The sequence below is a fragment of the Muntiacus reevesi genome, chromosome 3 (genome assembly GCF_963930625.1).
Source record: "Muntiacus reevesi chromosome 3, mMunRee1.1, whole genome shotgun sequence".
In the NCBI taxonomy this organism is placed as follows: domain Eukaryota; kingdom Metazoa; phylum Chordata; class Mammalia; order Artiodactyla; family Cervidae; genus Muntiacus; species Muntiacus reevesi.
In genome coordinates this window covers 97,674,323-97,815,704 of record NC_089251.1, presented here as the reverse complement: position 1 = coordinate 97,815,704, position 141,382 = coordinate 97,674,323, and the positions used below count along the sequence as shown (strand labels likewise).

The 141,382-nt window shown below is 50.8% G+C and overlaps 1 protein-coding gene across 5 annotated transcripts; it reads left to right on the top strand.

Annotated features, from left to right (window-relative positions):
• The first annotated feature begins 21,374 nt into the window (after nt 1-21,374).
• INPP4A (inositol polyphosphate-4-phosphatase type I A) lies at nt 21,375-140,069 on the top strand. 5 transcript variants are annotated; one of them, XM_065929753.1, is made up of 25 exons: nt 21,375-21,616; nt 85,533-85,603; nt 86,691-86,897; nt 87,453-87,497; nt 96,347-96,465; nt 98,637-98,753; nt 99,043-99,122; nt 100,687-100,798; nt 101,552-101,642; nt 102,059-102,206; nt 103,754-103,884; nt 105,914-106,018; nt 106,481-106,589; nt 111,081-111,264; nt 111,638-111,856; nt 112,513-112,651; nt 116,201-116,233; nt 120,105-120,277; nt 121,124-121,247; nt 122,147-122,273; nt 122,516-122,656; nt 124,589-124,686; nt 124,788-124,900; nt 128,994-129,148; nt 137,602-140,069. In XM_065929753.1, the coding sequence occupies exons 3-25, from the start codon at nt 86,792-86,794 to the stop codon at nt 137,732-137,734; spliced, it is 2,802 nt and encodes a 933-aa protein (XP_065785825.1). In that variant the 5' UTR covers nt 21,375-21,616; nt 85,533-85,603; nt 86,691-86,791; the 3' UTR covers nt 137,735-140,069. The 5 variants fall into 5 exon arrangements, with proteins under 5 accessions (XP_065785825.1, XP_065785822.1, XP_065785823.1 ...); XM_065929750.1 differs by having other exon boundaries at nt 112,513-112,762; XM_065929751.1 differs by lacking the exon at nt 86,691-86,897 and having other exon boundaries at nt 112,513-112,762.
• The last annotated feature ends 1,313 nt before the right edge of the window (nt 140,070-141,382 follow it).

The window sequence follows — 141,382 nt, the reverse complement described above, 5'->3', positions numbered from 1 at the left end:
TGAAAGCAGTATGTGTATCTGTTTCAAAATTAATTTATCTGAGTGATTTTTAATTCCCAACTCATTAACAATTCAAATTTTCTTTGATAACTTCACATAATTTTTATTTAAAAAAAGATTTCACTGGGACTCTGTGGTGTTCCTGTGGTTGAAAATTCACCGGTCAATACAGGGGACACGGGTTCAATCTCTGGTCCAGGAAGATCCCACACGCCACGGAGCAACTAAGCCCGTGGGCCACAACTACTGAGCCTGCACATCTGGAGCCCGTGCTCCCAACAAAAGAAACCACCGCATTGAGAAGCCCACGCACCACAGCAAGAGAGTGCCCCACTGCTCTCCGCAACTAGAGACAGCCCTCAGGCAGCGAGAAAGAGCAATGCCATCCAAAGTAAATAATTGTAAAAAATAATTACAATTTTTTTACCGAAGTACAGTTGGTTACAATGTTGTGGTTCTGGTGTACAGCAAAGTGATTCAAATATATATAGACAGGGATAAACATCTTCTTTTCGACTCTTTTCCATCTAGGTTATTTTAAGATACTGAATGTAGTTCCCTGTGCCACACAGTAGGACCTTATTATTTTTCTATTTTATACATCATACTGCGTATCTGTTAACCCCAAGCTTCTAGTTTATTTCTCCCCCTATCTTTCCCCTTTGGTAACCTTGTATTCGATTTCTATGTGTGTGAGTCTGTTTCTGTTTTGTAAATAAGTTCATTTGTGTCATATTTTAGACTCCTCATATAAGGGATACCAAATGTTACTTGTCTTTCTCTGTCTGACTTACTCCACTTAGTCTGATAATCTCTAGGATGGTTGCAACAACCTCCCACTGTTGCTGCAAATGGCATTATTGCATTCTCTGGTTACTACGGTAGTCCATCGTGTACACATGCCACATCTTCTCCACTCGCCTGTCAGTGGACACTTAGATTGCTTCCATGTCTTGGCTGTTGTAAATAGTGTTGTTAAGAACATTGGGGTACATGGACCTTTTCGAATTAGAGATTTTAGAATTAAACGTACGCCTAGGAGTAGGATTGCTGAATGATATGATAACTTCATTTTTAGTTTTTTAAGGAACATTCATGGTGTTCCACACAGCAGCTGCACCATTTTACATCCCCACCAACAATGTGGGAGGGTTCCCTTTTCTCTACACCCTCTCCTGCATCTAGTATTTGTGCCATTCTGACCAGTGAGAGGTGTTACCTCTTTGTAGTTTTGATTTTCCTTTCTCTAATAAATAGTGGTATAGGGCATCTTTTCATGTGCCTGTTGACCATCTGTATGTCTTTTTTAGAGAAATGTCTGTTTAGGTTTTCTGCACACTTGGGGAGGCTTGTAGGTTTTTGTTGTCATTATTGAGTTGTTTGAGCTGTTTGTATATTTTGGAAATTAAGCCCACATCATTTGCAAATATTTTCTCCCAGTCTATAGGTTGTCTTTTTGTTTTGTTAATGGTTTTCTGTGTTGTGCAAAAGCTTATGTTTTATTAGGTTCCATTTGTTTATTTTTGCTTATATTTCTTTTGCCTTGGGAGACCGACCTAAGAAAACATTGCTACGATTTATATCAGAATATTTTGCCTATGTTCTTTTCTATGAGTGTTATGGTGTCATATTAAAGTCTTTAAGCCATTTTGAGCTTATTTTTGTGTGTGATATGGGGGAGTGTTTTCTAACTTCACTGATTTACAAGCAGCTATCCAATTTTCCCAACACCACTTGCTGAAGAGACTGTCTCTTCTCCATTGTATATTCTTGCCCCTTTTGTTGAAGATTAATTGACTGTAGATGTGTGGATTTATCTCTGGACTTTCTATTCTGTCCCATTAATCCCTATGTCTGCTTTTGTGCTAATACCATGCTGCTCTGATTACTGTGGCTTTGCAGTATTGTCTGATGTCTGGGAGGGTTAGGCCTCCTGCTTTGTTCTTTTTTCTCAGGAATGCTTTGGCAATTCTGGATTTTTTTTGTGGTTCCATATAAATTTTATGGTTATTTGTTCCAGTTCTGTGAAAAATGTCATGGGTAATTTAATAGTGTGTGCGTGTGTACGTGCTCAGTTCTGTCTGATTCTTTGCAACCCCATGGACTGTAGCCTGCCAGGCTCCTTTGTCCATGGAATTTTCTAGGAAAGAATACTGGAGTGGTTTGCCATTTTCTTCTTGCATTAAATCTGTAGATTGTTTTGGGTAATATGGTCATTTTAAGGATATTAATTCTTCCAATCCAAGAGCATGGTGTATCTTTCCATTTCTTTGAGTCATCTTCAATTTCCTTAATCAATGTTTTATCGTTCTCAGCATGTAAATCTTTCATCTCTTTGGTCAGGCATATAGTTTTCAATAATGGCCTTATGTTTGTTAAAATTGTTGAGACCGAGAAAGAAAAAATATATTAACTGAAAAAAGTGTTTGCCTTGTCCTGGCACATCGGCCATCTATGTGCTGAGCTGCTCACACTCTGAGATGCTCTTGGGATCCCTGCTCACTTCAGCAGCAGAGGGACAGGCAGAATTTCCCACACCATTCAGAGTGCTCCCCTCCTCCCCTCTCTCCTCTTTAGCCCCAAACTCAGTTGGATTTGCAGAAGTTTAATGAGCAAATGCTACAGCTCCATGTGTCAGGATGTTTTGTTGAGAAAGGCTACTGTGTTCAGGGTCCAGGTGCTGCAGTGGTCAGGTGATGCTGCTGCCGACAGGGTGACATCACAGCTATTGCATCTCTCTGCCCTGGGCTTCCTCGGTGGCTTGGCAGTAAAGAATCCGCTACAGGAGATGCAAGTGTGATTTCTGGGTCAGGAAGATCTCCTGGAGAAGGGCATGGCAACCCACTCCAGTATTCCTCCCTGGAGAATCCCATGGACAGAGGAGCTGGGTGGGCAAATAGTCAGACATGACTGAAACAGCTTAGCACACACTGGGGCAAGAGCCAGGGGGTGGGATCAGCCAGTTTCCAAGGCCCCTCCATCTCTGCCCTTCTCTGATCCTGCCAGTAGGAAAAAGGGAGACTGTGGCCCTCTTGTTTTGTAGGTGGCCTCGATCCTTTGATTACTCTTGCCATGACGATTAAAATGGACCTTATGTTTCCAGAAAACAATGAAAACATAATCATCACAGATGGAAACAGGAACTGTAAGTGGTTGACTCTAAGTTATCACTGTCATCTGGGGCAGGACAGCTCCTTCTTGTGCATCATGCCAAGGACATCTGGCCCTCCTCCCTCCGCACAGTGAATGCCCTTGGCACCTGCAGTTGCCGTGACAAGCCAATACCCTTTCCAGACACCTCCCAATCCCCACCCTGGGGTGGGGGCGCTGGTCAAGAACTACAGAAAATTTTTAACAATTCTTTCTGGTGGAAAGTTGTATTTGCTAACTATCATTTAAGTTAGATTCATGTTGTCTCATACAGAGTTCAGTCCTTGTACAAATTGACTTTTGTTTTCTACAAGCTATTCAGTAATTCAGGTCAAACACACAAGTAATACCATTTTCATTGAAAAGCTCCCTGTTTAGAAAATTTTCTCGCCTTAAGATCAAGGCCCACTAGTTTTGGGCAAAAGGCAAATCTAAAGGATTCCGGGGGCATGAGAAGGAAGGAGGAGAGGTTGCAGAGGGAGCCCACATCTCTTGTTTGGCCTCCCTTCCCCACCCCTGACCCCTCCTTGGCCACATTTAGTTTCACGTCCTTCTAACTGCTCTCACCCACAACACCCCTGCCACCACCAGTGGGGCAAGGCTGGGGTTGCATGTCTTCCCAAGGCAGACAATGGGTGATGGGTGGAGGGTAGAGAGCAGAGATCCTGATTGCTGCAGAGGAGAGAAAGATTCTTGTCATCCTGATGGAATTCTGGTTTTATTTTCTAATAGAAACACTTTTAATATCAGTGAAATAGAAATATATAGACTCCCTGGAAGCTTTATCTCCATTTGTAACACTGATTCTCTAGTGAAAGAAACCTAATCCTAGCTCTAAATAACGTTCCAAACTTTTCTTTTCAGCAACTCTTTATAGGTTTTATTTATATGTGGGGCAATGAAAAAGAAGCTGCCTGCAGTGAATGACTCTCATTTTCTTCCCCTTAGACAGAGAAATTTGTACAGGAATGAATTTTTCAATGTACCCAGAAGCAGCTCACACAGTCTTCAATGAATGGGATGGTTCTACTTTTAGGACCTGGGAGTTCACATGCACACATTCAGTTCCTTAGGTGAGTCTACAGCTTTTTCAGTTTGTTCTTTGGGCTCAGAAGCAGGTAGCAACAAACCGCCAACAAATGTGGAGGGGAAAGTCATTGATCTGTGCCCCTCTGCCCGCTTTACCGTCTCCTCCACCCTGGATAAGAAGCCAGCACCACTCCACACCAGGACTCAGCGCTGCCCTCCAGTGCACTTTCTGGACCAGTCTGTAGTTGAGTGACGCAAACTGAAGTGGCTGCCTGCATTTCCCTGGCGCTTGGCCTCTGGACCCTCCCCTCCTCTCTGGATAGAGATGCTGGAACTACTGAAATAAGGGTGAAAACTCTAGGTCACACTTGTTTCAGGCCACCAGCCTCACTTATTCATTCATTCCACATCCTATAATGCTAGAACATAAAAGTTTATAATGGCTTGAGATGAAGTCGGATAGACAGGCAAGGGCTTTCTCACCTTATTTCTCAGACATCTCCCTTCTCCCATCTGTTAAAGCTGGTGATGCTCCTTGTGGGATAGGAAGTCATCCCCCTCTGCCAGTGTTATCTCCTGAAGATTCATATGCTCAGGAGTTCTAGACTTTACCTGCGGCAATAAAGAGACACTGGAGGGTTGCGCTGCCTCCTAAATAAACCCCTGTTATGTGGGAGTTGGGTTTGGAGGCCCAGAGAGGGCAGTTGCCCAGGCTGGGGAGGGGCCTAGGCTGGGGAAGGGGATGGCAAGCTGAACACTGGAGAATCAGAGACAGAATCAAGAAACATTTAAGAGGTCAAGTAGTCCGCGGTATTTTAAAGCCTGGAAGGCATAACCATTTTTGAAGGAGAAAGACTTGCCTGTGAAACCTTCAGGGAACTGAGGCAAGCAAGTCAGTAGTCAGGATGTGGTAAAAGTCAGAGATAGAGATTCAAGGAGGAGGGTGTGGTTGATGACGTCACATTCTGAAGAATGGTGACGTGTGCATTGAACTTGGTAACAAGAAGGACATTGGTGACCTTGGCAAGTTTTCTTCTGCTAGTTCATTCTGTCTTTCATTCTAGAAGAGGTAGTAGCTACGACAGCCAGAGGTGGAAAGATACACTCGTAAATCCTTAACGCCATTGTCTCCTGGTAGAATTGGAAAGATCCTTTTGTTATTTGCTTATCTGTACCATCCAATTTTTTTCAACCCACAAGCATGTATTACTTTTGTTATTATTTATGGAAAAAACAAAAGAGACATGAAAGAGGCAGATCCCCAGGCCAGGTAAACAGTTTTCATATTTCAATCCCTGTCTTGGGCAGAGAGGACCCTACATATCTCATATTCTTTAATCCTCCAAGTCTTCTGTTTTAGCACTCTGCTCTAAGGTTGTATTTGCTAAACCACATCAGGAATACAGAGACTAAATAAGTAGGGAAACATGAATGAAACCATTAAAATTAAAATGATGGACTATTTTTTTCTTTTTTTGGATTATTTTTTTCTATATGGAAGAATTTCATGATGAATGGATTTCACAGAAGCACAACAAAGTAAAATTTTGGGAGGAAAAAAACACACATCCATGGCATTATTCTTCAAAAGTTGCCTGTCCCCAAAACAAAGCAGTTATACAGAAACCAGACTTTGAATCTAACAATTGCTATAATGTGGCAATTGCAATCCAGAAGAATCTAATGTCAGTGATCTTGAATATAACCATGTGATTGGCTCCCCAACCTGGGAAACGATACTTCAGATGCTGAAGAGCATCTCTTGAAAGAGTTGGTTACAAAAACTTCAAAGTTCTTTTGACAATTCCTTCAAAACAATCTGAGCTCTGTGTCAGTAAGGCAAGGATCTTAAAATGGGAATTTCAAGATGGTCTTCGGAAATTTTTGAAATTTCAGATATACTTTCAAATATTAAGATTAAACTTTGGTCAATACATTAATAGACATATTACCAATGAAATTGCTTAAGATTAGACAGTTACAAATGACACTTTATAAATCATTTGGGTGGTATTTCCCCCATGGGACTGGTAAAGCTACTGAAGTGAGCCGATCATGGCTGCTGGCAGCAGTGGTCAACCCTAGACCCAGATGAAGAGTCGGCTTTGGCAGAATTATTTCGTTCTTCCACTTAATTAAGGTGGGTATGCGAGGTGCATGCTGTTAACAGACGTAAGAGTTCACAGACTTGGCAATGTCTTCTGTGGTTTAAGTACAGCCTGTATTTTTTCCTAGGTGCATTAGAGGAGAAGTCGTGTGTGTGTGATTATAGAGTTTAGGTTAATCAGGGAAGCGAGGAATCCAGAGGACATGGCTGTCAGTACTTGGAGTGGTTTTCCAAGGAGAGGTTAGGCTGAACAGTGTGCAAACCTGTACCCAGGAGATCCACCCATGCCTCAGAGTGAGGGACAGGGCTTCCCTGTGGCTCAGCGGTAGGAGAATCTGCCCGCAGTGCAGGAGTGGCAGGGAACAGCTCTTTTCTGTGCAAATGTCAGCCTCCAGCGCTGGCAGCAAGGTATGCCTTGGCCTTTTCAGCACACTGCAGTAATCAAGATGCCAGAGCAAGAATGTGGTTGGGACCATTTGCATAATTTAAGACGCAATGACTGATCATAAATAAACTCCTAGGTGTTTGGCCCTCTGGGTGGGTGGCTTTTGATGATGGTCACCGTCTCTGCTTCCTCGTCTCTATGGTGATGTCTCGGTGAGGGTGCCCTGACAGACACCAAGGCCTCACTCTGCCTTCCTTGCAGTCAGGCTGACAAGGGAACCAGAGGTGGCCAGAGACGTGTGAGCAGAAGGAGCGTGTCTGCTGCCCCACGCTTTCCTCCTCTCCTGCCCGTGACCTGCAGGCCTCATGATGCAGAGCCTGCGCCTCCAAGCCCACAAGACTGTGGTACAAGTGAGAAATAGGCCTTCACTGTGTGAAGCCAGTGACATTTGGGTTTATGTGTAATATTTTATAACGTCTGCCTTTGAATCAGGAAGGAAGCCCTGCATTTCCTGTGCCAGCAAGTCAGGGTTCTTTTTCTATAAAACTCATTTCCAAACCTACCTCCTGGCCCACGATGCTACTGAGGGTGCCGTCTTCATCCCCGGATTCCTGCAGTGCCGTTCTGCTGGTGGTAACAGAGGCAGCCGTGGGTCCAGAGGCACATCTGTTATCTTGCCATCTTTGGGATGGCTAAGAGTGAACTCAGTTTTAGAAGAGATTTAGGGAGAGGGAAGTGGCTGTCACCATTCCCACTGTCATATGGGGAACCAAGGCTGAGCAAGATGAAATCACTTGTTTAGAGCACAGAGCTTGGAAACCAGGCAGGCTTCCGGAAGCCCATATTTTAACCACTTGTGCAAAACTACACCCTAGGAGTTGGGTCAGCTTGAGACCAGTTCAGAGAATGTCTAATGCTTTCACTGCAAATTTACTGTGATTCTGTGAAAAGCATTTATTAATTTTTTCAAATTGTGGACTGCAATCCATGATCGGGTCATGAAACCAAATCTAATAACAAATTTGGGGGGAATATAATAAAAATAATAGACCGCATTGGCACCATACACAGCAGTATGGCTCCATGGAAACTGTGTTTGCTATACTCACACGTCATGTGTTTGATTGGGACATAAAATTCAGTCTTTTGCTACAGAATGTAGTTAGCAGTCTGATAGCACCACAAAAATTAGGTTTCAATTCTTTGTGAGTTTCATGGGTAAAAATGTTATATTGGGAATAACCTGTGACTCCTAACCTGCCAGCCCTCAAAAATGCCCCACTAAACTTTTTTAATGTAGCATTCCTTCTCTGGGCCGTGCTGGGTCTTCACTGCTGCACACAGGCTTTCTGTGGTTGCGGGGAGCAGGGCTGCTCTCTAGTCGCGATGCATGGGCTTCTCGCTGCAGTGGCCTCTCCTGTCGCAGAGCACAGGCTCTAAGGTGAGAGGGTTTCAGTAGTTGTGGTGCATCGGCTTAGCTGCCCCACCGCATGTGGAATCGTTCCAAACCAGGGATGGAACCCGTGCCCCCTTCCACCAGGGAAGCCTAGCCCACGATACCTTTAATCACAGATTGAAGTGTAGTTGATTCACAGCATTGTATTAGTTTCAGGTACAGAGCAAAGTGATTCAGTTATGCATACATACATATATCTATTCTTTCTCAGATTCTTTTCCATATGGGTTATTCAGTTCAGTTCAGTTCAGTCACTCAGTCATGTCCGACTCTTTGCGACCCCATGAATCTCAGCACGCCAGGCCTCCCTGTCCATCACCAACCCCCCAGAGTTTACACAAACCCATGTCCATTGTGTCGGTGATGCCATCCAACCATCTCATCCTCTGTCGTCCCCTCCTCCTCCTCCCCTCAATCCCTCCCAGCATTAGGGTCTTTTCCAATGAGTCAACTCTTCGTACCAGGTGGCCAAAGTATTGGAGTTTCAGCTTCAGCATCAGTCCTTTCAATGAAGAGCCAGGACTGATCTCCTTTAGAATGGACTGGTTGGCTCTCCTTGCAGTCCAAGGGACTATCAAGAGTCTTCTCCAACACCACAGTTCAAAAGCATCAACTTTTTGGCACTCAGCTTTCCTCACAGTCCAATTCTCACATCTTCACAGTCCAATTCTCACATCCATATGTGACTACTGGAAAAACCATAGCCTTGACCAGATGGACCTTTGTTGATAAAGTAATATCTCTGCTTTTTAATATGCTGTCTAGGTTGGTCATAACTTTCCTTCCAAGGAGTAAGCGTCTTTTAATTTCATGGCTGCAATCACCGTCTGCAGTGATTTTGAAGCCCAGAAAAAACACTGTTTCCTCATCTATTTGCCAGGAAGTGATGGGACCAGATGCCATGATATTAGTTTTCTGAATGTTGAGCTTTAAATCAACCTTTTCACTCTCCTCTTTCACTCTCATCAAGAGGCTTTTTAGTTCCTCTTCACTTTCTGCCATAAGGGTGGTGTCATCTGCATATCTGAGATTATTGATATTTCTCCCTGCAATCTTGATTCCCGCTTGTGCTTCCTCCAGCCCAGCGTTTCTCATGATGTACTCTGCATATAAGTTAAATAAGCAGGGTGACAATATACAACCTTGACGTACTCCTTTTCCTATTTGGAACCAGTCTGTTGTTCCATGTTCAGTTCTAGCTGTTGCTTCCTGACCTGCATATAGGTTTCTCAAGAGGCAGGTCAGGTGGTCTGGTATGCCCATCTCTTTCAGAATTTTCCACAGTTTATTGTGATCCACACAGTCAAAGGCTTTGGTTTAGTCAATAAAGCAGAAATAGATGTTTTTCTGTAACTCTCTTGCTTTTTCGATGATCCAGCAGATGTTGGCAATTTGATCTCTAGTTCCTCTGCCTTTTCTAAAACTAGCTTGAACATCTGGAAGTTCACGGTTCACGTATTGCTGAAGTCTGGCTAGATATTAAATACAGTTCCCTCTGCTACACAATAGGTCGTTGTTGTAAATCTATTTTATGTGCAGTAGTGTGTATCTGTTAGTCCCAAATTCCCAGTTTATCTCTCCCCTGCTTTCCCTTTTGATAACCATATGTTTGTTTTCTGTGTCTGTAAGCCCCACTACACCTTGATCCCCAAAGCACAAGATGAGCAACGCTGCTTTATTTATCCTATCAAGAGAGGCACCGATGCCAGCGTGCTCCCAGGTAACTAGGTCTTCTCCAGGCCTCCAGCACACCCGGATCATTCCCACTGAACTGGCGACATCAGACAGAAGTCATCCCTTCCAACAGGGGCCTCAGATACACTGATCTGCAGTGTGCCAAGGAATGCTTCCATCTCTCTCTCCAAAGGCCAGCCTCACATTCCCTCTTTCCTCCACACTCAGGGAATCCACCAGCTCATCTCTCCCCTGCCTAGTCCCAGCCTGCTTTGGATGAGATGTTCCATTTTAGCTGGAGAGTAGAACAGACTGTGTGATGTTCCTTTGCATGCATGCATGCTAAGTTGCTTCAATTGTGTCCGACTGTGACCCTATGGACCGTAGCCCACCAGGCTCCTCTATCTGTGGGATTCTCAAGGAAAACTACTGGAGTGGGTTGCCATTCCCTCCTCCAGGGGATCTTCCTGATGCAGGGATCGAACCCACGTCTCCTGCGTGGCAGGCGTATTCTTTGCCACTGAGTCACCTGGCAAACCCTATGATACTCCTTTACTCCTTTACAAGAAAGCAAAGCAGAGTGACTAAAAAGTGAAATAAAATTTACAGTGAGCAAGCATTTTAATTTTTAACATTGTGTGATGGTGACAGCACTGTTTCTCAGAAGTCAATATGCACGCAAACCACCCTGAGAACCTTGTGAAATGCATCTGGGATGGAGCCTGAGACTCTGCGTTGCTAACATGTTCCCTGACGATGTTAGAGCTGCTGGTCCATAAAACACACTTTGTGTAGCAAGAGTCAGTTTCCACGATGGCTGGCACAGAATGGGTGCTCAAAAATATCTGCCAAATTGAATCAAATCTCAGGAGAAGTTGGTTTTATGGCAGGACTCAGTGGCAAGAGCAAGTGTGATAAGGTGAACCAATCAATTAAACTAGTGGTGTGCAACCCTGACTGCACATTAAAACCACCCAGGGAGGCCTTTAAAAATCCTGACGCTTGGGCCCCATCCTTGGCAATTCAGATTTAACTGGTTTGGGGGTAGAGGCTGGACAGCTACAATTTTTTTCAAACTCTCCAGATGATCCTAACATGGAGCCAAGTTAAAGAATTTCTAGAATGAAAATTGTTGAACACACACCAGGTGTTGGGCCCCACTGAGTGAGGCCTTGACAGAGAGCTGAGTGAGACAGGGTCCCTGCCCTCTGTGAAACTGTGGACTAACAGGAGAAACAGATCGGTGTATGACGATAATGTAAAAAGGTGCCGTAGTACATTTATGTATACTTGCTTTGGGGATACTGATGAGAGATTAACTGATTCATTCTTGAGGAGGTTGGAGGGAAGAAGACTGCCCAGAGGTAATGATATTTGAACCTTAAAGGAGGGACTGATGCTGAAGCTGAAACTCCAATACTTTGGCCACTTGACGTGAAGAGTCAATTCACTGGAAAAGACCCTGATGCTGGGGAAGATCGAGGGCAGGAGGAGTAGCGGGTGACAGACGATGACATGGTTGGATGGCATCACTGACTAGGTGGACATGGATTTGAGTAAACTGTAAACTCCAGGAGATGGTGAAGGACAGGGAGGCCTGGCATGCTGCCATCCGTGGGGACAGACTAAGCTCCTGAACAGCAACAACAAAGGATGAGTAGGGAATTGTCAGACAGACGAGGGAAGGAAGCTTTGTGCTTACTCATTATTAGCCACAGTGAGATGACGTTTGACCAGGACCCAGGATCTGCATACTGCTGCTTATGAGCTTTATGAGAAAGATCTCTACACAGGGAAGAAGGTCAGTCAATGAGTGCTCTTTCTTTTCAGTAGTTAGGGATATTTGGAAGAAAGATAACATGTAAGCTGTCAGCAAGGAACAGTCAGGAAAACAGCCTACAGCAGATACCCAGTGGAGAGAATCTGGTAAAGGAACTAGTTACATGATTGAATTGCTGGAACTCCAAACATAAGACAACCCAGAGGTTTGCAGAGAGCCCAAAAGCTGAAGGATTGTGAGGCAGTGGAATTACCAGAACCCAGAGGCCAGAGTTGCCTAATGAGAGCTGGAAACACAGCAAGGATTGCTCAAAGGGGGCTGGGCTGAACAAGGAGATGCAGTCAAGGATGCACACACCACCAACTCTTGACCACAGAGGGAGGGGATGCCTAGGTTCCCCCTTCCTCCTGTTCCCCAGGCTCCCCAGAGCATGACATTTGGGAAACCCAGCTAGGAGTCAGTTGGCAGAGGAGCTTAGCAGGTGTAGTCTTCAGGGGTCAGCCCCTGCAGGTGGGAAATTAACCTGATTCCTTACAGGCTGCAAAGGTCCATATAGTCAAAGCTATGGTTTTTACAGTCGTCATGTATGGATGTGATGGCTGGACCATAAAGAAGTCTGAGTGCCAAAGAATGGATGCTTTTAAATTGTGGTGCTGGAGAAGACTCTTGAGAGTCCCTTGGACAGCAGGGAGATCAAATCAGTCAATCCTAAAGGAAATCAGTCTGAGTATTCATTGGAAGGACTTATGCTGGAGCTGAAGCTCCAATACTTTGGCCACCTGATTCAAAAGATGATTCACTGAAAAAGATCCTGATCCTGGGAAAGATTGAGGGCAAGAAAAGGGGGCAACAGAGGTTGAGACGGTTGGATGGCATCACTGATTCGATGGACATGAGTTTGAGTGAACTGCAGGAGATGGTGAAGGACAGGGAAGCCTGGAGTGCTGCAGTGTGTGGGGTCTCAAAGAGTTGGACATGACTTAGCAACTGAGCAACAACAAAACAGGCTTAATTGATACATTCTGGACTTTTGTCTGAGGTCTGTACCAAAATCAGACTGAGAAGACTCTTTGTCCCTTTTTCCTACAACTAACACTTTATCTTGGCCTAGGGCAGAGATGCTCAACTGATGTGCTGGAGATACTTTCCTGATGGGGTCTGGGGAGGCCAGAATCCTTAAGGCATTCACCTCCACTTGCAAGAGGCTTTCTTTTATTCATCCCAGGATCCAGGATAAATGAGTGCTCTGAAGTAAAAATATCTGAGATGCAATGCCATGGGAAGAAGCAAAGGATGGAAGGTACGGGAGGAAGCCTACACTTAGGAAGAGAAGGAACTTCTAGAGCAGAGGCCTGCCTTGAGGGTCTCCAGGGTGAGACAGCTCCAGGCCCTTCCAGCTGTACCAGCCAGGAGAGAGGCCATCAAAGGAGGGAGCCAACACCAAAAAGGAGAAGTATGATCAAAATCCACCCCACATTCACAGAATCCTGAAAATGGAAGACAAAATGAAACCGGAAGTTCTCCCACCCTCAGGTTTCAAAAGAAGTAACAAGACACTGGAATGTCCTACCTCTTATGTAGCTGTTCCTCTCAGTTCCTATACGCAATGAAGCAGGAAAGTGTGACCCATACATAGGAAGACAGAAGCAAACGAAAGAGCAGGCAAGAGAAACTGCCTGGGAGAGGGCCTAGCTTGTGCTTAGTGGAAGAAGACATCAAAGTCATTATAAACATATTCAGAGAATGGAAAAAACATGCTTCAAAGAAGTGAAAAAAAGATTATGACAATGCTTCATAAAACAAAGAGCATCAATAAAGAGACAGAAGTTTTTAAAATTTTTTATTTATTTGACCGTGCTGGGTCTTCGCTGCGTTGCAAGGGCTTTCTCTAGTTGTGGCGAGCAGGGGATACTCCTCATTATAGCGTGAGCCTTCTCATGGCGGTGATTTCTCTTGTTGTGGAGCATGGGCTCTAGAGCGAGGGCTTCAGTAGCTGCGGTGCGAAGGCTTCTCATTGTGGGGCCTCGCCTGCTGCAGAGCGTGGGCCCGAGGGTATGAGGGCTCAGGAGTTGTCGTCCCCGGCCCTAGAGCACAGGCTCAGTAGTTGTGGCATACAGGTTTAGTTGCTCTGGGGCATGTAGGATCTTCCCGGATCTGGGATCGAACCCATGTCCCCTACATTGGCAGGTGGATTCTTATCCACTGCACCACTGGGGAAGTCCAAGAGACAGAAATTATTAAAAAGTTAAATAAAAATTAATCAGGTTCCTTACAGGCTTAACTGATACATCCTTTCACTGCAATAAACTGTAACCTTGAGCAAAACAACTTATGGGTCCTGTGGGTCCTTCTAGCAAATTATTGAATTTCAGGATGATTTTAGATATTATTAACACAATAATACGGAGAAGGCAATGGCATCCCACTCCAGTACTCTTGCCTGGAAAATCCCATGGATGGAGGAGCCTGGTAGGCTGCAGTCCATTGGGTTGCTAAGAGTCGGACACGACTGAGTGACTTCACTTTCACTTTTCACTTTCATGTATTGGAGAAGGAAATGGCAACCCACTCCAGTGTTCTTGCCTGGAGAATCCCAGGGACGGGAGCCTGGTGGGCTGCCGTCTATGTGGTCACACAGAGTCGGACACGACTGAAATGACTTAGCAGCAGCAACACAATAATATGCTATTTGTTTGTTTAAATATCAGGGTTTTTTGAGGTATAAATTCACAAACCATAAAAACTACCCTTTTGGAGTGTACAATTCAATGGGTTTTACTCTATGCACAGAAGTGTGCAGCCATCACCACTATCTAAATACAGAAAATTTTAATCACTCCCAAAAGACTCCTTTACATACTAACAGCCACTCCCCATTGTCCCCTCCTCCCAGTTCCTGGAAAGTACCTATTTACCTTTGTTTCTATGGATCTGCCTATTCTGGACATACTATAGAAATGGAATCATACAATGTGTGGCCTTTTTGTGACGAGTTTCTTTCATTTAGCATCTTATAAAGGTTTATCCATGTATTGCATGTATCAATACATCATTGTAAATAATATTCTACATTTTATTTATCTATTCATTCAATTGATGTTCTTTGGGTTGTTTCTACTTTTTGACTGTTATAAATAATGCTGCCATGAACAATCCTTTAAAAGTTTTTTATGGATGTATTTTAAGTTCTCTTAATTACACATCTAGGAGTGGAATTGATGGGTCATATGCTAACTCTACATTTTGGGAATTCCCTGGGGGTCCAGCGGTTAGGATTAAGTGCTTTCATTGCTGTGGGCTTGGGGGTTCAATCTGGAAACTAAGATTCTGCAAGCCACATGTTTCAGCTAAATAAAAAGTCTCAACTACCAGCAATGTATGAGACTTTTTTTGATTTACATTATTGTTTCTGCTATATAACATAGTACATATATATATATTTTAGGTTCTTTTTCTATATAGGTCGTTAGATAGTATTGGGTAGAGTTTCCTGTTCACCACATTTTGCCAGTGCTTGTTCCTATGTGACTTGATCATCTTAGAGGCTATGAAGTGTTGCCTCCTTGTGGTTTTGATTTGCATTTCTCTGATGACTAATGAGGTTGAGCATCTTTTCATGCACTTACTGGTCATTTATACATCTTTTCTGGAGAAACGTCTTTAGATCCTTTGCCCATTTTCAGTTGGGCTGTCTTTATTGTTGAGTTGCAAATGTCCTGTGTATTGTGGATAAAAGTTCCTTAAATATATATGATTTCGAGGTGTTTTCTCTTATTCTGTGTGTTGTCTTCACATTCTTGATGACACTCTTTGAATCACAAAAGGTGTTGATTTTGGTAACGTCCAAGCTATTTTTGATTGCTGTTGCTTGTACTTTTGGTGTCACATCTAAGGAATCATTCCCTAGTCCAAGCCTGAAGAGATTTATTTCTATGTTTTATTCTGATAGCTTTACAGTATTAGCTTTTACTTCTAAGTTTATGATTGACTTCGAGTTAATTTTTGTATATAGTATGAAGTAAGTTTTGACTATACATATCCAGTTGTCCTAAGACAATCTGTTTACCAGGCTATTCTTCCCTCAGCTGAACTGTTTTGGCATCAATAACTCAAATATAAGTCTTTATGTCTGGACTCCCAAGTCTATCCTATTGATCTTCATGCCTATCCTTATGTTATCTTGATGACGTAGCTTTATAGTAAGCTTTGAAATTAGTCAGGGTAAGTCCTCCAACTTTATTTCCTTTTTCATGATTGTTTTGACTATCTGGGTTTTTTCCTTATTTCCATATACATTTTTAGATCAGCTTGTCAGTTTCTGCAAAGAAGCTATCTGGGATTTTGATAGAGATTATGTTGAACTGAAGATCAACTTGGGGGAATATTGCCATCTTATAAATGTGAAGTCTTCTGATCCATCAACATGGGATATCTTTCCATTTACTTATATTTTCTTTAGTTTCATTGAACCATGTTTTGGGTTTTCAGCATACAAAATCTTGAACTTTGTTAAATATATTCCTGACTATTTTATTATTTTGGTGCTATTGCAAAGGGAGTTTTATTAATTTCATGTTTGGATTGCTTGTTGGTCATTTATAAAAAATATTGGTGTTATAGTCTTCATCCTTGCTGAACAGGTTTACTCTAATTAAAAAAGAAAATGATTCCTTAGACTTTTCTATATATGTGAAGAAGTGGAAGTGTCAGTTGCTCAGTTCCGTCCAACTTTTTGTGACCCCATGGACTGCAACCTGCCAGGCTCCTCTGTTTATGGGATTCTCCAGGCAAGAATACTGGAGTGGGTAGCCATACACTTCTCCAGGGACTCTTCCTGACCCAGGGATTGAACCTGGGTCTCCTGCATTGAAGGTAGATTCTTTACCATCTGAGTCAACCCTGCAAACAGTTTTACCCTTTCCTTTTCAGTCTGGATGTCTTTTCTTTTCTCCTTGTCTACTTGCCCTAGATATACCTTTCAATATGATATTGCATGGAAGTGGAAAGAGGAGACATCTTCGTTGTCTTCATTGTCTTAGAGGTAAAACATTCAATCTTTCATCAAGTGTAATCTTTGCTGTGAGTTTTCAAAAATATTCTTTGTCAATTTGAGGAAGTTCTCTTTAATTCCTAGTTTTCTGAATTTTGTCAAATCATGTGACTTTTTTTGTCATTTATTAATATGATGTATTTCCTTAATTGATTTTCAGATGTTAAACTTACATTCCTGGGATAAATCCCACTTGATCATGGCATATAACCTTTTCCATATGTTACTAGGTTCAGTATGCTAGTATTTTTGGGGGGAGGGAGGATTTTTTTAATATAATAAGGAATATACATTTGGAGTTTTCCTTTATTCTAGTGTCTGTGTCTGGGTATCTGAGTAGTACAGGCCTCATATAAAGAGTTTGAAAGTATTTCCTCCTCTTCTAGTTTCTGTGAGAGTTTGTAAAGAGTTTTCTAAATGCTTGTTAAAATTCATTAGTGAAGATATCTGGGCCTGAGGATTTTTTTTTAATGGAATGCTATAAAGTCACTAATTAAATTTTTTTCTTATTAAAGGTCTATACACATTTTCTACTTCTTTTCAGTTTATTTCATTTGTTTCTGTCCAGGGATTTCTTCATTTCATCTAAGTTTTGTAGCTTGTTAAATTGTTCAGTGTTCCTTTATAATCCTTATTATTGATATAAATGGTTAGTAGTGATGTCTCCTCTCTTACTCCTAATTCTAGCAGTTCGAATCTTCTCTTTAATTTGTTTCATGGCCAAGCTAGCTAAAGGTCTGTCAAAATTGTTAATTTTTCAAAGAACCAACTTTTAATTTTATTAATCTTTCTTTTTTTCTGTTCTGCATTTCATTAATTTCAATTCTAATCATTTTTATTTCCTTCTGCTTTTTTGTTTTGTTTTGTTTTGTTTTTCTAGCTTCTTAAGGAGAAAGGTTAGGTTACTAATTTTAAGTCTTTTAAAAAATATAGCTGTTTCCAGCCATAAATTTTCCTCTAAGCACTGCTTTAACTGCATTGCAAAAGTTTTGATATATTGAGTTTCCACTGAAATTTTTCTGAAAATGTTTTCTCACTTCCCTTTTGAGTTCTTTTTGACCCCTTGGTTATTGAGTACTGTGTTTTTAAATTTCTACCTACTTGTAATTTCCGTTTGTCGTTGATTTCTATTTTAATACCATGGGTGTCAGAGTACATACTTTGTATGATATCAATCCTTTTTAATTTATTGAGACTTTTTAATGGCCTGTCAAACAGCCTATCCTGGAGAATGTTTCATACATAATTGAGCAGTATCTCAGGTCTCTCCAAAGTTCCCCCATGTAAGTCTTCCTCATTCTTTCCTTTTAGGTTAACTGGTCAGCCTTTTGCTAGCTCCACCGGTATCACCACCTTAGGCAGTTGCACTGCCTAAGTAATTAAATAATTACTGCTGATTCCTTTCAGTAAATGCTTTGTGGATAGGGCCAGTTGCACCAAATAAACCCTGAATCAGGTCAGTTAAAGACATTATACAGAGCGAAGTAAGTCAGAAAGAGAAAAACAAATATCACATATTAACGCTTACATATGGAACCTAGAAAGAGGGTACCGATGAACCTATTTACAGGGCAGCAATGGAGACGCAGACACAGAACAGCCTTGTGCACACAGTGCGGGAGGAGAGAGTGGGACAAGCTGAGGGAGTAGCAGTAACACGTATGTATCACCACACGTGAAACAGATGCCAGCGGGAACTCTCTCTGTGACACAGGGCGCCCAGCCCAGTGCTCTGTGACAACCTAGGGGTGGGATTGGGTGGGAGGCGGGAGGGAGGGAGGGAGGGTCAAGGGCGAGGAGACACATGAATTCATGTCAATGTATGGCAGAAAGCAACACAATATTGTAAAGCAATTATCCTCCAATTAAAAAAAAGAAAAAAAACACGAGCCCTGAGAATGGAGCTTTCCCGGTGAGTTGTCAGGTCAGTCAAACAGTGAGGACTCCCTGGGGATGGGTCTTTATGAAGTGCTCCAAATCCTTTTTTGCCCCTCTGATGGCTGGGAGGCTGCTGGCTTTCACAGCTACGACGACAGCAGGACTGTTGGTTTTCTAGGCTACGTATATCCTCCAGTGAAAACACATAGAAATACAAACATATCTTGCTTGAAAGTGAAAGTGTTAGTCAGACAGTTCTGACTCTTTGTGACCCCAGGGACTGTAGCTCACCAGGCTTCTCTGTCCATGGAATTCTCCAGGAAGAATACTGGAGTGGGTTGCCATTCCCTTCTCCAGGGATTTTCCAAACTCAGGGATCAAACTGGGTCTCCTGCATTGCAGGTGGATTCTTTACCATCTGAGCCACCAGGGAAGCCCTCTTATCATGCTTAAAGGCCCCCAGAGAAATTCTCATGTAGGTTGGTTCTAGTCCCCCAAATAGCACTATACATTATCTAAGTGCACATGTTTATCAGAATCCTTGGTCAGATTGTTAAAATATAGATTTCTTGGCCCATTTTCCAAGTTTCTGATTCGGGTCTGGTGTGGAACCTGGGAACTTGTGTTTCTAGCAACTTTTGAGAAGATGTTAATGCTGTTGTTGTTTAGTGACTCAGTCGTGTCCGACTCTGCAACGCCACGGACTGCAGCACATCAGGCTTCCCTGTCCTTCACCATCTCTTGGAGTCTGCTCAAACTTATGTCCATTGAGTTGATGATGCATCCAACCATCTCATCCTCGGTCGACCCCTTCTCCTCCTGCCCTCAATCTTTGCCAGCATCAGGGCCTTTTCCAATGAGTCAGCTCTTCACTGATATCAGGCAGCAAAACTACTGGGGCTTCAGCTTCATCATCAGTCCTTCCAATGTATATTCAGGACTGATTCCCTTTAGGATGGACTGGTTGAATCTCCTTGCAGTCCAAGGGATTCTCAAGAGTCTTCTCCAGCACTACAGTTTGAAAGTATCAATTCTTTGGCACTCAGTCTTTATTATCCAACTCTCATATCCATACATGACTACTGGGAAAAACATAGATGTTGTTAGGGAACCACATGTTGAGAGTTTCTAAAGGATGGCGATATCTTCCCACAGACACACTTCTAGGATACCTTCTTCTATTATGTTGTGATGCTTAGGGAATGCATAGTACCATATTTACTAACAAACTTGGCTCCGTTTTTTCTTGATAATGTTCACTCTACACTGAAATCGTGGTCCCATTCCTTGCCATATTGAAAATGCAATTAATCTTTATAAGATTAAAAAGTGAATTACACAGTAATCAAGTGACTAATGTTATTGGAAGCTGGAAGATTTTTAGATGTTTGTGAATTTAAATTTGTTACTTTTTAATTTTTTTTGTTGCTTTCTTCTTTTTTAAGTCAGTGATTTAAACAGTCTCTTGGCTTGATTAAAATTTTGCTTTGCTTTGCTTAGTCGCTCAGTCCTGTCCACTCTTTGCAACCCCATGGGACTGTGTCCATGGGGGTTCTCCAGGCGAGAATACTGGAGTGGGTTACCATGCCCTCCTCCAGGGGATCTTCCCAACCCAGGGATAGAACCCAGGAAGCCCGCATTGCAGGTGGGTTCTTTACCAGGGAAGCCCTGATTAAAGTTAACAAGGCCATAAAATGTATTGTCTCAACACTTTTGAGAACACTTTTTAGAATGAAAGGTGTAAACTGAGAATGTCCCAGCTACACCAGGTTATAATGGTCATCCTAACTTTAGGAAATAGAGTATAAAAATATTTTTGTATCTCCACAAGTTTGATTTCTTTTTTGACTTTAATTTTATACTAGGGTTAAGGTTCTGTTGATATTTCTTTCCATTTATCTAAAGAAATAATAGAAAGCTTTTTGTGAGTAAATTTCTTTTCGGAAGACAAAAATGTCAGAAAATAAACTTCAAAAATAGTTTCATATTTACTTATTTTTATTCCAGACTGTTGTCCTTGTTTGGCTTTTGGCAACATAGGGAAGCTCAGATCTAAATGTTAGAGGAGTTTTGTTTAATTTTCATTTTTAACAGGTTAACACCTGCTCTTTTTAAAGTAAATTGTACATTGCTGCGTTTATACCTGAGGGATGTGAGCTGCGACTAAGTGTTCTGGTTTATTGAATTAGTTTTCATTCAAGAATTTTTTTTTCTGATAAAGACGAAGATAAATATTCATAGCCCATTATTTCCCTTCCTCAACAGAAATGTTAAGTCTTAAAGTCCTATTAAAGTGAAATTCTTCTTTTAAAACTTTTGACTCTTCTATATTTCCCTTCTACGAAAAAATAGAACTTTGGGAGAGAGGTGTAAGGAGCTGATATTTCTTAAGAGTCTATAAATGTATATTTAAACAGTATGCCAGGACAGTCTGAAAGAGTGTTAGCAGTTTCTGTCTTCTTTTTGCTTATCTGTATCATCAAAGTATGATTTTAAATTTTGCTTATTTTTAGGTTGAATGTTCAGTTTCCTAGATGAGGCCGAAGGACCCCGGGAAGCGCGCTCCCTCCCCAAAGGGCCAGCGAGGTTCCCGGGGTCGCGGCTCTCTCCGGGGCTTTCTTCCTCGGGAATGCGTCAGGGCCTCCAAGCCTCAGTATACTTGAGGAAGAAAACGCCATCGTCCAATTAAAGTGCAGAAGTTCAAGAGCTCCTTGCAGGCGATTTCGTCACAGCGGAGAGCGAGTTTCAAAGGAACCCACTCGGAACGCCGCGGAGGAGGACCAGCCGGGTGAGGGCGGGCCTGCAGGCGCTGGGGAGCGCGCATGCGTGGCGAGGGGGCGGGGCCGGCGTGGCCTCCGGAGCGGCGACGGCGGCGGCGGCGGCTGCAGCGGAGGCGGGCTCGGAGCTGCAGCGCGGGCTGCGGGTTCGCGGCTGGGGTGCGCCCCGCGGGCCGGGACGGGGACCGACACCTGGAGCCAGACCGCAGCGCAGAGGCGGCTTCGCGACCCAGAGGCGGCGCTGCTACTGCGGGGCTCGGGCGCGCGCCCCGGCGGGACCGAGGACGGCGGGGAGACAGGGCGCGGGCGCCGCGGGCCCGGACGCGCCAGGTAGGTGGCCGGACCGGGAGCATCGCGGCGGCCGGGAGCCGCCGGAGACCGGGATGCTCCCAGGGCGGAGTGGGGGCGCGGCGCACGTCTCGACGCCGGGCGCGCCGGACGCGGACGGCGCCCGCGGTTGTCATGGAAATCGTACAGCCTAGCGGTTCCCGGGCGGTGGCGTCTTTGGAGAACAATCCGACCCCGGCGACCCCCAGCCGGATGACGCCTCGGGCCGCCTGGGGCTAAGGGGAGCGCGGCGCTGGAGTGGGTGGTGGGGAGCCGGGATGCGGGGACGCGGCGCCCCCGAGGCCAAGCAGGTCGCGGCGCCTGCTTGGTGCGTCTCCAGGTCTGGATCCAGTAACTCCAGATGCCGAGGCCTCGCGGTGTTTCGGGTGTAAACAGAATCGGGTTAAAATAAACATGCCCCTCGATGTAGGAAATCTGGTCCCATCCTCCCAAACTCTGACCTTTTCTGCCGGTCCACAGCCCCCGACAACATTTCTGACATCTTTGCTTTTGATATTTTCTTTCTTTATGGCTTTGCTAGTCAATGAATTGAGGCCCGAAAGACCCGCAGGGTTTCTGTGACCGGCTGTTGAAAAGCCAGTCCTGAATGTGTAGGCCATAGGAGATTGAAACACTCAAAACGTCAACGGTAATTTACGTCTTTGTGGGCTAAGGGAGCGGCGATGGGGTCTGATGGGCTCCGCTCTCCCTCACCTTGTCGCCTGCCCTCTGACATTACATAATCATGTATTCCTCCTGCCCCGAGTTCATCCATAATGACCGGTCTTGAAAATAATTCTCTGGGTAAGAAAAAAGTATAGGCAGTTGTAAAGCCCATCTTGCCTTCTTGCTTTGCCACTGAATAGGTTTTGTGTTGGGAGACTGCTAAAGAGTGGAATTTGGTTTGCCTCCTGCCCATTTGGACATCTAAACCGAGGGAGCAGGGGGTGGGGTAGCAGTTTGAATGTTGCAGTGAGATTCTGACTGATTCATCTCTATTCACGGTGGATGGTATGGACTGGGCAGTAGGGTTGGCGATGGAACGAGCTGTCTTGTATGCCAGTCCTGCATCTGCCAGTTGCTAACTGTTTTTCAATTTTCTCATCTCTGGAAGGTGAGAACAAAACCTACTGTGCTGAGTTTGTTTTGGAATCTAGGTGCTGTTGGCGTTGGTAAGTGCGCATAGGTTAGCTATAGGTTGTCCTAGAATGAAGCCTAATTTTTATTTGAAAACAGACTTTCTTTATCAGGAATTTTTGCCTTTGGATTTAGGCTAGGACCTTTGTTTGGTAGGGTTCTTTGTGAAAATGCTTATTTCTGGAAGAGTCAATTCACTGGTTTCTTGGAATAAAGTTGAAGTGATGGTGCCCACCTGGGGACGTCGTGTAGTTGTGTAGAGGTTTGGTGTCAGGAGGCCGAGGTGCTGTTCCAGGGGTGGCATCGCATGTGAGTGGAGTCCACAAGGCCTTGTTCTCTGTGGTGTCTTATAAACAAGCCAAAGTTACAGTTATAAGGAGAGTTTGCCCTGAAGACAGGGCTTAAAGAAATAAACGCTGGAAAAATTCATAGAAAGGAAGGCTGTATTTCCAGTGAGCTCAGTGGTAGAATCATTTGTACATGTTCTACTAGCTCTTTTATTTAACTTTTTCATTAGGCTTAGGCCATCTCAGAATGTTAATTTGCTCAGGTGCAAGTACTGCCTCCCACCTAAACTCAAAGCTAAGAGTAGACATTATATCCTGTTGTTTTTGGAAACTGGATAGTTTGTTGTATTGCTGTTAGACTTTAAGCCATTACTAATTTAAAAAAATCAATTTAGGGAAAGGATGAAATCAAATAATGTACATGAGAGGTTGTTGTAAGCTGTAAAGCACTCAAGAGACAGGTTGTATCTGATAGAACTACTGGCCCTTCAGGTCCCTTTAGGCAGCTGCCTGCCTGGGAGCGTTGTCCTCAGCCAGCAAATCTACAAATGTGCCCAGGGAATGGAACTAAAAAGCCTGTGGGACAGACTGAGCCTCCCACCCCCAGCCCATGGCGTAACATGTCAAGAATTCAGTGAAAGTAGAGGTGGAGACATGGGACCAAGGCTATTTTATCCTGGTTTCTTATGAAAAACTCCTTTAGAGATTATGTATTCCAGGAAGGGCCCTGTAGCATCATCAGCTGCTCACAGCGTTGGGAATCTTTGGCTTTCACCGAGGAAAAGTAGCACACATTTGCAGAGAAGAAGGCTTGATTACGTCTTTGCTGCTTCTGTGGAACTTGATTAAGGAGCTAGTCCTAGTCTTGAGAGATCCTTCAACACAGCTTTTTCTAATGTCCTGGAGCAGAAGCTTTGTGAGGAGAGCTGATTCTGGGGAGACCAGTATTAACTCTATGCAGGCCGGCTTCATTTTGTCTCTCTGTACTTTTAAGAAAAATACCATCATGAACTTAACCCCTAGGAGTTTACCTGTGTTTCTGTGCATATGCACATGTTGGTCTCTTAAGATCTTTTAATGTATTACTTCTGAATCGCTGAAAAATTGTGAAAATAATCCAGAGTTCCCGAATATCCTTTACCCAGATTCTCCTGATGTTGACATTTGCTTTATCCTCTCATGTTTGTGTGGGATCACTCCTCTCTCAGGACTTCCCAGGTGGCGCTAGTGGTAAAGAATCGGCCTGTAATGCAGGAGATGCTGGTTCAATCCCTGGGTGGGGAAGATCCCCTGAAGGAGGGCATGGAAACCCACTCTAGTATTCTTGCCTGGAGAATCCCATGGACAGAGGAGCTTGGTGGGCTATAGTCCATGGGGTCATAAAGAGTTGGACACTACTGAAGTGACTTAGCACGATGCACAGTCTTCTCTGAAATGTTTAATGCTAAGTTGCAGACTTGATACGCTTTTACTTTATTGTGTGTTTCATAAAAATAAGGACATTTTCTTACAGGACAACAGTATGATGATTAAAAATCAGGAGATTAAATGTCGACGCAACACTAATCATCTACAGATCTTTTTCAAGATCTTGCCAGTAGCCACTTTAGAGCAAAAGGAAATCCAAGATTATGTGTTGTGTTAAACTGTACCACCTTTTTAGTCTCCTTTAATCTGGAACAGTTCCCGAGTCTTTCTTTGTATTTCCTGACTCTGACAGTTTTGGAGACAGTTACCTGTGTTTTGGATAATGTCCCTCAGTTTGGGTTTGCATGCGGTTTCCTCCTACTTAGATTCACTTTATGCACTTTTGGCCAATGCGGCACAGGGGTGATATTGCAGGCATCTTAGGTGGTGGGAGGCAGATGCTGTTGATGAGTTTCATTTCTCTAGTCCTAACTTTCATGACCTGATTAAGAGGGTGTCTGCCTGTTTTCCTCACCAAAAGCTATCATTTTCCCTTTGTTGTTAGCATGTATATCATAGTAAGATCGCTTGCGACTATGTAAATATGCAGTTTTAGAATTCATTGATGATTCTTACCCAGATCAGTTATGATAGTTGACAGATGGTGACTTTCTAATTCCATGTTTCTTTCCATGCTTATTAGTTGGAATTGTACTAAAAGGAAGATCTTTACTTTCTCCCTCATTTACTCTAATTTACATCTCTGCACTCATGAATACCTGTTTTATGCAACATAGTTACTCTCATTATTCATTTTTTAAAAATTTCTGACTGTGCCGGCTCTTCATTGCGCTGGTGGGCTTTCTCTAGCTGCATCATGCAGGAGCTGCTCTAGTTGTGGTGTGTGGGCTTAGTAATTGTGGCGTGCAGGCTTAGTAATTGTGGTGTGCAGGCTTAGCTGCCTCCTGGCTTGTGGGATCTTAATTCCCTGACCAGGGATTGAACCTGTGTCCCCTGCATTGGAAGGCTTATTCTTATCTACTAGACCACCAGACAAGTCCCCTCTTTCTTTATTTTTCTGCTTAAATTGTCCCAGACTTGGCCTGCAGGAGCCCCTTCCAGCTGGCTCCTAGATCCTTTTGACATGTCCTTTTCATTCTTTGGGAACTTCTTTACTTTCTGGCCCCAAACCTCCAGGAGTCACCTTGTACTTTCTAGTCCTGAATTCAGCCATTTTTCCTAAGAGTTCAAGTTCCTTTTTTTGGAGAATGGAATTTAAAAACTCAGATCTGGGTGCTAGGTGTGCTCCTTGTTGCTTCTAGGCCTCCTTAGTGGACGGGTGTTCTCACTGTAAATATAAATGGAGACACATTATACAAAATTTTCTTTGATTTGCTTTAATGCTATGTCCTGGAGACCTGTATGTACTGACATGAAATGTTTGGTCTGTATTCCAGAGTGTGAGTACTTTACCTAACTATCTTTTTTGATCAACATTTAGGTTGTTTCCATTTTTCTGCTCTAAAAATAGTGGGGAATCTGTGAACAACATCATTGTCAACACAAATGTTTCAGTCTTCTAGATTTCCAGAAGTAGATTTTCTGGGTTCAGTTCAGTCACTCAGTTGTGTCCAACTCTTTGTGACCCCATGGACTGCAGCACGCCAGGCTTCCCTGTCCATCACCAACTCCTGGAGTTTGCTCAGACTCATGCCCATTGAGTTGGTGATTGCATCCAACCATCTCATCCTCTGTTGTCCCCTTCTCCTCCTGCCTTCAATATTTCCCAGCATCAGGGTCTTTTCTAAGAAGTCAGTTTTTCCCATCAGGTGGCCAAAGTATTGGAGCTTCAGCATCAGTCCTTCCAATGAATATTCAGGACTGATTTCCTTTAGGAGGACTGGTTTGATCTCCTTGCAGTCCAAAGGACTCTCAGGAGTCTTCTCCAACACCACAGTTCAAAAGCACCAGTTCTTTAGTGCTCAGCTTTCTTTATGGTTCAGCTCTCACATCCATACTGGAAATGACTTTGACTATATGGACCTTCGTTGGTAATATCTCTGCTTTTTAATATGCAGTCTAGGTTGGTCATAACTTTTCTTCCAAGGAGCAAGAGTCTTTTAATTTCATGGCTGTAGTCACCATCTGCAGTGATTTTTTCTGGAGCCCAAGAAAATAGTCTGTCACTGTTTCCATTGTTTCCCCATCTAGTTGTCATGAAGTGATGGGACTGGATGCCATGATTGTCGTTTTTTTGAGTGTTGAGTTTGAAGCCAACTTTTTCACTCTCTTTCACCTTCATCAAGAGGCTCTTTAGTGCCTCTTCACTTTCTGCCATTAGGGTGGTGTCATCTATGTATCTGAGGTTATTGATGTTTCTCCCTGAAATCTTGATTCCAACTTGTGCTTCATCCAGCCTGGCACTTTGCATGATGTACTCTGTATATAAGTTAATTAAGCAGGGTGACAATATATAGCTTTATCGTACTCCTTTCCCAACTTGGAACCAGTCTGTTGTTCCATGCCCACTTCTAACTGTTGCTTCTTGACCTGCATACAGGTTTCTCAGGAGGCAGGTAAGGTGATCTGGTATTCCCATCTCTTTAAGAATTTTCCAGTTTGTTGTGATCTGCACAAAGGCTTTGGTGTAGTCAATAAAACAGAAGGAGATGTTTTTCTGGAACTCTCTTGCTTGGAGAATTTTGAGCATTACTTTGCTAGTGTGTGAGATGAGTGCAGTTGTGTGGTAGCTTGAACATTCTACAGCATTGCCTTTCTTTGGGATTGGAATGAAAACTGACCTTTTCCAGTCCTGTGGCCACTGCTGAGTTTTCCAAATTTGCTGGCATATTGAGTGCAGCACTTTCACAGCATCATCTTTTAGGATTTGAACTAGCTCAGCTGGAATTCCATCACTTCCATTAGCTTTGTTTGTAGTGATACTTCCTAAGGCCCACTTGACTTCACATTCCAGGATGTCTGGCTCTAGGTAAGTGATAACACCATTGTGGTTACCTGGGTCATTAAGATCTTTTTGTTTCTGGGTTAACGCATAATATTAAATGCATAACTTTGCCAAATTGCCCTCCTCACCCCATCCCATTTCCAAGAGACTTTATCTCTCTCTTCATCAGAGCACAGATGATGTGTGAAATTGCCTTTTCCCTTTCATTTGCCCAGCACTGAACTGAAGGGTACAAATATTGTTAATTTTTGCCAAACTAGTGGATTAAGAATATGTTACTTTTTAAATTACATTTCCCAAATTACCAAAAGTATTGAAAATCTTTTCCTTCTAGTTTTTATTTTAGCTGTGAGTTACCTGGTCATATCCTTTGTGGACTTCCCTGGGGGCTCAGATGGTGAAGTATCTGCCTGCAATGCTGGAGACCTGGGTTCGATTGCTGGGTGGGGAAGATCCCTTGAAGAAGGAAATGGCAAGCCACTCCAGTATTCTTGCCTGGAGAATTCCATGGGCAGAGGAGCCTGGTGGACTGCAGTCCAAGGGGTTGCAAAGAGTTGGACACGACTGAGCGACTCTTTTTTCCATCCTTTGTGGGTTAGCTGTTCACATCCTTTGCCTTTCCTCATTAGGTTGTTTATCCTACTGTACTGTGGAACGTACGATAAGCTTGCACCTTATTCATGGCAGCCTTCGACATCTCCTTTAAGGGTAATGCCGTTTTCATCCTTAATGGAGAAGGAAACTAACATTTCCTGAGCACCCCTACGTACCAGGCCCCTGGCAAGGTCCTGGGAGAAGGCAGATGGTGTTGAGGGGGAGGCTAAGGTGAGGTGTGGGTAAGGCACCACCTGGGTGTCGTTATAAGTGGTTGAACTGGGGTTTGAACCCAGGTCTACCTAGATCTAGCCCCATTTCCACAAAATTACACAGCTTCCTTCACAGGACTTTGAAATGAACGCCTCTGTGTGTCAGTGTGGGGATGAACATTAACTACCTGGAGTCCCTAGTAGCAGCATTTTCTGTTTTTGGTATGTCAGTGAAGGATTTTTTGACTCAGTCCTGTTTGGTGAGCATACACATCTCTCAAAACCAACTATTTTATTCCTGGAACTGTTGCGGACCCTCCAGTTGGCTGTGTGACTTTGGGGAAGTGGCGTCATCTTTCTGTGCCTGGTTTTCTCATCTGTAAAACTGGGCTGAAGGCAGTGGCAACCCCAGAGGCTTGTCGTGGGGGTGAACTAGTTAAGACCCGTCGGGTGTGTGGAGTGGCACCTGATGCGGGCAGAGCTCCCCGGGACTGAACCTTAGGGCGGGGTTATATGGTGAGCATGTGCGGGAGCCCACGTGGAAGTGGAAATCAGAGCAGCCTCTCTCTTCGGGTTTAATCGCTTACCCATCACTTTCAACATAACCCAGGTGGGAAGTGGGAGCCCAGGTCTCCTGGATGCTTGCCTCCTCTCTCTGTGGACCTCGCCTGTGCCCCAGCCCAGCCCCTCACCTGGGGCAGCTGAGACACTGCAGGCCCTTCCACTGGAGTCTGCTCAGTCGGGGTCACCTGGCGAAGGTGCCAGAAGCAGGCAGTGTCTGGCGTGGGGGGGCATGCTATGGGGATAAAGATGAGTGTCTATTTTCTGGAATAGGGTCAGGAAAGCAGATGGGTGTCCTCTGGCCTCTAGGAGGAAGGGAGGGGACCGCTGGAGGCGCCAAGAGATCCACTCCTCCCAGCTTCCTTCCTGAAACCTCTCAGAGCCTTTCCCTCAGGCAACTGGTCATTGTCCAGACCCTGAGACCCTGCATCGCCCCACCTGTTCCACTTGCAGGCAGGATGCTGGGGTCTCCCGAAAGCCTCTCTCTTCCCTGTCCGCTGCTCTGCACCTCACCAGTGCCCTTGAGCGGCTATTACAGTAGTCTCTGGTAAAACTCCCTCTCTCCCAAACGTGGCCCTTCTTTCCTTCCCTGTCCTTCCCTGCTCGCATTTCAGCGGTGCATTCTCTAGCCCATTAATTAGAGCTTTCAAGTAGGATGACCTTGGTGTGCAGATCCTGGGAGTGTGAAGGAAATGCATGTGGGCGGGCGGGTGTTTCTGGAGAGCAGGCCCTGCTAGGAGATGTGGATGCCCAGTTCAGGAGTCTCCCTGGGGTTGTGGATTATGGGCCGAGTCGGTTGGAGTGCTTTCGACTGCCAGATAGACAGTAAGGATGTTGAGTGTCCCAGCCGGAGCCCTCTCTAGCAGCAGTTTCATCGAGAACCTAGATTCCACATCCCATGGTCAGCCTCCCAGCGGTTATGAGATGATCCTTAGGGCCAGCGGGACCGTGTGAAGGAGGCCTGCCAGCTGGTCCCCAGCCCCGGCGTCTGCCAGTGGGAGCAGTGAGGATCACACGGCCTCCCCAGACCCGGAACACGGGGCTGCGGGCTGACTGTCCTAGCTGTGCTTCTCTGAGCCTGGTCTCCAGACCGGCATCCCCAACATCACCCGAGACTTGTCTGACGTACAGTCCCAGGCCCCAACCAGCCAACCCAATCAGAAACTCGGGCAGGGCCCTGCAGTCTGTTTGTAGACTAGCCCACCAGGTGATTCTCCTGTAAGATCAAGTATGAGAATTGCTCTCTCAGACTGATCAAGGCCACCTCCCAATCGTCAACTGGAAATGGGGCTGGCTGCTGTTTCCAGAATCCAGAGAGAAAAGTTCTCAGAAAAGGCGGGCAGCAGAGAAAAGTTGGGGATCAGCCTGTGGTGTCAGCCGAGGGGCGTGCGAAGTGTCTAAGGAGCCTTGCCTTCCTTGCCCCCTGCCCCAGTGTATGGACCTGGCTGAGTGCCCAGCTCCTGCCGGCAGCCTCTCCAGCCTCTCTGAGCGAGACCCGACCTTCCTCCAGGATGGTGTTGATGACAGCAGCCCCCGAGGGCGTGGGGACCGGGGCCCTGCTCACTCACTTCCCCAAGCAGGTCCCGGGGCGCGTTCAGGTGTGTGGGGTGTGCACTCACTGCCACTTCTCACTCGATTAGGAAGAAGCAGACCCGTGCCATTCGTAAGGGCTTGGGGACTGTCGGAGGAACTGGCCTGCAGGGGCAGTGACCTCGGGGGCCCTCTGAATGGTAGCAGGTCCTCTCCCTGGCGCCCCGCATGTGATCAGTGTTGTCATCCCCTTGGGCAGGCACAGCCCCACTGCACGTCTGTGTGAGTGGAACAGCCGTCTCCCCCACGGGGTTCCAGGTTTCCCCTGGAGCTCGAGAGCTGAGGTACTTCTGGATTTTCTTGACTTCACAGTGCTTTCAAGGTCCATCCTAACATGTAAAAATGATGTACGGGAGCTGTCTGAGGTTAAGTGCCACTGCTTTGGTGCTAATGGCCGAGGGCGGAAAAGCGGCTGAGGGACCAGAATGTGTTTGCAGATCAGTGGTTGGTGAAATCAGCCTGAGGGTGTCACCAGGATTTAAACGTTTTTTGAAATAGAATACAGAATATCCAAGTAGATTTCCTACAGGGAGGGGAAGCTTTTTTTTTTTAATAAAACACCTAGTTATTTGCGTGTGGTGTTTGAGTGGGTATTGTGATTGTTTCTTCCTGTGGGTTTTTTTTTTTTAAATAAATCCAAGAGTCAAGCACAGAAAGCAGAGGGCGCCTCTGGACGTGCACACACATGGGGTCTCTTCCTGGGGAGGGGGCTCGGGGGCCATGGCTCCCCCTGGCTGAAAAGCCACCAGTCTGAAACGAGAGGGGCCTTTCAGTGGTGTGGGGGCGGTTGTGGAGCTGGCCGCCCGAGGACGGGCCTTAGGCAAGGGCCTAAGCTTCCTGGTCTTACTCTGGTTTATTTTTTGTGGTGTTTGACCCTCCTGACGTGCTGGGGGTCATCAGCAGGGCCACGCGGAGACCAGAGCAGGGTGGGGTGTGCAGAGGTAGTGGCAGGGAGCGTGTCAGCTTGTCAGAGGACCAGGATTTGACTCTGGATGCCTGAACCATCCTTCCAACAGGGCGATCAGCATACAGCGGCCTACCGAGGGAGGGAGGAAACGGGGATGGAGGTAGAGGTAGATGCGGACAGGTATTAGTGTCCGCCTTGTTTTGAGGCCAGCCCCACTTTGCCTGTGACACCCCCTCACCTTTGTGGCTTGACAGTGACGGGACGACGCCTAAGTCACTGTGGCTGCCATTGACAGCGTCATGGTTATTTCAGCAGGGGGGAATCTGGTTTTTGTCACAGCCTCTGCACTCATGTCTTCGGGCTGTCTGTGTCTGGTTTTTGAGCAGGGCAAGTTGGAATGTGGGAAGAGAAAGTGCTGGACAAGAACCTGAGTCAACTCTCATGTGTCAAATGGGGAAGGCGCCTGGCTGATGGGGATAGGCTGGGGAGTGGAGTAAATAGTACGGGCAGGAGAGGTCTGTGCGCTGCAGCTCCGGGCCAGCGCCCGACCAGGGAAGGTATCTTCTCGCGGGAGGCCTGGCATCTTTGCAGTCTTGATAACCCTTTTTCCTACCATGTCCCTGTTCTAAAACGTGTATTCAAAAGGCTGGAGTGTGTCCCATCTCTGAGTCCTGCTCAGGGCACCTCTGAGGGGAAATGTTGCAGAAGAAGGAGGTTTTGAGAGGCAGGGGACTGCCAGCAAAGGTCAGAGGAGAAGGATGTGGGCAGGAGGAGGAAGAGGGAAGTGGGGGAGGGGTCTGGACTCCTAGAGCTTCAGTCAGGTGGTCACTGACCCAGCTGTCTTCTGCTGACACCTTTTTTTCCCTAAAGCACATAGAAACTTGTGATTGTGTGCGGTGGAATGTTAAATATTTTCATGTTTCTTACTGATTACTTTGACTGTGTTCTGCATAAACACATGTTAAACAGTGATCACATTGCATAATTGGGTGATAATCAAATGACCTATAAAATGGAATCATTGACAGAGTCCAGTTTGAATGGGACTGTGTGCCAGGAAATATCAAGATGCCCCAGATTCTTCCAGACATTGTCACTGCTCTGGTTTGGAGGAGGAGAGGTGGCTGAGCTGGTTGGCCTTGGGGAAGCACCGAACTGGTCACCACCCACCTAGGGTGGAGGCGTGATGTGGAAAGTTCAGCTTCTCTGCGCACTGGTTCTGATTAGAATCGCAAAGACAGAGTTTTGGGTGAAGTAGAAAAGGATAGTGTTATTACCTTGCCAGGCAAAGGGGGCTATAGCGGGCTAATGCCCCCAGAACCCTGTGTCCCAACTTGGGGCTGATAGTGAGAAGTTTTATCATAATTGTGTGAAGAGGGTGTGATCAGCTTGTGGACCTTCTTCTCATGGGTTGGTGGTGAGGTCAGTAGGAGTCAGCATCATCAGCCTTCAAGGTCAGCTGGTCTGGGTCTACATGCTTGTGGGCCGCATACCATCATTAATTGTTAATTTTTTCCACCTGGAATGAAGTTCAGTATTTACAAAACAGCTCCAAGGTATGGTTGTGATATCCTTTGATGAGGAACCAGGACCTTGCCCCAAAGCTCCTCTTGCCTGTTTCTCCCTGGTCTTGCATTCCCTCTCCCTAATAACTGCTTGAATCTTCCCATTGGAACTCAGGGAAGGTCATGGAAGTTGAGTGAAGGCTGTTTCTTATAATCCTAGAGATGTGGGGCCTGAAGGCCTTGTGCTCAGGAGCCCCACAGGGCCCTGAACAGGCAGTTGCGTTTTGCCCTCAGTTTGCAGGTGACTTGGTGAAGCTGGGCCTGAATCTCGTCTCCTCCTTCCTTGTGCATATCGTGAAGGTCATTCCCAGCATTTCTGCCCCTTGGCCCCAGTCTTGCATGTGTTCTGTGATGGTGCCTGCGGGCAGCGTGGGCGAGGTCTTCTGTGTGCTTGATTTGGTTGGCCTGGGGCTCAGACACGCATATACATGCAGTCTGTTTAGGGAAGTGCGTCTTGAGTCTGTGGCCTTGGGCTCTTTGACTCTCCCACCCCTTGCGGTGACTCAGCAGCAGCTTTCTGGAATGGAGAAGCTCCGTGTCAGAGACGCGTGTTAGTGGAGGTGGGTGCTCCCTGTGCGCCACGCAGACCAGACTCCTGGCCCATGCGGAGCGTCTGGTGCCCCCCGGCTCCTCCCCTGCGCCCTGTCCCCACACCGAGCACAACTGCGCTCTGAGTTGCAGCCCAGATCCTTGTCGTTCTCTTTGGAGACCACTCTACTCCCTAATAGTTTCCTTTTCTCTGATGATTTATGGACAGTTACTGTCTCATGCGTCTCTGGATTCTCTCTGGCAACGTGACATCCTTCTCTGACTTCTCCGACCTCCTTTTACTCTCTTTTTGGGCTGTTTTATTTCTTAGTAGACATTCTTGACCTTTAACTCAAAGGGTACATGGATTTAAAGTTACCAGTCAGAGCACAGGCTGGTTGAAAAGAAAGAGCTTGAGGTGGATACAACTGTAGGAGGACTGTCCCTTCTGGAGGAGTCCCCCTATTTCAGGGCTGTGCGCGCTAGTGAAAGCTGTCACACTCTTCATTTGTGTGTCTTCCTGAAACCCTGCAGAGCCGATGAGGACTGGACTCCATCTCACTTGAAAGCACTAACAGTCTAGGGCACGCACTTCGTGATTGTCATTTAGGTGCCTTTGAACTGTACGGGGTTTTGAATAACCCCAGCAGAAGGAGGGAGATCTTTGGATTTTGAGTCGACTTAATTGTTTAATCATTCTTTAATTAGTCAAATATCTTTACCGAACTAGGTATTCACCTTGTTGGTCAAAGACAGAGGAAGAGCCAGCAGATGGGTTGGGAAGCAGCGAGGGGCCTTCTGCAGGGTTGGCTCAGTGACTCAGAGAGAAGGGATGCTCCGTGATAGCAGGACTGCCATCTTGGTTAAGGAGACCCAGGTTTTAAGATTACTTCCCGTCGGTTTCTAACCTGGGACCACGTAGGCCTTTCACACTGGGGACTTGCCGATTGGGCTGTGAGCCTGAGTGCGCCCCAGCCCCGAGGCTCCTGGGGCTCCGGCCACACTGTCTGGTGTGCAGGTCCGTCCTCCTCGCAGCCAGCACAGCCTCAGCCCCTTCTGTGGCAAAGAGGGTTCTCAGCTGTCGTCAATACGGTTCATTTCAAACAGGGTCGGATGAGCTGTGATCAAATTCCTGGGATGTAAGCGCGGTCTCATTCCTTGGAACTGGCCATGGCAGGATCTGACCGCTGTTACACACCCGCGGTACCAGTGTATTGGCTCTACCATAAACTGTGGGTGGTGCCAGTGTTTGTCACGGCAGCTAGCAGCCCATGGCCTAGACTGCGAACCTGATTTAATGGATGAACTGTAATGAATAAAAACGAGGGCTATTTTTAACTCATAACCTAGATTTGTCTGTGCTGAAAATGCAAGCCACGCTATTAAATGTTTGGGGCAGTAAACAGGAATTCGGTACATTAAAGCTTTTAAGCTTGCCACTCAAGCAGGCCTGGAAATAGAGTTTGTTACCTTTTTTAGGATTGTAAGTGTTGATTATGTTGGGAAGAAAGTGTTCTATGAAATAATTCTAACAAAATGAATCTTCTTCTACTTATAAGTTCTTGTGAGAATGTACTCACCCTAGCCTGGAGCCCAGGGTAAATTTGAGAATGCTTTGTCTAAAGTTCTCTTTCTGGGAAAATGGGACTGTTAATCAACTTAAATCTGAAATAGTATCCTTCCTCATCCCCAGCTCTCAGCACTCCAGGATGGTGACATTGTCCACCGTTGGATTTAAGTGGGAAATGGTAAAGTTGTTAAAAGATTAGCGTCTAGCTGTGTGTAACGGCAGATCCGAAGAGAGAGATGCTTAGTCAAAAGCGGTGTTTATTTCTCTCCTTGTACTGGAGGTGGGCAGTCAGATCGTGTGCCTGCTGCCCCCGGACCCAGCCCTCTTGTCCAGGAAGGCAGCTAGAGGCGCACCCAGCTGTGGGGCCTTCCAGGCTGCAGGAGGCTGAGCTTCCTGAGAACTCCGCACCAAGCTCTGTCCTGGTGTCTTGTTGGCAAGAGCTGAACCCTTGGCCACACTCAGGGAGGCAGGCGGCCCCATGCAACCGAAGTTCAGGCTCCTGGGCCTGTTACTAAGCAGGAAGGGGAGAATGGACACTGGAGGCAACTCGCTGTGTCTTTCCTGCAAGTGTTATCTGCTTCAAAAGATAAGTTTTTGTGCTTATTGGGAAAGTGTTGACAAAATGTTGGGGAAATTTCTGTGGGGAAACGAGGTGTGGGCAGCTATTGTAACTAAACTCAAGGGCCTGAGACTTTCCTTTCTTTCACGTGGGTCTTAACACTTGAGCCTGAAATGGGTCCTGGATCCTTCGGCCTTAATTGCTCCTTTAAAGGACAGAAATGGTAGAGGTCTCATCTGAGTTCTTGGGTCACCGGACGCGGAGGCTGCGGGCTGGATCTGCTTTCCCCACTAGGCCCTCGGGGTTTCTGAACCCCTGGGTGTGTCCAGAGGCAAGGGCTGCCCGTGGTGGCTTCAGGCAGAGTGAGATCCAGCAAGGGCCAGTGGGCGAGATGCCCTGGGTGGGAAGGGGCCCGGAGTAGGGGCCCAGGTGGGGCAGACTGCTTCTCCCGCCAGGGCCGTCTCCCTGAGTGTGGGGGGCCGGCCTTACCAGCAGAGTTGAGAGGTACCTGCGTCTGTTTGCATCTTTCCTGCCTCCTTCCTGCCTCATCCTGCTTTTCCTTTCAGAAGGGTAATCTCAAGTGTCCAGTGAAAGGGGTCTGAGAATCAGTTTACTCTCGGTGACAGTGAAGTTGACTGTGTTCTGCTTTTACAGGTGTTTGCATTTCAAGAAGGATATATGTTCTTATTTAGTTGCTTCAGTCGTGTCTGACTCTTTGTGACCCCATGGACTGTAGCCTGCCAGGCTCCTCTGTCCATGGGATTCTCCAGGCAAGGATTCTGGAGTGGGTTGCCGTGCCTCCTCCAGGGGACCTTCCCGACCCAGGGATTGAACCTACATCTCTTGTATCTCCTGCACTGGCAGGTGGGTTCTGTACTGCTGAGCCGTCTGGGAGGCAGGAACTACACTAGCACTGCCTCCACCCAAAGCTTGTCAGGTGGCAGACCCCAGAGTAGGAGAGGCCTGGGGCCCTCCTTGTGCCGCAGACTGCTGGGCATGAGCCTTCGCCTGCTGCACGTCTGGTGTTGGCCAGACCCGCTGCTGCTGTTACCTTCCCCCGCCCCGCCCAACCCCCGCGTGCAGTGAGTGCCTCTCACGTCTCGTGTGCTCACAGCACTTGCACAGACCACTCACACTTGCACTTACATCTGCCGCTTACACACATGGATACACACTCTTTATACACACATGTGTGTACACAGCCCTCACCCCTTCACCACCCCCCACCAGGGAGGCTGTAGTCCCCGGAAGCTGTGCTCCTGGGGGGGCCGTGTGTTGCTTTCTGGCTGATTGGAACCCCTGGGAGCCAGGAGTCTGGACATGCACATGTTCAAGGATCTTTACCAGAAACATTCCCTGAGTTCGTGCTTCTGAAATCAGGAGCTTCCTTTTGCATTTCTAAAACTCATGATGAGAATCTGCTCATGGGTAGTAACAGCTTTTCCTCGCCTTTGAAAACGTCTTCACTTCCCATTTTGAAAAGGGAAGGACTTTGGCCTTTCCCACAGCCCTTCCCTGCGTTCTCTCCCTGGGCGACCCTGCAGGCCGGGGACGAACTCACCGTCTTTCCTCGCACCCCAGCATCGTCGCTGTGTGAGCTGGTGCTGATCTTCCAGATTGTTTTGCCGTCCGGTTCTTTCTCAATGAAAACATAATTCTTTTTTTTGTGTTTGAGAGTTTAACATTCGAGATGCCCGTCGAACTTCTCAGAGCCGCCTTTCCCGCGGGCACGGGTGGGCATGTCCACCCCGTGTGCTTTGGGGCCGGCCTTCCCATTCCACAGGTGCCCCGTGAGCGGCCGCTGCGCCTGGGTTTCAGGGGAAGCAAAGGCTGCTGAGACCGCCGAGTGCTGAGTATTGCAGGGCGAATGGAAAGTGTGGCCTGGCCCCAGGGAAGTGGTCCTGATTTCCAGGTTTCAGCTCCCACTCTTAAAGGGGCAGGCCCTGTCCTAGAGTATGGGCGGGGGAGGGGGAGGGGAGAGACCTGGAGCCCTCGACAGCAGTGCTGCCTGCGGAAGGTGGTGGCCGGGCAGCCTTGCCAGGGACATGACCCTGGCGTATGCCTGCCCGACATAGCGGGCACTGGGGAACATCCCAGTCCAAGATGGCGCCAGCACTGGCCCAGAGACACGCGGGTGTGAAGGGGGCCTCCAGAGGACTCGGGGTGTGGTCCTCAGTCAGGGGCGCGCGCGCAGGCGGGGCTGCGTCCACTGGGATGGTGCTCCCGTGGGGCAGGGTGGGCGGTGCAGGGGCAGGAGTCCGCTGACCTGTGGGGCTGGCTCAGCGTTTCACCCCGAGGCTGGGGGACCAGGCACTTGGATTGCCTGGCACCCCTGCCCCTCAGGTTGAGAGAGGGCAGGTGGTCTGGTCACTCTGGTGACCTCAGGCAGCCCTCGTCAGGAGGAAGGGAGCGAGCGCGGGGCGATGAAGAGAAGCCGCGTCAGAGTGCCACTGTCTGCCGCAGGAACCCTGAAGGGCTGCGTGGGGGCGCCGGGTGGCTGGACGCCCTGCCCCGCTGCACTCTGCCTCCTCGGTGTAGTTCCTTAGGAGTAGCTCCTTAAGGGTCTGGAGGAATTGCTGAGAGGTTCACTGCTGCTTAATGCCTGTGTGGGGATGCTGCGTTCCACGTGGCATTCACCAGTGTGACGCTTGTTCTCAGGGCACATGCCCAGTAACCATAATGGATCTGGGGTGTCCTGGGACGTCATTGTTCCACAGGGCAGGGCCAGCAGCTCAGCTTTCTTTGTGTCCCCAGAAGCCTCCTACAGTGCCTGGCACACCACCAGTGTGTAATTGATGTTTGTTGAATGAGTGAAAGGGAAAGTCACTACGTCATTGTCTGAAGGGAAGGGAAAGCCTCAGGCTGTTGCAGGAAGACACCCGTTTCCCGGAGGTCACGTTGGGATTCAGTCTAACTTAGGAAAGGGAGGGAAGGGCAGAGCCCGTGGTCACCTCAGTAAGTCCTCAAGGTGAAGCCAGGCCCCTCAGCTTGTCCCTCGACCCGATGTGTCCCGAGCGCCTGGCCCCTCACCCTCACTGACGAACCTGGGGCTTCTTCTGCACCTCTGGGAGGAAGGAGCCACGCCTCAGGGCTTGGTTACCCTGGGTGTTTTCTCCCTGAATTTAATCAACCTGCAAGAGGAATTCTGTTTCCATGTCTGCAGGCTTGTGAGTAGACTGCTAGGGACCAGAAGATTCGGAGGAGCTGGGCAGCTGGGGCGCACAGGCCAGGGTCCGCCGCCTCTCCTGGGCCTCAGGGGCCTCACGGGGCTCCATGGAGCCATGAGTTAGATGTCAGGGCTGCGGGTGGGGGCTCGGGCTGTGGGGTTCAGAGAGAAGTGTGGGCAGGGTGGGGGTAACACACCGGGAGGGAGGCTTCGCCAACCCAAGATTTGAGACTGCATTCACGGCACACTGGAGTTTCTTCAGACTTTAAAATTCTGTTTTGCTTGTCTCTTACTGATTGGTTGGTTGGCTGAATCATTGTTATTGTTTTAAACGATGAAAGCATAGTCTTCTAAATGGTCTGAGGAGGCCCTTTCTTAGATTGCAGCGGTTGTTACAACCACCCCTGTGTGCTAACTACTTTGGTGGGCCAAAGCTGGAGGCCTGGTCTCCGCTCAGGGCTGGGCAGGAGTTGTGGGCACCTCTGCGCCCTGAGCCCTGCGTGGCTTGACGCTTGGTGGCCAGAGTGCCCAGCCACAGGCAGGGTTCCTGCGGTGGTGGCACCGAAGCCGTGTCCCTGAAATGATGGAAACGAAACCAGCCCTGGAGAAGAATGTGATAAACCGCCTGTGAAGACGGCCATGAGGAAGAGAAAGCACTGGGGTGTGAACCCAGAGATGTGTGTTCCTAGAAGTGGATCAGTTGTCTCCGAGCCCTCTCTCTGTGGTGGAACAGCTGAGTGGTGGCTTCAGCACCAGGGGCCCGGAGCCGCCAGGAAGCGTGGTTGAGCCTGTTGGCCAGAGGCCGCGCAGGCGTTTGGTTTGCGTCTGCGAAGGCATGCTGTAAGGCCCTGGGGCTCTGGGACCCGAAGCATCTGTGTCCCCGTGCCGTACACTGTTGCGATGTGGTCAGGCCACGCCAGAGGCGGCCAGTTGGAGGAAGGGCAGGGAAGGCAGAGCGAGAGGGGCTGGGTGTGTTGCCAGAGACAGGCGCGGCCCTCCTTCCCCTCACCTGTCTGGGGACGCCACCCAGAGGAGGACTCCTTCAGGCCCCATCCTTGTTCTCGTGGCACGCGGGGTTGGGGGTGGTGGAGTTGCTCCACCATGGACTGCAGCACGCCAGGCTTCCATGTCCTCTGTCTCCTGGAATTTGCTCACACTCATGTCCTTTGAGTCAGTGATGCCATCCAACCATCTCATCCTCTTATCACTCCCTTCTCCTTGTGCCTTTGATCTTTCCCAGCATCAGAGTCTTTTCCAGTGAGTCGGCACTTTGCATCAGGTGACCAAACTATTGGAGCTTCAGCATCAGGCCTTCCAATGAATATTTAGGACTGATTTCCTTTAGGATTGACTGATTTGGTCTCCTTGCTCTCCGAGGGACTCTCAAGAGTCTTCACCAGCACCACAGTTTGAAAGCATCAATTTTTTGGCACTCAGCTTTCTTTATGGTCCAAACTCAACTTGGTGGGGGTCTTTAAAACCTCCCTGTTCTTGGCTTGATTTGTCAAATTTGATGACAACATTTCCTGCTATGTTACACAGCAGGTATTCACTTTGGATAAATGATAAGGCCAGTTGGGGTATATGATAAAGTCAGCCTCCTATCCCCTCTCCAGCCACCCAGACCCCTCCCTGGAGACCCCAGCGCCACGGGCTTCTCGTGTCTTCCCCGCAGGTGTTCCGTGTGCGAGTCAGCAAGGGTGTATGTGTGTTATGTGTAGACATGGTCACGGTGACCCTAGTCCCGCACGGCTGCTGTCCCGCCCTTGCACGCTGGCCCTCCCCGCCTCCCCTGACTGTACCCTGGTGCTCTCCGCTCACGGGGACATAGTTTCTCTTTGTTTGGCCCAGCTGCATGGGGTCCCCCTGCCAGGCTGTACTGTGGATTCTTTAAGCAGGGCTCCGTTGATGGTGGCGGGCTTTTGCCAGCCCGTGCTTGGCACGCGTGTTAAATGCCCTGCCCTACCCCGAAGTGTGGATGGAGTATCCTGGCTGGAGGGAGAGCGGGGGCTTAGATGATGTTTGGGCGTTCCTCCCCATTTCCTGCAGTTCTCACTTGGCCTGTAACTTTTCCTTGGTCAGATATTATCACCTGTAAGATAGGCTTCTTTAAAATACTGCCCTCTAGTTACATACAGATCTTTCAGACTAACCAGTAGCATCCTGAATGAGGCTTGTCAAGGCCACCCGGACCCAGCTTCTAGAACAGTGGTTCTGAAGGGCTCTCCTCTGCCTGGCTCACCACAGGGCCGAGCACCAGGAGCTTCAGAAGGATCTGCAGGGTCTCTTCTGTTAGCCGGGACCGCACTGTGCCTGGGGAGTGAGCCGATTTCCGGTTGTAATGTTGTCTGCCTGAGGCTGGCCCTGGCTGGGCCCTCCCAGGGTTTCAGCCGCTCCCACCATCAGGCTGTGTCTGGGAGGGAGGGGAACAACCTGGACGGGGGCATTGCACACATGGGTGGTGGGTGGTCATCGTCAGCTTCTCCGTCTGCGAGCCGGCCCGGGTGGTTTGCACTGCAGTGGGTATGTGGTGACATCGCTGAGCAGCGGTGTACAGGCAGGGGCATCTGCAGGGCCCCCATTCAGTCCCAGGAGGTGGGGTGGTGGAGGCTACTGGCACCTGCCTGCCTGCGCACGTTCCCTCCTGGTATGCAGTGGGCCGGGGATGCTCCAGGGAGAAGGACGCGGGGACAAGCCCCCCTCAGGGTTGTCCCAGGAGTGTGTTATGGGAGCCTACGTACAAGCCCCCGCGGGACCTCAGAGGATCGGGCCAAACTGCAGGACCTCCCCTGGGAGCGAGGGTGGGCAGGTGTTAGACGCAGGCACCCAGGGACTCCCCAGGCCAAGGAGCGCTGAGGGTCCCTCCTTCTGCCGGCTCAGTCCCAAGGCCGCTGTCCCCTTTCTGGCCTGGCGGTGGCTGGTCAGGAGCCCAACCCTTGTACCTGTAGAGGTCAGAGAAGAGGGGTGCAGAGAAGACAGCTCGGGGGCTGGGAGGGCTGCGCTCAGGAAGCCAGTGGGGTTCCTCTTTCTGTTCATTTTTTCTTTAGAACAGTCTTGAGGTTTGGAGGCTCCGCCCTGAGCCCGCTGTGGTGGGCTGCTCGGCCTGTGAGAGGGATGGTCTTCACGTCCCTTGCAGGCTGGAGTCAAGGTGGGGGACTCCTGAATGGGGGCAGGGAGGGCAGAAACACCCCGGGATCTGGCCTCGTCCGTGCAGAGCCCGGAGAGCGGCCGCCAACGCGAGAGGAAGTAGGAGGATTGCACATGATGCATTTCAAAACTGGGACCCACCCCGCTCCCAAGAAGGAAAACCGGGAGCGGGCGCCACGGAGCCAGGCTGCAGAGACGGAGAGCAGGGGGAGGGGCCTGGTGTTAGCACTGCATCCTCTGAGGCCCTGCTGGCCCTTCTTCCAGGCTCGCAGGGCGGGGGTTGCAGGCCCCACGCCAGGGACCCGCCTCCCGCTGCTTTGGCAGCTGCAGGACTCATGGCTGAGGCAGGTGCTCCTGCTGCGTTTGTGGAAGGTGAGGGGCCTGATCACCGCTCATGGTTCCAGTGGTCGGGGTCCTCCTCGGTGAGGTCAGCAGGGGTCTCCTGTGACACAGCGGAGGTGTGGCACTGCGTGTTTAAGGCCGCCGTCTGTGGCACAGTTTTGTATTTAAGGAGGATGAGCTAAGGATTCGGGCAGCCTTGGAAGCTCCGTTTGAATAGTCAGGAGAGCCAGCATGTGCGCAGGAGGGTTTTGAGCGTCGGCAGGATTGAGGCAGCATGCGGCTGTGTGCGCAGCTCACAGGCTGGCTGGTGGTCCTGCGCGGGGGCAGACACGCCCTCACTGACCGAGGTCCTTGACTTCCTGCCGCATGCCCAGCAGCGTCCTGGTGACCTCACTGTATTTCTCATGTCGTCCTTTACATCAGTGTCCTAGGCTCGCTCTCACAACTTCCTACCAGCTTGGTGGCTGAAAACAGCAGAACTTCATTCTCTCACAGCTCCAGAGGTTAGGAGTCCAAATCAGCATCACAGGGTCAAGACCACTGTGTCAGCAGGGCCGTGTGGCTCAGAGAAGGATCCAGTTCGCGCCTCGTCCAGGGCAGCTGCCGGCTCCCCTCGGCTCGGGGGCCCCCCGTCCCATCCAGGGCCGGGCTCTGTGGCTCGGCCTCCGTCTGCTGTCTCACATGGCTCTCCTCTTCTGAAATCTCCCTTCGTGTCTGCCTTCTCAGGATGCTTACACTGGGCTTAGTGCCCACCACATAGTCCGGGATGGCTTCCTCCTGCAGGGTCCTCAGCTTGGTCATGCCTGCAGAGTCCGTGGGTGTAAGTAGCACTCACAGGCTGCAGGGACTAGAACAGGGACATCTTTCGGGGGGGGGAGGCAGTCGTTATTTGACCTCCCACATCCCACAGCAACCTGCTGAGGCCGTCACTGCCCACGACAGCTTGGCAGCTGAGGCTGTTGGGCGGCCGTGGTTCTTCCTTCTCCTGAGCCCGTGAAGCTGCAGGAGGGTCATTTAGACACTGAGATGCACTCGGTGCTTAGATAAGACCTGTACTCTTCCTGAGATGTTACGCTGGTTTGGAAATGAATGAACTTTGGATCAGGGCCCTTGCTGCACCTTGCTGGGGGCATGTGTGTTGATGCCTGGATTCACTGTTTTTCTGTGGCCAGATGGCTCTGGGCAGCCTCATTCTCCTCATCTGTACGTTGAAGACAGAACAGCTCGTGGGTTAGATGATGTCACCTGGGTGAATTGGCCCAGCAAGGGTCAGTGCATGGGTTTCTCATTCAGGGTGAGTTCCTGGTCCCCACAGGGAGAAGTCACATGAGCAAGGTCAGGAGACATGAGGATGGAGTGTGTTAATACCCAAGAGAAACTGCACTGAGAAGTGTGCAGATAATTGACTCATTGGTACGACACGCATTTATCGAATGCCTGCCTGCGCCAGGAAGCTGGGCTGGGGAAGGGAAGGAAGGGCAACCACACATAGCACTCCTGCTGTGGAGGAGGGGAGCCAGACAGACGTGTGAACGGTCACTTCCACGTTGTGGGCTGAAATGAGGAGGAGTAGGAATGTCTCTCACACGTATTTATTTATATTTTCATAAGTCATGTGATGAAAATTCATGAGGGTCTGTGTTCCTGGATCTGTTCTGTATCATCAGCTCATCGTCCGTCTCGCCCCCACTTGGTGGCTGGTCACGGGTCCCCAGAGCCCTCAGTTCTTCCTTGCAGGCCCCTGAAGCCCCCCAGTGGTCAGTGGCAGAGCGGGGTCCATGGCCCTCTCTCCACACAGCCGCTCGCTTACCAGGTGGGCCAGCCGCGGAACTCACAGGGCACAGGGACGCCAGCGGGTGACAGTCATCTGCGTTCTCCCTGACGGGGACTCAGGGTTTTAGTTCCCTCTCCCATCTCTCTCCTGAACCTGTCTCACAGTCCCACAGCCCTTACGCGTGTGTATTCCCCGAGGACACCTGCAGCCTGTGCGGTACTCCCGCCCCCGCCCAGACACACACACCCCGTCTGCTCACCGTTCCCACTCCGGGAACTGGATCTCTGCACCTCTCTTCTCCTCGCCCTTCCCTGTGCTAGCCGTCGAGACGGAGGCCTGCCAGCAGGGCTGGTGACGCGCCCACAGGGGCGCTGGGCGGAGGGAGGCCCGGGCTCTCCCCCTTGGCGGTGAGCAGAATGGCCCTTCTCAGCCTCGTGGGCTCCCTGCAGAGTGCTAGTTGTAAAACTTCTCTTCCTTGGGTAACAGAATTTTTGCATAGACCCCCCCACATGAAAACTCACATTTGATTTTCTTGTATGATTATTACATTTTTCCTATTTTAAATTGGTAAAAGAACAAATGTGTTAAGTAAGCATTTGCTTATTAGCTTGGAAACTTAAGTTTCATTTTAATGGTGATTTTATAGGAAAAGAAATATTGTCTAGGTTCCAATTAACTTATAAATGGGCTTTAGGGAAGCAACCTGTTGAACTGCCTGTAAATTTTTCACCTTGGTAGAATTCTAGAACTGAGGTTAAAATTCATCATCACTGGTAGTACTTTGTTTGCTTTCTAATCCGGTGAGCTCATGAACTAATTTAACAGGTGATAATTCTAAGTAAATGAGATAAATGGTACAATTTTGAGACTGGACAGAAAGGAGGTAAGAACCTTCATTCGATTCAGTTCAGTTGCTCAGTCGTGTCTGACTCTTTGCGACCCCATGGACTGCAGCACGCCAGACTTCCCTGTCCATCACCAACAGCTGGAGCTTGCTCAGACTCATGTCCATTGAGTCAGTGATGCCGTCTAACTATCTCATCCTTGTAGTCCCCTTCTCCTCCTGCCCTCAGTCTTTCCCAGAATCAGGGTCTTTTCAAATGAGTCAGTTCTTTGTGTCAGGAGGCCAAAGTACTGGAGTTTTCAGCTTCAGCATCAGTCCTTCCAGTGAATATTCAGGACTGATTTCCTTTAGGATTGACTGGTTGGATCTACTTGCAGTCCAAGGGACTCTCAAGAATCTTCTCCAACACCACAGTTCAAAAGCATCAATTTTTCAGTGTTCAGCTTTTCTCACAGTCCAACTATCACATCCATACATGACCACTGGAAAAACCATAGCTTTGACTAGACAGACCTTTGTTGGCAAAATAATGTCTCTGCTTTTTAATATACTGTCATAGCTTTTCTTCCAAGAAGCAAGCGTCTTTTAATTTCATGGTTTAGGTGAGAGCCTTAGATACCTCCATTTTGACATCTCAGTAAAGAAAACAGAAAATTTAAAGGTGCCACGAGGGAAGGGTAAGGATGGAAGGAGAATAAAACCAAACCAAATCAGTTCTGTGTGGGGAGAGGCTGGCTGCTCCCTTGTCTGCTCCTCAGACCTGTGGTGTTTGTCTTTTGATGGTCTCAGTCCTGACCCCAGTGAGACTTCAGTGGGATGTCACAGGTGGATGGTTCAGGATCGAAGCCTCACAGGTTCACAAGTGTACATAATTCAGCCGAGATGGACACAGAGCTCCTCGAGGGTCCGGGAGGCATCGCCACGGGGACCTGCAGTGAGATGGCAGAGGAGGAGCTGGTGTGGCAGCACCGACGTGGGAATTCCCAGGAAAAGGAACTGGTGAGGTGGGGATTGGGGGGGAAACAGAGCAGTGATGTGAGCCCCCCCACCCCCGCCCCCCGCCCCATTACACTCACCTGGGGCTTTCGAGGAGGAGGCCTGCTTTCCACTCTCTTGCCTCCGCCCACGGTTACCAGCCAGTAACACGGGGTGGGGCCAGCACCGGTGTCTGTCACCTTTTCCACTCCATGACTCTCAGTTGTTGCTGGGCCAGGAGGACTGGGCCCCAGAGGTTCCGAACTGGGCCGTAGCTGCGCCGAGCCCCACCGCCCCACGTCTCAGAGGCTGCTGAGGGGGGTGAGTGATGTGTCGGGTGCCAGGGGCTCCATGGCAGGAGTGGCTGCCTGGTGTGAGAGGGCCGGTGGCAGAGGGCCTCCTTGCCCGCTCTCCCTGCAGGCTCTCCCTGGGTCCGACCGCAGCCTTGGCTATGACTGCTGCTCGGTGCAGTAGGAAGAGGCTGGAGAACCACAGCCACAGGGGAGGGTCTCTGAATTCACAGCCGCAGCGTGCCCGCATCCACAGCTGGCCTTGGTGAGGAAGGAGGATATGGGGTCCCAGCTGGGCTTGAATCCAGCGCTTCCTACAGCTCCTTCAAAGCGTGTCCAGAGTGGAAAGGTCAAGGGTGTGGACATCACAGGTGGTGGCACCTGGAGCCTTGGTTCCTAAGGCTGTTACATACGTGACATAGTTACACCCTGTCAGGGCATTTCTACCTGTGGCCTCACTCAGACATCACATGGGTGTGGAGAGAAAACCATGGTCCTCTCTGGTCTGCCCGCTCTCCTCTCTGGAGGCCTGACATTTCTGCGGTACATCCTGGGTGTACCGTCTGCCCCCTCTAGACGTACGTCTGTGAAGCGTGCATTCAGTTAACGAGGCTTGTTTGGAAGGCCATGTACACAGGGTAATGAATCACTTGTGGTTTTCATTTCAGTCTCCTATTATTTCCCTCTTCGTATTCATGGTATCTGATATCACCATGTTAGACTTCGGGTCAGCCTGATGCTGGGTGTCCGCGTGCAGTGGGGAGGGCTGCCTCCAGCCTTCTGGGGGTAGGTGAGGTCTGTGGCACATTTTTTATTTTTAAAGCAGGTTGCCTGAACAGAAGAGTGTACTCCCAAGGGGGCTGGAGTTGAGGGGTGTGGTGGCGGCATTGTGCTCTGTGTGACCTGGAAGTGCTGCAGAGATCTGAGCACCTCTGAAGAGCCCCAGGAGCAGGGAGCCCTGACCTGTCCGGCCCAGCCCTTCGACACAGAGGTCACCTTGGGGGCCAGGGTGAATCAGTGGTCTGCTGAGGGTCTCCTGGCTGGTGAGTGGCTCAGGGCCCGGCCCTCTTGTGTACGGCAAGTCCCCGGGGGGCGGCAGAGCCCATGTCAGCCAGACCACCATCTCTCCGACAGGTTGCAGCCCCAGCACCATTAGTATCATCCTAAGTGAAGTGCAGGAAAACCAGTTTCCTCTTTTCATAGTCATTTTATTTTTTAAGGTAATCTTTTTCACTGATAAAAAGCATTTCCAAGTAATTTTTCTAATGTGCTGAATTTTTCTTGGGGGCACTGTGTAAGCTTTTCTGTCATGCAATCTTTTAAGGAAAGCTAGTTTGGGGCTTTTTCAATGGATCAGTTTTGTGCTAAGTATGGAAGGGTTAGAGTTGAAGATGACGCAGTGCCTTTCCTTAAGGAGCTGGGGGAAATGGATTTGCAGTGTGTTAAAGGTGTTTTCTTTGTGGTATACAGAGGACTGTATCATTAAGAGCAGAGAATGTTTATTTCTGTCCTTGAGAAACTTCACAGAGGAATTGCTGTTTAAACCTGTCTTGAAGCAGAAGCATGAATTGCCTGCAGGACAAGAACAGAAGGGCATCAGAGGAGGGGACAGCCTGAGCAAAGACCAGGAGGCCTTCTTGAGAGCCTCAAAGAAGCAGTCTGTAGGCGTGGTTCTCAGAACCCTGGGGAAGGTAGGTAGGTCAGCAGGCCCCACCTCTGGGTTGAAGGACCTTGGACTGCTTCCTATTTGTGCTGAGAACGCGGAGGAAGGGATTTAAGTCAGGGAGTCAGTCCCTCAGATTTCCAGGTTACAGAGAGTCTGCTAAAACCCCTTGGTTCAAACTCCAAAGTCCAGGTATGTAAACTTATCTCTGTGATCCAGGATGGTAGATGAGATGGGAGAGAGAGGCTGGCCTTGGACAGAGCAAAATCACAGATAACACGGAAGGAGTCAAAACTTGGTACAAACTGAGTTTAATCTGCGTAAAATTACGTGTAAAATTTAGCAGCATGTTGAAGTTTTACAGATATATTGTTTTGTACTTTAAGCCTCAATATTATATTACGTGACCGAAAATGGTCCTGGTGGCCTGTCCTTGGCTGTGGGGTAGGAACTCAGCAGCCCACCCCTGAAGCCATTTACCTCAGACTGGGACTCGAACCCAGCCACAGCCCAGTTTGGAACTTGAGCCCAACCCGGCCAGAACCCTGCTTAGAACTTGAACCGACACGGCCAGGACTCAAACCCAGCCAAAACCCACAGTCTTCCAACTGAGATCACAGACCTGGTTTCAGGACCAAATGAAATTCAGGTTCTTGATGTCTCATTGCAGAACAATTCAGTGAGAGACGAAGTGATAGGTGGGAAGTGGATTTATTCAGAGACACACTCCACGGGTAGCATGTGGGCTGTTGCAGGGGTGAGTGCAGCCTGTGCGGTGTGGTTAGCGACTGTGGGCTGGGTAATTTCATAGGCTAATGAGGGGGAGGATTATTCCAGCTATTTTAGGGAAGGGGCAGAGATTTCCAGCGGTTGGGCCACTGCCCACTTTTTGGTCTTTGATGGTTGGCCTTGGAACTGTCATGGCGCCTCTGGGTGTATCATTTAGCTTGCTGAAATGAGCTTGTACTAAGGATCAAGATCTAGGCAAGTTGACTTGTCCGGGTTCTTGGACCCATTTGGTTCTGTTCAGTTTATGTTGTGCCCTCAGGCCACGTCATTCTTTCAAAGGTTGTGCTCTGCCCCCTTCCCTCCTGTTTCACCCCTCCTCCCCACTTCCCCTGCAGCTGGGGTGGCCATGGCAGAGATGGCCCTCTGTAGGGGGCCCTGTATGTCCCCCTTTGTTGCCAGTAATTCCAAATAACAGTATGGAGTGCACTTACCATGGTAATTCCCCGGCCCCCGCCCCGCCCCCCGCAAGTGTATTCCCCGCTCCGCCCCCCACCACACAAATGCACTATCTTCTCATTGTTTACCAAGGCTAGTCCAACAAATGTTTAATCCACCCACCAGTAGTCAAGGTTTGAAGGCAGAATCTTACTAAAATCAACCCTAAATAGCTTGGTGGTAACCAGCCTTCTTTGCAATGAGATTTTGCCCACGTTTCTCTGCTTTAATGTAATGAGTCACACTTGCCACTTGAAACATTTTTAATCTCAGAACTTTGTAGAGAAGTTAATTAGAATGGGCGCACAGGACAATGAGGATTCATAGTGGAGAAGCTTTTTAAAAAGTATTTGAGTTTCGATAGTTCCTGGAGCTTGACTTTTGCTTCTTCGGGGCCTGGTTAGATAGGTAGCCCCGAGATCCAGGTCGGGTCTTGCTGGGACAGGTGCCAGTGCTGACTGCCTGCTCTCAGTGGTGTGCGCGGCTCCATGCTGAGGGAGCGCCCTGGAGCGGGAGCCCTCTGTGCCCTGGGGATGAGCCTCTTCCTCCATCACCACCAACCCTGCCAGGTGTCCGGTCCCCGGCCCTGGAGTCCGGGTGGCCCCACTCCGGGTGGAGGGGGTGGGGGAGAGGCTGCTGCAGCAGGAACCCTGGGGAGGGCGGGCTTCCCTGGGAACTCCTCTGTTCCAGGGGAGTGGGGCCCACCACGTCTGAGCTCCCTGTCACGGGCCTGGTCACGGTCGCCTGGCCTCCCCACTTCCTGCCTTCTGCAGGTCCTCATGGGACTCGGGGCCATTCCTCTCCGGGCCAGGTTGTCAGTGCCGGCTTTGAATAGAAATGTTGCCCTTCATCGAGGCCTCACTTCCTGCTGCAGGCATTCCTGTTCTCTGTACTCCGAGCCCCTCCGTAGTCCTGGATCCAGTCGCTCGGCCTGAGCGCACCCAGCACCTTGTTTCTGAAGGGCTAGGAGTCCCCGGGCCCGAGGGCGTGGGCCGGGCTTGCCGCTGTGCTGGTTGTCTGGGATCTCTGGGCGACAGACGACAGCCCGAGGCAGAAATGCTGGTTACCCCGGGGTCAGAGGGGAACTGAGGAGCAGCTGGTTAAACCAGTTACCTCTGACCGAGAGGCAGAGCCGGGGCTGGAGCACAGGTGGCCTGGCTGTGGGCCTGTGAGGCGGGATCCCTTCCAGGGTGGGGCAGGCCTCGCTCCAGCTGCCACACCCGCGCCCCCGCAGACGGCCCTTGTCCTGAGCCGGTGTGGAAGCACATCCTGGATGGGAGGCGCCGAGGCCCACAGCGTCCCCACTCTCAGCAGGTGACTGCTCCAGGCCCCATTTCCAGAATCGAGGGCGTTGTCGCTGTGGCTTCTGTCTGAGGTGCCCAGGACCTAGCCCCCCGGACGAGGGCTCACCTCTGTCCCGTGTCAGGGGGCTCTGCCCACGCTGGAGCCCGGGGACGGCACTGGGCCCCGGGGGAACGGTCGTCCCCGCCCTCCTTGGGAGTTGACTTCCCAGCCCAGTGGGGGCTCTGCCCCCCACACCCTCCTGTCCCTTCTGTTTCACTGTGCCCGTCCTGTTGGGACCTCAGCTGGAGGAGGGGAGAGGCTGAGGGCCCCCTGACTTGGCGACCCGGCCTCACAGCGGAAGGAGAGGTCAGGCTGAGCGGGGACGACTCAGGTGGTCCTGCAGCCCCTGGGCCTCCGTCCGCTGGGCCTGGGACTGGGCTGCCTGGAGGCGGTCCGGCGGCGTCCACGCCCTGCTGCTGCTCCTCTCATTCCCCAGTCCTGATTGTCCAGACTGGGGGCTATTTTGTGGCCCATTTAAGAGCTGCCTTTAATCTTCCTAAAATAAGGTGTGCTATTTTGGATGTTGCTGTCTGTGAGAGGGATGTGTATTTAAAGCTAAAATAGGCTGTGTTTTTTAATTTGTGGGTGTTTCCTTTTTCCGTGTCAGCCACACGGTGTCTAAGTCACGGTGTCACCGTGTCCTTCGGTGTCACCGTGTCCTTCCCCCCACCTGAGCGGGCAGCCCCAGACCACCCTGAACTCGCAGACCTGGCTGCTGAAGGCACTGCCCCCTCAGGCCTTGGCCCTCCTGCATGTCAGGGGGGGCTTCCGCAGTGTCTGCCCTTCATGCCCCTGCCCGGAGCACCAGGTCGTTTGTTTAGGAGCGTGGGTGGGCCGAGGGCGCTCTCACAGCCCAGCTGCCCGTGGCTTCCCCCGGCCTGGGCTGCAGCGCGGGTCCACTCGGGGTGGGCAGGCCCTGGCCCCACTGTGGGTGCGTTGTGGACAGCTGTCACGTGTCACACACGTGTACACACGCCCACCTTGCTTGGCTTTTCATGCAGTTCATTTTGGCTGCACTTGGCCGTCTTGCTGTGAGCGTGTGCGGGCCTCTCCTCGAGGCGACTCCTCTTGCTGCCGAGCGTAGGCGCTAGGTTCGTGGGCTTCATAGTTGTGGCACTCGGGGCTGTTTGCCCCTCGGCGTGCTGGATCTTCCAGGACTAGGGATTGAACCTGTGTCTCCTGCATGGCAGGTGCGCTGTCCACCACTGAACCACGAGGAAAGTGCCTGTCTTGGCTTTTTTTGGTGGTCCCCAGCAGCCGTAAAGAGGGAGCCGGTACGGGAGGTTGAGCTGGTAGGGGTGGGAGGTTGGGCGGGACTGCCGAGGAGGCCACGTGACTGCGCTCGTCTGCCTGCTCACTGTGTGCAGTCCTGCTGTCACTGCTGGCCCACACCCTGCCTTTCTGCCCTGGAACCAGTTTTCAGTTTATTGGAGAGGGAGGCCTGAGTTTTCATAGAGCATTAGGAGTTAATTGGAGGCAGTTGTGTGACGCTTCCGCCTCTTTCCGAGAACAGGCTGGATGTGCTTCCTGCAGCTTCAGCTCCTCCCAGTCACCTGGAGGACCTGTTCCAGGCCCTGCCCTCAGCGAGCTGTGATAGGTCCCGGCAACGCTGATGCTGACCATCCCTGGACCTTACTTCACGCTGTCCTAGAGTCCTGGTTCTGTCCCATCCCCCACTCAAGATACTGGCTTATTTTTAGCGCCTTCCCTAAACTGGGCTACTTCTTTTAGTGTTGATTGATAGCAGCCCTGATTCAAGGACCGCGGGGAGGGCTTCCTGTCCCTGCTGTGATTGGCAGCAGTTCTCATGGGAGGGGAGGGGAACAGAATCTGCTGTGCTTTTGCCAGGAGCCCCTGTGTGCGCCCCAAGGTCCCCCCTCAGTGAGTTGAACAAAATGTTATAAAATCCAGGAGCCCCGATGTTTCGCCATGATGATTACATGCCAGAGCCTAGTTTATGGAGCCTCGGAGATCAATGAATGGTTTGATTGGTTTGGGGATCCCTGGTCTGAACCAGCTTGTCCCAACTGCGGGGACCAGAGCCGTGACCCTGCTGTTTATGGCTTAGGATCTTCTCAGGTCTGTCAGGAGGCCTGTCAGCCACGGTGTCTGTGACCGGGCCTTGTGGCTGATTGGCAGGACAGCATGTGGGCAGATAGTGTGTGAAGCTAAGGTTCCAGTTGGCTTACCTTGACTGATGTGTAAAACATCAAAGGCCAGCTTCTCTGAAACAGATAACCGTTGCAAATGGACTTTGGGGGCAGAGGATAACAGACTTGTCCTCCTGTCTGTCCAGTGCAACCTCCTCGGTTCCTGGTTAGCCACTTGGCTTGTGCTGTTCCCATGTGATGCTCTTTGGAGCCCTTGAGCCTGACCGTAGACTGGGCCCCTTCTTCCTCAGGCTGTATCTGGGTCTGAAACTGCCCCAGTGTGGGGCTTCCCAAGGTGTTAGGCATTGTCCCCAGACAGCCCGGTGCAGGCGGAGCTGCCCCCAGGGCGTCTGGCTGAGGAGCTGTCCTCCCCGCCCCTGCTTGCCGTGCTGTCCTCTGGCCACAGGCAGCGCCTTGGCTGACTGCCCAGCCTCTGCCCCAGCAGAGAAGCCTGCTCCCGTTTCTGCAGGCCCCGGTGGGGCCCCCTGGGGGCGGGGTTGTGGCTGTCTTGCTGTCTCACCCCAGAGGTGGGCTCACAGGCCATTTGTTTTCAGGGACCAGTGTCTGACCCACAGCACCCGAGGAGGTAATTATACTCATTTCCCGTTGCGGGGACAGGGAAGGGCAGCTCAGAGAGAGGTGCAGGGGCTTGCCCAGAGTCCCTGGGTCCCGTCGTGTGCCCTGTGGCCCACTGGGGCTCTCAGGTCACGGATTGGCCTGGGAGGAGCATTGTCAGTTCTGGGGCGTCTAGGCCGGCTCACCCGGGATCTCTGCCCTCTCTGGTGTCCCGGCCTTGGTGGGTTTGCTGTGCACTGGAGGGTAGACGGCCCCAGCGGCCGGCAGCTCCTGTGCAGACTTGAACGCTCACTCTGGCTGATGGATGGACCTCTCACGCAGCCCCTAGAGTGCCCAGCAGTCTCAGGCGTCGCGGGGCCTTCAACCAGCCTGCCTGGCCGGCTGCGGCCCTGGGAAGCCCCCGACTGTCTGCCCAGCTCAGCTCCCTTGCTCTGGACATGGAGAGTGAGTGGTGGGCAGGGCCTGTGGGCCCCCAGCCACGGGAACAAGGAGAGGTGTGCTCTGAGCCCCATCCTTATGTGCCAGTGAGTCCGGAGCTGCACTGGGGGCCCTTTGCAGCACACCCCCTCCCCAGGTGCAGATGAGGGGACTGAGGCCTGGGAGAGGAGAGCAGAACCCTGGAATCGGCAGGGTTAGCTGGTCTCACAGGTCTGCTCTTTGGTACCTGCTTGTGACCTTTCAGCCTCAGAGTGTTGTGGAGGCAGGGGTCCTCACAAACAGAATGTAACCAGTGAAATTTTCCTGCATCGCAGGGTCATGGGTGTCGCTCAGTGTGAGCTCTCACCCCATGGACAGGTTGGAGGTCGTGAACAGCAGGGGTCGGAGGGTTTTCTGGAGACCTGGTGGGACCTTCTTAGTTGGGGGAAGACATCTTCCTCTGACCTGCTCAGGAGGGGGAAAAGTGCGTGCCTTTCCCCAAAGCCTGGCAGCTGGTTCAGTCACCTATTGTGTTTGAAGTGGACCACTCTCGGCAGCTGGAACCATTTCTAATTGTCAGTGGCTACTGGATAAGCCGGTGGCTTGGCGAGGGTACCGACTTCTTTATGGAGCTGCGTTTGGCCGTGTGTCTGGCATGTGCCCTACCTGGTGGATGTGGGTTTAGGTGTGAAGATCCAGTGACACAGTGCGCCATGTGATTTAATGCCACAGGTCTTGGTGTGAGATGATCTTACTGCACTGAGCCTCATGAACAGACTTCCGGGGAGGCTTTGTTGTATTTCCAAGTGATGTGGCAGGCTTGTGTGTGGGGCAGACTGTAAGCATTTGACGGTTCCCCGGCACATGGGGCCTCATAGAGCCCAGGAAGACTTGGGAACCGCCCCAGCCTGCAGGCTGGCTCTTGGCTGGACTTGAGGGTGCACCTCTCCCCCACCTCCTCCTCCTCCGGGCTGGGCTCTCTGTTCTGTGGCGAAAGGTCTCGTCATCGGTACTTTCTGCTGCTTTTCCCTTAGCGGCACTCTGTCGCGGTTTAGTTAGGTTGTGATGTCCTTCCCTGGGTTAATAGCTCAACACTGTCTTTAAATGTCCTAAACTTTCAAAATTTGAAAAGTTTAAACAGGCAGATGCGGTGTTAAAGAAAGCGGCGTGGCAGGTGATGTGAGGGGCCCTGTATTCTGGTCCCTTTCCTCTCTGCCTTTATGCCCGCAGATACTGCATGAGCAGATTTTAGGGCTAAGACTTCAGAGGTCTGGGCGAAGTCCCCACCAGGGACCACAGGTTAAATTGTTCCATGGACCATCTTGGACAGGTGTGGTTGGCTCATTAACACAAGTCACGGGAGAGCCTTGATGGATGTCGGGAGTCGGTCACACACGGTTCAGGGGTGAGGACCCTACAAGGAGGGGAGGCTGGTGGTTGGCAAAGCATGAGAAGTGGGCCCCTCTAGACAGGGGTAACCAGCTCTCCTGGGAGATAGACGGGGCAGGCTATGGGCAGCTGTGAGGGCCCCCACTCCCAGCGTGTCACCCTGCCTGAATGGGGTTGTCCCCCAGGGGGCCTGTCTCGGGGGATGGATGCCAGCCCATGCTGATGGCGGGAAGGTGTGCTCTGCATCCAGGGATGCGATGAAAATGATAGGTGGCCTCTGATCTAACCGGTAAAAAATATTTTTCTTACGCTTACTTTGCTTTTTGAAAAGAAAGAGTCAAACTATATTACAGATGGTGACTTTTTGATGTAATTTATTTTTATTACAGTGAAAATGCTTAATGAGGTGATACTTCATATTAAAAGCCACAGGAAGAGTGATAACAGTGAATGCTCACTCAGCTTTTTGACGGTTTCACGTCCAGTGCTTTGAAGCTTCCTGGTGTTGGGCTTCCCTGGTGGCTCAGATGGTAAAGAATCTGCCTGCGATGTGAGAGACCTGGGTTCGATCCCTGGGTCGGGAAGATCCCCTGGGGGAGGGCATGGTGACCCGCTTCAGTGTTCTTGCTGGGAGAATCCCGTGGACAGAGGAGCCTGGCGGGCTACAGTCCATGGGGTCGCAAAGAGTCAGACATGACTGAGCGGCTAAGCACACGCCCTCCCTGGAGTCCTGCTCTTGCCCTTGACTGCCTGGGGAATTCCAACATCAAAGGCAAGTCTGTGTGTGATATTGCATCACCCCTGTGTGATATCCTGGGACTCTAGCCCTCTGTGGTGAGGTGATCCCAGTGCATCCCTCCACTGTTGAAACTATACCCCTTCACCCTGAGGTTGCCATCAGCTTCAGTTTGCATTTTATTATTTCCATCTGCTCAACTCCCTGTATTTTGTGACCCAGTCTTTGCATATTTTTGTGCTGGGGGATGGGAAGCAGTTAATTCTCAGTTTCAGGCTTGGGATGCTTATGGGCAGAAGCAGCTGGTTTTTGGAATTTAGGCTTGTTGCTCCCTGCTGTGCAGTGGTACGGGAATGGTCAAGGTCAGGATGGGGCCAGCTGTGAGACTGGGGCCTGAGGGCTGTGCCCCGTCCCCGTCTTGCCCCTTTGCCTGGCTGTGGCGTGTGCCGTGGTGGGCGGGCAGGCCTGGTTCCCAGCGCAGAGCGCAGGCTGCTGCGTCCACCTGAGCTGCAGACTTGGCTTCATGCGGCCAGGCAGTCTACCCTAGGGCACCCCCGTGGTCTCTGCTCTAGACACCTTGTCGTTAATACTGCTCAGGAACCCAGTGATTGCCGTTTCGAATGTCTACATAGTATACCCGCCCCGCCCCCCCCCCCGCCCCCCGCCAACATGATGAACCATGAGTTATTGTTTTCCTGACATGCATTTAGTTTGCTACTAAATCTTGCAGTGTATGTCATGAGACACGATACAGTGACGGTAATGCTGTGGCGGGCGTCCTTTCAGCAAACATCCTACCTCTCCCACCCCCCACCCCTGCCAGTGGCTGAGTAAATCCAGCTGCTGCACATCTGTCTTGTGGATGGACGGCCAGGCCTGAATGGGTGTGACCTCATTCCACGAAGAGGTCTCGCCTTCCTGCTATTGGAGACCATCCGGCCACTGCTAACCACAGTGTCCTGGGTGCTCTGCCAGCTGCCACATGTTATCTTGTTTGTTAGGCATAGTTAGGTCAAAATTTTTTAAAATGTGTGTGAAGAGTTGCTGTAGTCTTGAAAATATGATAGTCATCCAGCTCGGCAAAAGCATGAACTATGTTTACAATTTAACAGTCAAGTGAAAAAGCAGGATACTACACTTCTGTACCCGCTGATCTCATCTATGTAAAATATGCAAATAAAAAACTCTGACTTTAGTTAAGGTGTGATTATGGGTGGGGTTTCCCCTTTACTTTCCAGGCTTTCAGTGAGGGAACCGTGGTGGTAAATTTTCAAATTTCTCTGCTGTCTTTCCTTGGCCGAGTACTGAGTCGGATTCCTTGAAAACCCCCAGGACGGTCCCGGGGGTGACTTGGCTGCCAGGCAGGCAGAGTGTATCTGGTTGTCTCTGCACTTTGGGCCAATCATGGCTTAGGGACGCCTGCTGCAGCTCTTGCGACTGTGGGGTCCTTTCTTTGGTTGATTTCAGGGTTGTCAGCGTCTTAGCAACTTGAAAGTGTTTTATTGTCAATGTTTGTGTTGCAGTGTGGTTGATTCACAGCGTTGTGTTAGTTCGGGCACGCAGCAGAGTGAAAGTCGCACGGACTCGTGTCGACTCTCAGATTCTCCCCGTGCAGGCCGTTAGAGTACTGAGCAAAGTTCCTCTTGACTCTCAGATTCTCCCCCATGCAGGCCGTTAGAGTACTGAGCAAAGTTCCTCGGGTGACACAGTGGTAGGTCCTGTTGGCTTTCTACTTTACATATAGCAGTATGTTCTTGTCAATCCAAATTTATCCCTCCCATGTATTTTGACTTTTAAGTGAGAAGTTTGGCAACTGTTTCATTCATCTTCCTTTGAATAGTTAATCCAGAGTTTTTTGTTAAGAATTGAATTCTCTTTTCCTGAGGTAAATCGGTGGGCTTCCCAGGTGGCACTGGGGAGAATACTGGTGGTGGTCAGGAATCCTCCTGCCAGTGCAGGAGGCGTGGGTTTGATCCCTGGGTCGGGAAGAGCCCGTGGAGAAGGGCATGGCAGCCCACTCCAGGATTCTCGCCTGGGAAAGCCCATGGACAGAGGACCCTGGTGGGCCACAGTCCACGGGGTTGCAGAGTTGAACAGAACTCAGCACACACACACAGAGTAATGTAACTGAGAAAACAGAAGTCTGTCGGAAGCACCTTGTCTAAAGTACTTCAACTCGCTGTTTGCTAGCCGCCTCCATGAAATATTTCTCTTCATAAAGTTTTCAGTTCTATCAAAATGTTTATTACTTACTAAAACAAGGGGAGGAGGCATCTTGATGAGAAAGTTAAGTTAGAAACAGGACTTCTGAGAAGGTTTCCGTCTCAGCCTTCAGCGAGAGGTGTGCTGTAGTCTCCCTCCATGGACCACGGCTGATTCCCAGGGTCCCTGACCAGGCAGTTCCTCTTCCTCATCGCCTCCTCTAATGGAAAGCTCAATTTCTAGCCTTTCCTCTTTTTTCCCTCTGGGTCTGTTCTTGGGTTACCATAATTATGTTGATGGTTTGTGTTGTTTCCTAGAATCTCATTGGTAAGTTAGTCTGAGTTTAATGGAAAAGCACATACATTGTGGGTGCTTGTATAAGATGGTTAAGAATCATATGTGTCCCTGTGAAGTTTGGGAAGCAGCGTGAATCTCCTAGGTTCCTAAAAGTCCGGGAGGTGTGACGCCTCTTCCTCGGTGTCCAGGCTGGTCTCCCTTCTTTCGCCTTATCTCCTCCTTTCCTTGCCCCTGGTCATCTTCTGAAAGAGGAGACCCTCCCGCTTCTCCTGCCTTTCTCATCAGCCTGTTCATCCCTCCCCCACAAGGCAGTGCTGCCTCCAAGGCCTAAAGCAGTTGGAGATCCTCGGAGCCGCCAGAGAGCCAGAGGAGGGGAGACCAGATGCGGGCAGGCGGGGTTCCGGGAGTTGTTCAGAGGCCCTGCGGTGCAGGCTGCAGGCGGGTGAAGCCGGCCCAGATCACAGAGCTCTTACAGCAGGGGGTTCCTGCAAACGAACTCTGTCAGAGCCTGGGACTAGGAGTCGGGTCTTAGAAGGCGGGGCAGCTCTTCTCAGGTGCCTCATTGCTCTGCCTCAGATGGCCTCTGCCTGGAGGGTGCTGTCCTGCCAAGAGTCTGCGCCAGTGACCTCAGCCAGTGGCAGGAAGTAGGCCTGGGGGCCTGGAAGCTCTCTCTCTGGGGAGAGAGAGCATGTAGAGTGTAGCTCACCATTTTTGTGCTTTTTAAAAAGAACAAGAAGGAAAGGCTAATTGATTCATAGCTAAGGTCATTTTTAAACTTCTGGAATAGCTTGAGATTTACAAAGACAGCAGAGCGAGTTCCCTTGCATCCCTCCCCCTCCCCCAGCCTGCGCGCCCCCCGCCCCGCCCCGTGTTAACATGTCCTACACGGCAGCGCTTCAGTCACAACCGATGAGCCCACGCTGATACATTGCTCTTAAGTCCATTCTTTTAGATTTTCCTATTTTTTTCCTCTTGATTTTTTTCTTTCTTTTCTTTTATTAACCAAATGTTTTTCTGTCCTGGAACACTCAGTTATACTTGTCTTATTTCCTTAGGGGCCTCTTGGTTGTGAGCATCCTTCCTTGTCTGTGGTGACCTTGATGGTTTTATGTAGTAATGGTCCGCATTTGTAGAATGCCCCTCACTTTGGGTTTGTCTCGTGTTTTTCTCATGATTGTACTGAGATGATCAGTTTGGGGGAGGAGGACCACAGAGATGCAGTGCATTCTGGCCATATCCTCGTAGCGTCCACTCTTCCAGCATGACTCGATCTGAGGTGCTGTCTGTCAGGAAAACTCTAAAGTTTCACTCCCACCTTCCCTAGAATGCTCTGTTTGGAAGTCAGTCACCGGCAGCCCCCAGATAAGGGGTGGGAGTAGGGCTCCACCCCTTTGAGGTGACAGGGTTGTTCACATAAATTGTTTGGAATGAGGTTTGTTTCTTCTCCATTTATTCAGTCACTTATTTATACCAGAGTGGACTCTTAGATGTCTATTTTTCTACTTGGAGTTATAATTCAGTACTGTGTTATTTATTTGGTTGTTCACATTGTTCCAGCTTTGGCCACAGGCACTCTTTCCGTTGGCTCCTATGTCCCTTTGACATGCCCCCATTATTATGGGTTTAAAAAAAAATTTTTTTTTTAGCATGTCTGTTCTTTGTTTTGTTTATTTTTTTGGCACTGCAAGATGCCTTGGGCTCTTCTTGTACCTTTCCTGCCCCAGTCCTAGAATTGGCCATTTCTCCAAAGACCTCTCACTCCTTTTATTGGAGAATTGAATTGGAAACCAAGACCTGGGCACCAAGTGGTTAAATTACTGTTGTTTCAGCGTCTGTGTCCTCAACTGAGCAATGAATGCAAAACACATACGTCGTGATACTGTCAGGAAATAACTGAGAATGTGCATTACCGGCTCTGCCCCTCCTAGGGCTGCCCAGACCCCGTTCCACAGTTGTTAACCTGACGTGCACCTCATTCTGCATCCTGTCTCTGTAGCGGTGATGCTTCTACGTGCTCTCTCACTGTGACTGAAGCCATCCGCTCTGACCCTTTCATGGTGGAGATGCGGTAAGCAGATCTTGAATGAATGCTTTCTGCTCTCTGAGTCCTGTAGGGGCTCTTGGTCAAAAGGAATAAAATCTTAAATTTGAGAAAAGAACCTGAGGGAAGAGAAGTTTGTGTGGACAGGAAGTACTGCCGAGCTCCTTAGAGGGAGCTCCCCAGACTGAGGCTGGCGTCCAGGGAGACGATCAAGAGATGGGGTTGGAGCTGGTCCTGCAGGTGGAGTGGGTGGGCTAGGTGCGGGGGTTGGGGGTTGTTGTGGGAATCGTACTGTGGCAGCTACAGGTGCAGGGGGCCAATCGGAAGCTGTCCTCCCCGACCTAAAGACCCTGGACCCTCGCCTTTAAGTGAGAGTGTGCATGCGTGTGTAAGTCCTGTCATCTTTGCTCTCAACCCCCCTGGGAGGCCAGATCACAGCTTGTTGCCTTAGCCCTGTGTGGGCTGGCAGTGGGAGTAGAGAAAAGAGGGCTATGAAAGCAGAGAAATCTTGAAAGGAGAGCAGTCAGAACCCAGTGAGTGCGCAGCGTGCTTGACGGTTTGGAAGCCGTGCTAGAAATGTCTGAGCTCCTGAGAATGGTGGGCCTCAAAGGGAGAGGATGCAGGAGAAGCCAGTTCTGAAGGGAATGTGAGCTCAAGTTTCAGCGGGTGCCAGGAGTCTGCAGCGGGTGACTTGTTGACTTAGAAATGCTGGATTTAGCCTCAAGAGAGGAGGGGAGGGATTTGGCCATCATGTCCTGGCCGACTCTGTGGCTAAAAGTGTCGAGGTGCAGAAGGATGCAGGCGCACCCCGAGGACGTGGCCCAGCCTGCCGTCTTGTCCTGCCTGTTGGCACGGGGCTCTGCCCTCATGCTGAGTGACGGAGGGACTCGGGCTCGCCCAGGCACCACGTCAGTACTGGGTGGTTTAGGGTCTTTTCTCCTGGGGCTTCTGTGTGCTCTGCTGGAACTCCTCTGACAGTCTCCTCCTGAGGGGGCTTTAACCCCAGTGCTCTCTGCCTGGCAGAGCGAACCCTGCTTCTCCCCTTGCTGAGGCTGAGAGAGTGCCTAGAATGTGCCCCCCACCCCAGCTCCGCGTGTGACTTGTGTCTGGGAGGGAGATGGTGTGGGGGCATCTTGAGCTATTTGAGTTTTGTCTTTGGATGACATGGTATTTCATGTAGGGCTTTTCCATCATTGCTCCACACAGCCGCCTAGTTCTGCCTGCCCTTTCCACTCCTGTGTCGAATTAACATCTTTGTGGGCTCCACGTGCCTGTGGGGTGACGTGGACCATCTAGCAAGGCCCAGGGTGATGGAACTTACCCAGAACTCATGTGGCCCTGCAGGGGCTGTGGTGACGGTGAGACGTGTTCCAGATCTGGGCTGGAGCGGGATCGGGGCGGGAGGGACTGAGATTCAAAGCGGAGAAGGTGCCCTGCTTCTGGCATGAGCCGTGTGGAGGATGGGGTGCTGATGCTGGGATGGAGAAGACTGGGGGGAAGCAAGAGGGAAGCCAGGGCGGTGCCGATGGCCCCAGGGAGGGGAGGACGTCCTCCTGGGGGCTGGGTTATCCGGCCGGCTCCCTTTGTCAGACTGGGCAACTTACCACACGGGAATCTGCAAAAAGAGAGGAGAGTTTTGCCTGAGTGTTGTCTTTGGGTCTGTGGCTGGGGGCACATGAAACCCCCCTGTGTCAGGGAACCAGTTTTGAAGTCAGGAATGAATGGTACCTGCTCTGGAGAACTCAGCCCGCGTGGGGGGGCCCGGGTCCTCCCACAGCAGTCCTCTCAGCTGGCCCTCACGCAGGCCCCCCGTCTCTGGCCCGTGGCGTCACGGTTACATATGAGGAAGAGCTTGGGTTTTGGGGAAGGGAGTTGGACACCTCACTGGTCTGACATGAGGTGCTTCCAGAGGCACTTGGGGTCAGTCCAGTCCTGACTTCTTTATCATCCTCATGGAGATGCGTGCCTTCTCTCATCATATTTGAAACTGGGACTCCGCATCTTCTTGGCCTAGAATCAACATTGACCCTTGACCCCAGTGAGATGGGAACCTAGGGTGCTTCACCTCCTGCCCCTGTTGGGGGCAACAGCAAAGTGGGTGTTGCCATGGCTGAAGAACACATTGACATGAAATATTTGGTACCTTGGGTGACAGAACAGCTCATGGAGGGCTGGTTTTCCAAAATTATTGTTTTATAGTACTGTGTACTCTTACTTAGAACAAAATAAAACTTTCCAAAGAAGAGAAGCATTTTTATGCCAACTTATTAACTAAAAAAAAAAAAAAAAACTATGGTGGTGAAAAACGAAGTTGCATTTCCTTATGTGATGGAGAAAAAATCAAAGCCCAAACTGGACCCCATAGACAATGGCAAGAACGGTGAGTGCCATCCGTAGCTAATTGAAGCTGAGACCTAGTTCATCACAAACAAGTTGTGTTTCCACAAGGAAACGGGAGGTGATCTTTGTGCACTTCCAGAGGTTTTTCATACATGGCTGTAGCAGCATGGCAGAGCTGGTTCTTACATTTGAGGTAAGGCCTCTGCTTTCACAACTGGTTCCCTGACAGGAGCGTTTCCTGATCCCCCAGCCACAGACCCAGTGCTGGGTGGGGCCTGGACAGCAGTAGACGAGTGCCGTGGGCCCCCAAGGCCTCACCCAGGGGATGCTCTCCTTTGAATGTTCACACACACACACGATCTCTTCTGGACAGTTTGGTTTTCAAGCCCCCTACTGAGGGAGAAGCAGCAGATTTCGGTCAACAAGACCACTGGAAGCTGCTCAACCTGACTGTAGGTGAAGAAGAGCAGAGTCTGCATCACAAGCAGACGTAGCCGGAAAAGGAGCAGCAAGCTGGGTGCGTTTCAGATGGAAGCAAGCAGCCCTTGGGCCCCAGGTGGGAGGCCCCTTCGAGCCCAGTCATGGGCGTGTTTAGTGGTGATCATCCTCTTCCCTGCACCACAGACGGGATGGCAACTCCAGGGCTGTTGCAGGGTATGCAGGTTCGATCCCTAGTTGTGGAAGATCCTGCATGCTGTGTGCTGCAGCCAAAAAAAAAAAAAAAAAAGTCAAAAGCTGCTGCCCCAACCCAGCACTCCGTTCATAATGTGTGGGTCACTGAGAGAAGTGAGCCGCCACCCTTGACCCCAGCCCTAGAGCAGGGACTCAGAGACTTGCTGAGGAAAAGAGGCTGGCTGTAAGGACAGAAAGCTCTGAGACTGTCCCCAGAGGCCCTGAATTTATGTATAACAGAGCATGGGGAAGTTCAAATGTAAGCATGCTGTCAGGAACATGACAAGGAGATCTTGGTTGTCAGTAGAAACAAGAGGCCAGTAACTCCATGTTAGCAACAGCCAGAACTTGAGCATAGACCAGAGAGAGCACCAAGAAGAGTCTTCCCGAGGTCAGAGCAAGCCGCAAACACTGACATCCAGAGTCATCCCTGCAAAAAGGCCTGCATTTAACTCATCAGGCTGCACAGCAGTTGATGTCCCAGAATGTTGTCAAAAATAATAACTGGCCAGCAGTTCGTGGATCCTTACAGCTGGGTGTAATAACCTCAGAGGCAGGGAGCCTCACAGAGAGAGCAGGGAAGAGAAAAGCCGGCCTCATGAAACCGTTGTCGTCCCAGGGAGACTGTGCACACCCAAGGCCGTGTCCCCTGAGGAGCACCATCAGAGGCTGCACACTGGGGGAAGCAGGGAGTCATGAGGGGATGGACTTGACTAACTATTAATAGTTCAGCTGAGTCACTGGAAAAATAAGCACTCAGAAACAAGCCCTGCAGGGAGAAGATCAGCATTCAGAACTGCGGCTATATATTGCCTACAAGGTAATACTTACCTTGTAAATATTAGGCAAGGTCTAATTTTTAAGAGAAAAGGATAACTTGCAAAAAAATAGGTAAGTGTGATTTTTTTTTTAAAGCATGAGAAATTACCTGAAAGAAGGCCCAGATGTTGGTTTTAACGGACAAAGACCTTAAAGCAGCTGTTGCAAATATAACAGAATCCCCCTGAAATGCAGGAGAGCTGGGTTCGATCCCTGGGTTGGGAAGATCCCCTGGAGAAGGAAGCGGCAACCTGCTCTAGTATTCTTGCCTGGGAAATCCCATGGACAGAGGAGCCTGGTGGCCTAGTCTGTGGGGTCACAAGAGTTGGATGCGACTTAGCAACTAAACCACCACCAAGGGAAATCACACTTAAAGAGATAAAGAAAGGTCTGATGACAGTGTCTGATCAATTTGAGAGTACCAGTAAAAAAAAAAAAAAAAAAGTATAAAATGAACTAAATGGAAATTCTGGAGTTGAAATGTAAAATAACCAGGATGAAGAATCCACCAGAAGACCAAACAGTAGATGTTAACTAGAAGGAAATAGAATAAGTGAACTTGAAGATAGAGTGATAGAGATTATGTAGTTCAAATGATAGAAAAAAGTGAAGAAAATGAACAGAACCTCAAGAAAGGTGGGAAACCATGAAGCTCAAGAAAGTGCATGTAATACGAGTTTCGCGAGAGGAGAGAGAGGAACAGAAAAAAATATGAGAAGAAATCTTGTTGAAAACTTCCCAAATTTGATGAAAAAACAATCTCCACATCCAAGAAACACAATGAACTCCAAGTACCATGAACGTAAAGAAGTCCATACCCAGGCACATCATAGTAAAAAAAAATGTTGGAAAGACAAAGAAAATGTCTCAAAGAGCAGCAGGAGAAGAATGACTAAACTGTACTGAGAATCTCAGGGAGGTTAACAGACTCCTGTCATTGGAAACAGTGCAGACCAGAGACAGAGTTGTGGATGGCATATTCAAAGTCCTGAGAGAAAAAACAGAAGCCAGCCAAGGATCTTATCTCCAGCAAAAATGTCTCTCAGAAATGAAGGTAAAATAAAGGTATTTTCAGTGGAAAAATAAACCAAAAAACCCCCCAGAGAATTTGTGGTCAGCAGACCCACCTTACAGAAAATATAAAGGAACTCCTTTGGGCTGAAAGCAAATGACCACAGATAATTATTCAAATCCATATGAGGAAGACAAAGAGTGCTAAAGTATATAATTATATGAGACAATGTAAATGCATATATCTCTCCTTTCTTAACTGATTTTAAAAAACATTTTTTTAAAGTAAAATGTATATAACTTTGTTCTTGGGCCTAGGACATTTAAAAAAGTAATATATTTGATAGTAATAGCATAAAAGCAGCAGATGAGAGCAAAACTGCATTGGTATAAGAAATTTCCACAGGACAATAGGAAGAGAACCAGAAATAGTGAATAATAAGGTGAATGTAACAAACTCTGTAAATGTATACTTGCTTCCCTTCTCTCACTTCTTTAAAAACATGAAATTATATAAAGAAATGATAGCAATCTATTTAGGGGATTGTAATATATATAAGAATAATATGTATAACAGTAATTGAACAGAAAGAAAAAGAAATAGGACGGTATAGAAAGTGTTTCCATATCTCACTGGAATTAGGTGGGTAGACGAATTAAAGGTTACACTGGAGAACATTCACTTAATATGAAGGAAAGCAGTAAATGAGGAAGAGAAGAATGAAAAAGCCAGACACCTATGCCCTTGCCACCTTCAAATGGTGTTTATTATAAGGGTATAAACTAAATATTAGAGCTTGCCTGTGTTTCTTTAATTCTACGTGAAAAGAAATTTTATTAGCTTTCTCTGGATAGAGCCCTCATCTGTCTCTCATTTATCCTGGGTCTTTTGGTCAAAAGTGTATTTCAAATGTGTTCAGAACATGTACACACCTGACCAGGAGGCTGTGAAGATAAGAGGAGCAGCTCTGGAGTGAGGGAGGTGCTTGGGGCCTGGAGTTTTGACCTGGGGTTGGTGTGACCTGGGGTTGGTGTGACCTTGTGACCTAGTATTGGTCACTTTTCCATCTCTGACAGTGGGTTGAAATGTTAGAAAGGTCACCTTGAGCACTCAGATAATGACTGGGAAGTACTTAACCACGGCTGCCCGCTTCCCAGAGGTCTGACGTGGGGATTCAGGATCTCTGCATCAGTGTCAGGGCTGCACCCTTTGTGAGCAGAAAGGGGGAGGGGGGTTGCTTTACCCGGTCTGGTCCTTGACCTCCTCCTGGCAGCATCCTCCAACTTCGCTGCTGGGTTCCTGCAGTGTATTAGATCGGAGAATGCCAGGTACCATGTGGTGTGCAAGCATGTTGTTGTAGACTGAATTGTGTGTCTCCCTCCCACCCCCACCAGGTTCACATGTTGAATTCCTAACTCCTAAGGTTTGGAAGGCAAATCTGGCATTTCTAAAATAACTGCTGCCAGGTAACCCTGTTCTAGGTCCATCACTGTGCACACCAGACCCGCAGCCACTCAGAGGCTTCTGCCACCAGGCTGGTCTTTAAGTAGAGCTGAAGGAGGACAGGGAGAGGGCCATTTCTGGTATTTGGAGATAGCATCTCTAAAGAGTTAATTAAGTTTAAATGAGGTCATAAGAATAGGCCCTAATCCAGTTGGATTGGTGGAGGAGGAAATAGCATCCCATTCCAGTTTTCTTGCCTGGAAAATTCCCTGGACAGCGGAGCCTGGCAGGCTACAGTCCATGGGGTTGTGAAGAGTTGGACATGACTAAGCACGCACACACACCTTACAAGAAGAGGATGAGACGCCTGGGAGCTGCACACAGAGAAAAGTCCATGTGAGGACACAGGGAGAAGACGCCGCGTGCGCACCAAGGAGGGGGCCTCAGGAGAACCTGCCAGCAGCCTTGATCTTGGACATCCAGTCTCCAGAGCAGTGAGGAAACTGTCTGTTGTGTAAGTCCCCCGCTCTGTGATACTGTGCTGTGGCCACCCGGGCAGACTGATGCGTGGCTGGTGAGGAGTCTCAGGGCTCTCTGTCGACCCCACCGTGTTATTGCCAGATTGGCCCACTGAGGACCTGGGAAAGTAGTCCCACTCAGAAATACAGGCGTGCAAGATAATTACGAGGAAGGAGGCCGCTTGGACACAGTCTTGTCTCTGACCTCCTTCAGATCTATGTAATGATCAGCCTGGGGGCAGAAGCCATCTGCGTGACTGAGCAGTGGGCACGGTAATGCACCCAGAACAAGGTCGGCTGGCAGCAGTTATCCCAGAAATGCCAGGTTCGCCTTGCGTTTTGATCCCGTTTTTCTAAAACTGTGGCACATAGTATTTTTAGAGCTGCTTTGCAGTTTCTCTTTGTGAACCTTTCTCTGGGTACATCATTTAATCCTCTCATCCAGCCTTGTTTAAGATCTGCAGAGTGCTATATTTATTTGACTTTATTTGAAATTTCAGGGCTTTTCAGAATGTTGCTCCAAGAAAATCGGATGAATACGGAACTCTAGAATTTATGCCTTTAAAAGGCTTAACTGCTAATTCGTGTGTACATTTTCTCATGATTATTTCTCCCTCTCTTTTTTCTAGGCCATCTAGGGCAGGGAAATTAAAAACTCCCTTGGAGTTAATGTCAGAAGATCTTTTTAAAAAAAATTAATTTCATTTTTTTTTTAGAGCAGTTTTAGATTCGTAGCAGAAAGTACAGAGCATTCCCATATATGCCCTGTCCCCACATAGAGAGTTGTAACTTTTCAAGGACAAGAGGAACAGATTCTTCTTTGTAGAGAAGTATTGTCTTTCTTGGCAAGATCCATGACCTTCAGTGATCAGGTGGAGGCTGTCAGACCACCCCCTCAGGCTGTGGCTTGAGTGAACTTGGACCTGACGCCCAGCAGAATCTTAACACGACTGCCATGGGCCCGAGGGAGCCACAGGAGGTGTCACTGGCCGGCCCAGATCTAATTCCTGGGGAAGCCTCCCCCACTGCTCACAACCGAGGCTGTGTCATCCTCCAGAAAGAAGGTGTCAGTTAAAGATTTAAATCTTAACTCCTACCTTTTCAGTGCATTTTCCCTATGTATCTCATTTGACTCTTAGCAAGGCATAGGGTCACTTACATCTAACTCGTGATCTGCAAAGCCTTTACACACACTTTCTGTTCCGTTTCTTTCTTTTTTAATAGAGATACGGTCATTGATTGCTTAACATCTGACAGATGAAATGACAAGGTATTGTTGTTCAGTCGCTAAGCGTGTCTAACTCTTTGTGACCCCATGGACTGCAGCACGCCAGGCTTCCCTGTCCATCACCATCTCCCAGAATTTTCTTAAACTCATGTCCATTGAGTCAGTGATGCTCTCCAAGCACCTTATGCTCTGCCACCTTCTTTTCCTTTTGCCTTCAGTCTTCCCCAGCATCAGGGTTTTTTCCAGTGAGTTTACTCTTCACATCAGGTGGCCAAAGTATTGAAGCTTCAGCTTTAGCATTGTGTCCTTCCAATGAATATTCAGGATTGATTTCCTTTAGGATTGATTGGTTTGATCTCCTTGCAGTCCAAAGGGACTCTCCAGAGTTTTCTCCAGCACCACAGTCCAAAAGCATCAGTTCTTTGGTGCTCAGTCATCTTTATGGTCTGTCTCTCACATCCGTACATGGCTACTGGAAAAATCAAAGCTTTGACAATGTAGACCTTTGTCAGCAAAGTGATGTCTCTGCTTTTTAATACGCTGTCTAGATTTGTCATAGATTTCCTTCCAAGGAGCAAGAGTCTTTTAATTTCGTGGCTGCCGTCACCATCCACAGTGATTTGGGAGCCCAAGAAGATAAAATCTGTCACTGCTTCTACTTTCCCCCCTTCTATCTGCCATGGGGTGATGGGACTGGATGCTGTAATCTTAGTTTTTTGAATGTTGAGTTTTAAGCCAACATTTTCACTCTCTTCTTTTACCCTTATTGAGAGGCTCTTTAGTTCCTCTTCATTTTCTGCCATTAGAGTGGTATCATCTGCATATTTGAGGTGGTTGGTATTTCTCCCAGCAATCTTGATTCCAGCTTGTGACTCATTCAGCCTGGCATTTCACATGATGTACTCTGCACATAAGTTAAATAAGCAGGGTGACAATATACAGTCTTGTTGGGCTCGTTTCCCAATTTTGAACCAGTCCGTTGTTCCATGTCCTCTTCTAGCTGTTGTTTCTTGGCTTTCATACAGGTGTCTCAGGAGACAGGTGAGGTGGTCTGATATTCCCGTCTTGTTAAGAATTTTCAACAGTTCATTGTGATCCATATAGTCAAAGGCTGTAGCATAGTCAGTGAAGCAAAAGTAGATGTTTTTCTTGAATTCCCTTGTTTTCTCTATGCACAGCATGGCTCGTAGCTTCACATAGTTATGTAAGCCCCTTTGCCATGACAAGACTGTGAACCATGAAGGGAAATGACAAGTTACCTTCTCTCACATGGATGGAGACTGGGCATGATACCCACAATAAAAGCTCCCAGTTCAAAGGTGGAAGAACCAGAGACCTGATTCACACAGCTCTCATTACCACCTGCTTCTTAATAGTGGAGAAAATGTCTTTGTCCACTGACTTGTCTTTCCTGAGTTTCATCATCTTGGAGGATCTTTCTCTTTGCTTTTCATCCAAGGTAGGCAGTGGGGGTAGATTCTGTTCAAGCTGTCTTATATTTGTTTTACTTAAGTGATTTACTTAAGTGTGGGACTTAAGGGAAGGTCCCACACATGGCAGAATGCCTGCTCAAGGCACACACACTTCCTTCACTGAGATCTGCAGCAGGCCTCTGAGGTGGGGTGTGTCCCCAGCTTGCTGTCCGAGGACTGGGGCTCTGAGAGGAGCTGCCCACAGCCCAGCAGCGGGTGCGGGCGGGGCTGAGGTGCCTAGCTCCAGGCCCTGTGTCTCCTAAAGGGGCCTGTCTGCCCCTGGATGCCAGCCTTGAATCTGAATTAATTCATTTCTATACACTTGAATATGTAGCTAATTCAAGATGTTATGTGTGGGAAATTTAAGTTAAAACACTTATTTAAAGAAAAGCCTGTGAGTGTAGTGCAGTCATGACAGAAGTCACCCCCGCCCCAGCCCTGAGGGCCTGCTGCTCAAGGGGTGCTGTGGCCCGTGCCATCTCTGCGAGGGGACCAGAGAGGGGCGGAGTCCTGCTGTGTGGCCCAGACTTGCTTCTTGTCCTCAGGGTGGTGGGGAAGATGCCACTCTTCTCTGCCCCGTGATGTCCTCGCCAAGGCAGGAGTAGTCATTTCCCCGGGGCTGGGGAAGACTTTGTTGTGAGGAGCTCGTGACAAGCGGAACACACACAGTTATGCAATTTGGGGCAGCCTAGCGGTATGGGATAGTAGTTTGGGGAAGAAGGGGTGGGGAGGCCGGGGCCTCACCCAGCAGGCGGGTCACACAGGTGCCCAGAGTTTGTGATTTGCCTGAGGTCTGATGGCTGAGTCAAAACCCAGAGCAGCCGACACCCTGCTCTGGGTCCCTTGTGTTTCCCCGAGTTTCTCTGCTCTTGTTTGTGGTTGGTGAGCGTCTGACGCTCCGCGCACTGCTCAGAGGCGTGGTGCTGGCAGCCGCACCGCTGCTGTGAGCTTTGGCCCCACGCAGGGTGTCTGAGGGACCCCAGACTTGAGATGGATGCCCTGGTGCCCGCTCCCTTTCGGGTCCATCCCTGCCCGATGGGTGTGCATCCGGTCCCTTCCCGAGCTGCTCTCCTTACCCTGGGGAGTGGGTGGGATGATGGTCCTGGGGGTGTTCGGGTGGTGCCTGTGTGGGTCTGGCCGAGTCACCCAGAGGAGGAGGACATTCCATGTGGTGGAGGCCCCGGCTCTCTGCCAGAGTCCTGTCTGCTCCCCAGGCGTCAGGGCCTTAGGTGTCTTGGAGGATGTACCTTGCTCTAGGCCAGCTTTGGGTTTTTAGTTTTTCTACACATTTCTTCTAGTGGGAGATGGGAATAAATCTTGAATTTTGAAGGCACATTTTCCCTGATCTCTAGTATCCAACTCCCAAGAACGTTGAAAAAAAAAAAAGTGAAAGCACAAGTAGAGATTTTAATTAGTTTTCACTGTCGCTGCTCTTGGTGATGGTAATTTTACATGAAGTATGTGCCAGGGAGACACGTTATGGGGGCCTTTGTTCTCAATGCATTCTCTACACCATAGAACCCAACTGTGAATTTCAGAGACAAAGAAATAACCCTAAAAGTTATGTCTGGACTGTTTTCTTCTTATTACACAGCTCTTCTTGTTAGCATTGTTTTTCTAAACAAAAAGCACAACACCCTAGGGATCTTTCTGGAACAAGGGGACAGTGAGAGAAGGGAAAGATGGTTCTGGTAACTTCCTCGAGGGGTCACATCCCTCATGGCCTAGGGTGAGGTCGTGGAGGAGGGCTCTCAAAAGCGAAAATGGCTCTGGTGTAAGGTATTTGCTAATAGACCAGAAATTGCTTGGCCCCTTCAGTTACTAAGTGGTTTTAGTTCCTTTTGTGGTTGTTGCCTTGCTGGGTTTCACTTTTTGTTTGCAGAATTGAATCGTGCTTCCCTCAGAGCTGGGGAGCCTGTCCTGACTCTTGTTGTCCTGATGACAAAATGACCTTTGGACCCCCTGGAGATCTGCCGGGACAGAGAGCTGTTCTTTATGTGTTGGTCCCCACCTTGGCCTAGTCTTAACGAGGCCTGAGATGGTTTGTACCGAGGGAGCAAAGGCTTTGTTTTCAGAAGCCCAAGACGGGAGTTCAGGAGTGCACAGGAGCGCTCTGCATCGCCTGCAGTCTGGGTCCCAGCACTGGGGTCTGGTGTCAGGGACTCCCCAGCACTGACCCCGTCCTGGCCCTGCAGCCCGCGCTGTCCGTGCCTGGCAGCACAAGGCTTCCCTGTCCCCCTGGAGGGATGGTCCCTGAGTGAGCCTGGGCCTTTGCAGTCAGCACTGTCCACGCTGCATCTGGGCCATCTCCCTTCCTCACCACCCCCACAGCCCAGGGCCTGCATTTCCTTTTGTCTGGGTGTTGTCTGAATGTCTTACTCCTTTGTTACAATGCTGGGTGCTTGTAGGCAGGGGCACTTCTGACTCACCTGGTGTCCCCTCAGAGTGCCTGCCTCGGCACCTGTTGGACACATGGATGGACGGCCGCTGTTCCAGGTTGCAGGCTCCAGGACCGCTTGGTGTGGCGGGGCGGAGGCGGTCTAGGGCCTGCGGGCCAGGCCCGCCAGTGGAGGGCAGAGCTGCTGTCTGCCCGGCCCCGGTCTGTCCCCGGAGGTTGGGCGCGGTGGCACAGCTTGCCCGTGTGCTGCTGAGCGTGAGCTGGGTGTGGACGGTGCCTGACCTGCCTGCTGGGGCTCCTCCAACCTGCGCTCGGTTGGGGCAGCTTGCGCCACCCTGAGGAACAGCTGGGTCTCCGGTCACTGCCCTCGTTCTCTTTCTAAATCACCTTGGGTTCTCATCATCCCTGCCACTGTTGGCTTTGCACTCAGAGCCATGGCCAGACTGCCGTGGGAGAGGCCCCTGGAAGGCCTCGGTGAGGCTCCTCTTTGCCCTGGTCAGGATGGGGGTTCCGGGCCATGTTTGAGGGGCGGCCGTGAAGGGAAACACAACTGGTGGGGCAGCCAAGGGACCTCTCCCCGCACGCATCTCCCCCTCAGCTCTGGGAGGGAAGGGTGGGGAAAGCGAGACTGGGAGGGCAGCCCGGGGAGGTGGGGGCTGCTGACCTCTCTGTGGCTGCGCCCCCTCCTCCTGGCCCAGGTGCCGGGGTGACGAGGCAGTGAGCCAGGAGACTGGGACGGCCGGCCGGCCCCAGGCCTTCCGGTGGGCAGCACCCAACCAGGCCGAGCTCACCTTCTGCGCCAACAAACCCAAATCAGAGGGAGACGTCCGATTCTTGCCCGATTTCCAGGCAAGAAAGGACTCTCCGTGGGCCACGCCCGCCTCCCTGCCTGTCAGCCAGAGCGCGAGACCCTGTCTCCGTCGCACCGCCTCGCAGCCGAGCAGCTGAGGCTGGAGAGGCCCCCTGTCACCAAGGACTGCACGCCCGGTGTTTCCCGGTGTGAACTGGCGCCCTGCAGTTCTGTCGGAGCTCGCGCTGTGCTCTCCAAGCAGTAGTGTCCGTGGAAGCAGCTGGAGGAGCAGCTGATACCCCCTGCCAGACCCACACGCAGTGAAGCGCGAGGGACGAGCGCCCTGCAGTGCGTTCCGCGGCGTGTAGCCCAGGACGTCTCCCTCCGATTTGGGTTTGTTGGCGCAGAAGGTGAGCTCGGCCTGGTTGGGTGCTGCCCACTGGAAGGCCTGGGGCCGGCCGTCCGTCCCAGTCTCCTGGCTCACTGCCTTGTTCCAGAAATAACTCTGTCTTCCTGGCATTTCATTGATCTGTGGTGATGCTTCACATTTCTAGCCCTTTATGGAATAATGTTCCTGCTCAGAAAGTTTTCAATTCTCTCATGAACAGAAGGCCAACTTTGATTCTTCTGGCTTAGAAAACAAACTCTCCTAGTGATTATAAAAATAAACTGAAAAAATAAGCAGTGAGCTGAACCCACCCTGCTCGTGTCATCTGAAGCACATGGGACTTTCCAGTTATGGTCAGGCCTGCTTTAGCTGTGGAGGTTGAGAAGGAAATGTGGGTGATAGTGGTGTGGACCTGCCGTGCCTCGTCAGGCCCACACATCATCCTGCAGAAGCTGCTGGAGTGCGGAGCCCAGCAGGAGCTGGCGGCAGCGGGCTGCCTGCGCGTGTGGCTGATCAGAAGCGCCCTGTGGTCTGAGGCCAGCACACAAACCCCAGAACCTGAGGAGAGCCTGAATCCTTCTGATGGGTCAGCTCTGGGAGCTGGACCCGCCTGTGTTTTCCCAAAGCTCCATTACAACTTGTTTTCTAGAGAATGGAACCAAAGACTGGCTTTCTGCTTGCTCACTCACCAGCTCCATTGGGTCGGGCCTGGTGGGGGCATCCAGCCTCTCTGCTGGGAGTACGCTTGGCCGTTAGGTTTGTGAGAAATACCAGTGGGTCTTTGGGACAGTCGTGTTCCTGGGTGGGTTAACCTGGTCAAGACGCGTGTGTGTCTCCACGTTGGGTCCGCTGCTTTCATATGTCAGGCCACTGCCTGAGTGACAAGCTGGTTCACATTCCTGGGAAAAACTCGAAGGACGTTGTGGGCATTTTGTAAGGAGGGGGAGGAATGTGTATTATTCTTCAATTGTGGAGTGTGTACCACCAGTGTGAGCTGGGGACAGCCCGGTGACTATCTCTCCAAGCTCCTTGGCACATTCTTCACTGACTAAACTGGGACATTCTGTAGCGAACGAATCAATCCTGTTGGAGGCAGTACAGAGGAGGAAACCACAGTAGTCCTGCAAAGAGCAGAGGAACCCCTGCTCATTATGTTAATGTGGCAGCACCAAAGGGAGGTCTGGAGTGATGACTTGCTGATTTCGGGGTCAGTGTATTTTTCATCCTACTTTCCCACTGAAATATAATGTGACTTTATGGTATTCTACAAACCCTGTCTCCACCATCAGAAATGTGCAACATTTTATATATATATGTATACATACACACACACACATATATATATATATTTTAAATTTCAGTATCAGTATTGTTGGCTAGTTTTGTCTGTTCATCCTTGTTCACTTTGTGTTTTATTAAGTACTTTATTTCGAAATATTTTGACAAAAATAGGAAGCTTAATCTCAACTTAGGAAAAGGAGCTCAAACATGAAATTATTGCCCACCCCCCCGAAAATAAAAGACACTGTTCTCATCCCAAAGTTCTCTCTTGCCTTCTCTAAGAAGACCCGTTTTGTCACTCGTGTCTGTGGTGCTGACCGACGGCCGGACACGGGCTCAGGACTGGTTAACCAGAGAAGACACTTGTAAAGAATGCGGCTGGTGACAGAGAAGGAAATTGTTTAGTGTGTCTTGAATCTGAAATATTTTCTTCAAAGGAGAGCCTGAAAAGGGATGGAGTAGAGAAAGTAATATTCCAAATAAACCTTGGAAGATGAAAATGATAACTTGTGAAGGAGCTTAAAGATCGAGGGCCTCTGTGAGTGGACAAGCTTATGCCTTTTGTTAGCGTTGGTTTGTAGCTTAAATTAGTGGTCCTGGTGCCCTGTGTTGCTTTTGGGAGAGAGACTGGACGGGAAAGGCCCACCTTCTGGTCTTGACTCCCCTCTGTAGCTCGTGGCCTCGGACAAGCCCCCGGCCCCGGGGGCCTGGGTCCTGTCTGTCAGACGCCGCCGGGCAGCGAGCATGGCCGCCTGCACAGGCGCTTTCTGCCTGAGGAGGTTTTCTTCCCGTGGAGCCCAGGTGAGGCGGGTTGAGCAGCTGGTGGGGGGTGCGCTCTGGGCTGGCAGGCCGTGGTCGTCTCCTCTCTTGAATCCTCGCATGTGTTGAAAATGTTACGAGAAGCTTGGCCTTTTGTGAGAATCGGGCAGCAGATACCAAGTCTCGGGGGAGCCTGACTTGGGCGAGGCCGGTGGGACAGACAGTTGGCCGCCTGACGCAAAATATGCCCCGTCCCACGGCCACCCTGCTTGCGCCCACCACGGGGCCCCGAGGGTGGTGCTGGGCACTCGTTCTTACATAGAAGTCTCAAGCCGTGTGTTGCACTTTTCTCTGCAGCTCTCTTGATTTCATGTAAGAGAGCGAAACAGTATCTTGGGGTGCTCTGCCATCCCTGGGTCCCCACGCACAGTCCAGGGAGTGTGGCCCCATCCCTGCCCTCTGCCCAGATCGACAGCTTCCTTTTGGGGGACCATGGCTGTGGGCCGCCGTTACTGTGGCCAGCCAGCTGCTGGGAAAATCTCAGTAGCCATTGCAGGCATTGCAGGCCTCCGGCCAGGCAGGGATGGGGTGGAAGGTGTGGCTGGATAGTCCTTCTGGAGTCACTTAAGGTCTTGCCTGGGTGATGGTTTTTGTATAGCAGCCCCACCTATCACGTTAAATTAAGGTGCACTTGAGTTTGTGTTGGTTCTGTCTGTCATTAACTTGTGGATCCCTTTTAGCTTCAGTTTAAGAGTTCCAAGAAAAGCGTTTATACCTAATTCATATTTATCTTGTCCAACAAACACTGTGAGCTCCTTGACTTTTCCTTTTGAGGGTGAAGAAGCACTTGCTGTAGGGTCTTTCTGTTCGGCTGTGACTTGAGACCGTTTGGTCCAGCCCCCCCCCCGCCTCTGCGTGGGAGCTCCCCGCAGGCTCAGGTGTCAGTGCTGCAGCCTGTCCCCTCCAGCCAGGGGGCACAGCCCCCAGTGAGGCCTTCGGGTCACCTGCCCTGGGAGAGAGCTGGGCTGGGGACTCGGGGAGGGTCCTTGCGTTTGACCCGTTTGGTGGCTCCAGCCGGAGAGTTGAAGGTGGGGGCTGTCAGAGGGAGGTATACATGTGTAGACATGTGTATACCTGTGGCTGACTCAAGTTGATGTATGGCAGAAACCAACACAATATTGTAAAGCAGTTATTCTCCAATTAAAGATGAATTAACAAGTGGGGACTGTCAGCCGCCCCACGTGCACTGGGTCGTCAGCATCGGGGGTGGATAACACGGGGGGCGAGGTGGGGGAGGAGAGAGCTGAGAAGGGTTGTCCGTCCTGCCGACGTGGGCCCCACAGGCCAGCTCAGCCGTTTTCCTGCCCAGGGTTTGTAAGTCAGCCCAGAACCTTTATGAAGACGCGCCTTTTCTGCTTAAACCCACCGGCATGAGATCCTCCAACTTGCAGCACAAGGCCCTGCTGTCAAGTGTGGTTTTCGGGCCAGGGTAGGAGCCCTGTCACTGAGCCCCCCAGTGACAGGGGGAGGGCGCTGCTGCAGCTGGGGTGTGGGCCCCCGCCCTGGGAGGGCACCCGCTCTGCACACTCTGGCCCCAGGAGCCTTGAGCAGCTGCAACCACACCCACGTTGGCGCTCTTTACTGAGAGCACCGACCTGTCCCGCAGGGGAGGAGCACAGGAACAGGGTCGGGGTGGCTTCCGCCGAGGTGGCTGGAGGGAGTCAGGCCCAGCTTCCAGGTGGCCAGTTCTGGGGGGAGGCAGAGACAGGCACAGGCCGGGCCCTGCAGCCTTGGGTTTGGGTGGAAAGAGAGAAGAGAAAGCGTCTCAGGCAGAGAACAGGGCAGTCCAGCACTGGGAGCCAGATTCCCTGCCGGCTGTGTCTAGAACCAAGCTTTGAGTGAGTGCCTGGGGGTGGGGCCTTGGATCTGTGATGACACCTGCCTTCATTGGCTGCAGACAGGCTGAGCGCAGGGTCCCAGGGAAGCCCTGGTCCGCCCCTCTCTGGCCCCTGGGAGACACGTGTCTTCAGAGACACGGGAATCAGTAAATACTGGATGATTTCTTCCATGCTGAACATGTGTATTTGGGGATTTCTGTGGTCTTGCCGAGAGGCCAGCACAGAGACAGGCTTTCATTTAATTACGTGAGGGCTTTGAGTGGCCCAGATGACGGGAGCAGGCCGTGAGGCTGGTTGCAGTCGGGGACCTTCTCGGGAGAGAGGAGAGACTTGTCCCCAGCACCGACGGCGGCTCTCGCGGGGGCCTGTGTGCTCGGAGCCGCGCTGTCTTTGTCTTCGGTTCGGGGAGCTGATGTATAATCGGAGGGCATGTGGAGCCTGGGGCGTGGGGTGAGGGGAGTGACAGACACAGGGTCAGCTCATCCCTGGTTCAGCACCCACGGTGCCCCTGCTGGAACCGGAGAAACAACCCAGGGAAGGTCTTGGAAGACGTCCCACCAGCGTGGCCCTCAGATTGTCCACCACTCGTGTTCTCTGTGATTCGTTTTCTGAGGGCGCCTCCTCTTCATCTCTGGGTCCCCGAGACCGGGCCCATGTGGTGTTGCTGACAAGATGGTTGGTTTACAGAGAGGGAACCCTGTGAGGTGGAGAAGCCGGAGCGGGGTGGTGCCTGAAGGATGCGGCTGGAGTGAGGGTCGGAGGAGGGGGCGCTCGTCGGGGCAGAGGGGCCACCGTGGCTGCTGGCGCTGCCCCCACGAGCTGTGAGCTTGTTGTGAAACCATGTCTCCTCTCCCATCTAGATGTGAGCACCCAGGCCTGCGGTGCTCAGCATAAGCACGCGTCAGCCCTTTAGTCACAGCAGCTTAGTTTCAGGTAAGTTCCTGCAGAAAGTCCCTTGGAGGCTCGTGGTTTGCAGGCGGGTCGCTGGGGCTGAGCTGCACCCTTAACGCGGGCTGTCCCCGAGCCCCCCTGCAGGAGCTGGTTTGTAGGAGGATTCACAGGAGGCGAGGGAGCTGCCCTGTTGCCCAAGAAAGAGCGGCCTTACAGAGGACAGCTGACCAGGACGTATAGAGCCTGGAGGCCACAGGCCACAGGCAGAGGGTGGGAGGGGCCACGTGCTCGTGGGGACAGAAGGGGCTGCAGGGGGCTGTCAAGCCAGGGCCGCGGGGCAGATGTGCTGAGGCGCGTTGACGTCTGGACCTCTGGGGAGGATGCAGCTGGCATGAGTCACTGATGGGCGGGGTGTAGGCGTGAGAGGAAGAGGCGGCCAGGCGCCCACACTGATCTGTGTCTTGCTGGAGCTGGTGGAAGGATGGAGCCGTGCTGACCGAGGTGGGAGAATGAGGGGCCGGGTGATGCGGGGTGGGGAGCAGGGACTGGAAGGGCCTGGGCTTGTCCTGCTCAGGGCACTCCCCCCCCACACACCCACACACACCCACACACACACCCAGTCCTTCAGAGCAGCAGTCACCAGCCCGTTTGGCACCAGGGATTGGTTCCATGGGAGACACTTTCCATGGAACAGTGTGGGGTAGGGGATGATTCTGGGATGATTCAGGTGAGCTCCACTTACTGTGCACTTTATTTCTGTTGTTGTTACATCGACTCCACCGCAGATCATCAGGCATCAGACTCCTGAGGTTGGGGACCCCTGATTTAGAGGGATATCCACGGCCCACCCAGAGTCTCAGTCTTCGCACTGGAGTCCAGAGATGCACATTTGAATGTAGGTTAAGGCGCTGAATCCTGTCAGCTGCCGTGTTCTTGAACTAATGAGGCAGGTCAGTTAATTAAGTCGGGTGAACTTACTGCCACGCTCTCTGTTCAGTGTCACTGTCAGTGAGCAGGCCTTGGGGAAATGGGCAGATGCAGGAGGGGATCAACTGTCCCCTGCTGAGTGAGTGCAGGCCCCATGGGGCCCCAGGTCGGCTTGTTTGGATCTGCAGGTGAGAATGTCCACCAACTACAGCACAATTCTTTTTTCCCTGTGCTTGCCTTTCTGAGACACATCACTTTCCAGCGTTTAAATACCAGCAGCCCCAAACTACTGTTTTGATACTCACTCATGTGCTCGGCCTTGTTCTTAGGGCCCCAGTCAAAGCCTGAGCCCACCCCCTCCCCACTCCCTTGCTCCGCACAGAGGCTGGAGCAGAAAGTAGGAGAGATCCGGGTCCCTGCTCCGAAGGGGAAGGAGGATGCGGCCTCCCTACAGGCTTTCTCCAGCACAAAGGGACCGTAGGGCCACGCCCTGGAGAATAGGATCCAAGGCTGTCCGGTCCTCGGGCTGGGGTGGGGTCTCCTTCAACCCTCCTCTCTGATGGGGGAGAGGGGCATGGATTCCTCCCGCTAGCAGTCATATCCTCATCTTAAAGGAAGGTGGCTTGTAGAGATGCCATGGCTCCCAGTGGCTGACCAGGTCTGACAGCAGAGCCAGGCCTCCCCCTCCAGGCCCCACCACCTCCGAAAACAGTCCTCCATTCACCAATTCCTTCCCAACAGCAGCTGTTAGGCCTGAATTTGTGTGATACCGTTTGAAACTGTGATCGCTCTGAGCTGAAGCACAGCAGAGTGTCAGGGACTTAGGGGCAGAGTTGTGGCTGGAGAACCAGGGAGGCTGGGGAGTTGAGACTCAGCTGGAGGGAAGGCCTTTTCGGCTCATAGATGCCCCAGGACGAGAGCTGAGCAGACCGGAGGTGCGGAAGATGAGGGAACGCCTGGGGGAGGAATGCAGGTGTCACGTGGAGGCTCGGGCTCTGTGGGCTGTCCCGGGATTCTTGACACACGTGCTGCTCCTCGGGGCGTCCCTCGGTGCTGCTGTTCCTGATTTACCGATGGTGAAAGCGAGGCTGGGAGAAGCTCTGTCACTCTCGCAGGAGGAGGGGTCTGGAGTAACACTAAGCGAGCGGGTGCTTGGGCGCATGGCCCGGCCCTGGGCCTCTGCCGGTTGACCCAGGCTTCCAGGTCCTGGAAGGGCTGGTGGGCCGCAGTGTCTGGGGCTGGCGGAGTCAAGGCCAGAGGACAGGGGCCAGGCCTCAGGCTTGCCTGTGTGCCTGCTTAGAGCCTCCCAGGGGCCCCCGCTCTGGTCCCAGTCCCTGGGTCTTCCGGCCCTACCTGCCCGGTCACTCCCCGAGCCTTTGCCTCAGGCGGCCTTCCTGGCCTTTTGTGGGAAGGACGCACATTTGGCTCAGAAGGTAAAGAAGCTGCCTGCAGCGCAGGAGACTGCCTGTGTGTTAAGGGTCCTTACTCAGGTGAGGCTTGGGGTGGGGAGGGGGAGGGCCCTGCTCCTGCTCCGCGGTCGCGGGGACCTAGTTTCCTTCCATCCAGTGAGCCCCCTTCCCTATGTGTAGAACTGCCCACCAGGCCCCTCTGTGCAGCCGGGAGTCCAGGGAGGTGAGGATCCGATGACCACTTCCCCATCTGCCTCTGAGCTGGTGCGTGTCCCTTCTGCGCGTGTCACCCGGCTCTCTCTGCCCCTGCGAAGGGGCTGGAGGGACCTGCGGGCGGGTGAGGTCCGTCTCAGGCCTTGGTGCTTTCTTACTCAGCAGGTGCTTGTTAGACCCCTGGTCTGTGTTTAGGCTTGAACTCCGCACCCAGGAGGATATGGAGGAAGCAAGGACTTGAGGTCTGGCCTTCACAGGATACAGGTGCCCAGCTGGTCATCCCACCATCACATAGGAAGTGGATCATCCGATGTGCAGCCTGGCTGGTGGATTAGGGAGCCTCTGTGAAGGAAGCGTCACCAGGTTCAGCTGCTTGACACCTGAAAGCCAATACTTGAGAGACAAGTGCTAGTGGGAATGGAAAGGCTGCTTTATTTAGCAGGCTGGCAACCTGGGGGGAGATGGCAAACTCAGGTTCGAAGTGAAAGTCACTCAGACATGTCCGACTCTTTGCGACCTCATGGACTATACAGTCCTATAGTCCATGGACTAAATACAGTATTCTGTAGGCCAGAATACTGGTGGGTAGCCTTTCCCTTCTCCAGGGGATCTTCCCAACTCAGGGATCAAACCCAGGTCTCCCGCATTGCAGGCGGATTCTTTACCAGCTGAGCCACAATGGAAACCCTAACTACAAAGATTCTGCTTGACTGTGATCATTTTTAAAGCGAGAATCATTGAGGGGGTGGGGAAGAGGTCATTCATTATCTTCCACTGTGTGCAGACTTTCTTCTGATTGGCTGCTGGTGAGATATTGGAGCAGTGCTCCAGGAGTCTGGTGCTCAGCCTGAAGTCCTCCCCTTGGGTGAGGGCCCTGGTTCCTACAGAAGAAAATTTTGTTAAATGTATTCCTTGAGGGGGATCAGGACCCTGCCCCAACACTACACTGTTGTTTCTTGACTGCTCCACCCCGTTTTTTGTATCCCCTCTCTGATGAGCAACTTTTGAATCTGTCCATTGGAACTCAGGGAAGGTCACGGAAGCTGAATGAAGCCAATTTTCCTACAACCAAGAGACAGGGGACACGGGAAGGACTTTCACCCGGGAGGGGCCCACAGGGTCCTGCTCTGCTGCAGACAGGCTTTTGGCTGCAGGGGAGGCTTTATGCAGAAGGGGCAGCTGTCCCTTCTTGGGTTATAAGCAATAATTTTCCTACCTGTGAGCTGTGTGACACCTCATCCATCCTGGACAGGGATGTGAGAGAGAGCACTTCCTCTTTCTGATTCCTGAGCCAGCCGCCGCCTCGGGCTGTGCTGACTGGTCAGGCCTTCCCTGGGCTTCCCTCTTGGAGAGCACAGTGCCAGGGAGGTTTGCTGCCTGGGCGACAGCGATCGAGTGCAGAGGGTTGGGATGGGAGAGGGTGTGGCCCCAGGTGGTCTCTGGGCCTCTTGCTTTGGGTTGAGGCTGGTCATTCATCCTTTACCTCCATGTGACCTTGAGGAAGTCACCCTGCCTGGGTTTCTCTGACCACATCCATGCAACTCCTAAATTTTTAAGATGATTTTGAGAAGACCCTCCCCCCCCCACCCCCCAGCCCTCTGACCGGGTGTTCTGACAGATGCCTTGGGGTCGTCCTCCCCCTCAGCTCCTGCTGAACAGAAGTTCCCGAGCCAGAGGGGCCTCCAGACCCTTCCCAGGCCTTGTTCTATGGAGCGGGGGTGTGCGGGGAGGCCTTTCCAAGATCAGCTCCCCCAGAAGCAAAGCTGTGTGAGCCCTGGGTCCTCCCCATCCTTGGCCACGTCTCCCGCCCCTGGTGGTGTAGGGACCTTTGATGGAGGAGGTTGCACGTCTCTCACAGAGTGAGGAGCCGAGACAGTTAGTTTCAGGAGTTCTTGCTTCTTTCCTAAAAATTCATGTCCTTCTAAATAATTCCCCTGCCCTCGCTGTCCTCTTTAAAAGTCATTTTTCTTGCTAATGAGTGCTGGTCTTCAAATGGGGCTTGGAGGAAAACCAGGGACCTTGGGAATATCAGGTCCTAGGTGAATTACCTTAAATTAATGAGATTAATAAGGGAAGTCGAGTTTAGCTGTGCAAATTAGCTTTGTGTTCTGGGTCTCGATGACTTAAATTGCCGGTCTTAATTAGATGCCCCCCCAAAACCATGAAGTGGCTTCTGAGACCCCTTTGACCTAAAAGCTTCTCTGATCCGTTCACTCTGTCAAGTGTAAAATTAGCCTATAGATGTTCCTCTTTAAGCTGTCCCCAGAGTCTCACAGGGCCTCTGGTATCTGTCACCCTCCAGGGGATGGGGCGGGAGGGTGGGTGGGGTGGGCACCCTGCAAGAGGCGGGCTAGGGTGGTTGAGGAACCTTCCTGGGTGGCAGGACGTCGGGATGCAGGTGTTGTCCTCTGTTTGGTGGCCTGTCTCCCCTGTCCTGATAATGAAGGGGATGACGCAGCTAACGCGCTGCGCTGGCAGCCGGGCGGAGTAAGGGGATTTCTGGGTACCTCCTCTGCCTCTGACCAGTGTGGGGTGCAGTTCTCAGTGATTCAGGAGGATGGAACTAAGCTGAGAAAGAAAATGCTTCTGGCACGCCCCCAGACATGGCCATCGCTGTGATGTGGTCCCTGACTGGCTCTGTCCCTCTGGGCCCTTCTTTTTAAACGTCTTTGGCCGGAGCACAGGTAGAACATCCCATGAAAACATACAAGATGCAGAGCTGACATAAACACTTCTCCATGCTGTGTTGTTTTTATTACAGTCATTAACAGAATCAGCCTTTTTATTGGGTGTAAAGACCATTCACGTACAGCTCGGTGAATTTTCCCACAGTAAATCCACTCCAAGAACCATCACCTCCAGCAGGAGCCAGGGCACTCCAGAGGGCACCCCCAGCAGCCTCTGACGCCCTCTGCGGCCAGCTCTGCCGCTCAGAGATACTGATGCCGCCGTCCTGACCTCGCCCACCGCACGCCCGCTCGGCCAGTGCTTGAACTTCATCGAGATAGGGTTGCCTTGAACGCGCTTGCGTGGGCCTGGCTTTCCCCTTGACGTTGTTCCTAGAGTCGTCTGGGTTGTTTTGTCCGTTCTGCTGTTGATGGACACTTGGATTGTTTCTGGTTTTTTGATATAGAAACATCCGTATGCTCTACTTTTAATTAGTTTATTTGCGTCAGGTCTCAGTCATGATGTGTGGGATCTTCATCGTGTCACGCAAATTCTGGCTGTGGTGCGCAGGCGTAGTTGCTCCGAGGCATGTGGAATATTCCCGGACCGGGGATCGAGCCTGCATCCTCTGCAATGGCCAGTGGATTCTTAACCTCTGCACCACCGGGGAAGCCCCTCTAGTTTTTGAGTATTATAGATGTCACTGCTTTAAGTGTTCTTTACACACGTTGTGGTGAACCTAAGTGTGCGTTTCTGTGAGCAGTTGCACCTGAGTTGCGTGTTCAGTGTGGGGCGACCCTGAGGGCTTCCCAGTATGGCTGGACCATCTTACTCCTCAGCAGTAGGGTGTCAGGGCCCCGTTCATCCCGCATCCTTGTCAGCACTTGGCACTGCCTGTCTGTCCCAGGCTAGCTCTTCTGGTGGGTGCACAGAGGTATCTCATGGTTACATTAGTGTTTTCCTGATGACTGATGAGGTTGAAGAACTTTTTGTGTATATGTTGCCTTTATTGTAATCACTTTAGCAGTCAGATAGTAGTGTGTCTTACAGATGGTCCGAAATGCACTTACCTGTAGCTGGGCATTTAGATTGCTCCCTGTATTTATCATTACAAATGATAGGCATCTCTGGACCCTTGGTGAGAATTTTGTATTGTTTACAGATTTTGATAAATAATGTCAGATTGCTTTCTAGAGTATTCAGACCTTTCCAGAATGTTGTCAGTAGTATAGGAGAACCCTGTCGAGGTTCCCCTAGGTCAGCAAGCAAAGGATATTCTCATTAGAAGAACAAGCAAAACCTCTGTAAGGAGCCTACTTTAGATAACTCTAGGTGTACTTAGCATTCTTTCATTATTATGATTGAGTTTGGTCACTTTTCCAAAATACTTTCTGTGAGTATCCCTCTTTTATGAATTCATACCTTTTGCCACTTGCATTTACAGTGACTTTTTTTTTCTTGGTCAGTTTGTGTCAGCGTTATTGTAAAATTCAGGTCTTAGTACTGCAGGCTCTTTCTGCACCTCCCCACTGTCAAAGCGTAGTTTTGACTTCATGCCTTTTGATGTCAGCGCACTGTTGAGCCTTCCCCTTGGTGACTTCTCTGGGGTGTCCCCCGCCAGGCCACTGCCCTTCCCTGGTGTGCCCAGGCCCAAGGTCCCTGGGTGCCCCGTGGAGGGGGTCGGGGAGGAACGCAGCCCGCAGGGGAGACTGGTTTTGCCTGAGGGCTGCACGCCCCAGGCCCCCGGCAGTTTCAGATGCTCACGCTGGACCCTGAGGTCTGCCCGATGGCCCTGGAGGTGCTGTGCTGGGCTGGGGCCCGAGTGTTGTGCCCTGGGGGAGGCTCGTGCCGGGCAGCAGCGCCTCTTCAGTGCCCACCCCCGTCCTTGCACATGTGTTCTCACTGCCGCCCCGAAAGGTGGGTACAGCCCCCCTCGTCTTAGTCACAGGAAGCAGAGGCTCCGAGGTGCCCAGCTTCTCCCAAAGCCTGACGTTTGTAGCAGGAAGCCTGGGGCTCAGCCTCTTGTCTCCTCCTTTCCGGGGGCCACACCCCAGCTCCCCAGCAGGCCCTCCAGGGCTGGCACCCCCCTTCCCCTCTGTCACCACAGGAGGGGCATAGGAATGAGCACTGACTTTCTCATTCTTTGGGGCTTTGAGCAGAACATCTGTTTTTGAGTTAAACATTTAGACTGGTGTATGGAGCCCAAAGGAGCATATAGTAGTGCTGGGCTCCCCCCGTTTTTAGGCATGAAGATAATAACATACATCTTATAATAAGCATTCCCAAGAACTTCATGTCTGCTCAGCTTGTTAAGTTTACACTTTTCTATTTTTAGATGATGGATTTGGATGTGCTTCTGTGAAGAGATGCCGCGTGTCTCCACTGGTCCAAGGACAAACATGTCCAGTAAGTTGACGGGTGAATTAACCCAAGAGCGGGAACTCAGGCTCTGCAAATGCAAAGGTGTTCACACCCTTTGAGAAGACGGGGTGTCTGGATATATGGGGACCTTTCAGGATTTTTTAAAAAATTATATTTATTTATTTTTAATTGATGATTGGTTTACGATTTTGGTTTGATTTCTTTTTTGAGGCCTGGAGTCTTCTGCTATTGTTTAGAGGTTGCTCTGTAGGAGCTGGTCCATATTTTGATGAGTTATTGATGTATTTGTGGGGAGGCAGGCAATCTCCCCGACCTTCTCCTCTGCTATCTTCTTCCATTCTCCGAGGGGATGTTGTAAACCAGCCTTATTGCTTGATCTGACTGTTTGAACTTCTAAAGGTTGGTTCCTTTTAGATATAGCAGGAATGGCAGCATAAAGGGTTGGAAGAATTTGAAACTCATTCCTCGCCGAGTACGCCACTCCTTAGAGCAGAGTGTGAGCTCCATGCTGGCCAGAGCGTCTGGGCAGCTCAGCCGGTGGCGGCTCTTTGCCCGGGGACCCCGTCCGCGCAGCCCAGCACTGTCCCCGGAGGCACAGATTGTCATGCATTACGGAAAAGAGCGCCCAAGGACCCTCATGATGTTCCTGTAGCTCCGAGGGACGGGGAACAAGGCTGGAGATGCGCCGTTGTCCCCGCTGTTCTGCTGTGCTGTTTCAGCCAGTGGGCGGCAGACCTCTTCCCCCACCTCTTACCCTTCGGACAGGATGGTAGTGAGCTGATTTATCATTTTAAAGCTCCTCTGAGATTTGTCAGTGGGAAATCACAATAAAGCAAACCCCAGCCGTAGTTTATGATTATGTTTGAGCCATCATTTAACGTGGTACGTCTCTGTGGAAAAGACCGTGATCTCTGTATGGAGTCCCGTGGGTGAGAGCAGGGGAGGAGGTGACTAGACAGGACCTGGATCGTCAGACTCTCCCCTCCTCACCTGCCAGGGACCCTGGCTCCCCCGATCTTGCCTGGGTAGGTCACGTGCCCTGTCACCATCCCATCCTCGTATTTTGAGTTTCTGTGTTTGTTTTAAACCAGCGTTTGTTCCTGTTTCTCAGGACAGCTGCCGCCTTAGGGGACGAGGGCGTGGTGACGGGGCTTCTGGGGACTCCGGCGTGGTCTGACTCAGGAACGGGAAGTCATCCTCACCAATGACATCATGACAGCAAGAGAGCACAGCCCTCGCCATGGCGCCCGGGCCCGCGCGATGCAGCGGGCTTCCACCATCGACGTGGCGGGCGACATGCTGGGCCTCTCTCTGGCAGGTGAGCCTCAGCAGGCTGCCTGCGGGCCCTCACTGTGGCAGTGCTGGGGTGCTGGGCCTGACAGTCCCCCGTTTGGACTGGAATAGGGAAAGTCAACCCTCTTCCTGGGACCTGCGTCCCCTGGAACCTGCCCGCCGGGGGCTCTCCAGGTTGCGTGGGCACCACCAGGGCTCGCTGGCCAGTAGGTAAGGCGGGAGTGTCCGCAGTGCCTGTGTGACAGGTGTCCAGACCACAATAAAAGCCCTTCGCGTTGTGGATGTACAGGCCTGGGGGAGGGGGTTTAGTCTCAGGGTCCGCGACTTCTTAGGAATCGCAAATCACCTCATAAAACAGTTTGGGAGGGAATGGAAGGCAGAGTGTTGGGTCCCCCCCATCCCATTTTATTGAGGAGTAATTGACATATCAATACATCACTGTAAGTTCAAAATGTAGAGCTTGCTGGTTTGATGTATGCATACTGTGTCGCCACTGGTGATTGGGCTTTTTGCATCAAATCTGAAAGCAGGGAAAAGTTGATTAAGGCTGATTTTTTTATGTCATTTCTTTTTTATCCAGGAAATGTACAAGATCCAGATGAACCCATTTTAGAATTCAGCTTAGGTAGGTGTCTTTTTAATTTTTTGTGTTAATATACTTGTAGCTTGAGAACAAAAACAGAAGCACCACAACTGGCAGGAGTTTGTACAGAGATCTTGCCTCTGCCACCACGACTCTTGACGTGCTGCTGAGAGGGGGAGGCCGAGAGGCCAGGGGAGCCTCCTGCGGGTGGGAGGGACCTCGGGCTGCCTGGCATGGGGCGCCCTCCCCTCTGCGTGTGCTCCATCCAGGCCAGTGGTGGGGAGCAGGTAGGAGAGGGGCCCCCAGAGATGCAAAGTCAGCCTCCTGGGGAGCGGAGGACGGGTGAGGACATGAGACTTAGGGCCGCATGGTTCTCCTTCCCTGACCCTTGCCCCACAAGCAGAGGCGCTGCCGCCTATGTGCTCCCCCTTCTTGAGCATCAGAGAGCACGTGCCCGAGTCAGGCAGCATGGCTCAACGTGGGCCCAACATTCGCTGGTGTTCCTCCCCTTGCCACGTCCCTGAAAGGCTGCTGGGCGAGGCGTGCCCACCTTGCCCTCCCCACCCTCCTCTTCCCATCCAGATTCTGCCTGGCTACTCCTCGAGGCTGGAGGCTGTCTCTGGTGAAAGTGAACTCACTCCTCCACAGAGATGCAGAAATGCTGGCCTTTGGAGCCCAGCTAAAGCAGGCAGCTGGCCACCCGGTTACTGTCGGGGAGCCTGCCCAGGCCAGCATGCCCTGCAGCCTTCCGAGACCACCTTCTTAGAACCGAATGTGTGTTTGCTTGTGCTCACAAGGACGGGTGCATGTGTGTTGATTGCAGTCTTACTCATAATAACCAGCACTGGAAACAGCGTCCATCAGCTGGAAGATTAACTATGTTATGTGCATAGAGTGGATGGGTGCTCAGCTGAGAAAAGGACCAAATCCGTGATACACCCCGGGGTGCATCTCAGAAGGATTGTGAAAAGTGAAAGAAGCCGTAACAGGCCGGGTGTTGTGTAATTCCATTTACGTGACAGTCAGAAGGACGAGTCTGTAGTGAGCGCACAGGTTAATGCTTACCTGGGAGGGAGGTGAGGCCCGATGGGGCAGGGAGCACAGCGAGCCCTTTGGGGCGACGGAGGTGCTCCCTGTCTGGACAATAGTGGTGGGTCTAGGAGTGTGTACGCTGATCAGAACTCAGTGCTACACTTAAAGTGGATGTGTTTTACGTACAGATTATTCCTCAAAGGTGATATAAAGCAAAATGAAAGAATAGATTGCTGGACCTTTGTGGAAGGCTCACAGCATGAAAGAAAGAAAAGATTAGAAACAATAGAACTTGGGCTTCCCTGGTCGTCCGGTGGTTAAGAATCCCCCTGCCAGTGCAGGGGACACAGGTCCGATCGCTGGTCTGGGAAGGACGCCTGCGTTGTGGAGTGACTAAGCTGCGTCACAGCTGCTGAAGCCTGCGTGCCCGAGCGCCCGTGCTGCGCAATGAGAAGCCCACACACCACACCTGGAGGGCAGCCCCGGCTCGCTGCAACCAGAGAGAAAGCCTGCACAGCAGTGAAGACCCAGCTCAGCCAGCAATAAATAAATAAATCTGTACAAAAGAGGGAGTAAACTGAGGAAAAGGAAGATCCAGGAAACGGAGCCCAACACAGGAGAGAAGTAAAAGAAACCCTTAATGAATAGTGTTTGCTTAGCGTTAATAGTGTAGGACATGGATGTAATGAAAACGCTGAGTTAATCTGACCGTAGAGAGACATGGGAGTTGATATAATGGAGATAAAAATCTTCACACTATAATAGAAATCTAGAAATCAGGACGTTTCTGAATCTGACAAGTCAAGGGCAATAATATAGTCATATTAATTAGACAGACAGAGGAAGAAACAGCTTAAAAAGGTGAGGGAGAATTGTATGTTAAATGAATTTTACTACACACACACACACAAAAGAGAAGGTGAGGAGTAGGAGCCAGGTAATTGAATGGTCAGGTATTTTGTCTTAAAAACAGAATTTAAAACTGAAAAGCACTCATTTAAAAACCTTTATTAGAGAAAATGTTAGAGGGAAAGAAAACCCTATCGGAGAGACTCACAGCATTTTGGTAGATATCCTTGCAAATATTTTTTTACACCCACAGAGTGCTATACAGAAATTTTTTATGATTTCTGGTTGCAGAGGTGATAGAATTATTTACAGAATTGTCATCCTGGTGTTTTTTAAAAGTCATTTAAAAAAATCTTTATTTAATTTGTTAATTCCTTCTGTTGTATCTGTTTTGGTTTTCTGGCCGTGAGGCATGTGGGAATCTTAGGTCCCTGACCCTGCATTAGAAGGCAAAGTCCCAACCATGTACCGCTAAGGAAGTTCCATCATCCTAGTGTTCTTAATGTGGTTTTTTCATGTGGCAGGACATCACTGGCATCCTTTCATTTTAGTCTATGTGGTCTGCCACCTCATCATTTTAGATGCCTGCATAGAGTCTGCTATGTAGCTATCCTGTATTTATTTTAACCAGTCTCCTAATGCTGGACACTTTGGTCTTTCAGTCTGCCATCGTAAACACAAAACAGTGAATGTACTTGTACGTGGGTCTTTCACATATTTTGTTGATTCTTTCCTTACGATATATAGTATCCTAAGGATATGAGTCAAATGATATGCACCTGAAATGTGTTTTACCAGTTTACCTCAATAGCATTTATTCAGCTGGGACTACAGATGCTCTGGTTGGAAAGACACCGCATACACATCAGGGATTAATGGTTTCTATGGAAATATACCAGAGGAGTTATGTAAGTGATAAACAGGAGATGTGAGTGTGGGCCACTGAGAGGAAGCTTCATGGAAGTCATGGAACTGAGCTAGTGATTAAACCTTGGGTGAGATTTAGACAGGTTGGATAGGGACAAGGCCAGGAGAACATGTCACTTGTAGGGAGGTATTTTCTGAGAGTGGCAGTTGGCCCATCAGCCCTTAAGCTGACATCAGTCTTTCCAGCCTTGGGCCACTTGCTGTATCTCAGTCTGCCTGCCATCACTGGGCTTTGAGAGCCCCAGGTGTTCTAGCCTCACATGATGAGAGGGGCAGGCCGAGAGAGACGAGGCCAGGGTCTCCGTGGGGTGTGGCTTAAAGGAGGGAGAACAGTGGAACAGTCATATCTCTGATAGGGAGGCAGACATCATAGAAGAAGTAGAACAGAATTGAAAAAGACAGCAGGGCTTCCCTGGTGTCTCAGTGGTGAAGAATCCCTCTGCCAGTGCAAGAGACATGGGTTCAGCCCCTCGTCCAGGAAGATCTCACATACGGCGGAGCAGCTAAGCGCGTGCACCACGGCCACTGGGTCTGTGCACTGGGGGCCAGGAGCTGCGGCTGCTGAAGCCCACATGCCTGGAGCCCCCGCTCTGCAACAAGGGAAGCCCCCTCAGTGAGACGCCTGTGCCCCACAGCTGAAGAGTGGCCCCTGCTCTCTCCGCAGCCAGAGAAATGCCCACACAGCCACAGAGACCCTGCTCAGCCACACAGAAATAAATGAAGTTGTGCTTCAAAAAGGTGAGATGACCTTAAAGTGTCCGGAAGAGAAGAAACTGAAGAACTCACAGCCACAGCTTCAGGTTAGGCAGAGGTTGACTACTTGGCAGAAAGTACTACATGTTTTAGTTTTCTATTGCTGCTGTAACAATTGCCACGATATAACACCTCCAAGCAAGCCAGATTGATTATCTTACTTCCCTTAGGTCAGAAACCAAAGGGCTCAGCCAGGTCTCTACTTAATCTTATAAACACCAAAGTCAAAGTATCAGCATGGCTGCGGTCCTTCCTGGGGACTCTAGGGGGGAAGGTGGCTCCTTATTCATTCAAATTGTTGGCAGAATGAATTCCTTGTGGTTTGAGCACTGAGGTCCCTATTTCTTTGCTAGCTACCAGTCGAGGCCTGTCCTCGGCTCACGAAGGCCACTCACGTTCCGTGGTTGTGGCTGCTCCCTCTCTCTCCACAGCCAGCAACGGCAGGTTGAGTGCCTTTCATGCTTAGAACCTCTCCAGTCTTTTTTTTTTTTTTTATTCACGTCTTTGTAACTCACCCTTCCATCTTCCTCTTGTACTTTTAGGAGCTCATATGATTAGCGTAAGCTCATCCAGATAATCTGTAGTAATCTTTCCATGTCAAGATTCCATGACCTTAGTTACATCAATGAAGTCCTTTTTACCTGTATTATAATATTTTCAAAAGTTCCTGAGATGAGAATGTGGGTACTTTTTGAGGAGAGGGACGTTTTTTTGCCTGCTAGTCCCTAAAATTAAAAATCTAAAATAAAAAATTATAGAAATCTTTGAGAAAATGAACAAATAAACCACAAACTGGAGAAAAATATTCACATATACCTAACAAAGGACAGATCGAGGATAAAATGCTTACAAATTGACAGTAAAAAAATCAGTTTAAAAATGAGCAAAAGGCTTGAGCAGACTCTTGACAAAAGAAGTTATAAAAATGAACAATAAACACATGGTGAAAAGATGCTTTACATCATTAGTCATCACAGAAGTGCAAATGAAAACATGTTCTTTAGAACAACTAAGATAAAGGCTAACTCCACCAAATGTTGGTGGGGTTCAGAGCTACTGGAACTCTGGTATGCCAGTGAGATTATAAAATGATGCAGCCACTTTAGAAATCTGTCAGCTTCTTACAAAGCTAAGCATATTCTTCTCTACTATAACCTAGAAGTTCCACTCCTAAGTGCTTATGCAAAAGAAAACATGTTCACAAAAAGATGTCATTTATTTATAATGGTTCAAAACTGCAAACAACCCAACTGTCAATATAATAACATACTGACTGGTAAGTAAATTTTGGTATATTCATACAATGGAATATAATTCATCAGTTTTTAAAAAGAAGAATGAATTTTGAGTATATAAACAGTACAGATGAATCTTAAAAGCATTCCATTTATGTTGAAGAAATTCAAAGACAAAAATGGTAAAAATCAGAAAGTGGTTGCACAGGTAGGGGAACTGACTGGGAAGTGGGAGGGGGAACTTTCTTGTCTGATGGAGAAAGTTATCTTGTTTTGTGAGTGTGTATGATTGTCAGAGCTCATTGAGTGAAAACCTAGGCTCTTTGTATCTTCTTATATCCAGTAATAAATGAAAATCCATAAAAATGTATGAGAACATATTACAAAGAGATCAATTTTCAGAAGTAAATTAATTTGCAGAAGTAAAAATCAGTTTCTGAATTTTAAATCACCAGTGAGCGTTTGAAAAATAAATGAGAATGATGAGAACAGGAGTAAAGACCTCTAAAAATCCTCTCCTCCATAAAGGCAGTGAAAAAATGGTGCAGATCAATTATTTCAGTTGCCAAGATGCTGAAACAACCTAAGTGCCCATCAACAGATGAATGGATAAAGATGTGGAGGGTGTGTGTATGTATCTGTTGTATGTGTGTATATGTACATATTATAAATCATATTATAAATCAGAGTGATTATATTCTTTGCAGCCAAAGATGGAGAAGCTCTATACAGTCAGCAAAAACAAGACTGGAAGCTGACTGTGGCTCAGATCATGAACTCCTTATTGCCAAATTTAGACTTAAATTGAAGAAAGTAGGGAAAACCACTAGACCATTCAGGTATGACCTAAATCAAATCCCTAGTGATTATACAGTGGAAGTGAGAAATAGATTTAAGGGGCCATATTTGATAGACAGAGTGCCTGATGAACTATGGACAGAGGTTCATGACACTGTGCAGGAAGACAGGGAACAAGACTATCCCCAAGAAAAAGGAATGCAAAAAAGCAAAATGGGTGTCTGAGGAGGCCTTACAAATAGCTGTGAAAAGAAGAGAAGTGAAAGACAAAGGAGAAAAGTAGAGATATTCCCATTTGAATACAGAGTTCCAAAGAATAGCAAGGAGAGATAAGAAAGTCTTCCTCAGAGATCAATGAAAAGAAATAGAGGAAAACAATAGAATGGGAAAGACTAGAGATCTCTTCAAGAAAATTAGGGATACCAAGGGAACATTTCATTCAAAGATGGGCACAATAAAGGACAGAACTGGTATGGACCTAACAGAAGCAGAAGATATTAAGAATAGGTGGCAAGAATACACAGAAGAACTGTACAAAAAAGATCTTCATGACCCAGATAATCATGAAGGTGTGATCACTCACACTCACCTAGAGCCAGACATCCTGGAATGTGAAGTCAAGTGTGCCTTAGGAAGCATCACTACGAACAAAGCTAGTAGAGGTGATGGAATTCCAGTTGAGCTATTTCAAATCCTAAAAGATGATGCTGTGAAAGTGCTGCACTCAATATGCCAGCAAATTTGGAAAACTCAGAAGTGGCCACAGGACTGGAAAAGTTCAGTGTTCATTCCAATCCCAAAGAAAAGCAATCCCAACGAATGCTCAAACTACCACACAATTCCACTCATCTCACACGCTAGTAAAGTAATGCTCAAAATTCTCCAAGCCAGGCTTTAGCAATATGTGAACCGTGAACTTCCAGATGTTCAAGCTGGTTTTAGAAAAGGCAGAGGAACCAGAGATCAAATTGCCAACATCTGCTGGATCATCGAAAAAGCAAGAGAGTTCCAGAAGAACATCTATTTCTGCTTTATTAACTATGCCAAAGCCTTTGACTGTGTGGATCACAATAAACTGTGGAAAAATCTGAAAGAGATGGGCATATCATACCACCTGACCTGCCTCTTGAGAAACCTGTATGCAGGTCAGGAAGCAATAGTTAGAACTGGACATGGACCAACAGACTGGTTCCAAATAGGAAAAGGAGTACACCAAGGCTGTATATTGTCACCCTGCTTGTTTAACTTATATGCAGAGTACATCATAAGAAATGCTGGGCTGGAGGAAGCACAAGCTGGAATCAAGTTTGCCAGGGGAAATATCCATAACCTCAGATATGCAGATGACACCACCCTTATGGCAGAAAGTGAAGAAGAACTAAAAAGCCTCTTGATGAAAGAGGAGAGTGAAAAAAGTTGGCTTAAAGTTCAACATTCAGAAAACCGAGATCATGGCATATGGTCCCATCATTTCATGGCAAATAGTTGGGGAAACAGTGGCTGACTTTACTTTTCTGGGCTCCCAAATCATTGCAGATGGTGATTGCAGTCATGAAATTAAAAGTCGCTTGCTCCTTGGAAAGAAAGTTATGACCAACCTAGACAGCATATTAAAAAAGCAGAGACATTACTTTGCCAAAAAAGGTCCGTCTAGTCAAGGCTATGGTTTTTCCAGAAGTCATGTATGGATGTGAGAGTTGGACTGTGAAGAAAGCTGAGTGCCGAAGAATTGATGCTTTTGAATTGTGGTGTTGTAGAAGATTCTTGAGAGTCCCTTGGACGGCAAGGAGATCCAACCAGTCCATCCTAAAGGAGATCAGTCCTGGGTGTTCATTGGAAGGACTGATGTTGAAGCTGAAACTCCAATACTTTGGCCACCTGATGCGAAGAGTTGACTCATTGGAAAGGACCCTGATGCTGGGAGAGATTGAGAGCTGGAGGAGAAGGGGCTACAGGGGATGAGATGGCTGGATGACGTCACCGATGCGATGGACATGGGTTTGAGTAAACGCTGGTAGTTGGTGATGGACAGGGAGGCCTGGCGTGCTGCGGTTAATGGGTTCACAAAGGGTCGGACACGACTGAGCAACTGAACTGAGTTGATCACTTATATATGGAATCTAAAAAATATAGCAAACTAGTGAATATAACAGAAAAATAGACTCACAGATATAGAGAACAAACTAGTGGTTTCTAGTGGAGAAGGCAATGAAAGGGCGTATAGGGCTAGGGGATTGAGAGGCACAAACTACTGGGTATAACATGGGGTCAAGGATGTATTGTACAGCATGGGAAATAGAGCCATTATTTTGTAATAACTAAATGGAAAGTAACTTTTAAAATTCTATAAAAAATTAAAAATTAAAATAATCAATTGTTTCAGAACTCTGGGAATTAAGCAAAGGCTTTCAGTACTCTGGGGCATGTTCATTGCCTCTCCAGAAAAGCCAGTTCTTGTTATTAGTTTTGGGCTTTGATTTACCATATATTTCATCAGTCACAAGGTGGATATCTTTCTCATCTTTTAGTATCTCTTTAGTCAGAAAGTGTCTTACTTAATGGCAATGGGCCTTTTTTTCTTTCATAATGCATTATACAATAGATAGCACGTTAGATTCAAAGAAATATCATTTTTCTTGTGGGTCCCTTCTATGATTGACATATCTGAGTCGTACCGTCTATTTCAAAATGCTTAGTGCAGTACATTTTCTACCTGAAACAGTTCTATGAAGTGTCTTTAGTTCTAAAAAGGCACATGTTTAGTAATCTCACATCTGATATGAGTCTTATAAGGAAAATGAGCAATGATTTTCTTAAAAAGAAAAAAAAACTTTATTTTGTGATAGAATTTTAATTAGCTTCCAACATAGGTCACACACAGACCCACGGATCCCGTGAGCTTAGGAGTGCAGCAGCCCTGGATGCGGGTGTGTGTCGCTGGGTCTTGATTTCATAGACTCTGTGACTGCGTAGCTCCAGTTAGTTATTCAGGTCAAACTTCATGGGTCAGACCTTTCCTGTGTCATCCATTCCGTGGACGAAGAGAGCCTTCCATTGGCAGTTATGGCATTGCTGTCCTGAGGGCCGGGAAGGCTGGGAGAAATGAGAAGGGATCATTTCTAACTTAAAAAGTCTCCTCCCTGTAACAGTCAAGAGCAATCATCTCATTCCATTGTGTGGGTTTTACTTCTTTTACCTTCTTTGGTTGTGTTTGGAACAGAGAAATAACTGAAGTCTGATTTTTAAGATCCATTTCTACTTTATTTATTTTATTTCTATTCTGTTTTAATTTTGTAGCCTGTAGTGAGCTGCATACTCCGTCACTAGATCGGAAACCAAACAGCTTTGTGGCAGTGAGCGTGACCACCCCGCCCCAGGCTTTCTGGACGAAGCATGCACAGACGGAGATCATCGAGGTGGGTGCTTCTTGCCGCCGGCGGCTCCAAGACTGCTTCTTGGTCCTGGTGGGAGGTCTGCTCAGTGGCCTGAGCACCACAGCTGCTGCTGTATTCCTGCAGATCGTCGCTCTTTTTTCACGAATGTTGAGCACATTGGTGTCTTCCATCACACGTACTCATCTGGGTGGTACTTTTATTTGCCATGTTGTTTATAGTTGCTCAGTCATGTCTGACTCTGTATGGCCCCATGGGCTGTAGCTCGCCAGGCTCCTCTGTCCATGGGATTCTCCAGGCAAGAATACTGGAGTGGGTTGCTATTTCCTCCTCCAAGGGACCTTCCTGACCCAGGGATTGAACCCAAGTACACTGCATTGGCAGGGGGCTCTTCACCGCAGAGCCATCAGAGAAACCCTTTGTTTGCCATATCCTTTACTGTTGCTGATTATCTACTGGCTGGCTGCTTTTGAGCAGTGATCCTCTAAGGTTGATTGCTTTTTAAGAGGTGAGACCTCATACTCCCTTCTCATCTCTAGTTGGCTGCTGCTTTTGGACACGTGTGGTCTTTAATCAGAGTTTAGAGAATGTTAGCTATCAACCAACCCTCTTACTGGCCATACTTTTTATTGGTTTGTATTTTTATATCCTTTTTTCAGTTGTGTGTTATGTATTTACTCTTTACATGAAATGAAATGATACACAGTCACCTCAGGAATTTTACCAGATTTCTTTAGATAATTGAGCACATTATGTAAGTTATGAAACTAAGTGTAGGAGGTGGCTGGTGTGAACTCTTGTAAGATTTTGTTGGTGATGTGAGTTTCTGTGTGAATGTTGCCCTCCCTGGCAGTCTCCAGCAAGCAAACTGCATTTCTCCTTCTTTCCAAGTTTTATATTTTGCCTGATAGACCCTCTCATTCCCTTGGAAATTTATTTCAAGTTGAAGCCAACAGTTCCGGTTTCTAAGCTTTTGTCTAGCACTGCCTACACACGAAGCACAGCATTGGGAGCTGTGGATGCCACGGTGACCCTTGAGCCCCCGCCCCTGCCCTCAGGGAGTCTACCAAGCTGCGGGTGAGGAGGCTGAAATGAGCGTAGCTCCATGCAGACGAGCGGAGTGGGCCATGTGAGAGCAGAGACCAGGACAGTGCCTGGGGGACGGGGTCCTGGCCGCTCACTGTGCGGGTCATACTGTATCGTGTGTGCGCGAGGCACCGCAGGGGTGCAGGGGAGCAGGGGGTTTGGCCTGCCGTAGCTGCTGGTCTACAGGTATGCTTAAGGCAGGTCCTGCGGGAGTGATCTGGGGCCTCACCGGCAGCGGGGAGGGATGGAAAGAAGAGGGCGTGAGAGGGAGGCTCTGCAGGCAGAATTTGCAGGGGTGAATCGTCCCTGGGTGGTTCAGACAACAGAGAGGGCAGCAAAGCCGGTGCCTGGGTCTGGAGCCTCCTTGGAAGGAGAGTCGGAGGGAGTCTGAACCAGCAGATGGAGTGGTTGGGTGGGGCTGTGGCCCCACAGGTCACGGCAGACGTGGGGGTCGGGAGGAACGGGACAAGACTGTCCAGCAGGTGTCAAGACATGAGATCTGGAACTGCAGGTACAGACAAGAACCGCTAACAGTTTGACTGAGATCACTAACCACCACCTGAGGAAGCGAGTTTAATGTAATGGCGTTTGAGGTCAGGGCTGGGCTGCCAAGAAATAGTGACCTATGATCTAGAGACTCACAGCTCATCCTCAGAAAAAGACAGCCTTAAAAAAGCCAGACCTCCATTATTCCAAACCCAGGATTCTAGAAATAAACAACTCTTACCATTCATTTCCTCTTTCATCTTTCCATCTGCCTCAGCTTAAAGGAATAGCCTACAGTAGTAGATCCAAATACATCTCAGGTCATAAGAATAAGAACACATGGGGATATTTAACTCATTTCAGTTACAGAAAGTCTTTCCTACTGGGGGAGGAGCCCTTAGGGTGAGCTTGTGGGCCCAGCGTGTGGTGGTCTATTCATGGTATCTGGGCCTACAGGCTTTCTTGGAAAGCAGAGTTTGGCTTGTCTGCATCGGTGTAAGAATGTGTTGATCCAAGCTGGTAATATATTAGTTAGTTTCTCCTTCTGAGAATGTTGGTGTATTTCAAAAGCAACCTTAAGAAAAATGCAACTCTGTGTTCTGATTGTTTTTTTCCTATTGTAGGGAACCAATGATCCTATATTTCTAAGCAGCATTGCCTTCTTTCAAGACTCGCTCATCAATCAGATGACACAGATCAAGCTGTCCGTGTATGATGTCAAGGACAGATCTCAGGGAACAGTTAAGTACCATGTTGTAGTTCGTGGGATATTCTTCCCTTCTTTTTTTAAAGCTACGTAATTGTCTGAGACGTGAACATAAGACTGGCTTTACTCCTGGCTTGCGAATTAATGTCCAGGTGTATCTGTCTTTGGGAACATCTTTCTGAGCCTCCCATTGGGCTCCTGAGATGAAGTCAGACGTGTTGAGAGAACCAGTCAGCTGGACCCACTCCACCCCTCACCCCTGGGCCTGAAAGCTGGGGCAGAGGCACAGCGTGTATACTAATGCTGTCTCCCCTCTCCCTCAGATGTACTTGCTGGGGTCTGGAACTTTTGTCGTCAAAGATCTGCTCCAGGACAGGCACCATAGGTTGTATTTAACACTAAGGTTGGTATTTAATTTTGTCTGTCTGCAAGGATCTGGAATTACGAGGTCCAGGGACGGATGGGGAAGGTCCGACCCTATATTGAGAGATTGTCTTACCCTCAACCCCCGTCCCCAGAAGCCAGTCTTGGGGGAAGGTGGTTGTCGTTGAGGAGAAAGAAAAAAACTCAGCCTGTCAGAGGGCCTGTCATGAAACGGAAGTGTGCAGTGTTCATGGGAAGTATGCAGACCTAAAGGAAAACCTTTGTGTACGTCTAATAATACCAAATGTATTTGGCTGTCATCTGTCTCCCCCTTAATAGGATGTGATCTATCAGGGAGCAGGTATCCCAAGACTTAGAACAGTGTCTGCTGCTCAGGAAATATTTGTGGAAGGAACAAATGAGGGGAGGGAGGGGCCGCCCCCACTGTGATGGGGTCAAGATGTCAGTCCTTCCCAAATTCATTTTAGGGGCAGGTCCCACCCTGATGTGGTATTCTTTCTTTCTCTCTCTCCATCTCCTCCCCCCCCCCCCCCAAAAATAATGTAAAAATTGGGAAAATACTCTGAAATAGCAAAGATAGTTTCCATGGAGGAGATGAATTCCTGGCCGGTAGTATGACATTCTGAAGATGCGGAGATGACAGCGTTGCAGGTGTTGGGGAGGGCTTGCCCTGCAGTGATCCTGTGTGTGTGGAGAGCCTGGCTCAGGAAGGGTCTTGGGAGAATGGGTGGATGGGAGAATGGGGAAGGATGGTTAGAGGAAAACACTCAGGTTCATCCATTGCCAGAGCCGATTCTGGTTGGACATCATCCTTTTTAAAAGGAGCTAGAGATGGTCATTGAACAGTGTGACTGGGGTTGACTTTCCCAGGCATGAGAAGCATGAGCATGAGTCACAGAGGACACGGTTGGTGGATGGATGTGACCATGCAAAAATTTAGAAACTGGCTAAGTCCCACACCTAGATAAAAAAACCCAAGGCTTCACAGTATTGCTTTATGAATCAGAGACTCACCAGAGCTTCCCTGGATGAATCAGATGGGCCCAGGCAGCCGGCAGCCACCCTGAGGGGTCTTGGGGTGAAACTGACCAGGGCTAGATGGGCCTCAGCTGTATCAGGAAGGATTCAGAGGCTTTGGGAATTCCCGGGTGACCTCTGCTAACTGGGGTCCAGGCCTAAGCCTTGAGGCTAATCAGAGCTTGAGGATGGAGTGGATGGAGCAGAAAGGGGTCCTATGCCAGAAGAAGATGCTCTGGGTCCTAACTCTGAGGTGTGCCCCTGTCACTCTCGGGGGAGGGGCAGCCCAGGGCTAAGGGGCCCCTGCCTCCCAGGCGGGCGGTGGCTCCTCCCCTCCCGCTTTACTGGCACAACTGTGCTTCCCTCTGGGGCATCGCCCCCTCCCAGACGCAGCCTTCCCTTGTGGCCCCAGCTTTCCTCACCTGCCGCCTTCAGAGCCCCTGCGTGTGGTCACTGCTGCTGGACCAACCAGCTGGCCCTCGACCATCCAGGATGCTGAGCTTTGCATTTAGCAGAAGCTGAAGCACAGTCACAGCACCAATACCGAAGTGCACTGCTCGTTGCAGGTCTGCAGAGAGTGACCGCGTGGGCAACATCACTGTGATGGGCTGGCAGATGGAGGAGAAGTCAGATCAGCGGCCCCCAGTGACCCGGTCTCTGGACACCGTTAACGGGAGGGTGAGTCTCTCTGGGTGGACTGGTGGGCCCTCCTAATGGACATGGCCTCTGAAATCAGGGGAGGGGACAGTGGGGCCGCTACCGGACATGCCTGTGCCCCCAGGCGCTTATCCGGTAGAGAGGAGGGGTCCCCAGCCTCTGTTCCAGGTCACAGCTGGCTCTTCAATAGCAGGAGCTGCAGTCGGGAGGGAGAGGTGGCTTGCGGGTGTGGACTGAGACCCAGGTTGTGTCTGAGGGTGGGTTAAGGTCTTTCTCTGCCAGACACTCCCTGCCCATGGCTGCCTGGGCCCCATTGCACACCTGCGCGCACCTCCCCCCCACCGCCACCTCTCCCTGCTCCCCGCATGCACAACTGCTCACACAGACACTCTCAAACAAGAGTTCTCATGTAAGAGCCTAAATACTGATAAGTAGTCATTGTAAAATACAGAGATCGCTCATTGTACCCAAAATAAGACTGAGACGTTAGCTATGGAAATACTCCCGGGCCTGCCTATCAGCGCCCTTTCATCCCACACAGCAAACACTCAGAGACAAAGGGAAGTGGCTCGGTCGGAAGAGTGCATTTCTAGAAAACTGTGTGGGCGGAGGGCGCTCAGTGTCCCCGGCAGTGGCTTTTCTTGTTTGGGGCTGGGGCTGGCTGTTTCTCATAGCGTTAACTGTGGATGTTAGTTTCTAGGAGTCTTATGATCTGTGATACGCCCTGGCGTCGTCCAAGTCAGTTTCGTCATGCTTGTGTGTATGTGTTTTTAGATGGTTCTGCCTGTTGATGAGAGCTTGACCGAGGCCCTGGGGATCCGATCCAAATACGCTTCGTTGCGAAAAGACACTTTACTGAAATCGGGTAAACCGCTTCCTCCGTGGGTACTCTTGTCACTCTCGCGAGTGTCCGCTTGAGCCCGCGTCCCCTCCCCCACCTGCTCTGATTGTCACGGGCGTGTCCACCAGCGGTACCTCTCTGCACCTCAGCATGCCGTTCTTTGGTTCAGCATATTGGGAACTAGTGACCCTCCAGGGAAGGGACTCCTCCTTCCTTTTGCCCTGTCTTGATGACTCGATGACCAGTGTCTGGGATGACAAGACTGCATGTCTCAGGGCAGGAGCATTGAGGCTCAGTCCCTCGGTGGGCGTGGGTTTAAGTGTTCTGATTCCCTGGAGATAAACAGTAAGGAGACCTGGGGATGACGGCACCATGCAGGCTGGGGAAGGGGGCCACGGCAGCCTGCACCCACTCACTGCAGCCTGTCTCTCCCACCTCAGTGTTTGGTGGTGCCATCTGCCGCATGTACCGCTTCCCGACCACCGAGGGCAACCACCTGCGGATCCTGGAGCAGATGGCAGAGAGCGTGCTGTCCTTGCACGTGCCGCGGCAGTTTGTGAAGCTCCTGCTGGAGGAGGACGCAGCCAGGTGAGGCCCAGGGCTCCTGCCGTCCGCCCCTTCCCAGAGGAGAGTTCGCAGACGGGGCGGGTGAGCGCGGACCTCAGACGGGCCTGGTCACACACCCAGCCCTGCCGCCTGCCTGCTCCTCGGCCTGGGCTCAGGAAACAGTTTGCTCAACTTTGTCCCCCGTTTGGGTGCGAGGAAGTCACAAGGTCGGGCAGCCGACAGACCAGCTGTACCAGCGCCAAGCACCCGTTCCCCCCTTCAGCATTCCTTTTGCTGATTTAATAATGATAAAATGGTATGACTTTTAACTTCAGATAATTTAGTAGATTCCTAAAAACATTTATAAAATTAGCCCCCCAGAGGAAAAAGTGCATAGTGTAAAAAGTGAAAGAGTGCAAAAAGGCTTTTTACAAAAAACATAAGTCTTGAGATGCTCAACTTTCTTGTTTATTTCCCAAGAAACAGCCACTTCAGCCATGTCAGTGTTTTCTACTGTATTTCTGTGTGTATGCATAGAGCACTGTCAATCAATTTCAGGGATTAACTCCTGATTAGGAAAGGAAAATCCTCATAAATGATGAGGCCTTTAGGTCTTTTATACTTTCTCCCCAGTTTCCTAAAATGGTTATCCTTTTTAAAAAATCTGTTGTGTGTGTTCATTATTCTGGTTATGTAGCTGTTATTTCTTGCTGAGCTGAGATTATATATCATTTCTGTTTCTTCGGCCATGCTGCGTGGCAGGCAGGCTCTTACTTCCCGAGCCAGGGATTGAACCCATGGCTCTGAAGCGGAATCGCAGGTTCTTAGCCACTGGACCACCAGGGACATCTCATGCATTTCAGTTCTTAAACAGCTGCATTTTTGTGGAGATCCTAAGTCCCCTCTTGTCCTCTTCTCCCCTCACCCCCACACCTTTTACATCCAGACAGCTCATCCCTATACAGACAGTGACGGGAGTGGTGGCTGAAGTTGCCAGTTTCCCAGGGTCCTTGTCCCAGACCTGGAAAGGATACCAGTGAGACTGAAGGGCCTGGCGGCTGTGGACCCCCACTGCTGAGCAGCCCACTGCAGGCTCGTTGGACAGCCTTATGTTCTGCAGCTCTGCCTGGGAGGGCAGAAAGGCCCGTGCTTCCCAGAACCCAGGGGGCAGTGACAGCCGTGGTGGGGGTGAGGAGAGGGGAGAGGGTTGCCCTCAGGCTCTAGTCCTCTTGTGGTCTGGGAGGGCCGGACTCACGCTCGTGTGGCCTCCGGGTACGTGCATGGCTCCAGGGCCGTGGCAGAGCCACTGGCCTCCCCAGTCCTTCGCTGAGTTTTCCCTGAGCATCTGGGTTCCTACGAAAAGCTTGTCTGTGCGGTTTCCACGTGGCCCGTGGTTGGCCACCTTTCTTAGAGCTGCATGTGGAGCCATCTGCCCTGCTGGGCCGCTGCTGGCCCTGCAGACCCACGGGGCCTTCCCCGGGCACCAGTGACACGTCCACGGCCATCTGTCCTCCTGGATGCTCAGGACTCCTGGGCCTCTGCCGTGAGGGAGTGGGCACCATGGCCTGACGTGTGTGTGTTGCTTGCAGAGTGTGTGAACTGGAGGAGCTGGGGGAGCTGTCCCCATGCTGGGAGAGCCTCCGGCGCCAGATTGTCACACAGTACCAGACCATCATCCTCACCTACCAGGAGAACCTGACCGACCTCCATCAGTACAAAGGTGGGCGCCCACTGTCGTTTCCCAGCTAAAAACCTGGGATCCAGGATTGCTCACATATGCCCATGGACAGACGCTCTAATGGATTTTTAAAAATAGATTCTCATATAGATGTCGGTTCTTTCAAATATGGAGTTTTCAGATCTTAATTAAGGCAAATGTGTGAATTGCATCGAAAGTTCCTTCCGTGGAGTCACCTGCCAAGACAAACCACTGTAGGATGAAAGTGAGGAAAGACAGTCCCAGGCTGTTGGTTCATGTGACTGCCTCATCTCGGTCCTGCATCAGTGCAGGGCCCAAAAGGATGTAGGCCTTTTGCCTTGAGACCAATCAAGGCAGGGTTTTCTAGATTTCCTAGCTTAACAGTTTGGTGGTCCTTATGTTGATATATGGGCTTCCCAGGTGGCATCAGTGGTAAACAATCCGCCTGCCGGTATAAGAGACGCAAAAGATGCAGGTTTAATCCCTGGGTCGGGAGGATCGCCTGGAGAAGGAAATGGCAACCCACACATGTATTCTTGCCTGGAAAATGCCATGGACAGAGGAGCCTGGTGGGCTACAGTCCATGGGGTCACAGAGTCAGAAAAAAACATGAGTATACACACACACATTGACATACAAATTGTCTGAGTGGAGCTCTCCATTTTAAGGCTTAGAAGAGAAAATGAAATACAGACACCTTTTATTAAAAGGTGCCACTTGATTTTCAAAGCATGTTTGGGTAGATCTAGAAAACGATGATAAACTCACTCCCTTTTGATTCCAATGGAATGATGTTGGTTTTCTATTACTTTATTCTCCAGATTCTTCCCTTCTTTCCCTTTTAATACTAGAATTTCAGGTTTTCAGGAAAGTCATAAGCCCTTAATGTGATTCTGACACAGAACATAGGAACCTGTCCATGAACTTGATTGAGAAGAAGCCAGATACAGGAATGATGACAAGATGATGGTGCCCTGGGTTTGGTTTGCGTCTGAAGAAAAGATCTAAGTGTGTTTCTGAGAGAAATGGCAGTGTTTTCCTAAAGGGACATAGGGACCTGCTGGTGCTGGTTGCTTGTTACCTGGGGGAGTCTGAAACCCACACATCTGGGTGTTTCTGGAGCAGAGCTTCTGAGATGCCATTGTGCATCTATGTCCCCTGAGAATCTTGTTAACAGCAGATCCGGGGTTTGGTATTTCTAACAGGCTCCCAGGAAGCTGGTGTTGCTGGTCCGTGAGCCCCCCCATCAGTAGCTGGGGAACAGTTTCCTGGGCAAAGCGCGGAGCAGATGGTGTCCAGTCTTCATTTTCTATTACTGGCAAAATAAACGTGCCATTTTTCACTAAATGAAATGTTTATTTCTCCTCATTGTCACTGTAATTTATAATCCCTTTCTTTTCTCGGCATGTAATTCTTCACTTAGTTAAGTATTCCAGTTATAGAAGTAAGATTGTGAATATCTTGTTAGAAAACACGGTCCAAACTCCTGAGCCACCCAGGGTGTACGTGAGGATGTGTGACTGTGTGTTCCACGGCCAGACTAGGTGCCCTGTGGCGTCTGCTTACCTTGACCGACCTGGGGTGACGAGTAGACCTTCTCATCACTTTTCAGACTTGAGATGTGTCGCTGCTGTCACGCAGCTTCTTAGATGCTGGAAAGCTCTGCAGTGGGAACAGGCACTTTCTGGCATGGGCCCACCTGCTTTTTATAGCGGTGCTGACAGCGTGCCGCACACAGTCCTATCCCTGAGTCAGACCTCTTGGCTGAGAGCTGGTGTAGGCAGCTTCCAAGGATGGCTCCACCTGCCTCCACTCACCCCTGGGACCCCAGACCAGTCTTCTGGCCAGGAGCCGCTGTCCCTCAATGTTTCACACCCCCCGCCATCAGGGAAGGCAGTGTGCTCGTGGGCAGCTTGGAATCTCCGAGGCCTCTGCCGACACACACCTGCTCACACACAGCAGTATCCTCACGACATCCCTTCTGTGTATGCCTTTCTTGCATGCTGGGTACGGGCTGACCATCTTTATCTTCTCTCCTTCTGATCCTTAGGTCCCTCGTTCAAAGCAAGCAGTTTGAAAGCAGATAAAAAGCTAGAATTTGTTCCCACTAACTTACACATACAAAGGATGAGAGTTCAGGATGATGGAGGAGCAGGTAACTGTCCCATGAATCATGTCGCTTCTTTCCCCCACTGGCCCTTGGTCCCTGAGCTGTCCCACGTCTGTCCTGTATATCTGCTGTGACGTTGGGCTGAGAGGACAGCACAGGGGCTTCCAAGGCCTTTGTGAGGACCTCTAGCACCTTCCTCTCGTTTGTCCTTCCTCCAGCTTCCCTTGCGTTTCTGGGGCAGAAAATGGCCCGCAGGTCATCCTTCTGAGGCTGAGTGTTGTGGGTCGCTGTGTGGCCCCACCCTGAGACCCACATGGGCCCCTCTAAGCCAAGATGAGGGTCCTGGGCTCCAGAGGCCCTCGGGCACCCTGGATGGTGGGACTAGGGTTGCCACAGGCTGTTTGGAGCTGGGCTGGCAGGGGACCCCAGAGCTTCGTGCATATCCCCGTAGCCAGCTTGTCCACAGGCCTGAGCCAGAGTAACGGAGGAGAGCTTTCTGTCATTCAGACCAGAACTATGACATCGTCACCATCGGGGCGCCAGCAGCACACTGCCAGGGCTTCAAGTCGGGAGGCCTCCGCAAAAAGCTGCACAAGTTTGAAGAGACTAAAAAACAGTAAGTTCTCAGAGGGCGTCTGTCTTCCTGGTTCTGCTCTGTCAGGCTTCCCAGGTTAAGGAAAAAGGTCACAACGGGACCGCAGAAGCGTCCACCGTCCGATCTGCTTTTGCAGGGTGGGGGGAGCTGCCTGAGGACCTGTGCACGTCCAAGCTGGGTAGTGACGAGTGCCCGAGGGCCTGTCCCTGCAAAACGGCAGCCGATTGAAAAATCCGCCTGGAGAATGGTGCCTCCGGCCCTCGCGGACTTGGTGGGGTCCACTGCCCTTTAGAAACCCTGGTCGAAGGTCACAGGGTGTGAGGCCTGGGAAAGATGGTTTCCTCTCCTGGAGGACATTGGTGGTCAGTGTCCCCAGGGTCAGAGATGCTCCAGGGCTGCAGGGAGTGACCAATCAGAGCGGGGAAACAGCGAGGTGGGAGGGGCACGTGATAAGGGGCGGGGCCTCGGGGCGGAGCTCCGGCGAGAGGGGCAGGGCCACGAGAGCTGACAGGTTGAGCAGGTAGGTCGACCCCGGTGCTAGGAGCCTGCTGGAAAGAAGGCGCAGGGGTTGCTGCAGGGCAGGGGTGACAGGGAGAGAGCACTAAGTCAAGCTGTCGTGTCCGACACCGGGAGGCATTGGTGATCTTCCCGAACATCACCTGGCTAGACTTACCTTGACCAGAGGGCTCGGGTGTAGGAAGTAGACGGGATGCTTGTAGGTGATGCCATGGGCTACTCGGACCTAGAGGTGGAGGAGGAGTGGGACCAAGACAAGCTTGTCTCAGGCTGGTAGGAGAGATGTGGCTCACGAGGGGAGATGGTGGAGGACACTGATGGAGCGAGGTTCTAGAGAAGATGGGGAGGCAGGACCGGGCAGTGATCCTGGAAGGGCTAGGAGAAGAAGGTGGTGTCTCAGAGAAAGAAGAAGCTGGGGCCACAGCAGAGCAGCCTGTGCAGAATGTGGAGTTGAGGGGCCAGAGCAGAGCACTTTGAGGGGCCCCCACACCAAGGCCCACAATCCTCAGGAGGACCCGTGGAGCAGTCGTGGAGGCCTAGTGACTGAGTGCACACACAGTGCTGGCCGCAGCCTCAGGCCAGAGCCTGGCTCTCTGTCCTGGGTGGGTGTCAGGACAGGGCTTGAGCAGGTTGACCTTGGACTGCACGGGCTGGGGAGAAAGGACTGGTGCAGTGGGCTGTGGGATGAGGGGTGAGCAGGCAGGCAGAGAGCACCCAGGGAGTCAGGGTTCAGAGCTGTCCCCAGGGCAGAGGGTGGGAGGTGAGCCTCAGACTGGGCAGCATCTCTGGCATCCTGCCCACCTTCCTGCAGCCCCCTTGACCCTGATCTGGCCCCACCAAGGGTTCCTCAAACCAGGCCACCAGACCCACATGCGGATTCGCCAGCCTGGTGGTCCCCTGGGAGTTAGGGCAAAGACAGCTTCCTGTGCCACCGCCGCTCTGCACGGCCAGCCGATGTGTGTCGCTGCACTGCATGTGGCCGTGTGGAGGTGTGAGTGTGCAACTCCAGCTGGCCTGGGGCCCTGGCGGAGAAAGCCAGTCAGGGGGCTGGCCCCGTCCCAGGAAGGTCGGGGTGTTGATGCCTAGTTATCCTGCATGTGAACTTTAGGACCCTTATTCCCCAAAGGCTTTTGTAGTATTTTTCAAATGTATAATGTACATGTTTATGTATTTTCCTACTAATGGCATAAAACCACCTGCAGGAATGGTTTGCACCGGGGGAGCTCTGCTCGGCGCAGGTGCAACCCGCCACATGGGGCGTCTCCCTGGGGCTCAGGTGCACGCGCAGACGCTGCTCTGACCAGGGAGCATGCTGGGCTCCTAAGCTGAATCCTCCCTGTAGTCCGGGCCTCCTCAAGTTATCTCCAGAATTTTGATGAAAGAGAACTTGGTTTTTACGGTTTTTGTTTTGCATTTGCCATTTGCTAACAAGCTGCTAATATTTCGTCTTGGTTCTTTTCTTTAGCAGTTTTGAGGAGTGTTGGTGAGTTCTCTGTCTGTGGAGAGTGTGCGTTTGGGTCTTGCTCTCGTGCAGAGAAAGCCTGTCCCCTCCTCCGTGAGGTGCTGCCCCTGCCGCGCCCCCACAGGCTCCTCGCTGTAGCCCAGTAGACAGAACTCTCCTTCCAACTGCAATGTTCTGTGATAATGAATAGCTCGTCTCCAGTCTGCTGTTTCAAACCCTCCCAGTCTGGCTGCGTCACTGGGAGCAAAGACCCAGCTCTTTCTCCATGATGAGGAGGAACCTAGGCCAGGCAGGTTCCAGGTGCTGAGGCTTCAAGCCAGTGCAGTGGTGTGTTTGGGAGTCCCTTCCTGGCTTCTTTCACTGCCATCTAAGGCTCTTCTGTTTTTACTTCCCCTTCACCTCTCGCAGGAATGAAACCAGCTTACTTTTTTTTCTTTGGCCATGCCTCATGGCACATAGGGTCTTAGTTCCCTGCCCAGGGATTGAACCCCTGCCCCTGCCAATGAAGCGCAATGTCTTAACCGTAGACCAGCAGGGAAGTCCCCAGCTTACATTTTTCTATTTAATGGTTAATGGAGATTTGCAAAACAAATTACTAGGTCAGTTTTACCCCTGGAGGGTAAACCAGGGGTTAATATAACCAGATGACTTTCTCCACCAAAGAATGAGATGGCAGCCGGAATCTTGGTGCCTGCTGACCAGGGTCCCCAGGTGCTGCTCTAGGCCTCCCCAGGCTCACCCAGAGCACAGCCCCAGTCCAGAACAGGGGGTTTTGCACCAGGACTCGTGAGGCTTCTGCTCCTCTCAGAGCTGCCTTTACGGAGCTGGAGCAGCCCAGGGCCCTGGCCGGGAGGGCCAGGGTGCCGCGGGGACATGGCCCTGTTCCCCAGCTGAGGCTCTGCAGCTGCCCCATTTTTAGTCTTTGGTTGGGCTCACACGATTGCTGTTCACAGTTGTCCACGAACAGCCGCTGTTTGAGGCACGTCCTTTCTCACTCCCACCACGTATCCCCTCTGTGAGCCCCAGTTACCGATAGGACCTGTGTGTGAGGACTTGTGGTGAGTGGGGAGGTGATTCCTCTCCGGCTGGCTGGAGGCTTTGTATTTGCTGAAGTGGACACACCATTCCACACACACGAATGTGCATCTCAAGTCACATGTGTTCTCTCAAGACTGGGGCCTGGGAAGAAGAGATTTGAAAACTTCCGTCCTGAGACTCGACTCCGCTGAGAGGCAGCTATTCATTGGGCAGAGGGACTGCAGCTTGGAGAGCAGCGTGCACACCTCATGCCGCGCAGGCCTGACTGCGGCCTGCTGCATGGGCTCTGACGCTGCCATCGTTTCTCACTGTGACGTCTGGGCTTGGGGTGGTGTTTGTTCTGGGGTGCTGTGGTTTTCTGTGTGCATGCTGACCCCGTAGTCTGTCAGGGGGCAGGGCAGGGCCGTTTCTTGGGGACCCGGCTTTGGGTTAGCCTGGGATGAGCCCGGTAAGGAAAGGCCTCATCCCTGATCACGTGACCCTCATCTCCCGGGGCAACGAAGGAGTGTGTGGTCCTCCACCTTCTCTCTCCTCCCCCAAAGTGAAAGGGCAGTTCTTTGAGGGCCTCAGTCAAGGCCCCTCATTCCGTGAAAGATGGGTGCCTTATATGTTTCCCCCTGCTTCCCTCGCTTCCTCAGGTGGTCTGAAAAATAAGTTTGTAATATAGGGTTGATTTGGCTTTTTAGCCAAGAGACATTCAGTTTAAGTCCCCATCTAGAAGGTCCCACCAGAGGCTGGTGTTTGTGCGGGGCAGTGCCTGAGCTGTGGCTCTGACGTTACATCCCAAGAGGCACACACATGTCGCTTGGCAGCAGAGAGAGGGGGAAGGGCCAGTCTCCTAAGTCGCTGAGGTGGCCGGGCCTGGCCTCTGGTTCGGCACGTTCTCCAGGCCCCCTTCATCCCTCGGGACAGTACTTTTTAAGCCAGGCAGTCCCAGAGCAGGAGAGAAGGGACAGAAGCCCCATTTTCTGGGGACTTGCCAAGGTAAAGTCACGAAGGAGGATGTGGGTCTATGCGTAGGAAGTCTGAAGTCCTCACTGGCCAAATGAGAAACCAGGGACCTTTTGGCAAACTCCAGCCCCCACTGACGTCTCCTTGCACTGCAGCATGACCCCCTCCAGTATTAGCCGACCCCAAGTCTCCACTCAGGTGACACTTAGAAACTGGCGAAAAAGGTTCTTAGGGGAAAGATGGTGGGCGTGCAGACGACCACGGGGCTCAGTATCTGTACACGGGTGTGTAAACACAGAAACACAGATACGTGGGAACGTAGATAAAAGACTTAGTTGTATTTTAACATTTCAAGCCTCTACCATATAGACAGGATGGATCTCCTGAGATTTACTCTTGCCCATCAGCAACTACACTAGCCTAGTAAGACACCCCTGAGGAACAGGACGCTTCTCCCTGCGTTGGGTGTGGGCTGGGGTTGGGAGGGTGTCTCCAGCCTTGTCACCTTGGGAGAACCCTTTTGAATCTGTTTCAATCCTTCCTAGCACATCATCCAGCTGCCAGTCCATCATCTACATACCACAGGACATCATCAGAGCTAAGGAGATCATTGCCCAGATCAACACCCTCAAGACCCAAGTGAGTTACTACGCTGAGCGGCTCTCGAGGGCGGCCAAGGACAGGTCTGCCACGGGCCTGGAGAGAACACTTGCCATCTTGGCAGACAAGGTAAGAGGGACTCCCCTGCTGCAGGTGGGGTGGGGCCCTCGGGCGTCCGAAAACCCCTGGACACCTCACGCGTGCTGAGAGCTGTCCACACAGGTGGTGATGTTGGGATGCCCTTGAAGGTCTGTCTGCCCTCAGGTCTGTTTCCCACATAGCCTGGAGTGGCGGTCTGGGACTGGCCTGTGGTCACAGAGCTGGAGGGGGGCAAGGTGGTGACGCCCAGGGCTCAGGATCCTCGGTGACGGCTCACGCCCTTGACTTCGCAGAGAGCGCCAGGGGGCTTGTTGGAGCTGGGATGGTTCCTCTGCCTTCTTAGTAATGGCCTGCCCAGCACGGTTTGGGTGCTCAAAGGCTGGGTGTGCATGTGTCCCTGCAGACCCGGCAGCTGGTCACCGTGTGCGACTGCAAGCTGCTGGCCACCTCCATCCATGGGCTGAATGCCGCCCGACCTGACTACATTGCCTCCAAGGCCTCGCCCACCTCTACCGAGGAGGAGCAGGTGATGCTGCGGAATGACCAGGACACCCTCATGGCTCGATGGTCGGGCAGGAACAGCCGGTCTTCACTGCAGGTGGACTGGCACGAGGAGGAGTGGGTGAGTCGGCACTCCCCCCACGCCCACCCCCACCCCCACGCTGAGCTGGCTTGGAAAACGCAAGGCATTGCTCTCTCGCTGGCCATCGGCCCTGCCAGGCTGCATCGTCCTGGAACTGAGGGACCGAGGACTTGGGAGCTGTGCCATGACATCGTGTCATGCTGCTCCCAACGGGTGGGCTCCAAGGGCGGGTGTGTCCCTCTTGTGGTGACACAGCACAAAGCCAGCTCTGTCCTTGTTGGGTCTGCTCTTCAGAGGTACTGGGCTCCTCCAGCCCCGCCCCAGCGTCCCGAGTTCTGTCTGTGTTCCTGCAGACACCCCCTCCCCAACCTACGTGGTCAGCAGCTCCCCCCAGAGGACCTCGGTCTCCTGGGACGGTCGTGTGAGGTCTGCAGTGGACGGTGGAGGGGACGAGACTGCCCCTTCTGCCTGCTTTGGCCTCTGGGATAGTGACTGGCAGACTCTCCACAAAACAGGACGTTGATTTGTCCTTGGAAAAGCAAATGCACCTGTAATAAGGAGTTGTGAATTATCTCCCTGTTTCTAAATTGTGGGCTTTAGGGAGCCTGGGGCCCAGGTGGGGATCCAAGTCGGGAGTGTCGTGGCTTGTGTTCTGTTCCACCTGCGGCGCTGACCCCGTGCCCTTGCTCTGGAAGGAGAAGGTGTGGCTGAATGTGGACAAGAGCCTGGAGTGCATCATCCAGCGGGTGGACAAGCTGCTGCAGCGCGAGCACCTGCAGAGTGAGGGCTGCGAAGATGGCCTCCCGGGCGCCGGCAGCGGCTGCAGCCGGAAAGGTAACCGGGGCAGCCGGGCCTACTGGATCCGACCGGAGGACGCCCTCTGCGACGCCCCCTCCTCGCCATGCCCCTCCGCTGCATGCTGCCCTCACCCGACCACACCCACACGTGCGTATGCATCCTGGGTCCCACGCATACTGTCCGTCTGTCCGTGTGTCTCTAACTCCATGACCCCACGCAGACTGCAGGGAGGCCTCTCAGCAGAGGGGGGTGCCACAGTGCCCGGAGCAGCAGGCAGCGGGCAGGGGGCTCTCCGCGTCTTCACGGCTGGTTGGCCCTCAGCCCTCCCGGGTCCCCCTGCCGCCTCTGGGAGGGTCAGGCTCCTAAGCATCTGTAGTTTGTCCACCCACCTGGGAACCTGAAGGAGGCGGAATGGTAGGCACCTTTCTGATGAGATTGCCTGTTGCATTAGGGATGAAAGAGCAGGCGCAGCATGCAGGGAAGAGAGAGCTGGTGGGCAGGCCCAGCGCACTTGTCTGTAGAGGCTGGTGGTCATGGGCTGGGAGCCCTTTTATCTGCCGCAGCCTGCTGCCCTGGACCATGCTGGTAACTCAGAGGGTGGGACCCTCTCCCACGCCTGGGGCCCAGCTAGGTTTATCTGTTCAGCGCCACCTCCAGGTTGGGTGTCTCCGTGGATGGCAGGACAGTGGCCTGGAGCAGCCTGCTTCATAAAGAGCCCCCTGTCTGTGGAGACGGAGCCTAAACCAGGCCCTTGGTCCTGCTGGCTCCTAAAGCTGGGGTAACGCGCTTTCTGAACACGCGGGTGCTTGGTTCATCCCTACAGCTCCAGCCTTTCCTAAGAGCTGGTAGGGCCGCGGGCCGGGCCACTGAGACCAGCCGCTGTCGCCTCCTTGCTCCGCTTTGGGAGTGTCACGCGGTGGGAGCTGAGGCACTGTTGGGCCTCCTGCAGCAGGACTTGTTTCTACACTGGGCAGCGTTCCTCTAAGACAGTCAGGTTCCTGTCTGAGCGTCCTGGTTTGTCAGATGCCCTCCCCACTCCAGCCCTCCTGCAGTCTGTCCCCAGACTCTGTCTGCAGTCTGTCTCCTCTTCTGAAGAGCGTGTATCTCCACGGTGTCTGCGTCCTCCACTCGCCCATCTGTGAGGGCTTTGACTCTCAGTTCCCTAGACCTGTGTTTAGTTCATGGAGCTGTTTTGTCGTCGTTCGTGCTCTCATTTTTTACCATAAATTGTGTTGCTTTTAACAATCTTACAAAAGTTCATTGCTCATGTCTCTTTAATATTGTCCTGCTTGCAATTTAAACATTTTTCTGGATGTACAAGTTACTGATTGGAGTTTTAAAAAAATGCAGGAGTTAGTTTGTTTGATCAGGTATACTGTTATATTAAAAACTTATTAAATGTCCTCTTTTTCTAGGCATATCTCGTAATGTTCAAACATACAGACAAATTTAAGTGCATTTTTGAAGTGATTTAAATGAGCATTGATTTGTGATATCTAGGGCTTGATGGTACCTGTGTGTGCCTGACAGATCAGCTCTGTTGTGTTCACAGGAATAGGAAGTGTTCAGAGAAACATGTGAAACCACATGCCTCCAGAGTACCTGCCCATGACCCTAAGCATAGCCGGGAAGCCATCAGACCCCAGTGTGATGAGGGTCAGGGAGAAGCAGACGGAGGCGTTTGTCCTGCTCCGTCTCTCGTCCTCCGGGGCCAGAGCCGGGCTCTGTCAAGCGTCCTGATTCCCCTTCAAGTTCCCACGGCAGTCGTTTCGGCCTAATGAGCAGGTTGGGTTCACACCAGTGTATTTATTACCTGTGAACGACAACTCCTGCTTCTTGGAAAGACTTTATTATCCCTTTTCATTCCAGTTCTCCACCCCGTGCTGGGTCCTCGGTTTTCACCTTTCATCAGGAAGTTGCCCTGCCTCAACCTTGCCTGGTGGGCGGGATTCACCTGGGGCCAGGGCTCAGTGGGACCCACTGACCAGTCCCCACCGGCAGGAGCCACAGAGGCTCTGTGGGCCACCTCCTCCTCCTGGTGGTCTCCCCAAGTGACCCGGCTTCACCCCTCCCCACCAACGCGGCAGGATCTGCTGACTTCCACGACATTCCATGCACACACACTCCTGCTCTCCTCGTCCCCAGAGAGTTCTTCAACCTCGGACCTGCTTTCTGTTAACCCGAGGTCCACGGGTCACACCCCGGGTCGTGTGCCCTTGAGACTATGTGCTGCATGTGTGTGGAGCAGTCCACTGTGGTCAGCAGATCTCAAGGGACTCAGAGCCTTAAGGCCACCAGAGGAAGTCCCTCCCTCTCCCAGTTACTGAAGATGAATCTTCCCAGCAGGTTTAACCCCTGACCTCTTCTCAGGTGTAGTTCCAGCCCAGCTGCTTGGGATCAGTGCGGATCCTGAAAGCAGGCTCCTAGAGCCTTCTCCTCACAGAGATCCGGGATCTCAGAGGTTGTGGGGAGGCAGGAGTCGGCATTCTTCCTGGGTCTGAGGAAGGTTTTAACCAGACAGACGTTCTGTGTCACACACCCCATGGCGGTTTCCCTCCTTGGGAAGCAGATGGTCTCGGGAGGTCTGAGCTCTGGTGAGGACACTGAAATCTTCACCACACACAGCTCTTTAATGTTGCTCTGTTTTCTGTCCTGCTGGCCAGTTTAAGAAGTCACGGCCAAAGACAGTCATGGACAAGTCATGGACAAAGATCCTGGCCACCGCCCTCCTGGAAAGTCCAGGGTGTCAATCCCCATCCAGCTGGTTCTGTCTGTTATTGGGGATCTGAAACTGCCTATTTCAGAATCTGAAAACATTCTTGGAAACCAAAAGTTCAGACAGAAAATAAGCTTTTACCCCCAAACAATCCCTTTTCAAACTTGTTTCTTAATAAGTGGCACACACAGTTAACCAGGAAAATTTTAAGAGTTTTTAAGGGAAAAGTGAAATTGAAGTGAGTACTTCCCAATGCTACTCACTGAGGGTGAAATCAGGCTAAACCTGGTATCTTTAAGGGACCCAAGGGGGCGTTCCAATTGTAGCCCTCCCTCAATCATAACGGTTTTGTATTCGGCTTACATGGTAAAGATTGGCACGGACGTGTTTGGTGTATGGGTTTCCTGACCGGACCCCAGCCTCTTGGACCTCAGCAGTTGACCTCTAGCGCAGGCTCCACGGCCCGTGAGGGCAGTGGGCTTTGAACTGGACGCTTATTTACTGGTCAGTCTCTCTACACGTCTGCTTCCAGATGTCGTGAGTCAGCATGGGCTCTGGCACGTGCCATGCGATGGACGTGGGGGCGTTATCGCATTGTGACACGTTAAGCTGCTCTTCCTGAAGAGCGTGTCATGTTGAAGCGTCAGCAACGTGAGTGCTGACGCCGGTGTGTTGGGCGCTGCACTCCCAGCGGCCCCACCGCTACCGCGGTACCCCCCAGGAAGAGGCGGGCAGGCCCCCGGCCTCTTCTCCGCCCAGTTTAGCCAGCTTACTGCTAGCTGCTGTTGCAGTTGCTCTAAGCGTTGAGTTGTTGGTGTTTGAACTGTGTGCGTGCCTTAATCATCCATGTCACCTCCATTTCTGTGCAGATTGCAGCCCCCCTCCTGAAGAGTCCAGCCCAGGTACGTGGTTTCCGTTCAAGGCTCTGCAGATCTCTTCTTAATATCCAGGTCACGTGTGTAGCTTCACTGTCAGATTACATGTGCTCTCAGAGTTGGGAAAATACTCTAGGGGTTTCTTCCTTGTAAGGGATGTAGCAGCCGTTCTTTGGTGTGGGGAGGGGCCAGGCGGGCTGGGCCCTGTGGCACCGTGCACCCTTTCAGACAGTTCGTGTCTGAGTGCTCTGGGGGTCCTGAAGTCGGGGGCCTGGTTCAGGCAAGTTCATGTTTATAAATGATGCTTCCTGTGATTGTAGCTGACCCTGCAAGCATCCCATGGAGGCAGGGAGGCAGGTGTGGTGTAGCTGCCCAGGTGCTGTGATCTCTCTATCTTGCAGCATCCTCTCTTGAGTCTGGCTGCAGCCTCAGACTTCCTGTCAGACACTGCTGGGGCCTCAGGTGGAGTTAGTGCTAGAAATGGAGTCCTTTCTGCTTCATCTGCATGGGGGAATCAGTGCTTATGACTCTAGTTCAGGGGTCGGCCAGCCACAGCTCTGAGGGAACCCTGTCAGCTAGATACCATTCTCCTGAAATGAGTCACATCCGCTGGTTCACACAGTGTCCACGGCGGCCCTGGGGCAGCGCCAGAGTCCAGCAGTGGCAACAGAGACCCCGGGCCTTCAGAGCCCCAAATACGGACTGACCAGTGCTTTACAGGGAAACGTGCCGACCCCTGCTCTAGTGCATACTGAGTTTCCTGAATGTGGCTTGTGGTTTTCCCAGAGGGAGCATGAGACCCCCACATACGATGTTTGTTTTGATTTGTTTCCCTTACAAAAGACAGCCACCCGGTCAGTTTGAGGATTATATACCTCTGACTGCACATGTAAACATGGCGAGACATGCACTTCTTACCTCGAGTGCAGCCAGCCAGGACCGTGGGGCTTACCACCCTGTTCCCGTGGGCACCGGGTACTCGGCTCTGCTCACAGCGGCTCCCCCAGTGCCCCGTGCGCTGTTGGCTCCGCAGTGGGTACTCTGGTCGGGCGCCTGGTAAGTAATGCACCAGTCGGCCCTCAGCCCCTCAGTCTGTCTCCCCCTCTCCTGCCCAAGTTTGGTCTGGCCGTGGGCAGGTCTCGAGCACCAGTCCCCTGGGCTCTCGGAGGCCTGGCAGCTGCTTGGGCGGTCACCTCGGCGCTCCCTCCCCAGCCTGGCCCCAGACTCCCAGCCCCGCCGGGCTCACCTGCTCGGCAGGTCGGTGCCGTCAGGCGGCGCTGTCTCCCCAGGCTCTGTGGCAGAGACGGCCCCGGAGATCAAGGCCAGGGGAGGCGGCGGTGGTCCTGGAGCAGCTCGGGCTCGCCTCTGCTCCGCGCGCCCTGCAGTTTGCGGAGCTGACGGGCAGCCCTGTGTGCCCCAGGCAGCAAACAGCCGGGCTCCTACGCACTCCTTGTCTCCTGTCAGCTCCACCACTGCCCTGACGCGCAGGTGGCCCGTCCGCAGATGACATCAGACGAACGCAGACGGTCCCCCGCCAAGAGTTCCCTCAGCCTTGCTCACAGAGCTGTATTGAGTCTGAGTTAGAACACGCACATTCTCTTATCTCCCTACTTCCTCCCTTCCCGCCCCTGTCAGTGAGAACACGCAAAAGCTCAGCTGTCTGAAGCCGCGTGGTCCCGGGCTGGGCCCCTCAGTGGGTGTCGCGGGTGAGCAGGGAGGCGGGGGCTTGTCCCACAAAGGAGGCTCCTTCGTCACTGGTGTTTTTTTCATGGCCAGACTTTCTCGATGAAGGAGGCCAAGTAGCCTCTGCTCACTTACGTAGTCAGACGTGTATACAAATGGCAGTTCTTTTTGTGTGTCTGGGAAAAGACTTAGCCGCTGTTTCCTTACCCGTAGGACCCGTAGTCAGCCCCTCTGTGGAGCAGATGAGAAAACAGTTAAAAAGTGAGGTCTCACAGGTGTTCACTAAGGGCTGGTCGACACTCTACGTGAACCCTGGAGCCTACCAGACACACCGAGCCCTTCTCTGGGCGACGTCAGGCTTATCTCCCATTTGGGGCTATGCCTCTTTTCTTTGACAAATTCTGGGTGCTTTCTATTTTTAAACCATTCATCCAATACTACAGATTTTTCCAGTGATTTTTTTCCCTTCTAATGTAGCAAAACTGAGCCATTCTTATATGAATTTTGTTTAAACAGAAGTAAGGCAAAGTCAAAAAATTGTATGCAGACAGCTTGTTCAGTCAAATAAGACCACTTGTATATTCTGCTCATTTTCAGGTTAAACTGATCATAAATTTGCATATTACACATATATATTCACATTAAGTGGAAAAGTCAAGCAAAGTTGGCAGCATTTGCTCTCAGAGCATTTACTTCTTAGATGAAGGATGGTCTGAATGCCTGCCTGCGTCTCCCCACGGGACTTGACTGTTAAAACTTAATGACTGTTGGTCTTTTTTGATAGTTGTTGAATATAATTGACATGGATTCAACAGAGTTGTTCAAAGAAACAAAAGCACGGCCTTGGAGAATTTTAGAGGAAGGAAGAGATGTGGATGTCATTTACTGCAGTCGTCCCATTTTGCTGCAAAGGCCCTGTGGCTGAGTGGTGGGGCGCCTGCCCCCGGCGCACCCACTACCGCTCGGCAGCAGCCGGGCCCGGGACTCAGGCTTTCCACTCCTCCTTCCAGGGCTCCTCCTCACCATGCTTTACTTACTAAGACCTTTCTGCTGTACACTTTCTAAATTTAAACCTGCTTGTTTTCCATGACAGATATAAATCCGCATGCATGTACAGTGTGCCTTGCATGCACACTTAGATCATTTCCAAATTCTGAATTGCTGTGTAGACTTGAAAATCTGTGTTGACCACACAGGGAAGTCCTTTTGTAGGTTTTAGGCGTTTCTCTCAGTTTGTTTCTCAACACAGTGTGACGCACACGCAGGGCAGAGCTGTGGCCCCCTTTTTTCCCTTTTAGATTCTGTTTATCTGAGACAGAGTTGACCATCCTGGCAGCTGCCCTGCTCACGAGTCCTGGGGCCTGTCCTGAGCAGGATGATGGCCATGGGCACCCAGTGACCCACACCCCTTCCCAGGAGGGCACCCTGCCTGGGCCACATGCTGGATTCTGGGGGGCTTACCCAGTGGTAATGAGCCAGCACCTGTTTCTGGGCTTGGTGGCCTGTTAAAAAAGTAACTGATGGGGGCATGGCTTCTGTCTGCCAAATGTCTTCTAAATAGAAAAGACAAAAAGAGCCAAGGCCAAAATACCTTTCACTCTGTTCTTTTTCCCCTGAGCATCTATTTATAAAAAATTGTTTTGGTACAGGGTCAAAGTTTTCTTACATTCCAAAAAAAGAAAAAAAAAAAAAAAACCAGTACGCTAGGAATAGATGACAGGAAGATGAGGATGGGGGAGCAGGGACGCTGAGGGCTGAAAACGTGGGATGCCTTGGGAAGGGTCTGTCCCGAGACATGGGCCAAGGGCCTGAGCCCGCTGAGCAAAGGCTCAGCGCGGGTGGGTTGACCTTGCTCCAGAAGCACAGGGCTCCCCGCCCTGCTGCCTGGATCAAGAGAACCAGGTAACAGGTCCCCTGGGGGAGGGCCGGTGGCACCCTGGGAGGCACTGGCCTCAGCAGACACCACGTGCTCTTGGAGCCTTTCTGTCATCCTCCTGGGAGGGAACAGTCAGGAGTGTTTGCCTGCAGAGTCCCCAGCAGTTTAGGAGAGTGGGCGGGCAGGCCCCCCGGAGACGCCTCAGGCTAGAAGGGCGGAGACGGGCTGCACGGGGCGCCAGCTGTGGGTCTCCTGGAGTGGGGAGGCGTGGACAGGGTGGCAGGGCTGGGCTGGGGCCTCCTGAGCACCGCCTTCTCAGCCGCCCCTCCCTTGTGCCAGGTGAGTGGAGCGAGGCCCTGTACCCACTGCTGACGACCCTCACCGACTGCGTGGCCATGATGAGCGACAAGGCCAAGAAGGCAATGGTCTTCCTGCTCATGCAGGACAGCGCGCCCACCATCGCCAGCTTCCTGAGCCTGCAGTACCGCCGCGATGTGGTCTTCTGCCAGACGGTACGTGCCGCAGCGAGCCCAGACCCCCGCCTGGCCCTCCTGCACCCTGGAGGAAGCCAGCGGGGCCGTGCCCTCCTGCGTGTGGCTTTGCCCGTGTGGCCCGCGGCCCGGATGTGGGAGTGGAGGGCAGGGGAGGGGAGCTGGAGGCTCATGGGTGCTCAGGGGACGCCACCCCTGCTCCCCCAAACCTGCCCCCAGGGGCCTGGGGTCACACAGGCATGGGGTCAGCTTGTTTCTCCCTGCAAAGAAGGCACACAATCTGTTTGTAAAACAGCAGGGTTACACCTGCCCACGCACCGCTCTGCTCTATCCTGGTGATTTCCCTGCAGAGGAGGCTTCAGTGAGCACCCCCAGTTTACAGATGCCAGTGATGTAGTCAGTAGCGGGAACAGTGGCAGAAGCTGGGTGGGTTTATGCGGTTCCTATCCCCTCAGGGCCTGGGGTGCCTGCGAGGGTCGAGTGTGTGATGGGAGCCCCTGCCTAGGAAACTCTTGAGGGCCCAGTTCTCTGCTTGTGCTCCTCGTCATGAGCACCCCAGTTTCCATTCAGCACCGGACTGGATCTGTGGGCATAGAGGGCCTTTCCCGCACCGTGGGGAAATTGTTCTGGGGTTCCAGAAGGTTCTGGCCCAGGAGTAACCCCAAGGTCGGGTCAGGAGCTGAAGCAAAACTAGACTGACCTCTAGAAGCAGCAAGCCTGGAGCGCCTTCCCTGCAGCCTCCATCCCCCGTGGCCTCTGCGCTCCTGGCCCCGGGCCCCGAGGGCATGGGGCTGCTGCAGGCAGAGTGGTATGGGTGCAGGACGCGGCCGGGCCAGGAGCGAGGCGAGGCGGTGTCTGTCCCCGCAGCTGACGGCACTCATCTGCGGCTTCATCATCAAGCTGAGGAACTGCCTTCACGACGACGGCTTCCTGCGGCAGCTCTACACCATCGGGCTGCTGGCGCAGTTTGAGAGCCTGCTGAGCACCTATGGTGAGCCGGGGGTGGGGGCCCTCCTGTGGGACCCCTCCTGGCCCCCTCGGTGGCTTTCTGAAGCACGGGTAATGCATGCTGAGTAAAACGTATCCAGAAAGCTCCGAAATGTATAACAGAGGACTAGAAACAGCCCTATATAGTTGTACACACACACACACACACACACACACTCCCCCGAACACACACACCCCTCTGTTGCCTCTGTCATGCATCTTGAAAGTTTTTCTAGTTGAGGATAGATGACAATTTTTAAAGCAATAACTTCCTGTGGAACATTTGGGCCATTTCAGAATTGTTCCTATTAAAACATCTTTGCATATTTTTGTGCAGTTTTAGCCCATTTTCGCACCCACTAAATCATTTGGAAGGAAAGTTGGTGGGTCAACAGATAGGAGTACTTTAAAAATCTGATATTTCCAAATTGTCGTAAAAAGACTTTCTTCCCCTTACCTTCATTTTCTGTTTATTTCTTCTTAGATAGTAAAAGTAGACAAGTTTTTTTATTAATGTATCTGTTTATCTTTGGAGTTATAAGCCATTGAAGAAATACCTAAAGAAATCCTTTAGATAGGAAATCTAAAGAATGTGGAAAGATTAAAACATCCAAAGAGATGACTTGTTCTTGAAGTTCCCCACATATGCGTCTATGTCCCTGCTTCCTTCACCAGGAGAGGGCCAGGAATACGGAGTTGTGCCAGCTGCCCTTCGTAATGTGGCCATGGGACTCGCATAGTGGGGTTTGCTCGCGGAGAAGCTGGCAGGCACTTGGGAAACCTCCTCCGGCTCACCTAGCCTCAGCCTGCGTCTCAGCGCCCTAAGCCCAGCACCTGCCTTCCGTGGCTGATCTGAGCGCAGGGCCCCTCTGCTTGACAGCCCCCTCCCTTTCTGGCCTCCAGGGGAGGAGCTGGCCATGCTGGAGGACATGAGCCTTGGGATCATGGACTTGAGGAACGTGACCTTCAAAGTCACTCAGGCCACTTCTAACGCATCCACTGACATGCTGCCCGTCATCACAGGAAATCGGTAGGCTGAGTTTTCAGATTCTCAGAACCAGCACAGTGTTTTCATTTGTGTTCATCACACGTGACATGCTCTTCGTTTTTGCTTTCTTCTGTATCATTCAGCTGCTCACAGCCCGCCACACTCGTTTCACAGCCCCGGGCCGGTCGGTGCCCAGCCACTCGGAGGTCCCCGAGCCTGGCCTGCCCTTCCTTTTCTTGCTCACCCGTCTCCCGGTCACAGGCCCCCCTTCCTCTCTGTTGCAGGGACGGCTTTAACGTGCGGATCCCGCTGCCGGGCCCCCTGTTCGATGCACTGCCCCGGGAGATCCAGAGCGGGATGCTGCTGCGGGTGCAGCCCGTGCTCTTCAACGTAGGCATCAACGAGCAGCAGACGCTGGCCGAGAGGTGCGGGCCGGGGTGTGGGCGCTGGCGCTGGCACAGAGCGTGTTCTCAGTCCTCTTCAGGGCTCTGTGGACCTTGTCACCCGCCTTCAGGTTCACACCAGGCCTGTCTGGTGGTGCCGGGACACAGAGACGATGGTCCATGACCCTAGAGGTGGGCTGGCAGCAGGGAGTAGTGTGCTCGTGAGGTCTGAGAGTGTCTGGGGGCGCTTCCTGGAAGTGGGTTTTGAAGAGTAAGTAGGAGTTGTTCATATGAGGAGGTGGAGGAGAGACCTGGGGTCTCAGGCCGAGAAGCCTGAGCAGAGGCAGGTGGGGAGACACCACATGAGGCCTGTATGCCAGGTGGAGAGCCATGCCTTGATCCTAAATCCTGTGCCTTGTAAATTCCTTCAGGGTCACCTGGCAGGGAGGACTTGCACATGCCCATGCATGCAAGCATGTGTGCATCTGGTTGGAGAGGAGAGGGTTGGGTGTGTGTAGCTGCTGATGACCTCTGCTGGTACATGAACACCTTTCCTGTTCCATCAGTACATGCATGTGATGCATGTGGTTTAGAATTAAGAGCTATCATAAAGCACCTACTGATAAGCACATCTGGTCTCCAGGATGATAATTCCTCTCGGGCCTCGTGAGCCCAGTGGTCAGTGTCCACTGACCCCCAGGTAAAGGGTCCTCCCCCCATGGTCAGAGATCTTTTAGTGGGACAGAACAGGAGCCAGTTCACATTTGAAGGCGATTACCTGCTGGCCACATGATGGAAAGACATGAGGTCTGATGTGATGAGGTTGTTCAGAAGAGTCCAGGCCAGAGGCTGGGTCAGGCCAGGAGTGCAGACGGGAGGACCCGATGGAGCTGAGCCGTGGTCCCCAGCAGAGTGGGTGCGAGAGCCAGGCCTCCCTGTGGGTGGCAAGTGGCTGGTTTTCTGAAGCCAGAAGGAGGGTCTGCTGGGGGCACAGGGCACATTGGCCCCGGAAGCAGAGACCTGGAGGGTGTGGGCAGCGCTGTGGTGTCCACCTCAGGGAGCGTGGGCAGCCTCAGGGCTCCCAGCAGGGAGGAGACAGCATGCTGGCATCTGCAATTACTGTTCCTGAAGCGATAGTGGTTTCTAGAAGGGGTATGTCTGGAAAGGTTTCTGCAAAGGATTGAGGCCAGGCCAGATGGGACGACATGGCATGCACAGAGGAGGTGGGAGCAGGGTCTAAACCAGCACAGCCCCCCCGTGTCCCTGGGTGACCCCAAGGGAGCTGGGGACTGGAGAAAAGGCCATCATGGGCATGTGGGTGGGCAGGTCGTGGTGGACCCACCGGAGAGCGTCCTGTCCCAGGTTCGTGAGGATGACCTGGGACCGGGACAAGGCTGATGTGCACGGAGGGCCCTGGGCAGGAAGTACTGGGCGGGGGGGGGGGGGGAATGGGCGTCCAGGCCTGGGGCTCCAGAGCGGTGTGTCCGATAGCACCCGCGGCTCCCTCGTGGGTGGCTTCCTCCCACTCCCTGCGGGCCTGGTGCCTGCGTGGAGAGAGGTGGACTCTGTCCAACAGATACAGCTGGTTGGGTCTGGTCCCGCAGTGGCAGATTCGAAGACAGGACTGTCGTGACTCCCCACCCACAGCCCCGCTGCTGTCCTGCTCCGAGCACCGTGGGGATGGGAGCACCTCGGGGATGGGAGCACCTCAGCAGAGCAGGGGGCGGGGCAGGGCTGCCCGGGCGCCTGGCTGCCTCTGAGGCACGCCTGTCCCAGGTTATGCCTCCTGCTGATAAAACATGTTCATACTTGTCACCAATATGGACAGATGACCGTAAGCTTAGGGGAAGGAATGTGGCTTCAAATTTACACATAAGGATTGAGAGAATCAGTGCTGTTGCCTGTAATGCAGTCACCTGGTACTAGAAGCAAGTCATGTTAGCAAACTGATGGTGTCCCCTTGTGACTCCAAAGGTTCGGCGACACGTCTTTACAAGAAGTTATTAACGTGGAGAGCTTGGTGCGGTTAAATTCCTACTTCGAGCAGTTTAAGGAAGTTCTGCCTGAGGACTGTAAGTTTTTTTTTTTCTTTTCTTTTCACTCACAGCAGGTTTCACCTGCTGTCTTTTGTCCCCTGGGGTGGCCCAGCTCCACGACCCCTTCCCTGTTCCAGGTCTACCTCGATCCCGGAGCCAGACATGCCTGCCGGAGCTTCTGCGGTTCCTAGGTCAGAACGTGCACGCCAGGAAGAACAAGAACGTTGACATCCTGTGGCAAGCCGCTGAGGTACATGCCGTTGGGGGGGGGGATGTTCACAATAATAATAATAATGCTAAAACAGCAGCAACAAATTAAAGTCTCAACCAGGAGTGGGGACAGATTTCTCCACAAGAACACAGGAGAATCCCTGGATGCGTGCCCAGGCTCCAGGAGACACTGAGAGTTGCCCGTGAACTGCTTACTCTGGGACTGCCTGAGGGCTGATGAGCGTGACTCAGTCTCCCCCCGGGCGTGTGGTGACCAGGCTTATGAGCAGGCTGTCCCCGTCTGCAGCCTGCACAGTCCACATGTGTTAAAACTCACGGCTCGCTGCGCCTTTAAATAGGTTCAAAGGGAGACCGCCAGGACCTGTGTCTCTCTTTCAACGATGTTTCCGGTACACTGCTGTTCCAATCTCCTCATTTCTCCTGAAGGGAAGTCCTTATATGTCAGATGTTTTCTCAGGAATTTGTTTGTGGAGCTCCAAGTCCCTGTCTGAGCCCTGGGTACCAGGGCCATTTCAGAGCTCGTCATTCACTCACCCCTGACAAGGGGACATGTCCACACTGGTTCTCACATGCAGAGCTGAAATATTAGGTCTAACCCCTCATGAGAAATCTGTATGCAGGTCAAGAAGCAACAGTTAGAACTGGACATGGAACAACAGGCTGTTTCCAAATCGGGAAAGAAATACAGCAAGGCTGTATGTTGTCACCCTGCTTATTTAACTTATATGCAGAGTACATCATGTGAAATACTGGGCTGGATGAAGCACAAGCTGGAATCAAGATTACTGGGAGAAATAGCAGTAACCTCTGATATGCAGATGACACCATTCTTATGGCAGAAAGTGAAGAAGAACTAAAGAGCCTCTTGATGAAAGTGAAAGAGGAGAGTGAAAAAGTTGGCTTAAAACTCAACCGTCAGAAAACTAAGATCATGACATCTGGTCCCATCACTTCATGGCAGATAGTTGGGGAAACAATGGAAACAGTGAGAGACTTTATTTTGGGGGCTCCAAAATCACTGCAGATGGTGACTGCAGCCATGAAATTAAAAAATGCTTGCTCCTTGGAAGAAAAGCTATGACCAACCTAGACAGCATATTAAAAAGCAGAGATATTACTTTGCCAATAAAGCTCCATCTAGTCAAGGCTATGGTTTTTCCAGTGGTCATGTATGGATGTGAACGTTGGACTATAAAGAAAGCTGAGCACCGAAGAATTGATGCTTTTGAAGTGTGGTGTTGGAGAAGACTCTTGAGAGTCCCTTGGACTGCAAGGAGATCCAACCAGTCCATCCTAAAGGAAATCAGTCCTGAATATTCATTGGAAGGACTGATGCTGAAGCTGAAACTCCAATACTTTGGCCACCTGGTACGAAGAGTTGACTCATTGGAAAAGACCCTGATGCTGGGAAGGATTGAAGGCAGGAGGAGAAGGGGATGATGGAGGATGAGATGGTTGGATGGCATCACTGACTATAGACATGAGTTTGAGTGAGCTTTTGGAGTTGGTGATGGACAGGAAAGCCTGACGTGCTGCAGTCCAATGGGGTAACAAAGAGCTGGTCGCAACTAAACTGAACTGAACTGAACCCCCTCATTTCACACATGGGGAGACCCTACAGTGCTCCACAGTGGCTGTTAGCCTACCCAGGACTGGAGCCTGCAGCCAGACGTGGGCAAGGATGCACCTCACACCTCTGGCCACTCTGGCTGCCCTCCAGAACCTTTGGTGCTCAGCTCCACCACCTGTGAGTGTAACTCTCTTTGACCTGTTTGTAGTTCTCGCTTGTGCCCTGCATTTCAGTCGTGAACTTTCCAGCCTCTGGAATTCAGTGATCTTGTCCATGTTCACCCTCACCTCATCAGTTACGATTTTATGAATTTGGGTTAATTCACTCTTTCCCTAACTCAGGGGCTGCTCAGTCTTAGAGTCTTTTTTAAAAATTTTTTAATTTCTTGTCTGCTCTCTTAAGACACCCATCTTCCTCCTGATGGTTTTGGCCAAACTTGCTTGGGTCTTCTCTGTTTTGTCCTCTAGACAGAAAACTAAGATCATAGCATCCGGTCTCATCACTTCCTGGCAAATAGATGGGGAAACAGTGTTTTTTCTGGGCTCCAAAATCACTGCAGATGGTGATTGCAGCCATGAAATTAAAAGAAGCTTACTCCTTGGAAGGAAAGTTATGACCAACCTAGATAGCATATTAAAAAGCAGAGACATTACTTTGTCAACAAAGATCCGTCTAGTCGAGGCTATGGTTTTTCCAGTAGTCATGTATGGATATGAGAATTGGATGGTGAAGAAAGCTGAGTGCCAAAGAATTGATGCTTTCGAAGTGTGGTGTTGGAGAAGACGCTTGAGAGTCCCTTGGACTGCAAGGGGATCCAACCAGTCCATCCTAAAGGAGATTATTCCTGGGTGTTCATTGGAAGGACTGATGTTGAAGCTGAAACTCCAGTACTTTGGCCACCTGGTGCAAAGAGCTGACTCATTTGAAAAGACCCTGATGCTGGGAAAGATTGAGGGCAGGAGGAGAAGGGGACGACAGAGGATGAGATGGTTGGATGGCATCACCGACTCAATGGACATGAGTTTGGGTGGACTCCAGGAGTTGGTGATGGACAGGGAGGCCTGGCATGCTGCAGTTCATGGGGTCGCAAAGAATCGGAGACGACTGAGCGACTGAACTGAGCTGAACTGAGACGTGTGTTGGCCTGCACTCTGCCCTCTGCCGATGGCACCTCTGCTAGTAGCTGCCTGGTCTCCCCTGAGAAGCAGGCGTGGTGCCGTCTACCATGGTGCCGTCTACCCGCAGCGCCTCTGGTGTTTCTCTGAGAGCAGCACGTCCTGGAGCCCACTGGCACATGGCTTCTGGTAGAGGAGCGGCCTCTCATGAGACACTCATCTTGTTCTCACAGTGCAGCCTCTTGTATAGATCTGGAGGTGTTTATCTGAGGCTCCCGTGGCCAGATACTTTAGAATTCATAGGGCTCCATGCTTCAGAAAGGTGATGGGTGTATAGTCTACAGTGTGTGCACAGGTATGTGACAGAGTCATCTGTGTGGAACGTGGTACATGTGGATGGTTTCACAGTCCTGAGGAGTCTGGGGTCTGGAATCAACCCACTGAACATTGCCTTATTGCAAAGTATGAATTAGGGAGTTTCCCAGCTGGCACTAGTGGAAAAGAACCTTCCTGCCAATGCAGGAGATGTCAGAGACGTGGGTTCGACCCCTGGGTCGGGAAGATCCCCTGGAGGAGGCCATGGCAACCCACTCCAGTATTCTTGCCTGGAGAATCCCTTGGACAGAGGAGCCTGGTGGGCTGTAGTCCATGGGGTTGAAAAGAGTTGGACAAGACTGAAGTGACTTAGCAAACTATGAATATTTATACAAAGTGGGATAAATAAAAATTATAAGTAATTTGACATTCCCTCAGATCTCGTCATATTGCTAAGTATGGCCGCCACAAACTTACCCCAGAAAGTCTTTTGTTCTAGGGCTTTCTGGACCTGAGCGCTGTGTATCTGGGGTTGTGCCCAGCGGTGCAGAGCTCGTGCTGCTGGGCGCTCTTCCCACGGGGAGCGGAGGTGCCCCAGGGCGAGGGGCTGCCCGCCGTGTGTGCCCCTGTTTAGGAGGGGCTGGCGCCTCACCCTGCGCGGGGCCTCCATCTCGCTGGGGGAGCCTGTGGGTAGGAGGTGGCCGCAGGGAAGTGGGTCTGCTGTGCCGGCCCCACCTGTGTGGATGAGGAGGTGCATCAAGACTAGCGGTCTGTGCTTTGACTTCCAGAAAGGCCTGGAAACCCGGTGGGGCCGGGTATCCTGGGAGCTGCGCTGACCTCCGCTGAGGGTCGGGATCAGCAGCAAAGGGCCCGTCCTGGCGGAGTTGGGAAGGGGGCAGCTGGTCAGCTGGGTGCATGGACGGCGGGGCCTCCGGGAGGAAGCCGCCTTTTGTGGGGAGAGCCCCCAGCCCATGGCCACCCAGGCCGTGGCCTGTCTTGCAACCCGCTCCTTGGAGCCAAGGCTGGGCCTGGTGTGGAGAGGTCGCCACGCCTTGTCGCTGGGTCGGGCCCTCCCGTTTCGCTCCAAGCTGCGCCTGCTTTCCCGTCGGCAGGTGTGCCGCCGCCTCAACGGGGTCCGGTTCACCAGCTGCAAGAGCGCCAAGGACCGCACGGCGATGTCGGTGACGCTGGAGCAGTGCCTGATCCTGCAGCACGAACACGGCATGGCCCCGCAGGTGTTCACGCAGGCCCTGGAGTGCATGCGCAGGTGGGTCCCGGCCGCTGCCCCTGCCGCGGTCTGCAAGGCCACGCCCCTGGGCGGTCCCGCCGGTCAGGGGGCGGGGCTGCGGGGGGGAGGCGGCTGCTCCGAGGCGGCCGCCTGCCCCGTGTCCCCAGCCACCCGTCCTGAGCGTCCCCTGGCCCCTGCTGTCCCCGTCGCGGGGGGCGGTGTCCGCAAGCTGCAGGGCCCCGCTTCTCCCGGCCGCGGGCTGGGTTTGCTTTCCTGAGCCAGCGTCCAGTGAGCCTTTCCTGGCGGCCGCCCGCCGTCTCCGCTGTCCCCGGCCTTAATCGTGTTCTGATTCCGAGGCCGCAGGCGCGTTTGCAGAGGGAGCCCCAGGGACCAAAACTGTCCGCTGTCAGCGATGCCTTGTCTCCAGCCCTGCGGGGAGCCCCTCGCCTCACATACCTAAAGAAAGGATAAGAAACCTGCTTTCCCGTCTTCTTCCGTGTAGCCACCAATGCTGTTCAGTCTCGTTCCTCCCAGTCACTTCTACTGAGTGTTCTCTACCATTTGTCCTCTCACCAGACTCTCAGAGCATTTGATTCTCTTATCCTTTCTGTATGTCTCTGCCGTTTGACCTTCTCACAGCCCTGCGCAAGAGCGAGGCCGAGCGCCTGCCTCCTGACAGGAGCGTTTAGCAAAAAGGCAACCGTTTTGTCCCGGTGGTCTTTCCCCGTTCCCCCACACCTCGGGACTTCAGGGCCGCTTACCAACGCACTTTAGAAAGTTCACACTGTCCCTGCCTCGCTGCCAGCTGCGAGGTGGTGGGAAGGACTCCTCTGGGGAGACGTAGGCCCCGGCAGCAAGGAAGACGGAGGGGGCTCCCCTGTCCCTGTCAGAGCGTCTGCTCCACCAGAGAGACCAGGCCTGAGGCGGGAGTTCCATTGATACCGCGCGGTCCAGGCCTCCACACAGTCTGGTTTCTAGAACATGTCTGAGGAAACAGTAGTTGATCCTGACAGCGTCTGAGCACAGGGGTCTCAGGAGGCCAGGGGGCGCGTGGCTCCTAAGTATGCACTGCCTGCCCAGCACAGGTGACCTGGGACAGCTTCTGACACGCAGAGCACTTTCACACCGTCTATCACGTGAGTGACTGATAGCCCTTGAGGGAAAACTGGAGAATACAAATAAGGCCCTGCTCCTGTGGCTCCCACACCCGCCCCACACCCCACTGAACTCTCCATGTTCTTGCTGTTGCAAGGAACAGTGCTAATAACACCTTGACACATAGCTTAGAGCCAGTTACATACATACATATGGCTGTGAGCACGGTTAGTCCAGCACTGGCTAACTCAGCTAGTCCCTGAGTAGCAGGGAACACATGCAGTTACAGGTGCGATTCTGCCCTTGGTCTCAGCCTGCCTTTTTCACTTGACTGTCTTGTGAGCATTTTGGGGCTTTCCTCACAGGGGCTTTCCTCATAGCTCAGTTTGTAAGGAATCTGCCTGCAATGCAGGAGACCCTGGTTTGATTCCTGGGTCGGGAAGATCCCCTGAGAGAAAGGATGGGCTACCCACTCCAGTATTCTGGCCTGGAGAATTCCTTGAACTGTATAGTCCATGGGGTGACAGAGAGTTGGACACGACTGAGTGACTGTCACTTTCACTTTAAGTGGAAGTCTTACCGTTTTTAGCACACTATAATTTATCCAGCTTACTGTCGTTGACTTGTTCATAATGGTACAGTGTCAGCACTTTGAACAGGGGTGCAGTGAGCACCCTTGTTTTCCCCTGCCCACGTCTGCCCTGTTGAGTCTCGTGGTTAGGAAGTACACACCTCTGTAAGGCTGTTCATACAGACTGACAGAGCCCCCAGACAGGCAGCCGCCCCGCCCTCTGTGCTGTCTCTCCTGGCACTGTTGTGAGAGCGCCCGGGTCTGGGGAGCCGGCCATGCCCTGCGTTATGGGCAGGGACCCTGAGGCTCTGCGGGGAGGGGGCTTCCTCCTGCGGGCAGGCCTCCTTGCCTTGCCTGCCTCTGCTTCTTGAAAGCCCCACCTGGCTCCAGTTATGAATGTCCTCCTATGTTTCTTATTTGTGCTTTTCTGAATTTTATACAGTCTCCATGGTGAGCGTGTTACCGTCACACTTGTCTAAGAAGTTAGTGAGAACAGCCCGCCTCTGCCGCCCCCGGGACCCTCACAGCTCCAGCCCCCGGCGCCGTGCTCGCCGCCCCCCGTCTGCCTGACCTGTGGGCCCTGGGCACGTGCATGTTTCCATGTCACAGTGACCCTGCCTCCCGTTTTCTGGGTTATCCCACATCGGGAGACGTGCCTGTTCATAGACTGCAGGTCCATGGTGGCGGGCCCGTGGCCGGTGTTTCTGGCTGTGGCGTGGCTGGGACCCGGGGTCAGCCCGGCACCCTAAGGAGGTGGCAGGAGCTGTGTCTGTGCCCGTCAGCGGTCCCCTTGCTTTCCCGCTTGCATCTTACGCGATGCAAGCAGCGGGGGTGGCGATGCATGCAGCGGGGGTGGGGCGGATGGAGCTGGGCTGGCGGACACCCAGGCTGTGTCCTGGAGACCCAGGGTGAGCAGTGGCCAGCGCTGTGCTAAGTGTTTGACAACCAGCTCTCTCCCGAAACAAAACCAACTACCCCCAGTGACCTGTCTGGTCTTTCCGTTTCTGTGGCATAAACACTCTCACTGGGGCCTGTTTCAGGCTGCCGAGCGACACCAGGGCCGGGAGAGCTGGGGAGAGATGGGCCTGCTTGGCTCTCGCCGGCGGAGCCAATTCCAGCTCACCACCGGCAGTGCCCCGCTGTCCCCAGCACAGGGGCTGGAGTCCAGGATCGGCCTTTCTAGGTAGCCCAGCGACCCCCGAGACTGCCCTGGCTGGGGATGTGGCCACCAGTGCTCACAGCCTGAGAAGTGTCTGCCGTCCCGTGGCATCCGGGCTCCTCCAGGAAGCTGCCCTCCGAGCACTCCTTCTGTAGCTCCAAAGGGGGTCACACCGAGCTTCCCGTGAGCTGGGCGCTTGGTAGATGCTGTCTGATAGGACAAGGCGCACTGCCGCTGCTCAGCCTGAAAGCCACGGCGGGTCCCTGTGGGCTCTGCCTCCAGGGCAGCTCGAGGGAAGCGGGTGTCATCTGGGTGCTTCATCAGGAGGCAGCCGTGGCAGAATCAGTTGCATCCTGCCACTTGGCATCTGTGAGAAGGTCAAACGCCCCAATGGTTCTTCATGTTCAGCCTGCTTTCTGGAGTCCATGTCCATCCGCATGTCGAGCATGGCCGGGCAGCATGGCGTGTGCTGGGCAGCCCCGGGGGCGAACATGGAAAACCATGTAGTCAGACTGCACGTGTGTGTTTCCAGTAGATTGCGGTATTTTTTTCTTATTTTCACTTCTCTTTCTCTCTTTTTTCTTGTAACTGTGCTCGTTTTGTTTCGGTATCCCTCTCACACCCGTTTCTGCATACCATCTTTTCTTTTTATTGTGGCTTCATTCCATTTTTTTAAAAAATCTTATTTTTCTGTTATCCTCTTTTTATTCCCCCATACTTTTGGAAAAAATCCATTGCATGTGTCTCTTTTTTCTTTATTTTCCCTTTTTCTTTTCCTTTCTCCCAACCTTCTTCCTTTTCACAGCATTGGAACTCGGGAGGTAGTCACGCAGAAGAACTTGAGCGGCCTGGTGCCCGTCCGAGACTTAAGACTAGACCCCAGCCTCCTCTGTTCCATCCCTTTACTTGCTCTGAGCCCCAATTTACTGATTGTGTGGCTCTTTCTGAGCATAGCGTACCTGGTGGCCAAATTACGTTGCAAATGAGTGTCTTGATGAAAAATTAGTAAGTCACAAGAAAAACAAAAGTGCCAGAACTTGTCCCGCCGCCATGTACCTAGCAGGACAGAAGGAATGTGTCAGAGCACGGTCCGCCAAGAAATATTTCATGCCTTACAGTTTGACCTTTTGTTGTTATGAACTGTAAATACCTGCCAGTTTATTTCACCAGGAGGACGTGTCCGTTTCAGTTCTGTAGTTTTCAGTGCTTGTAACATGTTCTTGTAGAGCCTTGTTACTGCTTTGTTTAGCTGGCGTGGAATTACTTGTATCAAACCTCTTACCTTCTGATGTAAAACTCTTTATTACCTGTGTATCTCGTGTGCCCTGTTTCCTAGAGAGGAATTCTGTCAGAAGAGAATTTGTATATTTGATACTATTCTTTAAATGTACTGCTAACCTTTCCTTTCCTTCTGAAGAGAAATGAAAAGGGTAGATGCTTTCTCACTGGCTCATCTAGATACACCTATTCAATAGGACATGTACTTTCTGCTTTCATTTCAAAGCATAGTCCCTAAAATTACAGTAGCAAACAGTTTGCAGAATCATCACATTCCCTTATGTTATTCCTTTCAAGTTGGGATGACTCAAAAGCTGTGAGTACAGTAGCTCATTGTATCCAGTCAGGCACATATAGGCACATAAAGATACCATGTTGCACGTGGCTTTAAAATTACTCTTTTAAATCTTTAATGGTCACTGAACTGTTCTGGGAATTAATGCATATAGTAACAAAAGGCTTTTAAAGTTAGATATATTTATTTTTCCTGAAGTAGCAGTTTTCATTTAAAAGTTGGATATATTTATATTTCCTAAAGTAGCAATTTTCATTTAAAAAAAACTTCATTTTTAGTATTTTTAATTTCAGTTTCAAGTCCTGATATTGTTTCTCTGTTACAAATCAAACATGGTTAATAACAACAACAAAATCAAACTTTACCAAAGCATGAGACCTAGGTTTTGGGCAGCTGTGCCAGATAGAGGTGAGAGAGAGAAGGCTGCTTTGGTTTCTGTTTTCATTACTCCTAAATTTTGCATGGGGGATGCACCTCAAAACTTACAGAACCTTAATTTCCTGAGCAGGGATCAAACCTGGGCCTCATGAGTGAAAGTGCTGAGTCCTAAGCACTGGCCTGGTTGGGACGTCGTCACTCTCTAACACGGCGGTGTCTGTAAAGCTTGTAGCCCTGACATTCCCATGTGGAGAAAGGTGGCTGGACGCCTCTGAGGGCAGCAGAGGGCTGCGAGGGGAGCCCCACAGAGCCTGTGTGAGGAATGGGCCGTGGCTTCTCACCTTCCCAGCTCAGGCCATGTTGTGCTTCTGTTTCGGCCTCCAGCCGGCTTCTCCCTGCACTGCATTCTGCGGGAGTGGGTTTCTCTTCACCACCCTAGAAACACGAGGGAATTCAGAGAAGCTGGCTTTTCCAGAAGCTTTCCATAGGCATACACATAGCCTGTCCACCAGAAAATCTGTCCTCTCCACTGCCTCCCCCAGACTTCTAGACGTTACTCTGAGGTTTCTCTGGTTTGGCCTCAGATCTGAGTCTGGGTTCTGGGAACAGCAGAGGCAGGTGTGACTGGAGAAGCAGGGGACAACATGGCAGACACAGGCTTTAGATTCTAGGGTGACGGGGTGCCCTCCTCGCACACGGGGCGGGAGGCCCCCTCCCCCCTGCCTCTCCAGAGTGAGGGCGGCAGCGGCCCCGTGACACAGCTCCCGCCCTCCTTCAGGACAGAGCCACTCTGCTGAACTGTAGCAACATGGCCAGCCTGTGACCCTGGGAGAGCTGTGTCCTCCGCCTGTCCCCTCCACGCGGAGGGGCGCGCTCTGAGGCCCCCTTTGCTTTCCTGAAGAGGGCAGGCGGCGCCCACAGTCACGTACCTGGCTCCCAGCCCTGTGCTGGGCGACGCTCTCCTGCTGCCCCTGGAGTCCAGGCCAGCAGAGGCCGTGTGTGGATGAGGGAGGCCCTTCTGACCACACGGCCTCCCTTCCCCTTCCCAGGCGGGTCCACTGCCTCGCCAAGGTGGGCTGCGGCCCGGGGCCTAGACGAGGCCCCCACAGGAGCCTCATGGACACCGTGGCCGCCTCTGGATGCGGTGTGGCCTGCTAGGCCTTCCTGCCCACTGTAGACTTGGCTGCTAAGATAAGAGAAACAATGGAAAGCCAGAGGCTAAGATTCATAATCTTTCTCTTCAGGGGCCAGTCAGAAGGAGTACATTCTCACTGCAGTCATGAGGCCAGATGGAGAGAGGAACCACAAGATCAGCTGAGGCTCTGGGTGGTGGTGGTAGTTTAGAACATCTGAGGACAGAAGCCCAGTGTGCGTTGGGGCTGAATTTTTTAATGTCATGAAGGCCTTGTGACATCAGGCTAAATACATATGTGAAATCCTCTCTGCTTTAGTGAGAAACAGGCAAGATCATATAAGATGGGGAAATGGTTCAGGAAAGGGGAGTCACTGATACACTCGTTGATGGTTTTAGGTTGACACTACGCTTAATGCTAGCTCCAAGGCAGTTTCAGCACAGGTGACTCTAGGTGTTCAGAATCACCAAGACACTGACGTGTCCAGATAAGTTCTAAATTCTAAAGGGGAAGATCCCCTCCAGAAAAGAAAACCCAGAGCCATCATTAAAATGAGTTGCCATGTGAGGTTTCAATGCTAAGTTTTTATTTAAAAAAGTAGATGTTCTTGAAATAATTTGTCAATATACTTAAAAAATCATGAAGCTTTGAAATAATTAAAGCCCTCTTTCTAAAAATCTTTCCAAGACCTTCTCAGTGTGCACTATGGATTCCTAAAAATTATGCAGCCATTGTGATGGGTTTAAGTGGTTCTACCTTAGGACAGGGTAGGCTGGAAGTGCCAGCTACCACTGCACAGAGCCACCCGTCCACACCTGAGTGCCCGGCGCCTGGCCGAGCTTGTCTAAACACTGGGTGATAGAGCTGGTGTGCAGTCAGCCTTGTCAGTCAGATTTTGTAAATTCACACCAAATTCAAACAGTAAAGTAAACACGACTTACAAATTGAAGTGTAACCTTGCCTGTAATTTCAAGTGTATTCAGCCAGCTAAACCAGTAATTAGCCTCTTTAACATGTAAATAAAAGGTAATGTTGAAGTTCACAAATTATTCTTTGTTCCTCACAGCAGTTTGACATTTATTAGTGATAGGTGGTTTCCAAAAAGTGTGTATATTTCTTTGTAAATGGAGAAGCCATATCTGAAATAGTCTGATAATGAAAGTTTCCAAAGATTAAAGAAGAACCTCTATAGCTTCTGCTTCAAATAGAATATTTTTATCCGACTACTGGATGTTAAACCAACATAATCTTTACTTCCACTGGGGGCTCCCTGCTCATACGGCCCTGGCACTCAGCACAGATGAGACACACCTGGCTGAAGGCTTGGAGGCTTTGTGATGAAGCATATCTGAGCTACTAAATTGCTTCGTAACAAACAGGTGGATATTTTTCTAAACTACCTGCATTTATCTTTTGAATAAAATTGCTGTCTTACCAAAATTATTTTACATGTTCTTGATAATGAGATTGTCATTTTCACCTTAAAAGGCTTGAGCAATTGCCACTGATATTTTTTTTAAATGCATGACATAATGGTCTTCATACAACTTGAAATACTTTTTTAAAAAAATCACTGTTTCTTGGTAACTGCAAATTTTGCATCTCATAAGGGGATTTTGTACTAAATTTGATAACTAGTTGATTTAACTGTTAGTCTTAGGATAATAGAAAACTATCAACTCCTCCTACTGTGCTACAGGAAGTCATTCCTGTTTGGAATTGCTTTTGCCTTTGGATCTGCTGTTAACCAGAACATCCCCCAGAGAGCTCCCCTGAGGTTCCACTGGGGACGTGAGGCCTGTCGGAGGCTCATCCTCCTGCAGAGCATCTGCTCTGCCCACTGGGTTGCCATGACAACCTGTGATCAGTGCAGCAGGAGAGGCTGGTGGCAGGTTCTCCAGGGAAGGGCCCCCGCAGGCTCTCACTGGCTCAGTGGAGCTCTTCAAAGAGGTGACTTTGGTGGGGTCACTTCTTCAGGACGCCCCAGCACCAAGAGCTGTGCGGCCGCCGCCCAGGCCCATGGCATGGCTGTGTGCCCAGGACGCATCTCCTAGGTGGCGGCCGCATGTCAGAGCCACCTTCTGAGCCAGATGGTTTCACTACATGTTAAAAGGAAGGAAAATCAGCTTTTTGAATTTGAGACCGTTAACAGCCTTTGCCCACAGAGAAAAATGCAGCTTTTTATAAAGTCTTTCAGCAGTAGCACTGTTCCCACTGAATTTTCTGTGTGACAGACCCTGTGAACCACTGGTTAGGATCGACTTCTCAGATAAACCAAATGTGAAATACATGAAACCATTATCTTAAAAGGAAAAAAAAAAAGCCATTCTCCACTTGGATACATGCTGCTTTTGGAAGGGCAACCTCGCAGTCCCAGACAGGCCATGTCCATCTCTCTGCTTCTTAACTACCTTGTTCAGAAACCTGCCATCTTGCATGTATTGTCGTAAATGAGTCTGGCACCCACTTAAACTAATCAACTTTTTTTTTAATGCTATGAAAATAATCATTTCATCTGAGTTTAAGTCTTTTCTTTTTTCCTTTTTTCCTGCTGTCATTTCTTGTGCTTGTTTTTTTCCCCAGTGAGGGTTGTCGAAGAGAAAATACAATGAAGAATGTTGGAAGTCGCAAATATGCATTTAATTCCCTGCAGCTGAAGGCTTTCCCCAAGCATTACAGGCCTCCTGAAGGGACTTACGGAAAAGTTGAAACATGAACACACGGTTTCCTCTAATTAGCTGTTACGTAATAAATGTGGGTACCCTCTAGTGTCGTACATGAATTCTTCAAGAAGACCTGAAGGATTGGTTTTTACTTTTGTGTTTTTAAAATATTTCACTAAAGAGTCTATGGAGCATGTGTTTTTTTGCGTTGGAATCCATAGCAGGTATTGTCGGGCTCACTACCGTGGATAGTAACAACTGCCCCTTCAAGTAGCCTTCAGCCGTCACCACACGGATATCAGTAGTTACCTGTATGAACCAAGCCAGGTGCATCTGAAATGCTGAAACTTTTAAAAATGCCCACTTAGGCAGCTGCTCACCTTATTTTTCTACTGAGTAAACTCAAACTTGAACATTTATTTACAACCTACTTTTTAAAAATCCCCATGGAAAATAGTAAACAGTAGTTTAAATGATTGGATCCTGGGCAGAACACTATAAATGTGAAATGTTAAAGGGAAGTTTTGGGGAAAGAATCTTGCTGTCTCATGTAGGCAGGGCAAGTGCGTCTGATGCATCAGCCCGCCAGTGCCTCACAGGTGGAACCAGCAGTTGAAGGAAAGGCTGACAAATCGGCCTGAGGTAAGATTTGTCAGAAGACAACACCTGCAAAGCCACCCATGGTGGGGTCACCGCAGTCCCTTAGGAAACAAGGTGTCTGGGGAGGTGGTGAGGCCAGCTGTCTCTTGCCCTGGCCCCAGGGCGCAGGACCGCTCATGTGGTATGTCTGATGCATAGAGACAGTGGACACCTAAATATTTTACAAGTAGGTCTCTGGTGGGTTTCTCAAATTTTTTTGGCCTTTGAGAAGATAATACAATCATGTTTGAATGTCTGATGAAAGTGTCTTTAGGTTTGCAATAATTGTTACTATCCTCTACTCAATTCTATTATGTAAGATGGCTGTTGAGAAAGTTGAACTGTCTCCTGAAATGAGATTTTGAAAGGGATTAATGGGCCATAAGACTTAGGAATTTCATAGAAAATTATGTTTGGTCATCTATTCTAAGATGATGAGTCATCTGCACAGAGCAGAGTTTTTTCTTGGTTTATACATTTTCTCAATTGTTTTTTATCATTATGTTTACATGTTATTTAAAAGGCTGTAAAAGAAATACATGTGGCACATATTCATCATACTGATCCTAAAGATTTGTGAACCCTTAAGAAGTTCCTGTGTCTGAAATTCTAAATGTTATTCTTTGGGCTCCTTTAGAAATGCCACCGGGCAACAAGTAAGAGACTTGGGCCTGGGAGCACAGGCAGGACCACCCCATGCAGGGATGGAGGGTGGGCATCAGGTACGGGTGAGACCAGATGACCTCACAGACCCCCTTCTCCTCAGAGGCCTGTTCACACACAGAGCCTGCTGTTCCCCGACGCCCACTGGTGAGTGTGAACTGGCGTGGAGGGCAAGTCAGTGAGGTGTGTGGAGGCAGAGAAACTTGCCCAGCAAGCCCACTGTACCGCTGGTGTCGGCTTCTCCCGCTGTGTCCACCCCTGTCCAAAGATGGCTTCATGATGGCAGGTTGAGTCTTTCACCTCCACCATTCATTGTCTAGTTATCTCTACATTTCCATCTGTACTCACTTTAACATCACTACCTTTTAAAAAATTCCCTTGAGTTTTTAATGTTATTCATACAACTTTCAGATTTTTGTCTGAAGAGCATTACCTGCATTTATCAAAAGGGAATACAGCAAATGCTGTGTCATCTGTTCAGTTTTGCATGTGGCACCTTTCTGTGAACATTCTCCTAATTTTGTCTACACATTAGGGTCACCAGAAGAGTCTAAGCCTTGGCTAATCACATAGGAGATACTCTGTCCGCAGTATTCCACGAGCGTGGCTCCCTGGCTCTAGCGTGACAGTGGGCCTCCCAGCAGCGCTGGGCATGCTCGCTGAGGGGGGCCACGCTGCCCACCGCAACAGCCGCAGCGCCTCGGGTCACATGGGCGCTTTTGGGTTTCCCACTGCAGAGGACAGGCAGTGGTCCAGGTTTCTGTAAAACAAGGGTTCCATCCAGTGTTCCTTATAAGGCTCCCACCTAGAAATGTTGAGATGTACTGAAAACTCGGGTTCTGTCAAAGCGTCTGCAGCACAGCTGCCTTTGGTTTCCTTTAAAACATGTACAAACATTGTACAGTAGTTTTGTCCCTACACAATTGTATTTGCCAAGCTTAGTGCATTAAGATACTTTTATTTATTTGTTTTGGACAGTATTAATAAACATATAGTTACTGTTTTATATATTCTTAGCTCATTCAAAGCCATGTATGCTATAAATGTGCGAGTCTTTAGAATGACAATAAACAACTGACAACATGACACCTGGCCTGAGTCATTGTCACCCGAGGATGGTCCTGGGGCCAGCACCTGGCTGGACCATCCCTGATGGGCACTGCATTGAGTGTGTGGTGTCTGTAAACAGATTCTTGTTTATAGCCCTGTCTGCGTGCCAGATTTTGTGTGCACCCTGAGTGGAGTTCCTGCAATTAAGGCCTGCTGGCTTTCAAAGCCAGATGCTCTGGGGGCTCCTCTTCCCAAAGCTGGAGCCCCAGGCTGGGGAGCCTGACCTGGGGGTCAGAACTCACTCTTATGGGGAACCTCTGCAGTGTGTGAGCTGCGGGCTGACCACCGGGGACGTGCGATTTAATTGTGCTGCCAGTGTCCCTCCCTTCCCATCTTGTTGCGGCTCCTCTGTCTGTGGCCGTGGAGTGTCTTCTGGTTCTGGTCTCATCGATGGTGTTCAGCAGGCAGCTGTGGTCTGGGCGTGCTCGTGAGAAGAGGTGAGCTCAAGGCCCTGCTGCCCTGCCTTCCTGTCCCAGGAACCGAGGTCACTGTGCCCTCCACCAATGGACCACGTGTGCACAGTGAGTACCAGAGAAAAAGCCCCTCATGCCTCCAGCAGGAGACAGCAGGACGCCTCAGCTCTGTGTTCAGTGTGGACGCGGCGGGCAGAGGGGAGGGGGCTGGCGTCACGCCTTGCTGGGTGGTAGCTCGCTCTGCACGTGTCCGCCCGCGTCCACGAGTGTGGCCGGCGGCCGTGACTTGCTGGAGCGCCGCCCGCGGGCTGGTTGCTCGCTGCGTTGCACCTTGTGCCTGGCACAGCTGACCGGGGTCCCCCTCGGACAGACTCCTGGCAGCAGAAACGTGCAGCTAAAGGACAGACGGTCTCAAGTTTTTGGACTTTTGATATTACCACAGTACTCACAGAACGTTAACCTGCCGCCTGGAACACCAGCCTTTCCTTCTCATCAGAGCTGGAGATGGCCCCTTGTTTCACTTCTGTTCCTCTGATTACTCTGAAACTGAACAGCTTTTATACTATATTCACACTTCTACTTTTATAACTTCGACTGTTGGTCTTTTTCACATGACTGTTTTTAATACATACTATATTCTTGTCATATTTTGCAGTTTTTTAAAAAACCTATTTGTCAGTTGTCTTGGTTTCATTGACGGTAGGTATGGGGCTGCGTGCTAAGCTGCTTCAGGTGTGTCTGACTCTCTGTGACCCTATGAACCATACCCTGCCAGGCTCCTCTGTCCATGGAATTCTCCAGACAATACTGGAGTGGGTTGCCGTGCCCTCCTCCAGGGGCTCTTCCTGACTTAGGGATCGAAGCCCCAGCTCTTAC

Bases quoted from the DNA above. Each gene is read 5' to 3' on its own strand.
- INPP4A (XM_065929750.1), top strand. From the start codon at position 86,792: ATGACAGCAAGAGAGCACAGCCCTCGCCATGGCGCCCGGGCCCGCGCG. The intron at 87,498-96,346 runs GTAGGTGTCTTT...TTAATTTTGTAG, and splicing joins CATTTTAGAATTCAGCTTAG to CCTGTAGTGAGCTGCATACT. The intron at 124,901-128,993 runs GTACATGCCGTT...TCCCGTCGGCAG, and splicing joins TCCTGTGGCAAGCCGCTGAG to GTGTGCCGCCGCCTCAACGG.